The sequence below is a fragment of the Triturus cristatus genome, chromosome 2_2 (assembly GCF_964204655.1).
Source record: "Triturus cristatus chromosome 2_2, aTriCri1.1, whole genome shotgun sequence".
Lineage (NCBI taxonomy): Eukaryota > Metazoa > Chordata > Amphibia > Caudata > Salamandridae > Triturus > Triturus cristatus.
In genome coordinates, this window is record NC_140582.1 from 1,194,770,540 (window position 1) to 1,194,914,718 (window position 144,179).

Here is a 144,179-nt window from a genome sequence, read left to right on the forward strand (position 1 = left end):
AATTAGATAGTTGGTGGTTAACCAATCTTTCCACAATCTTGCTTACACCCGGGAGCAGGGAAATCGGCCTAAAATTAGCCAGATCAGAGGGGTCAAGGCTCGGCTTCTTCAGGAGGGCCTTGACGACCGCTCCTTTCCATCCAGGTGGCACCACTCCCTGTGACAGAGACATATTAATTAGCTCGGTCACTGGGGCCACAATGGTCGGCGCAGCCTGCTTTAAAAATCGCATCGGGACAGGGTCTTTAGGGGAGCCACTCTTCAATTTCCCAAGCACACTCAGTACCTCTTCCGCCGTCACAGGGCCAAACAGATCCAACTCCGGTGTACCTGCCCTATACGGAGCCGTTGACACTGCCACTGCGGTTAGCTGGGGGAGTGAGCGTAGGATGGTCTCAATTTTAGAACTGAAGTAAGTAGCCAGCTCCAGACATTTCCCTTGGGCATTATCATAAATAACCGGTGGGTCGGGGGTTTTAAGCAACTCTTTCATTACTTTGAAGGACTCTCTCGAGGAACAGGTGGCTTTACAAATTCTTTCGTCAAAGTATTTGATCTTAGCCTCCCTTATCGCGTTCTTATACAGTCTCATGGCTAGGCGATACTTGTTCCTACTTGTTATCCCCCAATCCTTCCTCCACGCCCGTTCTGACCTTTTGCAGCTCTTTCTAAGTGCCCTTAACTCAGGAGAGTACCAAGGGGCCGAGCCCACTCTCTTCTCCCTGATGAGCATCTTTTTCATTGGAAGGATGGCATCTAAGGAACTACTCAACCAGCTCTCCAAGATGGCGTCCGCCTCCTCCGGGTCAGACCCCCCTTGGGGGCATGTGGACTCCAAATGGGCCGTCCATTTATCCATGGGGAGCCTCGACCAAGCTCTATCTATCCTGAATGTCCTAGGTGTGGAAGAATCCCAGCCCACAGGAGACCAGCTAGCTAAAACTAGACAATGGTCCGACCATGGTATAGCAAGGGGAGGTAGGTCGGTTAGTTGCTCCATATTGGAGAAAATAGGATCAAGCAGGTGACCCTTTCCATGGGTCGCACCTGAGTTGATTCTTTTCATCTGCATAGCACCCATATCAGACTGCAGGTCAGTAGCCAGCAGATCCGTTGCGTCTTCAAAATAAAGGTTCAAGTCTCCTAGCATGATAAAATTCGTAGTTGAGGAGGCAAGACAGGTGACGGATTCCATTAGTGAATCAATGAAGCTGGCCACTGCCCCAGGGGGGCGGTACACCAGGAGCCCTGAAATAACAACCGTGGGGGACAGTTGAAGGGTAAATTGACAACTTTCACAGTCCTTAATCCCTGCTTCCTGTGCTTTGCAACTGAGCGTATCCCTATACAAAATAGCCAAACCTCCTCCCCGCCCTGTGGGTCTATCAAGATGGAAAATCACAAATCCCGGCGGGAGGGCTTGGACCATGTCTGGGCTGGAAGTGGACGTGATCCATGTCTCTGTTAAGAATAAAATATCAAGGTCATAGTCCACGATTAATGAATTAATTTCCGTGGAGTGGCGAGGAAGTGACCTACAGTTCAACAGGCCAAATTCTAAATTTTTTCTGGTCTTATGGGCCCCAAACCCCGGGCTACACACCTTACAACTTATAAAAGGTTGACCATCCTTCACGAAAAATCCACATGTATCCGATTTCGATGGTCGTAATGTGAGGAGATCAGTCGTGTCATACCTGATACGACTACCTTGCAAATATGACGTCTCGGACATAATGGCCGGCCCTGGGCACGTCCGGGCCCGGACGGGCACAGACGGGCTTTCCTCTGGCGCTCCTCCGGCGCGACGCTGCGCGCGTGCGCTGTGCGCTTGCATACTGCCCCCTAAATAGTGTGTGGCAGAAGGTTTGTGCCGCCACTAGAACGCTAACCCCAGAAGCGTCCTGGGAGCGTCAACTACACCCACACAAGATGGCGGTCGGGAGCAGCACCGCGTTTAAAACACCGAAATGGTGAGTCTTTGTGCGTTTTTGTTTTAAAGTGCGGGCAGTGCGGACACAAGGAGGAATGAGGACAGTAAAAAAACACAATTACACTCTCAACAATGTAATATTAAAAAATCACGAAAGCAGTGCTAAAAAGTTAAAAACGAGCAGCAAGATCAGTGAAAGCAGCAATAGCGTAGTGGTCTTCTCTAGAGCCCTGCGCGAACAACCAGTCCCCTAAATAGAGTTTGCCAGAAGGTTTGTGCCGCCACTAGAACGCTAACCCCAGAAGCGTCCTGGGAGCGTCAACTACACCCACACAAGATGGCGGTAGGGAGCAGCACCGCGTTTAAAACACCGAAATGGTGAGTCTTTGTGCGTTTTTGTTTTAAAGTGCGGGCAGTGCGGACACAAGGAGGAATGAGGACAGTAAAAAAACACAATTACACTCTCAACAATGTAATATTAAAAAATCACGAAAGCAGTGCTAAAAAGTTAAAAACGAGCAGCAAGATCAGTGAAAGCAGCAATAGCGTAGTGGTATGGTTATGTGTCAATGTAACAGTTAAAAAATTGTTTGCATTGTGTTTTTTTTTTCTTTATCCTTACAGATACCGATTTGGTTGTGAACCACAGGGGTCAATGCACCCTCATATATAATTTGTTTCCAAATCTACATACTTCGAATGGTCTGGTAATTTGGAATAATAGGCATACAAACGAACCAATAATTCTTTATTGAGTGTAATAGGGATTATTTTTGGTCCTGATGAGTAAAGCAGTGGGGACTACTTACGAACCATGTTGACCCAGTAGGTAGTCACATACTTGTGACATACCTCCTATACATTCCCCCATTTTAATGCTCCCAGCTAGAGAACTGAATAAAATAGTTTTTTCTTACTAGCCAGGGAATTTTTAAGTAATTTTTGTATTTTGCACTTAACCCTATCACTCACACCCTTTCACTACACATAGCCTATTCATTCATAAAAACAGTGCTCCCACGTACTCGCAGGTAGTAGCACGCCCCACCCCGTAGAGGGATGCGAAGACCCCCATGATGAAGCATGACACTATGGGACTCATAGTGTGTGAGGGATATTTTAAAAACACATAGTGACTTCCGTGACACTTCATGGATCACCAAACGCACCTTACTTATCATCACTTAAAATAATAAATAAAGATGAGATGAAAAGGTGCACATGTCATTGCAATCCACCATGTGATATGTCCAACATCTTACGTTTTGACTGACACAACGCCAACAATGACTGGCATCACAGTTAAGCTTACATCACAACTTATATGTAGGGACAACTTCAGCTACACTAGTCGTACACTTGTCTATGTGAATACCCAAAGGTATATGTCCACATCTTGCATAACCACCGCTGACAGTAGTTCATACAGCATATGTTTGAAACTGCACCACTACTGGCTCCTACCTAGCTGCTGTACCTGCCACACCTTCTTGCGTAAGTCGAACAGGGCACACATCAACAACACAATGAGCACAGTCTGTGCATTAAGATCAAGTATGTGCATGAGCCAAGCAAACTAGACAGTCAAATATGCAAATTGTGTAGTCAGACATTCATCACTGTGAGTTGCTTAGCCATATCACACATTGACATGTGTACCCATTGGAGAGTCCACCACAACACTGATCTGTGTACAATCCCAGCAATATCACTAGTGACATTTGAGGGAGTACATGCCAATGTTTTCAATCATATACACCAACATGGCATGTGTAGTCAGCAGGGGGCTAAATGTTACATTGGCATTGTGTGCACTATCATGAACCATGAATCAGGTGTCTACTGTGCACTGCTGAGAACTGGCCATTGCCATTGACACAGCATGATGTGTTCATAGGTGCTGTCAACATGCTCCGCCACACAAATCAAGGTCATTAGCACCAATGGATAGCAGCCATATCGCGGTAGGGACTGCCTGGCCCCAGCGGTGTGCCACCTACCAATGCCCACCGCAATCGCGGTAGTGATATACATATTGTAAACGGGCAGTTGGTGTGCTTCGCTAACACAATCACGGTCATTGTCACCAATGGCTAGCAGCTATATCGCGATAGCGACTGCCTGGCCCCTGAGGTGTGCTACTGCCAAACCAAAGCCCTTACAGCCAATGGGAACCACAATCATGGTAGCCTAATGGGTTTTTGAAAATAGTGGTAGGCGTGCTCTGCCACCACGGAGCCGGTCATTGGATGCAATTGAAAGATGCACAATCGCGGTAGCAACCGCCTGGCCCCTGCGGTGTGTCACTGCCATTGCCATTGACACAGCATGATGTGTTCATAGGTGCTGTTAACATGCTCCGCCACACAAATCAAGGTCATTAGCACGAATGGCTAGCAGCTATATCGCGATAGCGACCGCCTGGCCCCTAAGGTGTGCTACTGCCAAACCAATGCCCTTAGAGCCAATAGGAACCACAACCGCGGTAGCCTAATGCATTTTTGAAAATAGCGGTAGGCGTGCTCCGCCACAGCCTTTTATTTTTTAGTTTTTTATTTTCAAAGTTTTATATAGCGCTGGCTAGACCCGTAGGTATCAGAGCGCTTTACATGAGAATCAGCAAGTTAAAGATTACATAATTACTTCAGTTACAGATTCCTAGTGTAGACATCAGAGAAAGATAGGAGGAAGAAAACATAACGGGTAGGCGAGGAAAACAATGTCAGATGTCCGGCTGGGTAGGCGACGGATGAGGGGGTGAACCAGGGCCAAACCCCTCTATAGTTGCATAGGAAAGCTCCACCGGGCATCGGCCAAGGTTGTTCGGACTCCGTGGTGAGAACAGACAGTCAAAAAACTTGCTATTACATGATAACATACGTTGATTTCGCGTTACGTAGCACAGACAAAACGTCTTATGTGGTATGGAAGGTAGAGGGGGAAAGGTAAACAGTGGAAAAAGGAATGCAGATAGTGTCAGGCAGACCAGAGGGGGAAAGGAACTTCAGGGGAACCAAGCAGTCAAAGTGAGGGATAGACAAGAGCGTGAATACAGTTGAGAACAATGTCCGATGTCCAGCTGGGTAGGTGAAGGCCAAGGGGGTGAACCCTAGCCAGACTCCTCCATAGCTGCAAAGGAAAGCTCCACCGGACATCTGCCAAGGTTGTTCTGACTCCGTGTGAGAACAGAAAGTAGAAAAACATGAGATTACACAATGACATAGATTATTTTCGAGTTGCATAGCAAATACAGAAATGTCTTAAGTGGAATGGAAGGTAGAGGGGGAAAGGTAAACAGGGGAAAAGGAATGCAGATAGCGTCAGGCAGACTAGAGGGGAAAAGAGACCTCAGGGGAAATAAGCAGACAAAGTGAAAGATAGACAAGACCAAGAAGCACCTTTAAAAACAATGTCCGATGTCCGGAGGGGGTGAACCATGGCCAGACTCCTCTATAGCTGCATAGGACAGCTCCACCGGGTAACCGCCAATGGTACTCGGGTTCAGCGGTAATTACAAACAGATTCGGTTTTTCGCCCATGGGGCATCATCATAGTTCAAACGAAGGCATTGGTCCTGGTGTAATTGGGAAACACCCTTCGTTGCGTCCTCCCGCTAGCCTGAGTCTGTAGATTGTGGGACAACCCATTGTTCTTGCCTTCAGGCCTCTAGTCTCTAGATCTAGGATCAAGGTCAGTACATGGGGGAGCCCCACCGCATCTCCAGGCTGGAAGCGCCCGAGCCAGAAGTAGTCCGTGTGTCCGTTGGTCCCAGAATGTCACTAACCTCAATCCGCAAGGCAGGGGAGCCGGCACAGCACAGAAAGTAAAGTCACCCACAAGAGCCACAACCAAAATGATGGGAAGAGGTTCAAGCTATGCAATCTGTGCGATGATGGTCTAGGAGGGGGAGGCAAATCCAGACCTCCCACACACCCCTCATCGCAGGACAGCACAACGCCGGCGCTCCGTTAGCGTAGTGAAGGCCCAAAGCAGCAGGACAAGACCTCTGCAGCCCAGCAGCCAACAGTCCACAGTTTCAGAGCTACACAGGGTGCCGCAGCGCAGGAAGTAATCCTAACTGCCAGGTGTGTGTCATTGCTTAGAACCACTTAAACTACCCCAAGGGGCTATATATTTGTGGGAGAGAGCCTCATATTTCCACTGTTTACAGACACTGCTGCCTGACACTCCTCACCACCAACTGCTGCTGCTCCTGTCTCCTGGACCCAGACACTGCTGCCTGACACTCCTCACCACCAACTGCTGCTGCTCCTGTCTCCTGGACCCAGTGATGGCAAGGACTGAGAACATCAGGGCCCGTCCCTTCACCACAGAGGAGTTGGAGGTCCTGCTGGACGAGGTTCTCACACATTATGGGAAGCTATATGGTGCTCCAGATGTCATGGTAAGTGTTTCAGAGTGGAAGTGAGAGTGTATGGAGTGCACACATGAAGTTGATCTGCTGCAGTATGTGCCTGAGAGTGTGGCCTTGTGTGATACACTGCCTAGCATGCTGACTCCAGGGAAAAGGGGTTTGTAGCCTATTTTACACATTTCCCTGGCTGCACGTGAGGATGGGAGGGACATGGATTGTGTATGTAGCCATACAATGACACAGCAAGTTTGTTAAGCTGGAGTCAGGACAGAAATTGCCTGTGCTAATGGATGTGTGGGTCCATGAGGTTCTTCTCAGGCTCATCTGTGACATTTCCAAGAGTTTCCGTCCAGAGTGTACTGATGGAAGTGTGCCTGACTTAATATTGCCACCATGTATATGTCAGCATTATGCACAAGAGTGGCATGCCAGAGGGTAACACTCTTGGTGGAAATTCACCTATGACACAGCAGATTGTTGTACGTTTGAAACGTTCCCATACCATTTTCATTGTTATGTGTACTGACTTGCATGTGTAAGCACTGTTTGCCCTCTCATATTGACCCTGCATGTGACATTTCTGATGCCCCATGTTAAACCTCAGTGTGAGCCACCCTGGCCTGCACAGTCACTGCCCAATTTGACAAGGACCCATCACTGAATGTACTGAGTGAGGCACATGGGTTGTCTGCTAGCCTGTCCATCAAAGGGCTATCTCAGGCCTGTGTATTGCACAAGACAGACCTTGTGAGACGGGTGTGAGATTGTGAGGTCATGTCCCTAAATGTGACCTCCATGATACAGTGAGCCATTCACATGGCAAGGACATTGAGGGGTTTGCAGTGTTGGATAAAGTGAGTCTGCCCTGCCACTTCATTTACAATGTAATGTATGTCTTGCTCACTCACAAACTGGATAGCAGATGTGGGCCTCCATCACATTGCTTTCTGTGCTGGCATTTTGCATGTGTATGAGATGGCCAGGTACTGTGTCCATCAGCATACCTGCATGTATTTTTGTATGATTATCCCATGCTTATGTAATACGTGTCAGGTTGTATTGTCTCTGCTAAACATGTCTGTGAAGTTGTTCTGAGTTTGTGCATGCTCCTGTACTGAGAGATAGTGGTACATAACCCAGTGACACTGAAATTTCCTCTTCTTGTCTCCCATGCCTGCAGCTCAAAGTCCACCAACATAAGGCCATATGGAGGGCCATTGCACGCAAGGTGTGGGCTCTGGGTGTCTCCAACTGACAATACACACACTGTCACAAGAGGTGGGAGGACATCTGCCGGCTGAGCAAAAACGCTGGGGCTGCTCCCTCAGACTGGCAGGTTGGTACGCTGGAGCATGACACCACTAATGGCACGCATCTTGTCAGTCACACAGCCAGAGCTGGATGCACGTTTGAAGGACCATCAGCAGCAAGCTGGGGTGAGTATTCTGGGAAGGGTGACTTTGGTTGTGAGTGACTGCATGTATTCCAAGCCTGAGCCAGTGCTGTGCTCTGTGATGTTGTTAGTGTGATGCAATGGCCTCTGTGTTGGGTGCAGATGTCATGCATTATCGCTACATGTACTTTCTCATGTCATTGATGTAATGGCACTTGACGTTGCATTCTGAGTTGTGGCCTAATGGCATCGGTTGCATTGGGTGAGTCAGGAACATCCCATGGCAGTGAACGGCAGTGTGCCTCATCTTAGTGTGCTTTCATCAATGTGTGCTGTGCCTGACCTCAGAATTGTGAGGACTACACATCTGACAACAATGTGCAACTGTGGTTGTGCCCCAAAGTACACCATTGTGGATGGCATTATCACATGGCCATTGCAAACTGAAGTTTTGGAGTATGTACCTGTGTTGTCCCCTTATGGTGACTCCATATGTGACTGTGACAACATGTTGGGAGTTACATCTTTTCCACCCACTGGGCCCTAGGTATGCTCAGAGGGATCTGTATGTCTGGTTACACGGAGGCACGGGCAAGCTATTTGGCTGTGCCGGCATCACATGGGTCAATGATGCCAAATTTGCATGATACCATGCAATGTTTGACTTTGGAATTAAGGTTGCACAATGTGAATGCACAGGGTGGTGTGCCATATAGGGGTATCATCATCCTGCTTTGTACTTTGCTTGCACATGATGTTTCTGTGAATGGCACTAACCTGAACCTACGTCTCTTTCTCTTGCAGCATCTGCAGTGGGCACAGAAGGCCAGGGGATGGACACAAGTGGTGAGGCATCAGGCACGATTGCTACACACGAGCACACTGACACTGATGTGACCAGCACCTCGGAGGGGGACAGGAGTGTGCTTGAGGAATCTCAGCCAGAGACACCAACTTCAAAATCATCTGATGCCAGTGGCGGGCACAGGGAGCGGGAACTCTGTGTCCTCTTCCACCACACAGCGTCCAGTGCCCACACTCCCAGCTACTTCCACTAGTGCTGCACGTGCTCGCAACAGTAAGAAGGGAAGAGTGTCCTTCCCCCCCAGGTACCGCTGTCCCTTTCTCCCCTGCTGCCCTCAGTGCTGAGGCTGTGGACCTTTTGCGCCAGCTGTTTGTGGGTCAGACAACTCTACTCAATGCCTTCCTAGACCATGACAAAAAGTTGGCACAGGTGGATGCCTTCATGGAGGGCATTCATTCAGACATGGGTGGGCTACACAGGACTGTCCAGTCTTTGTTCCCCACAGTGACGGTAGCCATTTAGCTGTCACAGGCTCAGAGTCCAGCTCCACTCCCTTTGGCCACCCCCCTGCCAGTGCCTACTTCTGATGAGAATGACCATACACCACAGACTTCAGGGTCAAGATACACCACATGCAGCACACAACAGCAGCACCCCAAGCGGGCCAGAGCGGAGACACCACCCCCCCAAATAACCAAAGTCACCCCAGAGCGCAAAGGCAAAGGCCCTTCAGGTGACACTCATGGGCATCAAGCCAAGAAGCAGGCCTCAGGCTCACATGCCTCAAAGGCATCCCCATCCAAGGACACTCCGGTCCCAAAAGCGACTCCCAAAGAAAAGCAGACATTTGCCATGCCTGCTGTGAAGCTGGTGCCTGCTAAGAGTCCACTGAAAAAGCCCTCTAAGGCAGATTCACCCACAACCTCAACTCTTATCCACACCCCTGTATAGCAGGGAAAGGAGGGCACTGTACGGGGTTCACCTGGTCAACAGGGGATGGAGGGGAAAAGGCAAGCCCAGGCCAAGCGTACCACTGGATCTAGCAGGTCCCCAGAGGGAGGCCCACCGGCTGCACCTGATGCAGCTTTGTTGGAAAGTGTGCCTGTTGTGGCTGCCCCACCTCCCACTCCTACCAAGACCAAAATTCAATATCGAATCCCCAAGAAGTGGAAAGACACCCTCCACATTCTCCCACCCACACTGTGTCTCACGGCAGCATGTCTCTGCCTCCACGGGCCACCACACCACGGGTCCAAGCAGCCCTCCTGCTCACAAAGCCACTGATGCCTCTACCACAGCTGGTCCTCTCTCTGCCATGGCCAGTCCCCCAACTGGCCCCGACACTCAGCCACCTCCCAGTCCGACTAACAGCCAAATCTGAGGCAAAGTCCCCCTCACACACCAGTCTCTCCCACAGCAGTGCCTGGACTGCCCATTGTTATCCCCCTAGCTGTGTTGGTGACCATGGCAGTGCGCAGTCGCACCCATTCCCTGTGCAGGTTATCATGTACCTACATTGCACTTTGTACTGGCCAATGGCCTCGCTGTTCATCATTTTTGATGACCATTTGCTGTGCAGGTTCTCATGCACACATGTGCCTACATTGAAGTATGGAGTGGCCACTGGCCTTACTGTTTATTACTGTGTTTGCCCATTCCCTGTGCAGGTTCTCATCTGCCTACATTGCACTCTGTACTGGCCATTGGCCTTGCTGTTTATTACTGTGTTTGCCCATTCCCTGTGCAGGCTCTCATGCACCTATTTTGCACTTTGTACTGGCCAATGGCCTTGCTGTTTATCACTGTGTTTTCTCATTCCCTGTGCAGGTTTTCATGAACCTACTTTGTGTTTTGTATTGGCGAATGGCCTTGCTGTTCATCACTTTTGATGCCCATTCCCTGTGCAGGTTCCCATGCACACATGTGCCTACTTTGAACTGTGGACTGGCCACTGGCCTTGCTCTTGTCTACTTTTGAAGCCTATCTGTGTAATATGTCATAAAGACAATTACTCCTGTTGTCTGCTTTGTCAGTGTCCTTGCTAAATAAGGGGTTTTCTGTGTGGGTATGGTGTAATGTGACACATGCTCTGTATGGCACTTCAACATTGCAATGGCTTGTTCAGGGTTTTGCAGAGGTGACAGGCACTTCAGTTCTTCTTGACTCTGAGGCTTGGGGGTGCAATGATGGTTGTTTGTGATGACCCACTGTTATCCTAATCATTCTGTGATCAGGTTTGCTAAATTGTACACATGTCATGTTTGGATGCACTGCCAGCACAGAGGGGGATTCTATCTACAGGATTGCAGGCAGGCTGGCCAGGGTCCATCATGTCTGTGTGATCTTTTTTGATGTGTGAACAGCAGTATTGGTGTATGGTCATCTTGTGATGGCCTGTCACCCTAGTCACATGGGTACATTTAAATGTGTGCACTTGGGTGGTCATGAAGTGTGCAGTGTGAAGGGGTGACTTGGTCAGTAGTGTTGATGTGTGTGTGTCCCTGCAATGGCAACTGCACACATGTGTCACCCAGGAGCTGGGTGCCTGTTAGTTTGATTTTTCAGCCCTGTGCTTGTGATTGTGTGCACATATGGGAGTTGTAGGTTGGGCACTGTGCAGTGTGTTGGTGTGTCCTGGCACTCCTGGGGACACCTACTTGTTGTATGCAGAGTGTGTGACTGACAAGTCTGTGCTGTGTTTTGTTGATCAGCCATGTGTCTTGTTACTGTTTGTGCTCACTGTGCAGACCTACTCAGCCACACTGACTGTGGGCGTGTTTTCTCATGCATTGCTTCTGAGGCATTGTTGGTTCCTGTAAGGTATGTGGGATATGAGTTATAACATCCCCTAGCTGTGCTTCTGATGCCTATCCATTGTGAGTGACTCCTCCATGTATTTGTGTATAGTACACTCCTGAACTGCCCACTACTGACGTGCACACCACTTCACTCTCATGTCAGCCATCCCCTTGGATTGCTAGTGTGTGTGCCTCCCCACCACTTCATTTGTTACTCTATGATTTGTGGTGCTGATCTGTGCACAAGACCAATGTGCCAATCAGGACAGTTTCCCAATCAGTTATGTGTGATTTTTGTGTACATGTTTGCAGTCATGGTTGCTCATGAGCAGTGCAACTGTTTGTGCTGCACAGTCCTCTGGTCATGTTGTTTGCCCCTGGGTGTCCCTGAGTTGTGCATCTGTGAGTGTTGGGTTAGCTGTATGTGTGTTTGCTGAGGTACTGCTACCCTTCCTGAGTGTGATGTTGTCTGTGTGCTGTGATGATTTTTGTTGTTGTGGGGGTTCATGTTGTGGCACTCAGATATGTGTGCTACTGGTTTGGTTGGTGTGCACACACTGTCTGTTGTGCATGAAGTGCTGTGAGTGCATGTTGCTTGTACTTGCCCGGTGTGCATCCCCTGATGTACAGCTGTGTTTGCAATGTGATAGATTGGCATGTGCATCTGTTGTGTGTTTGATGTGGATGTGTGCAGTGTTTGGCCTGTGTTGGCTCTTTCAGCTGACAGATGCTCTGTGTGTGATGTTCTATTTGCATTTCATTGTGTGTGAGTTGTTTGTGCATTGTGATACATTCAGATGTGTGTTGCAAGTGTAGTGGGTATTACTTGTGTGTCTGTCACATGCAGTTAGGGGGATTATTATTCCTGAGCTTGTTTTGAGTGCACCTTGGTGGTTTGTCCTCCTATTTTTGAGCTGTCACTTGTCAGGATTGTGCATGTGCATGCATGTGGTACACTATGTGACACCATGTTGACTTGATGAGTGGTGTGGTATGTCTGTCTGTGTTACCTTGCTGTCCCATGGATCCCAGTTTGTGTCTGAGTACACCTGGTTGGTTAATTGGGCAGGGGGGCACAGCAGGGGCACACAGCATGTTCCCTAATGGGTGTGGAGGGCCTAGTGTGTGAAGGGTGGAGGTGTGGCCCTATGATCCTTGTGAACTGCCCATGCCTGGCGCTGGCCCTGCCTACTACATTGTGCCCTTCTTTTCCCACGTCTAGACTGCTGCGGTGACGTGACTGGGTAGAATGCAGTGGTTTCGCAGTTGAAGGGTGACCTGGATGTGGAGGGGTGATTTTGTGACAGGTAGGACATGTGTGTGTACACTTGTGGATGTGTTCCTGTCCCCACCAGAGTGTCTGGTGTGGACAGGAACCGTATATCAACCCAGGAGTTGTGTTGTAGTTGTGTGAGGAGTTGTGTGATTGCGTACCTGCGGCGTTGTCCGCAACGGTAATTTATATGCTGGTAGTGTATAAGGTACAGCACCGGAAAGTCGTGTAGAGCTGGGTCCATTGTTGTCGGGTCCGGGTGGAGGGAACCGGGAGTCTGGTTTCGCGCTCCGCTGTCGTGCTTCAGCCATCTCTGGTTGGGTGGTTTCTCTTCTGCGGTGTGACAGGCTGATTGGGGCATCATGAATTATACGGCGGACGGGACGTCATTCCGCACGGCGGTGGGTCTCTCTTGGCTCCCACCGCCGCGGTGGAGGGTGCATTTTTATGGCAGTTCACATCGCACCGCAGGGGACGGGAAATAGGCTATGTTTGCCCATTGTAATATGGCGGACGTGAGGACCGCTGCTGGCGTGCGGAAAATTACATTTTTCGCCACCACTAGCACCGCTGAGGTTCCTCCGCCCGCCATCCTAATGAGACCCTTAGTCACTTTTTTTTAACATAAAAATCTCCAGCAGAGCGAGTCTGTAACCGACAAGGGTTTCACAGGGCTGGATACTTCTTTGGTGAAGGAACGCAGATCAGAATTTGCTCCTACTGAGAGGTACATAGCGGGAACTGCCATGAAGTCAGGCCGACCCCCGATGCACCTTCAGCGAACAGAAAAGCAGGTTGATCCTGTTATCCTCTAGGTTCTCAGAGCAGTTTTAGTCAAATACAACCATGTTTTGACATTTGGCTATCTGATGACCTTTAGTATTACCACTAAGGGTCCAGGACAAGAGGGATACCACTTGGGGGGGTGTTGGGACTCACTCGGGCTGGGTCCCACTGTTGGTTCAAAATGGCTGGAGCCTTTTCTGTCCCTGAGGCTCTGATAAGGAGGACAGCCAACTAACACTTGAAGTCACTCTGAGTCTTTTCTTGTCTGCTGGATTTCAATAGCAGAGCCCGTTCTTTATGTGGTATAATTTTCACCTTTATCCAAGCCGAAGTCAGTGACAGATCTGGATACTCCTTTGTGAACTGTGCATACTATTGTGTACACATTTTAACATTTTTTAATACTGTTAAATCTATATATTTAATTATTTATTTAGTAGTCTTGTATTGTGCAGGTCACACCCAAGGGCGACAGAGTGGTTTACACAGGTGTGGTTTCACTTATATGAGATTCAGAGAATAACAAGAAAGTGATACACATATAGGGCCTCATTTACAAGCCCCTTGCACCATCAGTGCCTCACTTTTAGTCACATCGGCGGCGTAGTGTGCCTGACAATATTTCCAAGGCCACATAAAGCCACATTGCGTGGCTATTCCTGGCCTTATAAATATGGCCCCTTTCACACATTACTCTGTCCCAAATAACATCCATGGAACCTGAAGCATTCTCAAATTTACAAGGTATGTACACTTGGGAATGAGTCATTTTCCAACGCCACCTCAGGGGCGGCGTAAGGGAGGGGCTGCAATCAAAAATACCTTTATTTCTCCTCGTTTTTCCTTGCACACATAGAAAGAGGAAAGTGTCTCTCATGATTGTTTTTGTGCAGGAAGATGCTCTTTCCTGCTCACAAACAATAACCGCTACAACGCAGACACCCTCGCACCATGGCACAAGGCTGCCTGCATTGGCTCGTCGCCGCGCATTGTGCGCCAGCGCAGGGGAGAAGGACAGAATGCGCCGGGAGGATAAGGAGCATTCCTGCTCTTTTCTTTTGAAGCACGGCAGCACAGCACAATTCCTTGCTTCGCTGCCCTGCGCCAAAACCTTGTACATGAGGCCTATCGAGTGACGCTAGTTGTAGATCACTGATGGGTGACCTCACTACTAACATACCTTAGCCATAGACATCCGAAAGGGAAGGAGGGCCCTTGCTGAGTAAGAGATGGTAAGCACAGTGTTGAATATACTGGTGAAAACAACTTCCACATTTTAGTGAAATACCATGTCCAGTCAAGACTCTGCATCAATTCTCTTTCAGGTCTCTTTAGAGTTCTGTTCAGTGCTGTAGTTTTCTGCATGGCGTTGACATCCTAAGACATGCAGTGGCCGAGCGAGGCATTTTGGGGTGCCCCTCTGACCTGCCTTATGTGGGGTGCATTCCAGTTACAAGATATTCCTTCAGTTGTGATTCATTGCAGAGAATTTAGGAAATAAAAGATGGCTTCGAATTTTCTTGTCGAATGTTGATCAAGTTTTGTACATTTTTCATCTAATCGGCTGAAAAGTGTGATTTTGCAGGTGACGATTGGAACTGCTGAATTTGCATGAGAAGCTTGGATTCTTTATGGTTCTGTTTGTCACCTGAAATGTGAGTCATGAGAAGTGGCGTGTATTTACTCAATGAAACTCAGCCAGCTGCATTAATTAAAATGTTTATCTATAAATGCAGTGCAGCAACTCATACCAGCTATCCACGCTCCCAAAGTGACTGTTCTGCACGATTCTCACCTAGAAGAGAACAGACAAAGAGTGACTCGCTACAATGGAAAACATAGGTAAATATCTTGCTTTTTAGCCTTACAGAAAATGTCTATATTTTTCGCTTCTTCACAACACAGGCTAATTTCATTATATATTGCAACTCAAATATATTGCAATAATAATTTTTTCTCATTTTTGGAAATGAACTTTCTTAAATAGAAATTCTAATTATTTTTGACCCGATTCACAAAGGTAAACTTAGACCAAAAGTCTAAGTTCACGACTTTTGGTATTCACTAAGATAAGTTACAAGGAGTATCTTTACACTCGGGGTGGAGGTTCTGCACTCGAGGTGGAGTTTACGCACTCAGGGCGGAACCTCTGCACCGGGGTAGATACTCCACCCGAGTGCACATGTAGAGATACTACTCATAACTTACCTTCGTGAATACCAAAAAGTAGTAACGTAAGACTTTTACCTTAATGAATCAGGCCAACTATGTTCTATTTGTGACTTTACTCCCTTTGTAAAAAAAAAAAATAGGGGCTCATTTATAAAACAATTCTGCAGTGCAGCGCAGCATGTCAACTTGCTGCCCTGCACTGGATGACAGGGACAGGGCAGGAATGCACCATATTTAAGGGGATATGGCACATTCCTGTCATTTACCTTGCATCGGAGTACAATGGGCTGCCTAGCGCCAATGCAGGCATGGTGCCAGGGTGCTTGCAAAGCACGCACAATTGTTTTTGTGCAGGAATATGCAGGATATTAATCCTGGTTACGCCTCCCCTGGGAAGGTGTAAGATGTTTGCACATCCCCAAGTTTACAAGTTCTTGTACAATCTGGGAATGCGTCAAAATCCATTGGAGTAGCGTGGGCAAAACCATGGGACATCCATCGATCACCTTCCCTGGGCAGAGTTACGCATTGCAGCGATTTGCTCTGCATTTTGTTATTCCAGCACTTGCAAAGTGGCTTTGCGTGGCTTCAAAAATCTGAGTTTGTGTCACACAAGTACCACTTTGTATGGTGCATGCCTCTTCTAAATAAGACCCTAAGAGTTGAGACTGTATGATGATTGGCTGAGTGCTTCTTTTTATGTGTGAAAAGTAAACATATTTAACCCGATGTTTCTCCGAGTCAGTGCATTATTTTAGAGAGCTCGGCTCAGAAACAGAAAGAGGCAAACCTTGGTCATTGTTTCCCGATTGTACTGCCTGAAAATAAAGCACTAACCTGAAGAAATATGGGGATTCATTAAATCACTTTACACACTGCAGGCATAAAACAAGCGATTTGCTCTGAGACAGCAGCTCTCATTATGCACAGCCTCTGCAAAGTTGAAATGCTAATTGTGGGCCAGAAACAAAGCGAGTTTAATTCTGGATCCATATCATGATGTGTTTTCTGTGCCAGCACTAAAGGGGTCTGTTTGTTTGTTTTTGTCATCTTGAGCACCAATTTTAACTAGACCTGGGTGGAGTTTGTGAAGTTATGCTACGCAGAACTCTGCTGCGCTCCGTGGAGTTCTGCAAGCGGTGGAGTGCCATAAGTCATGCTGCCCGGGCTGAGTTTTAGCAACGGGCGTTTGCCCCACACTGTAAAATCAGTGCGAACTGCACCATGCACAGCCACCTGAGCGTATGTTCTACTGGAGCAGCAGCTTCCTCAACACAAGCAGCTGATTTGTCAAAGTGAACGGTGGAAACTGCCGTGAGCTCCGGCGTTGATAAATCTCGCCGGGAGGTGGTCTAGCTTAACATTGGCAAGCCGTGCGAGAGGGAAAACTTTGCTACGCTTCTAGGAGTTTACGAAACTCCGGACTCCGCAGAGAGTGGGCAAACCTCCACGAACTCCGACGGCAAAGCAGAATTCGTCACTCACCCCTAACATTAACTCACATTATCTCAGAGCTAGTGCATGTTTTGCTGACAGCAGAGCTCAGACACACAGGTCAATGGCTGCTTCTTTGTGTTTCCGAGTTCTGGGCCGTATCATGCTGCGGTTGTGTTTTGAGTGCAAGGGGCCCGATTCACAGAACTAACTTAAGACAAATCCTAAACTTACTACCAGTTTGGTATTCACAGAAGGCACTTACTCATTTTGGTATTCACAGAAGGCACTTACTCATTTCGGTATTCACAGAAGTTAGGAGTCCTAACTTTAGGACTCCTAAATGCCTTCTGTGAATACCGAAAGTCTTAAAATTAGGATTTTTCTCAATTTAGTAGTCCTAAATCTAAATTTAGGACTACTAAATTGAGAAAAATCCTAATTTTAAGACTTTCAGTATTCACAGAAGGCATTTAGGAGTCCTAAAGTTAGGAGTCCTAACTATACTACTACTAAACTGAGAAAAATCCTAATTTTAAGGCTTTCGGTATTCACAGAAGGCATTTAGGAGTCCTAAAGTTAGGAGTCCTAAATTTAGGACTACTAAATTGAGAAAAATCCTAATTTTAAGACTTTCGGTATTCACAGAAGGCCTTTAGGAGTCCTAAAGTTAGGAGTCCTAACTATACTACTACTAAACTGAGAAAAATCCTAATTTTAAGACTTTCGGTATTCACAGAAGGCATTTAGGAGTCCTAAAGTTAGGACTTCTAACTTCTGTGAATACCGAAATGAGTAAGTGCCTTCTGTGAATACCAAAATGAGTAAGTGCCTTCTGTGAATACCAAAATGGTAGTAAGTTTAGGATTTTGTCTTACGTTAGTTCTGTGAATCGGGCCCCATGTGTTTAAAGTTCAACCATACAACTGTAATGTAAAGCATTCCAATACCTTCGAGTTAAGTGGTTTATAAAACTGAAAGAAAAAACATACAATAGCATGGTGTAATTTAAAGAGTGAATGCATACATTGTCACTCCGCAGGTTTGGCCATTCCAAGCTTGAGGAAGCAGGTTTTCAGCCCTACAAACGATTACAGGTTGAATGCTGCTTGAATTCATTTTCAGGTTGGGAAGTGAGAGGGAACAAACTCTAAATTGGTGCAGCTGAAGGGAAAAGGGTCTCTACTCCTTGAAATAAATATGCAAAGAACATCTACGTCTTCTAAATGAACTGATGCATTTGATTGGCCTATACAGAAATGCAAGCGCGTGATATTTAAGCATGCAAGCATGTGAATTCTTCACAACAGATTGTTTTTCCCTAAAACCTGTCCTATTATAAACCTATGCTTTACCCTACTCTAACAATAAACTCTACATATTTGCTCCTACCCAAACCCCTATCCCAACACTAAAAGTATCCCCCACATTCACCATATCATTAGACTGACCCTAATCCTAAACATGTACCTCAAGCATACCCTCTCCTAAACCCTTCCCAAACTCTAAACATGTTCATTGTCCCCTAAAAAACCCTTCTTTGAACCGTAAACCTATTTACAACTATCTTCATTTAGTTTAGTCCAGATAATGATATTGACACAGAAATGATGTAGAGGAAAACTACTGCATGAGATGAATATGGGGGAATAATGGTATGGAAAGATGATGTGGTCAAGGTACCCTAGACCACTGTGGGAGACAGTTGTTCACCTGCACCCCTGCCCAGAGCTAACTCAAGGTCAGAGGTATGTTTACAGCTTAACCTTTCATTCTGCTAAGGTTAATACAATAGGTTATGTGATGTGTTGCATTCATATATCCACAAAGTCATTACTGACAATTGCACAGAGAGTATTTAGGCAAACATTTAACGAGTGTCTGAAGACATATATCTGCAATTGAGAACTGACAAAAATGGCAACTTTTATTTTTGATGACATTCTGGTTGGAAATATACTAGGCAAGCCCATTCTAGGTGTTTGTTGTACACTGGAGAACATTGGAATGTTATTCCTAATTGCAAAAGATATTACAAAGTTATGGATGTGAAATAGATTTAAGTATCATCTGTTTGACACCAAGCTCAAACGATTTTGAGTGTAATTCTATACGTCACATTGCACCTTATATGAGTGTTTCAGATTAGTGGGTTCACTGTTCCTGATTGTCCACTGGGCATGTTTTATGCACGTCTCTTGCATTCCTTCATCATATGTGTTCCTCATCCCAGACCTTACTACAAAACCTTCAGTCCTATCCCATAGCCTTCATTGTCCTACAGTAACTGAAGCAAAAGACATATGAATAACTAAAGCATATGGTTGTATGAAAGAATTTCTAGGGTAATAATAGCGTGTGGCTAAAACAACGAGGCTTACATTTCGAAGATATTTATATATTTATATATTTATAAATATGTGAGGGATTGAATTTGTTGACTAAATTGCAATAAAGAAAACGCTACTGCAACGGAGCCATGCCGCTTGTATCATTGAGCCCCTGATGAGAGAAGATAATCGGCTCCAGGTGGGCCAGGTCCCAGGGCATTTTGTGAATAAAGGAGGGGTGCGCACAGGCCCCCCTCCCGGGGCTTATTAATGCCCCAGGGATCACCACCTCCCTTGGGCCACATTCTACAACTAAATAGGGGGCCGCCTGGGCCCCCTGTGCCCTGGGGGCCACCACCTACACGGGGCTAATGGATTCGTATGGGAGCCTCTCAGACATCCCTGGGAATCCCTACCTCCCCGGGGATAGCTTCTTTTTAGAAAATTAGGAGGAGGACTGCGCAGCCCCCCTCCCAGAATGTTCTCAACTCAGAGACTGCTACCTTCCAAGGGCAGGCCTTACAAATACAAAAGGCGGGTGCGCGCAACCCCCTCCTGGAGCCACAGATGGCCCTGGGGACCATCAACCCTCAGGGCCAGCTCCTGCTATGTCCTGGGGTGCCCACCCCCAGGACATAGCTGTCTGCTGTGGCTTGGCAGGAACTTTACCGCTCCTACCAAGCCAGCAAGTGAGAGCATTGAAGGTAGCGGAGCAGAATTGCTTTCACACACAGGGAGTTGCCTTTCCGCAGGGAGCCGGGAGCCGGCAGGGACCACAGGGGCCTTCAGGCTTCCCCTGAGATCCCCAGCTAAAGTTACTGAGTGCCCTGGGTGGAACTAGGGCATCCGGAATGGAGGCCAGGTCCCAGGGCATGGGGTCCCATCTTTATATGGCAGTTCCCTGGAGGATGGGGTTGCCAGGGCCAAAAGTGGCCCAGGGAGTTGAGCTGCGCGGCCCCTCTTCCCTAAATAAAAAAAAGGGTGCCCTGGAGTATGGGGTTCCCAAAGCTGAAATCGGTGTGGGAGGAGGACTGCGCAGCCCCTTACACCATTTCAAAAAGGCCTAGCCCCGGGGAATGGGGTCACTGGAGCCAAAATCGGCCCAGCGAATGGGCGGCATGCAGCCCCCTCCCCTAATAAACCCAAAAAACTAAAAACGTATACGCCGCTCCATAGTATGACACTCTGCTTCACTCTATATAACTCCACTCTATAAAAGTCTACCACATTTCATGGCACTCTACAAGATTCTACTCCACTCTGTCCCCGTAGGCACTACTGTTGAGCTCTATGCTCAGTAGTTGTGGCCCTTTGGACCATAATATTTCAGCTCACCAGGCTAGCCAAACTGCTGTACTTTTAGCTTTCACCAAAGGCTTTAAAATGCTTAACAAAAATAATTTTTCTAAAAATGAGTCTAATGAGACTAAGCAAATGGTGATCCATGAGAGGGACAATCCAGGAAAGTGCGATCGCAATCCGACCCTGGTAAGGATCTCGGCAACTCCCAAGATTTATAAATGTGTTATTAATACTCCTTTTTTTAAATTGTTAGAGACAATTCTGCAATCCTGTGGAAGGGGTATGAAATGGATCTCATTCAATACTTTGCACACAATGGTGTTTGAAGGAGAATTAGCCTATCAACCATACCCGCACCTTGCAGACCATGGGACTGATTCACATAGGTCAACTTATACTTTTGTGCAAGTTTACATATGTTTTGGAATTCACAACATCCGATTTTATAGTAAGTTACAACTGCGGAGACTCCACAGTAGGGGTGGAGAACTCCTCACATGAAAACATACAATATGCCTATACCATACCTTTAATGACTCGGTGGCCATTGGCATAGTCCAAGCTTGACAATAACATTACGTTTATCGAGAACATTTTGTAAGTAGTATGAAATTGGTGATCTGTTTTCTCAGATTGCAACATGAGTGACATCAGGTGATCTGGCTCACAGTTATTTGGATAGGCCAGGTCAAAGGTGAGAGTAATGCAGGCCAAGAAATTACTGGTGTGGTAGACATATTCAAGCATGTTTTGGCAGCCTTTACCAGGGTCTTAATCCAAATTATTCCGAATCTGACAGCTAATGTAATCAGCTGATATTCTGACCAAAAGCAAACTCGACTGTCCGTATGTTTTCTGTGGTTTACCTAGTATAAACCATTGGGGCAACGTCTGTTAGATGAGAACCATGAGTTGAATATCTCTGCTCAGGCATAGGCACTTTTGAAGAGAAACTGTACATCTACCTAATAGAGTCAATGTTAGTGCGAATTTGCCCAAATTGTGACAATATGGCATGACCTACCCCCTCCTTTTGTTTTCTTCATGACCACCAGTCCCTTAAGTGGGGGACTAGGTTTTAAAAGCTACCACCTTCACCCAAGTGTAGTGCAGCCAGCTCCTTCTAACTGAAACGATTTGCTCATAAAGTTTCCTGCTAAAAAACCATGGTGGGCAGCCCATGGTTGAATGACAATGAGACTGCATCCTGCCAATACTAGGAAACCATTTTCAAAAGCCACGACACAGCATGCCACAATCTCAAGCCACTATTCCTTGAGGAAGGTGCCAGAAACAGAGACAAAGCATTATGGCATGCTGTAATATACTAGGGGTGGACAGAACCTGCGGAGGTTCATTCTGCATAATTTTTCAGAGTTCAATAAAAACTCAGTAAGATTTTATGAAGTTCCCCCTTTGGGCCAAAAATATGCATGTTGCAGTGCTCTGCTGCAATTTAGCACCAGTAGCGCAAGCTGCACGGAAATATCAGCAGAAATAGTACTATGTGGTGTGCAAAAGCGATCGACCATTTGAGTTTATTTTGCTGCCTCTCAAGTAGAAAATCTTCCTGAGCAGCAGCAGATCCACTCGAGAAACAGACATCTGACCGTGACTGCTCCTGAGCACCCATGACCAACTGCTTTAGAAAATCGTACTTGGAGAAACAAAATCTCACGCACATTTCTGGAGCTTCATGGGAAATAATTCTACCAGTCAACGATTGGCAGAATTTAGCCAAACTCCACGTTGCATGAGTAATGCAGAGTCACCAAATCCCACCACATTCCCGGGCGGAATGAAACATTCCATCCACGCCTATAATATACAAGAGCTTTAGAAGCCAAGTGGAGTCAAAGGAGCTGTTAGAAATTGGGTCTCTGGTTGGCAAAGGTACGCACCCTATCCAAGTAGGAGCAACAATCCTAGTCAGAGTAAGTCACAAGCGAATCCTAAATTAACCAGTAGTAGCTTGGCACAGAGCAGTCAGGCTTAAATTAAGAGGCAATGTGTTATGATATGTTAATAAATTTATTAAGCGTGTAAATACCCAGAGGTGTCTTGATGCTAAAGGGTAGAGTAAGCATGTTCCTGTAAGGCGTGGGTCTCTATTTTTCAAATAGGCTAGTTTTCAAGGCCTTCCTAAAACAAATAGAGTTGGAAGTGTTCTAATGGAGAAAGGGAGTGAATTCCAGAGTTTGGGGGCAGCCGCCCTGAAGCTTCTGCCAACCCAACTAGATTTGAGAACTTTTGGAATTGTTAGCAATTTAGCTCCTTTAGAGCGCAAATGCCTTTTTGGGACATACCTGTAGAGTAGGCATCTCAGGAACATGGGCCTGGTTCCTGAAGTGCTCTATAGGTGATGCAGAGGGCCTTAATGATGATGTGGTTCCTGACTGGGAGCCAGTGCAGCTAATGAAGAAGTTTTCGAACTGAAAGGTGGCTAGGGATTCCCAGCAGAAGCCTCCCGGCCGCATTTTGAATCATTTGCAACTTATTGAGTTGTTTTTCAGGCATGCCAAGATAGAGACCATTACAGTAATCCAGCTTTGCAAGAATCAGAGAAGAAATCACTGTTTTCCTACTATCCGTTGGGATAAAAGGTAGTATTTTTTTGATTGTTTTTAGCAGAAAAAAGCTCGATGAGGAGAAAGCATTAACCATAGCTTGATGAGCAGATGGCATTTACCTGTGCTTAAACATTAAGTTTGTTATCAACAATCACACCAAGGTTCTTTGCGTTGTTTGCTGGGATGGGTGCCGTTCCAAGTTTGTGCGGCCACCAATTCTGTGACCATTTTGGCAGAAAGTTGTCAAAAGTGATTACTTCTCTTTTGTCTGGGTTCAATCTCATACAATGAGAGCTCATCCAGGATCTGACCACCAGCATGCAGTCCTTAAAGTTTTGCATTGGTGGTGCAGTATTTTTTGATAGTGACACTACAATTTGTATATCATCTGCATAAGATGTCAGTGCCAGTCCGTAAGATCTTACACGTTTTGCCAGTTCAGATACATAAATGAGTGTGGGGCACAAGGACGAGCCCTGAGAAACTCCGCACGGAAGGGCGAAAGGAGGAGATTCGTAGCTGCCCATGGCTACTGATTGTATTCTGCCTGAGAGAAAAGATGAAAACAGTGTAAGTGCTTTGTCGGAAACGCTGATGGAATTTAGATGATTTAGCAGAAGATTGTGATCAACAGTGTTGAAAGCTGCTGATAGATCAAGCAAAATCAGAACAGCAGCTCCCCCTGTGTCCAGCGTTACTTTGATTTTATCTGTGGCTTTGATTAGGGCAGATTCCGTACTATGTTCTGGTCTACATCCAAACTGTGTTTCATCCAGATAGTTGTTGTTCTGTAGATAGTAAGTTTGCTGTTCATTCATGACTTTCTCCACTAGTTTAGCAGGTAGAGGAAGACAGGAGATTGGCCTGTAGTTATTAGGTTCAGTGGGGGTCAAGGTTGGGTTTTTTCAGTAATGGCAAAATGGATGCCTTTTTCCATATAGTAGGGAAAAAACCCTGTGGAAACATGGCATTAAAAATATCAGTAAGACTGGGAGTCAGCAACTCGGGAGCTTGCTTGAAGATAATATTGGGGAAAGGGGTAATGGGGGTAGCCTGATTTGGCCTGCTGAATAAGAGTGGATCTTCTCAAATGTGACCGGTTGAAATTTTGAGAAGGTCAAGGCATCAGAAGAGCCAGCGTTGGTGGAGATATGATCGTGTGGGCGAGTGTTAGTGTTGAATATGGCATACATTAGCTCCACTTTGTGTAACACTTCAAACAGTAACACAATGAAAATACCACATTAAGACTCAACAGCAGGTTAGAAAAACAGAACTCAATTTTATAAATAACACAAGACCAAAACAACAAAATTCAATAGGTAGAATTTGAGATATGACTTTTTAAAAAATAAACTGTGAAATAGCGCTAAGAAGCAATAAGCGCTTATTTGGGATATCTGATTGCACCGCAAAGGAAAAAAATCAAAACTTCAGTCTGACTGCAATGGAGCATGGACCAAATACAGGGACCCAGCTAGGGCTGCTGAAAAAGATTACCTTGATCCAGGCTGCATCAACGTTGAGGAAGATTTAAGGTGTACCTAAAGCGATGCGTCAGCATCGATCCTCGCAATGGCAGCGATGCGCTGGTCCTGTACGCGCAATAGTGGTGATGCTTCTGCTCCAATGAACGCAGGGGATGCAATGCAGAGTTCTTGGTAGCATGAAAGGCTTTCATCCTCTGAAGTGCTTGTTCCGAAGGTGATATATTGACATTGATCCTCGCAGTATAGGCAATGCGCTGGCTCTGGTCACATAACAGCTGTAATGTGCCAGTTCTGACCCATGCAACAGTGCCAATTTGCAGGTTCTAGAGAGAATTCCTGGATTTTGTTGAAGCAAGCACCTTAGGCCTCATTTCCAAGGATCCAGAACTGGGGTGGCACCACTTGGCAGGGCTGACTCACAGACAGCAGAGACCAGGTACAGCATAAGAAGGATTGGAAGTATGTATGTCCCTGAGAATTCAGATCAGGAGGCAAGCCAGTAGGCCCTTGAAGTCAATCTGGGTTTAGGTTATGCAGATCCAGTCCTTCTCACCCAGGCAGGGGAACAGCAGGCAGCAGGACAGCCACAAGGTGTGAGTCTAACAAAGCAGCAGTCTTGCAGCGTGGCAGCCCTTTCAGCAGCACAGCAGTTCTTCACCCTGGCAGATTTGTCACAAGTCCAGAAGTGTACTGAAGTGGTGGTGTTAGAGGTCTAGTACTTATACCCAGTTGTGTTTTTGAATTGGAGGAGACTTCAAAGAGATGCCTTTGAAGGGCACAGAGGTCTTTCATTCCTGCCCTGATTCCAGACTCACTACAGGGGGGCATGCAGCACTTTCTGTGGGAACAGGACACAGCCTATTCAGGTGTAAGTGTGAATATGTGCCCAGCTCCTACCTCCCATCCTCCTAGGATAGTCCATCAAGTCACACCTAAGCTCCCATTTTGTTTGGCTGTCTAGGGGGAATACACAAAGTCCAGCTGTAACTCTCCCTAGGCGTGTATCAGAGACAGGCAGCAGGCACCCAATGGCTCAGATTAGAAAATGTATTTCTCTAAATGTGGCATTTACAGATAATGGGCTTGATAATATGCCCTTGAGAATTCCAATAGAAGCCCATGTTCTGGTGTGAACCTGGGCTTCTATTGGAATTCTCAAGGCCATATTATCAAGCCCAATATTCCCGCTTTAGCGGCAGTTTCCTGCCGCTAAAGCGGTGATAATTTTAACCCCATTCTTTATAATATGCTCCTTAGGGCCATATGTAGGTAGGGACACATTTACCACTTCATAAATACCGAATTTTACCGATTCGGTATTTATGAAGTGGTAAATGATATGTAGGTAATGAGTCGGTAATTATTACCGATTCGTTAAAATTCGGTAATTACCGAATCGGTATTTACCGATTCGGTAATGAGGCATACCTTCCCATTGATGGGAAGGTATGCCTCATTACCGAATCGGTAAATACCGATTCGGTAATGGGGGGAACACATGCAAGGGTGACAGGGTGTCACAATGACACCCTGTTGCACCCCTGAAACGGCCATGTGTGCACATGTGGCACACATACATGCCCTAAGGGCATGTATGTCTGCCACATTGCACACTTGTAGGCGCTTTGAAATGCATTTCCACATCCATTCTTCATTTACCACCAACTATTAGTTGGTGGTAAATACCGACTCCAAACATCACCCACACACTCCCCCTACATCTCATTTCTGTAATCGGAATTTACCGAATCGGTAAAATTACCGATTCGGTAAAATTACCGATTCGGTAACATTACCGAATCGGTAATTTTACCGATTCGGTAATTTTACCGATTCGGTAAATTCCGAATACAGAAATTGTCCCCCTACATACCAAAAGCCTAAATACCGGTCGGTAACGGTAAAATTACCGAAAATCGGCCGTTACCGACCGGTATTTGGCTACCTACATGAGGCCCTTAGTCTTTTATCAGGATAATGGGCCTCATGTAGGAAGCCAAATACCGGTCGGGAACGGCCGATTTTCGGTAATTATACCGTTACCGACCGGTATTTTGGCTTTTGGTATGTAGGGGGCTCATTTCTGTATTCGGTAATTTACCGAATCGGTAAAATTACCGAATCGGTAATTTTACCGATTCGGTAAATTCCGAATACAGAAATGAGATGTAGGGGGAGTGTGTGGGTGTTTTTAGGAGTCGGTATTTACCACCAACTAATAGTTGGTGGTAAATAATTAATGGATGTGTGTAAGCATTTTTAAGCGCTTAGCAGTGTGCAATGTGGCAGACATACATGCCCTTAGGGCATGTATGTGTGCCACATGTGCACACATGGCCGAATCAGGGGTGCAACAGGGTGTCAATGTGACACCCTGCCACCCTTGCATGTGTTCCCCCCATTACCGAATCGGTATTTACCGATTCGGTAATGAGGCATACCTTCCCATCAATGGGAAGGTATGCCTCATTACCGAATCGGTAAATACCGATTCAGTAATTACCGAATTTTAACGAATCGGTAAAAATTACCGACACTTTACCTACATACGAGTTACCACTTCTTAAATACCGATTCGGTAACGTTCGGTATTTAAGAAGTGGTAACTGGTATGCTACCTACATGAGGCCCAATGACTTCTAATTTATGTATTTTAGATAACCTAATATTGAAGTTACGGTGTTGCAGTACGAGTTTATTCCTAATTTATGCTGCTATTTTCCTATTAAGTCGTTGACCCAAGATCCATGTACTTTTTTCTTTTTAAATGGAATGTCATCAAAGTATTTTATTGTAGATATTTTTAATATTTTTGCCTTTTAATTGTATGTTTTTATTTATGTATTTTTTTATGATCTGCTTTTGGAAGATTGATTGAATTTGGCAATGTTGCCATGTTTAGAGGAGAGAGCACATGCGCTTTAGCACTGGTTGGCACTGGAAAAGATCTAAGGCCAGTAAAATGAAATCATCAAAAAGTAGGAGGAGGAAGGCAAAACATTCCGGGTGACCCTACAGAGAGGGCCATTTTTCAACTGGAGCGAAGTAGATTTCTGTGAACAAGAACAGTGGGAGGTTGTGAGCATGACAGTGTTTTGTCTATAGTTTTCAAGCGTCTGGTCGTATACTCTGTCACAAATGTGGCAAATATTCCGTCTGCAGCATTACAAGTGCCATAGCATATGATGCAATTGAAATACAGCATATGGGATATTTGGCACATTTGTGATGGAGTATCCCTCCACCAAACATATAAATTAGGCCCTTAGTCAGTTTTATGAATATCCATCCATGGGAAATAGAGGGAGTGAAAAGTGTCCCATTTGTGATTTCAGTTCCCATCGGGGATTTTGCCAAACGATGGAACAAAAATTGCGGAACTGTAAATCTATTCAGTAGATTTTGAGATATAAGCATTTAAAAAACACGCTGTGTATGGACTTGAAAGATTAAGCACTGTTGCCAGATGTAAAGCCACTTGTGATTGAGCCTATCAAGTTGGTGCCATTTGAATCTGTGTATATCCAAACTAGTGGTCACAGACACAAAAGTGTTCAGTTGCGAACAAGTTTGACACTGTGGGCCTGATTCACCAAAGTACCTATTTGTAGTAAAGTTACAAGTGCAAAGTCTCCACACTCATGGTGGAGTCTCTGCACTTGGGGCGGAATCTTCACGTAGTGTACTCTCTGCAGTGCGCCGCACAGAGATTCAGCCCAGGTGTGGCGATTCTGCCACAAGTGCAGAGACTCCACCATGAGCGCGGAGACTCCACACTCATAACTTTATTACATGTAAATACCTCTGTTAATCGGGCTCTGCATGATGCATCTGTAAAATGTTTGTCAGGCGGGATAAATGATTTGGTTTTTATTGGTTTATCCATTGATATATATCAAATTGGTGACAATATCATGTTATATTGGGTACTTCAAGGTTAGGAAAGTGCAGATGATGACAGAGTGAGCAACTGGTCAGTACCGACCAGATATTCTTATCTTGTTAGCCCATTTTGAGACTATTGGCTGATGGGTTTTTAACCTGATTTGGGTGGTCAATGAGTTTTTAATATGATTATCACATAATTCCCTCTTACGCTCCGTATTTGATAGCTGATGTCAAATTGTATGTCAATCCATAGAGGGGGAGCACAGTTAAAAGAAGGTTCAATACAATTTTCATTTGCTTATACCTTGGGCACTGTTTGATCACTCTGTTCCAATATGGCAAGTAGATAGCAAATTATACACATTGCAGGGATGTTTTAAGGTTACATGAAGATCCTATGGAGGGACAAAGATAAAAGGGATGGGTCAAAAATATTTTCTAAGTACTAATAACTTGGACACCACTGCACAGAGATCTGCATGACACGTTTAATCAACTTTAAGAATTCAGTAGTTAATGAATATCCACTGGGGGAACAAAGTTAAAAGGGGGTACATTATTAAAAGGAGGGGAGCAAAAAAGTGTGCATTTCAAATATTAACTGAGGCACTGTGTGAAGAATCTGCACAAAGTTTGGCAGAAGGTTAAAAGGTTTGCTTTTTGATTGGCATATCAGTTTTTGTGCTAACCTATGAAGAGGCCAAAGTTAAATAGAGGACAATACAATTTTCAGTTGCTTATAACTTTATCACTGTGTGATGAATTATCAATAAATGAGGCAGGCAATTAACAAGTTACTCCCAGGGTAAGTATTTAAGGTTTTGTGAAAATCCAATATGGGGAAGGTGGTAAAGGGGGGTCAAAACATTTGTGATTTACTAGTAGCGTGTGCAACATCTAATGGATCTGCACAAATTTTGACAGAGCATGTAGGCCTACTCTTGATTTTCTCAAGTTCACGCAGGTCCATCAAGCAGAGAGGCTAAAAAAGTGTTCATTGGCTAATAAATGTGTCACTGTTTGATGAATCCTCACCAAATTTGGCAGATGTGTAGCAGGTTTTGCTTACTGTTGGTTATGTCAAGTTTTGAGTTGGGGTGAAAGTAACTCGTGTAATTCAGTGTAGCATACTCACACGGACTTACCTAAGATTTCAGTGAGATTACATATATTTACACTAGAAGAGTAATTGTGTGTTTAGTGCTATTTCTTAGCATACAAATGTTCCCTCGTTTCCAAAATGGGATGGAAATAGTAATAAAATGCATGAACAGCGAGCCTGACCATCTGCTCATGCTCAATAAATGTGCTGTCACAGTAGGACATTTCCCTCCCAAGTTACTCTCAATAATGCAGCTGGAGTAATCTCTTTATTACTGGCTACTCTGTGTCCAAGCGCAATGCAGAATTACCAAAAGTACTTCAATTACTCTGCTGTAATTGAAATTTCATACGGGTCCACCTTTAAGCTGCTCCATCAAGTCGCATAGATAAATTAGAGGGCAATAACAGTTTTATTATTAATGAACTTTGGTGCTGTTCATTTGCCTTGCAAGACATTTGGCAACTAGAAAATTAAGGCAAATTAAGGGCAGTGAAAGGAGCCAGAGCCACACTCAGAGGTTTGATCTTTCTGACTGCAGGAAAAGCACAGTCATGCAGACGCATTTCATGAGCGAGAGAGGGATATAGATAGAGATATACCCAATTACACAATAACATAACATTTTAAAAATCATACCTATTTAATTACAAAAAAATACAAATTTCAATTTACTAAAAACATATTGCATATTAAAACATTACTAATTAGAAATATCATTTTAACTAGACCAAAACTTAATAATATAAATGTAATTAATAAAAACTAAACTTTAAAATTCCACATATAAAACATAGTATAGCCACTCCAATTTATAAAACAAAACGGTACTAAAAAATGTAAGTCAGGAAAACTACAAATTACTATTCCCACTACAATAAATGCAACAGTAGGGAAAACATTGAATTGTACAGGGATAGAATTTACTATTCCCACTCCACTCAGTGCAACAGTTGGGAAAGTGTTGGATTGCGGAGGGGTTAAAGTTACTATCCCCGCTACAGACTTAACAACAGTAGGGAAAGAGTTAGATGCGGGAGGGATAAAACTTACTATTCCCACTCCAGTCAGAGCAACAGTAGGGAAAGTGTAGGATTGCGGAGGGGTAAAATGTATTGTTCCCACTCCAGTCGGTGCAACAGTAGGGAAAGTGTTGGATTGCATAGGGGTTAAAGTTACTATCCCCACTCCAGACATAACAACAGTCGAGGAAGAGTTAGATGATAGAAGGGTAAAAAAGGCAGTGCAACAGTAGGGAAGGATTTGGATTGTGGAAGGGTAAAATTTACAATTCCCACTCCAGTCAGTGCAATAGTAGGGAAAGTGTTATCTTGCAGAGGGGTTAACTTTACTATTCCTACTCCAGTCAGTGCAACAGTACAGAAAGTGTTGGATTGCTGAGGGGTAATATTTACAATTCCTACTCCAGTCAGAGCAACAGTAGGAAAAGTGCTGGATCGCGGAGAGGTTACATTTACTATTTCCACTTTAATCAGTACAACAGTAGGAAAAGTGTTGGATTGCGGAGGAGTTAAATTTACTATTCCCACTCCAATCAGTGCAACAGTAGGGAAAATGTTAAATTGCCGATGGGTAAATTTTAACATTCCCACTCCAGTCAATACAACGGTAGGGAAAGTGTTGGATTGTGGAGGGGTGAAATGTACTATTCCCACTCCAGTCATTGTAACAGTAGGGAAAGTGTTGGATTGTGGAGCGGTGAAATGTACAATTCCCACTCCAGTCAATTTAACCCCTTCGCTGCTAGGCTTTTTGCCCCCGTGCTAAGCCTTTTTTAGGCTATTTGGGGGAGTTTGCGCTTAGACCCCTGTAACTTTTTGACCACATAAGGTATCCACCCCAAATTTGCATCCTTTTTTTCCAACATCATGGGGATTCTAAAGGTACCCAGGGTTTGTGGATTCCCATGGAGAGGACCCAGAAGTTAGACAAAATACAGCTAAATTTGGTATTTTGGGGAAAAATGGGAAAAAAGTGCTGCAAATGAAAGCGTCTGGTTTTTTCCCTGCAAATGGTATCAAAAAAGGGTTTGTGGGGCCGAAATCACAATTTTCCCATCTTTTAGGGAATGACAAACTTTTGTCAGAAAACCAAAATTTTTACACAGTTTTGGCATTATTCCGGGACATAGCCTATTTTTGCTATTTTTTGTGCTTTCAACCTCCTTCCAGTTAATGGTAGAAATGGGTATGAAAACAATAATGGATCCTGGAAAGTTATACATTTTTTAAAAGTAGACAAAATTCGGAATTCAGAAAGGGATCATTTGTGTAGATCCTTCAAGGTTTCTTTATAGAAACTAACAGTTAAATATAGGAAAAATTGAACATTAGTTGAAAAAAACAGCCTTTTGTGTCAACGTTTTCACCTGTAACGTCTTCTAATTATGACAGCTCTTTGAAAGCAATATACCGTTACATCCGCTGGACCTTACTGGTTGTGGGGATATATAGGACTTGTAGGTTCTCCAAGAACCCGATGAACCCAGAGCCAAAAACTGAGCAGCGACTTGCAATGGTTTTTTATTATGTCACCGGGTACATAGCAATTATTCTGGGAAAATGTATACATGGAAAAATCGGTATAAAAGACACCTATGTATTTCTGAAATGGGAGCAAAATATAGAGTTTAGAAACAGTAGATATTTGCACATTTCCGCAATTGGGAATACTCATACTAGCATGAGAATTATCGGTCATTTTTCAAAATGACTTCTTTTTTACACATTGTCTTTCATTTGGAAGGCAGAAATGCATCAAAAGTCAATAGGTAATAACATTTGCTTTACAAATCTGAATTACTCTAAGTCTCCCAATAAAAATGGTACCTCACTTGTGTGGGTAGGCATAGTGCCCATGACAGGAAACGGCACAAAACGCAACGTGAACACACCACAATTTCACAATGAAAAATGACCCTTTTTTGGCAAAGTGCCTAGCTGTAGTTTTTGAACCCTAACTCTGCCGGCACCTAGGGAAAACTAGCAAACCTATATATTTTTGAAAACTAGACACCCAGGGGAATCTAGGATGGGGTGACTTGACTGCCTCTCACCAGGTTCTGCTACCCAGAATCCCTTGCAAACCTAAAAAATTGTCCAAAAAAACACATTTTCCTCACATTACTGTAGTGGAAAGTTCTGGAATCTGTGTGGATCCACAAATTTCCACACACCCTGCATTTTCCGGAGTCTTCCAAGAAAAATGGCATCTCACTTATGTGGATAGGCCTAGTGCCCACAACAGGAAATGGCGCAAAACGCAACGTGGACACACCACAATTTCACAGTGAAAAATGACCCTTTTTTGGCAAAATGCCTAGCTGTAGTTTTTGAACCCTAGCTCTGCCGGCACCTAGGGAAACCTAGCAAACCTATACATTTTTAGAAACTAGACACCCAGGGAATTCCAGGATGGGGTGACTTGACTGCATCTCACCAGGTTCTGTTACCCAGAATCCCTTGCAAACCTAAAAAATTGTAAAGAAAAAAAACACATTTTCCCCACATTTCTGTGGTGGAAAGTTCTGCAATCTGCGTGGATCCACAAATTTCCACCCACTCCACATTCCCCAAAGTCTTCCGAGAAAAATGGTACCTCACTTTTGTGGGTAGGCCTAGTGCCCGTGACAGTTGACGGCGCAAAACGCAACGTGGACACACCACAATTTCACAGTGAAAAATGACACTTTTTAGCAAAGTGCCTAGCTGTAGTTTTTGCATCCTAGCTCTTCTGCACCTAGGGAAACCTAGCAAACCTATACATTTTTAAAACCTAGACACCCAGGGGAATCCAGGATGGGGTGACTTGACTGGCTCTCACCAGGTTCTGTTACCAAGAATCACTTGCAAACCTAAAAAATTGTTTTAAAAAAACAAGTTTTCCTCACATTTCTGTGGTGGAAAGTTCTGGAATCTGCGTGGATCTACAAATTTCCACCCACCCCGAGTTCCCAAAGTCTTTTGAGAAAAATGGTACCTTACTTGCATGGGTGGGTCAAGTACCTGCGACAGGCAAGGCCCCAAAATGTATTGAGGCGACATCAAACTTACCTATCCCAAAACGACCTGGTTTTGCAAAGGGGCTCCCATGACTTTTTGGCCCGGCCACCTAGGGAAACCTACCAAACCCACACATCTCTGAACACTAGACACCTGGGGGATGCCAGGGAGGTATGGTTTGTGTGGATCCCCCAATATTTTCTTACCCAGAATCCCCTGTAAGCCTGAAATTTTGCTGAAATAATCACTTTTTTCATTCATTTTTGTGTGGGAAAGTTGTGACATCACTGGGCTAACACAAATTTCTTACCACCCAGCGTTCCCCCAGGTCTCCCAATAAAAATGGTGTCTTACTCGTGTGGGAGGCCCAAGTACTCAGAAACAGACAAGGGCCCAAAACGTATTGAGGGGACATCAAAATTGCCTATCACAAAACAACCTGGTTTTGCAAGGGGGGTTCCCATGACTTTTTGGCCAGGGGCTTGGTGGCCACCTAGGGAAACCTACCAAACCCACACATTTCTGAAAACTAGACACCCGGGGGATTCCAGGGAGGTATGGCTTGTGTGGATCCCCCACTGTTTTCTTAGCCAGAATCCCCTGTAAACCTGAAATTTGGCTGAAATAATCACTTTTTTCACACATTTTTGTGTGGGAAAGTTGTGGCATCACTGGGCTAACACAAATTTCTTACCACACAGCATTCCCCCAGGTCTCCCGATAGAAATGGTGCCTTACTCGTGTGGGAGGCCCAAGTACTCACGACAGGCAAGGGCCCAAAATGTATTGAGGCGACATCAAAATTGCCTATCACAAAACGACCTGGTTTTCCAAGGGGGGTCCCATGACTTTTTGGCCCGGGGCTTGGCGGCCACCTAGGTAAACCTACCAAACCCACACATCTCTGAAAACTAGACACCCGAGGGATTCCAGGGAGGTATGGCTTCCGTGGATCCCTCAATGTTTTCTTACCCAGAATCCCCTGCAAACCTGAATTTTAGCTTAAAAAAATCACTTTTTTCACATATTTTTGTGTGGGAAAGTTATGGCATCACCGGGCTGACACAAATTTCCTACCACCCAGTGTTCCCCCAGGTCTCCCGATAAAAATTGTGCCTCATTCATGTGGAAGGCCAAAGTACCCGCGACAGGCAAGAGCGCAAAACGTATTGAGGCGACATCAAAATTGCCTATCACAAAACAATCTGGTTTTGCAAGGGGGGTCCCATGACTTTTTGGCCCGGGGCTTGGCGGAAACCTACCAAACCCACACATTTCTGAAAACTAGACACCCGGGGGATTCCAGGGAGGTATGGCTTGCGTGGATCCCCCAATGTTTTCTTACCCAGAATCCCCTGCAAACCTGAAACTTATCTGAAATAATCACTTTTTTCACACATTTTTGTGTGGGAAAGTTGTGGCATCACTGGCCTGACACAAATGTCCTACCACCCTGCGTTCCCCCAGGTCTCCCGATAAAAATGGTGACTCACTTGTGTGGGAGGCCCAAGTACCTGCGACAGGCAAAGGCCCAAAACATTTTGTGATAGGCAATTTTGATTTTGCCTCAATACGTTTTTGGGCCGTTGCCTGTCGCGGGTACTTAGGCCTCCCACACAAGTGAGACACCATTTTTATCGCAAAGCGTCTGTGGAGCATGCTCGGTCTTTCATCTACCTTGCAGCAGTAGATTGCCGTTACCACGGGGCAGGAAGGGTCTGCCTTGCCGTCTGGCTTCACAAGGTGGTGGAGGATGCTTTTCTGCTGCGGGTACTCGGGCTGCAGGGAGGGTACCTTCTGTGCACTCTTTTGTATCGCTGCTTCAGGGGCAGTCACGGGAGCACGAAGGTGATTACTTTGTCGGGGTCACCTCACACAGTAGGGGCCGGCAGTGTGCGCATTGAGGATGCACTGCACTACCTCACGACTCTCCTGCCCACAGGGCTTCAGCTACGTACGGGTCACTGCACAGTTTTGGTGACAACCCGGTCTCACTTTGAGCGGATGTCACTGTATCCTCTTCATCGCGCTACCCACCACCTCACACCGTCTCTCCGCAGGCGGGTCGCAGTATATGCAGAGAGGTGTTGAAGGGTCTCAGTTTCCCCCTCACATTCTGGAATAAGATTCACCCTGTTCCTGTGATGATGCGACCTCTTCCTCAGGGGAGACTTGCCTTTCTTCACGACATTTCAGGTGTTAGGCGGCACGGCATGGGGGGGTCGGATCCCACCCTTGTCGCCAATGTAACGTTGTGGGCCCTAGGCTCACATGCTTTGTAATCAAGGTACAGACACCGTGTGTATGGTTCTTGGAACTGGCCACGAGCACGTGCACCCGGGCCCTTTCATTAGCAGGCTCATGTCACTCGTGACGCCTGTGAGGGATGCGTGTAGGGTGCAAGTGCACCCACTTCCATAGGGAAGTGGCTACTAACTCAATGTCTGTCGAGACACTAGAACGTGTCTCGCAGGACATAACAATACTATGGGTTGGCCTCGTTTTCAATCCTCCACAGCAATGTAGGCACCAAGATGGCCACCTCATTCAACGCATCGGGTGGGATTTACCAGACATTTTTCCCTTTCCTGGCTGCGGCTGCTGGCCATCATTATAGTGGTTCTTCGAGCCAACTTACTTCCTTGGGATGACTCTCCGGTTTCAGGCACTCAGACAGGTGTCCTGGGTGTGTGGGAAGACCATCGTCATATCCAGAGCTCATCAGTCGAACGTCTTACTTGTCTGGCTGCAGGCCACGCCCCTTGTGAGACAAGGTTTAAAGGGTTACTGTAGTTTGTGGCCCAATGAGTGATGCAGGCACACAAGGAGCATTTAAATTACAGACCCTGGGTACATATCTTACCAAAGATTAGAGACTTACAAGTACATTAAATGTGCCACTCAAGCGCAAGCCAATGTTATCCTGTTTGAGTGTGGAGGGCACAAGCACGTTAGCGCTGGTTAACAGTGATAAAGTTGGGCGAGTCCAAATGTCAACAAAAATGAATTCAGAGGGTAGGAGGGATGAAGTTAAAAGTTTGGGGATGACCCTGCAGTGAGGGCCAAGTCCAACACCAATAAAAAGATTTTGAAAGGTAAAATGACTGGAAACCTAATCATAGCACTCAGACCCATGGATGGGCGGCCATTGATAAAGCAGCCCATTCAATGGCAAAATGGAGACTGGCAGCACAGGTCTGTGTTACTTCATGCAATAGTAGACTCCTAGGACTTCAAAGCAGACAGCTTTCATTTTTTAATGCAAGAGTTAGCATCTTCCTTATGTAGAAGGAGTGTTAAAGGGGAATTCAGCACAGAGAGGCATTGATTTCCGGTGGCATATCAAAATACCAGTGTCACCCAATGAGTTAAACTAATGTGATCATGTGTGAAACATACAAATACATTTTAAGAAGAACAAGGGATTACCTTAGGATGTGCATCTGCATATTAAATTAGGAGGGGAACCTTTATATTTGAATAAAGACATACGGAAGGGCCCACGTCATACAGCTGATGTAATAGTGGAAGACAGTATTAGTTATGAAATTGCTCTGTGCACTCCTGAACAAACTATCGTCTCTGTACAGCTCATGTGTGCTTGTAGCCCACCCAGATGTCATGGCTTATTCCGCTATTTTTTTACAGCTAAATGACACCTGTTAAACATACAATTGTCATTTCCATAATTGTGAATTATATCAGTTCATGAAACAAATGTTTGTTTATGTTCTTTTTCAGATGTTCTTTTCACTGTGGATGAAGGAAGTACCTGCAGAATAGGCTTGCCTCCACACGATGAAAGCGATGATTTTCCCGCCAGAGCCATAGAGCTTGGAACATTCGAGAATGCCAGCAAGATCGCCTACGGCGCCCCAGACTTGAAGATCTACGCCGTGCGCGGAGACGAACTGTACCGGGGGCCTCTGCCAGTCACTGCGGGCGCCGATTGGTTTAGTGAGGCCACACTTATTGGGATAAGTGGTTGGGAGCAGTTCAAATTCGTAATACTCCACCCTAAAGGGAACATCTATGCTGTCACTCAAGATGGGCACTTGTACAAAGGCCGGCCACCCACCGCCGATGACGAATCCTGGATTGATAATAAAGCCAAGAGGCTGGACGGAGACCGATGGGGCGAGTTTACTGCCCTCTGCTATGATGCCGTGGGAGTCTTGTACGGAGTGCTTGCAGGGAAGTTAGTCAAAGGCCTTTATCCTAACTCAACCACTACGGGCTGGGTGGAGAACGCCGAAGAGATTGGCAATGGTACCAACTGGGATGAACTTAGCCTCTTCATGTGCTTCACCCCGGATGGCAACTTTTGGTGCGTCAACAGATCTACCGGGGAGCTGCTGACTGGCCCCCCGCCCGCCGAACTCACTGAAAACTGGGAGGAAAATGCCCAAAAACTGGGCAGTGGCTTCCAAGCTTACAAGCACTTAACACTGATGCAGGATACAACCCTCAAAACGGTTCAAAATATCAATTTCCTAGTGGGTATTGGAAAAACAAGTGACCAGCAAGTAGTGGAAGTGAAAGAGGAACGTTATGACAACACGGAGGGCAGTGAGGACCTGTCATGCACACTGGAGTAAGTACACCGCCGAAACCTTGCGCTGTAGATGACGGAGTATGGAAGATTGGATGCAAGTTCTTATTCTTTGATTTTTTTAACATTTGTTTTTTTCATCTGTTATAATAGCACTAATCGTTTTAATTTCACATATGATTTTAATGCTAAGGGCCATATGTAGGTAGAACGTGTTTTGCGATTCTCTAATTGCAATTTTTAGGGAATCGCAATTAGAGAATTGCAAAACGGAATGTAGGTAGGATTAGCAAATAATTTTGCGAATCCTACATATTCCTTAATTGCGAATTGCAAATTGCAATTCGCAATTAAGGAATACCTCCCCATTCATTCCTATGGGCCTAGAGGCCCATAAGAATGAATGGGAAGACATTCTCAATTTGCGATTCTCAATTAGAGAATCGCAAATTGAGAATGCAATTTCAAGTGTGCCAGGGTGTCAAAAGGACACCCTGTTGCACCCCTGAAATGAGCATGGGTGCACATGTGGCACACATACATGCCCTAAGGACATGTGTGTGCACCACATGTCACTTTGAAAAATGCAAAAATATGCATTTTTGAAAGAAATCGCAAATTACCACCAACCTGTAGTTGGTGGTAATTTGCGATTCCTTAAGGCCAAATTGCACTTTTTTGGTGCTTCTTACATTGCATTTAAGGAATCGCAAAATTTGCGATTCCTTAAATGCAATTGCAAAATAAGGAATCGCAAATTTAGCGAATCCTTATTTTGCACGCAGATTTGCCTTCCTACATACCACTTAGCAAAATTGCGATCGCAAACGCCGAAATTCAGCGAATTTCGGCGTTTGCGATCGCAATTTTGCTTTCTACATATGGCCCTAAGTTTCTAGTGCATTTACTAAGAAATATAAACTAAATCTAAAGAAAATATAAAAGAAGAACTGTAAGCCACATCTGAAAGTGCCTTGTGTTCTCTGGAGAGATGCAATAGAAAAACCCTGCTAGTCCTACAGATGGTTGCAGGAGTCTTCTGAAGAAAAGATTGCAAAATGCATTTGCGCTAACAAAGCAACTGCCTAATCTAGGCAGTATTAAAGCTGTTTCATGGCTCTTACCCCAGAGGTCAATTTGTGGTGAGTTAAGATATCTAAGAGGGAGCTCTGAACCCATCCATCATCTAACAATAGTACAGATTATTGGGACGACAATGACCCAACATTGGTTAGTAGCAGGGGTGTAACACAGGCCCCCGCATCCCCTGCGATGCGGAAGCCTCCCAGCTGCAGGGGGCCCCCTCAGCACAGCGCTCGAGTCTGAGCGCTCCGGATAAAATTCGGAGCAGGGGCTCCTCTGTGTACATTGCAGGGGGGGCCCCCTTTAACTTTCGTTACGCCACTGGTTAGTAGCTTCTTGGGGGCATATCAGCAACACCCGGTGATAATTATCGCTCAGCGCTCTTAGTGTGAGGATAATTATCGCCGGGTAACGTGGATAATTATCGCTGAGATAGCGTGCTATTAGCAACGCTTATCTCCTCAGCGATAAAAATCCTAGCGCTAACTGCCTTACGTGAGATTATCGCTGGAAACCCAGCGATAATCTCACGGAATGCGGCGTTAGCTTCTTGATAGGGCCTCACAAACTTAGCCATGATATCCTCCCTCCATAGGATATCATGTCTAAGTCAGTCCTGAAGCAGGCGTAAGGAAAGTTGCGATAACAGGGGTTATTGCTACTTTTCCTGACCCTATGCTTCATAGCGTGGGGCTTGACGATAGGAGAAATGGCGCTTAGCGACATTTCTCTAGCCATGTCAGGTCAGTAACGCCCACTTTGCATAGAGATGCAAAGCTGGGCGTTAAGAATGGGTGCGCTAATGCAAGGTTTAACGTGTTAGCGTGGCCCTGCTAATTAGGCGATAAAATGATCGCCACTTTTCGGCCGAAAACGGCCGCAAAAGCGGCGATCATTTTTTATCGCCTGCTTGTAAATATGCCCCACAGTTTCCAAGCACTGCTCATTTATGAAGCATGAAACTCTCAGTCTGATTCAAGAGCTCACTTTCCTGCTCAGCTTCAAATGGCTGCACTGCCCTTCAGTTCACTGCTGACACTGCAGGCTATGTTCAGCCTGATGCATCCCTTTAGCAATTGGTCCAAGCAGGCCTCAGCTGCTAGATCAAAGAACAAACAACTGATGGGAGTGTTTGACCTAGAAACCAGTGTAAAAACTTAAAAAGAAAATGTTGACTCTTAATAGCTCCTCTGTGACTTTACAGAGAATAACAATCTTAAGCAAACCTGCCCAATTCTACTGTAAAAGAAGAAACCTCCCTGATGATCAACCTCTGCCTCCCAATTGCAAGGCGAATCCTGCATTGCACAAACCGTAGGAGTTGGTTGGGCCAGAGAGGAGCAGGTGCCCAGACTCTGCACATTTCTGGACTGGCCCTCCGATCAGCCAGAGCTCTTTCGAACCCGGAGCTCCGCTGCACCAGCAACCGCTTCCTCCTTTCACCTCCTACCTGCTCTTCACCTCCGTGCCGGCTCCCCACCTTATCACTTTTTCTCTTTTTGGCACCTTTTTCAGCTCCCTTTGCCACCATTTTCTGCCACTTTTGCCTAATTTATTTGCTACTTTTGCTACCGTCTTTTTGCTACTTTTGCCTCCTTTTCTGATTACTTTGGACACCTTTTCCTGCTACTTTTGCCACATTTTCCTGCTGCTTTCACGTACTATTTCTCTGCTACTTTTGACCCCCGTTTTCTGATACTTTTGCGACTTTTTCTGATTACTTTCTATGCATACTTTTGCTGCTTACTTTTACCACCTTTGTCACTCTGTTTTGGCCCTCCCTCTCCCCCCCACTTATGTCTCTCCTCTTGCCTCCCCCACTCCTTACCTGCTCTCCTGCGGGTCATCCCACCTCTTCTTCCTGTCTCAGGAAGCCCCAATCACTGCTTCCCTCCTACCTGCCAGGACCTACTTAATGGTGGCCGCAGTATGACCTAATTGAGAAGATGGCCAGGCTCCTCACTTACCTCGACTGGTCCCCAGACCAGTCAAGGCCCTTTCAGACCCAGTGCTCTGCTGCTCCAGAAACCACTGCCTCCTCTCTCCTCCTCCGCTTCTCTTCACCTCTGTACCTGCTTCCCACTTTTTCTCTTTTTGCCATCTTTCTCGGTTCATTCTGCCACCTTTTTCTTCCACTTTTGCCTCAATTTTTTGCTACTTATACTGCCGTTTTTTTGCAGCTTTTACCTCCTTTTCTGAATACTTTTGCCACCTTTTCCTGATACTTTGCATCCTTTACTGCCACTGTTACATCCTTCTTTTCAGCTACATTTGCCTCATCTTTGCTGCTAATTTTGCTGCTTTTACACATACTATTGCCTCCTTTTCTAATTACCTTTTCCACCTTTCACTGTGTACTTTTGCTGTTTACTTTTGCCACCTTAGTTGCTCTCTCTTGATCCCATCTTGCCCCCCCCCCCAGGTCCCACTGCCATTCACCCGTTTTCCCCCTCCCGCACCAGTTCTCTACCTGCTCCCCTGCACGTCTTTCCAGCTCTTCTTTCTGGCCCTGGAAGCCCTGCCCACGTGCCCCTCCCACCTCTCAAGACCTCCTTAATGGTGGCCGCAGCGCAAAGGCAAGCCTGTCTGCACTCATCTGTGCCCGTCTACACCCAGGCGCACCTGGACCGTACCCAACGCCAGGAACCCGGCCCACCCGCACCCCACAAGTACACCATTGCTTAGCTCTATACCTTCAACCCCAGACTCTGCAACAAACACTGCCACCATGCCAACCCACTCTCCACGGTAGGACCTTTCATCTGCAGCCACTGCCACTTTACCTGCCACAGCACATACAGAAGCCCACCAACCAGCCCTACCATGAACACAACACAGACACAACCAGAACAAAAACACCAACTTGGGGAGAGGTGTGGCGCAGCGGCCATGGCGTCTGACTCCGGAATGCATGGCTCACAGTTGTATACCCAGAACCATAGGCAGATCAGCTCAGCATCCTGTGACTCTGAGCAATAGTTCACTTAATATCCCAGACGGCCCCCAGCACCCTGAGACCCTTACGGGTGATTTGTTTGCGCTTTACAAATATCAAGCCTACCAACTTGCATGCACCCTACTCAACACACTCTCACTCTGCAAAAACACCAGAGAGATTTAGGACCTCCTCTCCACCCTCACACCTGACGTCCTCTTCCTCACAGAGACCTGTCTCAACCCCACTACTACGCATGGCATCGCCGCTGCAATACCCAAAGGTTACAAGATCACCCAACAAGCCTGGCAGAGGGATTGCCATCATACACAAGTAATCAAACAATGCACCACCACAAACGGCAACATCACGACAGCCATGAAATACCTCAACTTCCAACTCCAAATAGATGACAAAACAACCTTCAGGGGTACTCTTGCCTACAATCCTCCAGGACCACAATCAGCCTTCTGCAACTTCTTTGTCGATTTCATCATAGATTCCAACTACTACATTTTCCTCAGCTACCTCAAGTTCCATCTCGATGACCACAATGACTTCAACACTACCAGCCTCCTGAATCACATGAACAACATCAGACTACCCCCTAACTTGTCCACAACTCCTTGCACACTACAGACAACATGCTAGACCCCATCTTCACCTCTAGTGACAACAATAGGTATTCCACACCAATGAACTCACCTGGACTAATCACTCTTCTTTCCACTACAACATCACCAGCTCAAGGACCATGGCCCCCAATCTGCCAAACACAGCCCCACCGCAGCTGGAGCAAAGTCTCATAGGACACTTGGATCAATGCCCTCACCATCACCTTTCCCATCTCCCCAAACAACCAAGACCAGAACATCAGAAACATCAACAATTGGATTACCAACTGTGCCAACAGCGGTGTCCCCATCTGCAACAACACCATCACACGGGCCACCAAGCAGGCTATCTGGTATACCGAGGACCTCAGAACCATTAAATGACACTGTAAACAACTGGAAAGGAGAAGGCACACCAGCAAGGACATGACCAACAAGACTACCTTCAAGACAGCCCTCAACCTCTGCCACAGACAGTTAAAGGAATTGAAGAAAAATGCCTTAGCCTCAATCATCCAGTCAAGCTTCAATAACAGCAAAGAACTTTCAACATAGTCAAAATATTCTAGAAACCCTCAGGTGCAACAAACAACATCACTCTCTCACAGGAACTCTTCGACAACCTCACAAACTTCTTCCATGACAAGATAAACAGCATCTACAGAAATTTCAAACCTCAGCTCAAGGACACCGACATCTTCAAGTAGCACCACATTAACACTACCACCACAGACATCCGACTATCTCAATGGAGCCAGATCACCACACAAGACACTGCCTCTGCCATGAACTCGGTCCACTCAGTGACCCCACCCAACCCACACTGCCACCACATCTTCAACCAAGGCAAAATCCAGAACCAGCCACGCACTCACCTCCTCGTTCAGCACCTATATTAACATGACCACCTTCCCTGTGGTCTGTAAACACACAGAAGGCAATGGCTTAATGAAGAAACCATAGGCAGATCCCAGCAAACTCAACATCTACTGACCAATCTCCCTGCTCCCAGCCAAAGTATTAGAAAAAGCCATCTGCCAACAGCTCTCCTCACATTGACCTTCATACTTGACGCCTCCCAATCTAGATTCCACAGCAACCACAGCACAGAGAGAGCTCACATCGCAGCCACTGATGACATCTGAGCCGTCCTCGACCAAGGAGATATCGGCTTTGATCCTCCTAGACCTTTCAGCAACTTTCGATATGGTCTCCCACCACAGACTCATCACAAGGTTTCACAACATAGACATCCAGGAACCAACCTCAGATGTATTGCCTCTTTCCTCATTGGAAGAACGCAAAAAAATCCACCTTCCCTCCCTTCACCTCCGAACCAAAAGAAATCATCGGTGGAGTACCCCGAGGATCCTCTCTCAGTCCCACCCTCCTCAACATTGATATGATACCTCTGGCCAGCATCATCAAAACCCACGGACTCAGCATAATTTCCTATGCAGACAAAGCACAACTCGTCCTCTCCCTCTGCGAAGACACCACCGACAGCAAAACCAACTTCCACAAGAGATGCATCTTGCTGGCCCTCTGAACTTGAACCTACTCCTACCCCCACCATCCACACTAGGAACCTAGGCATCATCCTGGACCACAAGCAACCCACGATGACCCACGTCAACTCCATCTCCTCCTACTGCTTTTTCATCCTCCACATGCTTCGTAAAATATTCTAATCACCATCCAAAGCTCAAGATGCAACATCACCCAAGCCCTCCTCTTCAGCTAACTGGACTACAGCAATGCTCTCGATGAAGGGATCACAGCTCACTTCTTTGGACGACTACCGACCATACGGAACGCCACACCCAGACTTGACCTGGATTTTCCTAGATGAACCCACATCACCCCTCCCCACCTCAGGGAACTTCACTGGCTCCCAGTATAGAAAAGATGCCAGTTCAAGCTACTGACCCACACATACAAGACCATGCACAACTCCGGACCAGCCTACTTGACCAACCGCCGAGCTTCCATCAGCCCACCAAACATCTCTGCTCTGCTTCCCTCTCTGTAACTCTCACCCACACATCTGACGTAGCAGCCACGGATGTCACTCCTTCTCCTACCTAGCAGTGAAGATATGGAACAAACTACCCTTTCATCTCCAGACCTCCTCAACTCTACCAGAGTTCCGAAAATCCCTGGAGACCTGTTTGTTCGGCTAATAAACTGGACCCTGCCAGCACCTGGATACCCTCACGGGTGACTAGCTGCACTTTAAAAATCTACTGATTGATTGATTGAGAGGTCCCAGTAGTTTAAAAGTACAAACTGCATCACTTTATTACGTTTGTTGTTCTTGATGAAGAAAGATCTCTTCAGTGTATTGTTTGTCACAGTTTAAATACCCTGAAGTTTGAAAGCGCAATCTTTATACGATTGTGTAAGGCATTACAATACAGGTTCTCATGTAGAGCACCTCACTAAATTGGGGAAATCGGGAAATATTATCTGTAGTGGTAATTGGTATTTCTTCTTGAATTCCTGAATTTTTTCCCCATTACATGGCTTTTTTTTATATTTTTCAAATTTTTCTTGCTTTTAAAGGGGGAATTTCAGGACGAAACAAAGAGGATTTTGTGATTTGGTACTCTTCCCACAAAACTGGTACCATTCATTTCCACAACCAACTCATTACGGCCTTAATATTGATAGATAGATAGATAGATAGATAGATAGATAGATAGATAGATAGATAGATAGATAGATAGATAGATAGATAGATAGACAGATAGAGAGATAGTTAGAGTTGGAATATGATTTATTAGTAGTGGTAAATAGGTACCTACTGCCAGTAATAAGGTCACAATCACAATATAAGGCCCAGTCAACGTCTCAATCGATTAATTCCCACTTAAACGTTGGTATGTGACTGCGAGCAGGCAGGCTTAACTTAGAAGACAGGTGTGTAAAGTATTTAAAAACACCAATACAATAAACTAATTCAAAAATTGAAAATGTCCCAATGTAGGGAACCGAAGATATTAATTTTTAAAGATTACAGATATAGTGCCTAAACACGAAAAGCGCTTACTTAGGACATCTTGTTGCACCTGACCGGGACAAAGTCAAAGTTTGAGGCCAACTGCGATAGAGCGCGGGTCGGATACACTGAGCAGTAAGGACCGGTCAAGTTTTTACCTACGGACATAGTCATTTTTCTGGAGTTTTTTCTCTCGTCATTAAGCAGGGCACTTCATCATGCCAGGATTCGTTTTGTCGATGGCTCCTCTTTCAGCATGAAATCTTGGAAGTCTTGCGCTTCGGAGCTTTCAGCGGGATGAATTTGAAATCCAGGTTGGATCGGGGTTCGATGTCGGCATCTTGACTCTCAGCAACGGGTGGGTCAACTTATGGAGCTTTTTAACAAAAATTCACTAAATCTTCTCAAACCGTGTGGAGATGCTTCTGAAGTTCATTTTGGGTAGTCAACGTGTCCACAACACAAATCCAAGGTTCCAAAAGCTCTGAGTTGCTCCTCAGATGTTGGGACTACAGTTCCCACAATGCACCTGAACAAATCCTTTAAAGTCCAGCTGAAGGTGGTTAGCTGATTTCTTCTCGGTGGAGATGATGCAGGTGGAACTCTTTTAACCTGTTGCTTTTGCGGAGTCCACTCCCTATACTTTTAGTCAAAGGCAAAGTCATTTTCTTGCTGAAGTTCCAAAGTGTGCAGCAGGTGCAGTCTTTGGGAGTGCAGTCCTCTTGGTGCAGGCCAGGGTTCAAGCAGGGTAGTCCTTCTTATTCTTGTTGCTTCAGTCAGGGATCTGAGTTACTGTGCAGCTCTCCCATATTTATCCAGTATTCCGGGGTGACAAGCAGGGGGGCACCTTCAACCAACGGGGTACAGACTGCCACCCAAAAGTATGACTGCTTCTTCCAAAGTGTGGCATATTCTTGTACCAAGAAGCACTGTTTCACAAAATCCAAAATGGAGAAACTTTCTCCTGGAGGTTTAGGATCTACCTAAGCCAACCTACTGGCAATGGATTATTTTCCCTAACATTCCCCTTCCAGCATCTCTGCTCTTCTAATTGCAGGGGCTCCCATCTGGCGGGGAGGGGGAGGTTGGAAGTGAGGGAGAGCCTGTGTCATGTCCTGTCATTTCCTCTTTGAAGACCAGTTGGGCTACTCCACCCCCATCCTGCCTTTTGCTCTATTGCTGCAGTTCTCCTCCCACAAGATGTCCTTTGTTTCTATGCAGGCCGCTTCACACCTCATCATAGCAGTTTGGGTTAGACTGTCAAAGGCTGGCCAACCAGGAGAGGCTGCTTGAAGGCTGGATTTTGGCTCAAAAGAAAATCAAGTTCTGTAACTTATTTTCGGTATTAGGTATAATAAATCTAACAGTAGCAAGTTTTTGTGTTTATCATTACTAAAATGTTTGTCTTTGAAATATTATTTCAACCCACTCCTGTCAATAGTTATACTTTATTAAAAGCGTCTTATGTTAGCTTATGGAGCTAATGTACTCCAATGTAGAAAACGAAATTGACAGTTTGTTCCTTCACCAGCGCATATAAAACATCTTTTACAATGTCCATGCTTATTTGTAATTGGGATGCTGACCTGGGGCACTTAGGTTAGACCTTATGGGGGACTTACATGTGAAAACAAGGTAGTTTAATACTTTGGAAGTATTAGAGATTCAATTTGATTCTAGATTTTTATTTATTCGTGTTTGATTAATTAAAACCATTACATGACTTAGAAATGTACAACACATTTTTGCTTAAAAAAACTATGCCTTCTACAACCATAATGGAGATTCAAGAATATAAAAACAATGTAGACTATATTATTTCATAGGTATAAAAACAGTTCAAACCAAATCTACATTATTTAAGTAAAAACAGTGCCCAGATAAAGAGGTATGGTGCAATAAGCCATCTGCAAGCTAATAGGACCTCTTGCTGGTAGGGCAGAGGTTGCTAAGATTTCACATCCCCAGAATATTTGTGTGCAGCAGATGATCATGTTTTTTGGGTTGACAATCCCCATATCCCAGGGCCATATGACACATGTCGCTTGAGTTTATCAGTTTCAGTTGGTGGCTCTCCTAAGAGCTAGCTACTGGATGCTGTTCTCGGTTCTACGGCCATTGGCTATTGTCCTCGCTTCAATAACTGAAAAGCGAATAAAATGTGTAAATTTCCCCAGTCCCGCTAAAGTGCTTGGTATATTTTCAGTAAAGTACATAGCTGATGCCTCCTTATACCACTTAACCCCTTTTGAATGACATAGCGGGAGGAGCAGGCGGAGTTGTTCCTCCAACAGTTTAGGTAGTTACATTAAATGCACAAGATTACCTCATCTTGTCGGGCCGAACCAGAATTAAAGTCTGTATTTGGCAGTGCAATTAGCCTCAGAAAAATAATTTTCATACAGGCCTTGTTAGAACTGGGGATCTCTAGTTGGCAGAGGTAGGTACCTTTGACCAAGTAGGGACCCTTGCTTCTAGTCAGAGTAAGGGGGCTACACTCCTAAATAACCCCTGCTCACCCCCTTGGTAGCTTGGCACGAACAGACAGGCTTATCTCAGAGGCAGTGTGTAAAGCATTTGTGAACACATACAGTAATGCAGTGAAAACACTACAGATGGACACCACACAGGTTTTATAAAAATAAGTATTCTTTATATAGACTTTAACACAAGACACAAATGACAAAAATTCACAATACAGTATTAAGAAAATGACTTTTAGGTGGTAGAAACAGCTTAGTTCAAAGATGATGGTAAATGCGTCACGCTTCTCACCAAGGGCCATATGTAGGAAGCCCAATACCGGTCGGTAACGGCCGATTTTCGGTAAATATCCCGTTACCGACCGGTATTCAGGCTTTTGGTATGTAGGGGGCACATTTCAGGATTCGGTAATTTACTGAATCGGTAAAATTACCGATTCGGTAATTTTACCGATTCGGTAAATACCGAATCCTGAAATGATATGTAGGGGGAGTGTGTGGGTGTTGTGGGGATTCGTTATTTACCACCAACTAAAAGTTGGTGGTAAATGACGAATAGCAGGAAAAAAGCATTTTTTTGCACTTAGAAGTGTGCAATGTGGCAGACATACATGCCCTTAGGGCATGTATGTGTGCCACATGTGCACACCTGCAGGAATCAGGGGTGCAACAGGGTGTCACTGTGACACCCTGCCACCCTTGATTGTGCTCCCCCCATTACCGAATCGGTAAATACAGATTCTAAATTACCGACCCATTCCGAACCGGTAAATATTACCGATGGATTACCTACATATCATTTACCACTTCATAAATACAGAATCGGTAAAATTCGGTATTTATGAAGTGGCAAATGTTAGGCTACATACATATGGCCCAAAGTACCTTAAATGCGTCACGCAAGATAAACAAAGAGTTCGCAGGGAGAGCGATGCGTCAGTTTCTTGCTTCGGGGGAGGCAATGCATCTGTTCCTCAGTGCTTGCGCAAAGTAGGCGATGCGTCTGTTCCTTACCAGAGAGGAGGTGATGCGTCGATTTCGTGTTGCTCTCCGGTTCCGAAGCTACAAGATAACGCCTCGTTGCGATGCAACGATCCGGTGCAATGCGACAAGATGGCGTCTTTGATGTGATGCGACGACGTGAAGGCGATGCGTGCACGCCCGACGGTGGTGCGGCGAGTTCTGTAACTTCTGAGCCGTGACAGGCCCTGCGACATGCTTCTCCAGTGATGCGATGACGCCCTTGCGGTGGCGACACGCTTCTCCGGTGAAGCGACGAAAAGCAGCTGCAACGGAGACACACTTCTCCGGTGATGTTATGGCGACCCTTGCGGTGGCGATACGCTTCTCCGATGATGTGACGGCAACAGCTGCGGATGCGACCCGCTTCTTCTCGTTGAGTCACACTTCCAGCTTCCAAAAATATGCAGGCTTCTGCAGACAGGATTCCCAGCAAGGGAATTCAGGGGGGAGCTGGTGGTGAAGTCTTGTATCCCTGAGACTTCAGCAGGAGGCAAGCACAGTTCAAGCCCTTGGAGATACTTCTTCAAGATGATGAAAGTTTCAATAAAAGTCTTTCCCCTTTCCTTGGCAGTAAAGAATCCTCTGAAGGCCAACCTCATAAAATAGCACACTGGAACAGGGGCAGACAAACTCCTTCAGATTCTCTGGGTCTTCTCTTTGGCAAAGGTCCGTCTTGATTACTAGAAGTGATCTAAAGTCTTGGGGTCCGGGCCCCAATATTTATACTACTATTCTCATTGTTCTCTGAAGGCAGAGAGTGTCTGTACCTGGCCAAAACCAGTTCTGTCCTCCCTGGTGCAGCTTCCTGGCAGGAGGTGGAGACAGCATTGTTGGAAGCAGACCTGGCCTAGGTGGGCTGAAAGGAAATCTCCTCCCCCTACTCTCTATTTTATGAGGGATCAGGGGAGTGAAAGGAAATCTCCGCCCCCCACTCTCTTTGCAGCCAAGGTCCTATTCAGCCCAGCCCAGACTCAGACTGCTGGAGCCCAAGCCCTCCTGTCACTCACAAACCAGACATGCAATACACAACCTAACAGAGGCAGGCTGGATGGTTAGGAAAGAAAATACCTACTTTCTAAGAGTGGTATTTTCAAACATAGAATGTAAAAACCAACTTTACTAAAAGATATAGTTCTGGCATACCAAATTCTTTTTTCTACAATGCTCCCGGGGTCAGTTAGGATTATAAGATGTCATAATCAAACTGCCTATTCCAGCCGATGGGGACAGGCAGCCTTGCAAAAGTGAAAAACGAAATTAGCTGTAATTCACTATCAGGACATGCCACACACACCAGGGCATGTCCGACCTTATACCTATAATGCACCCTGCCCTTATGCCTACCTTAGGGGTGGCTAACATGTAACAAAGAGAAGGTTTAGGGACTGGTATGTGGCTGCACTTACCAAGTCAACATGGAAGTACTAGACTGCACACAGGCTCTGCAATGGTAGGCCTGAGACACACTTTACAAGCTGCTTCTGTGGGTGGCCCAATCAATGCTGCAAGCCCACTAGCAGCATTTGATCTACAGGCCCTGGGCACACATGGTGCACTGTACTAGGGTCTGACAAGTAAATCAAATAAGCCAATCATGGAGTCACTAATCTATTACAACAATTCACATTAGGGAGCACTTGCACTGTGGCACTGAATAGCAGTGGCACAGTGCCCAAAGCATCAAAATCAGCAAAACATATCAAAAACAGAGGAGAAATCAGCAAAAAGTGTACGGGAGACTCACGCCAATCGTACCAGGTCTAACAAGCCTGACTTGAGAATGCTTGTTTAAAGTATGACTGTGCCTTCCCATAGATATAAGATGATCGAGCACCTCGGTCAGGGGGCTGGGTCAAATTCTACCAATGTCCCATACAAAGGATGTTAATTGTTTTTGCCTGTTTACAACTTTTTCTAAGCAGAGTAAGGAATTTCTTGGAGATGCAAGCTGCCTGTCATGATTTTCAGAGTGCTGATTGCGGTTGCTAGCTGTAGCTGCCAAGGAGATCCTGCTGCGTCAAAGATGGCTTTCAAGTGATATTTGAGCAAGGACTATGGGGCCTGCAAGATCTTCAGATAGAACTTTATTCAATCCCCCTGTCCCACGCGGCGGGGCACCCGAGGACCAGCTCCAGCCTCAACCTTGTTCTTCTTTCTTGTCGAGGGGTGATAGAATAATCTGGGAATTTATCCAAAATGTGTCAAAAGTGCCAGGGAATGCCAAATTACCATAGGTGAGGGCTGGGATGAGTTTTGCTTTCGAAACAGTCAACATGGGCTCAGCCATTGGGCTTTGTAGATGGTTACTCAGGCGCTTCAGTAAATGGATCACAGTGGTGGCTTTTGTTCCAAAGTGCTTTAAGTGGACGGCTGGTTTGGTGCTTACAGAAAGCCATATTAGAAGTTAGTTGTAGTTGTCCTGATTTGGAGGTCTCCCATCTGCCATTGAAGTTGTTTTTTGTGCAGGAAATTTCCAAATATGACTACCTTAGGTTTGCCCTGATTCACCTGAAGATTTTTATCTTGGTTGTAATAATGGAGTGCTTTGAGGGTTCTCTGCAGGCCGACTCCCGTGTGATCCAGGATGGCAGTGTTGTCAGCGTACTGCAGGATGGGAAGGTGCAGCCTGCCCAGCCTTGGTGCTACTAATCCGGATCTTTCCAGAGCTGCTCCCATATCTGCAGTATAAATATACACTTTCCCACTACTCATGTTTCCAGCTCATTGAGAAGAATACGGGCATAGGCTTTTACTTCCAAATCAAGTAGCGGTATAAACCTGTAATTGGCTGGCTCAGAGCGAATTCCCTTTTAATGAATGAGAAAAAGAATGGAACCGCTCCACGAGTCAGGGATTGATGCAGTGGCAAAAGCGTGATTGAAAAGTGGTGTTAAGATGGGCTGCCAACAATCTTATGCTTTATAAACACAGAAGTTGGAATCCCATTTGGCATTGGGGCCCATCTTTCCTCATTTTCTTGATTATGGCAGTTACTGTGCCTGCTGTAATTATCGTCCTGTGTTGGGACCGAAAATCTGGAGTTGTGAGGGGCAGAGAAGAGACTGCTACTATTGCTTGGCCGGATGTATATAGCTGTTCCATGTGGCTAATCCACTCCTTTTATGCCACTCAATTATCCCTTGTGAGCCTTGGAGTTTATGCACGCCCACAATTTAGCATGTGTTTTTTTTCTTTTAATATCATGAAAACTCTGAGCCACTCTGCTTCGTTATGCTCCCTTTTGTGCTGCCATATTTTGTACTTGTAGATTGCCCTAAAATAAGAGATAGTTTGATCTTTGCCTGGTGTACTGCCTCTTCTTCTGGCAGCCATGGCCCTCTGAAGGGACTGTTTGCAGGCAATGAGCTCCTTGGAAAGGTGATGGGTCTGTGTTAGAATTAAACAACTGGAAGGTTTCTGTTGTTCATTCCCCATTGCCTGCTGAAGGTCCAATACGAGGTCCTCCCAGTGCTCAAAAGTTTCTTCCCTCTATCTAGACTTGGATCTTCACCCCTTGTTCGGGGGACAATTTAATTCAATGTAATACTTTATGGCACTCTTCCCCTGTTGGTTCCACAATCAGACGTATTCAAGGGGAATCAACGGAGACTAGTTGAAGAGTTATACACAGAGGTCTATGATCGCTCTCCTCCCTGATGTCAATTTCTAAATCTTGAAACATGGGGTCCAGCCCTTCACTGATGAAGATGCAGTCTATTGTGGAGATTTTCCTTAACGTGGGGCAGGGGTACCAGTAGGGTAAGCAAGCTTCCTTTATGACTTGCGACAAGCTAAGGTTATAATAGAAAATGAGTACGCGTGGGGGTGCCCCCACACCTGACGGCTTGTGTAAATTTAGAGACTTGCCCAAGTCCCGAGATTATAGTGCCAGGCTATAATTGCCTAAAGTGACTCATATTTGGCCAGCAGGCGTCAGCCGTATTTCCTAAGAGGACCATGGCCCGTTTCTTCAGGAGTGGTGCAAAGTTCAGTTAGCAATTTACCAACAGCAGACTTAGGGGCTGATAGTTGAACTTTATACCTTTTAGGAGAAATTTGGGGCTTACGACTCAGTTGGTATTTCGTCTGCCTCAATTTTACTGGCATGTTTAATAAAGGTGGATAGACTGCCTGATGGTCACCCAAATATTTTATGTCTTGAGGCAGAACGATGACATTCATAATAACCTTCAAGCGGTATAGTTGGCGTAGCCTATGTCTCCTAGAGACACAACATGTCACTGTAAAAAGAGCAGCTTTTCCTTCCAGAAACTTTTTGAACCTAGCTACGTTCCATGAAATTGTTGTCAGTTTTTGAGCACTGCCTTCTTCCTTGAGGAGTTTCGGTTCTGCCTGTCTATCCTCTTTGCTAGGAATGGTGGCTGTGATTGCTTCTATTCACCACTGGGTCCCCTATTTGGTCCCAAGGTGCGCTGCTCTTTGGTTATTGCTGCAGGTTATTCGGAGATCCTTTTGGGTCTTGGGAAAAGCATTGGAATTTGTACCACTGTGACTATTGCACTTTGTGCCACGCAGGACTGAGTGGGCCTCCATACCCTGCATGGGAGGATGCAAGACATGCAGATATTTCTTCAGGCAGGGGTTTTATGTCTGTTCCCCAATCCATAAGCTGTGGTGCTTTCTTGAGCACTGTGAAAAGATGACACTTGCCAAAATCCCAGCAGAGTAGATTCACCATGTGTGTCTCCTTGCAAATTTTGGAATCTTACCCACTCAAGGTCATCTGACTAGATTGTGGCCAAAGATGGAATATGGCTAAATAAACGTAAAATACTGCTCCTATTCAGAGTGTCAAATTACCCTTTTGCATAATACCTTGGGGTTAGCACTACCTCGTATGTACGAGGGCCGCATTTGGAACTAAGCACGTAGCTCGTACCAGTCTATTTATCTGAGCTGGAATTGAAGGGTCAAGGCCTTGGGTATCTGTTGTAAGGGTTCCTTTGTGGCTATTACCCATATTAGATGCAGCCAAAGGCTGACAGTTGGATGGGATTGGCTAAGTGCACAGAAGGGAAGAAGGCCCTGCTGCTTGTTCGTCAATTGTAGTGCATGTGGCTTTGACAGGGGAGAATTGGGTGCAGGCATCCGTCTTCATCTTTGTGAGCACATGATCACTGTGCTCACCAGGACGTGGCTTGCTTCATCAGCGTCAAGGCATTCCTGTATGTTCTTGGGCAAAATGGAGTCAATTGCCTCCTGATCCTTCCCCTCTCTTAGTGGATGGTTATTTTTTTTATTTTTTTTATTTTACAGGGTTTTATATAGCGCGAACTTGAACCGAGAGTGTCGGGTATCAGACGCTTTACACGAGCACCAGTTGCATTACATGAGGACACATTCATTTTTTTTTTGCTAGGCACAAGGGGCCTGATTCACAGAACTAACTTAAGACAAAATCCTAAACTTACTACCATTTTCGTATTCACAGAAGACACTTACTCATTTTCGTATTCACAGAAGACACTTACTCACTTCGGTATTCACAGAAGTTAGGAGTCCTAACTTTAGGACTCCTAAATGCCTTCTGTGAATACCGAAAGTCGTAAAATTAGGATTTTTCTCAGTTTAGGAGTCCTAAAGTTAGGACTCCTAACTTTACTATTACTAAACTGAGAAAAATTTTAATTTTAAGGCTTTCGGTATTCACAGAAGGCATTTAGGAGTCCTATAGTTAGGAGTCCTAACTTTACTACTACTAAATTGAGAAAAATCCTAATTTTAAGACTTTCGGTATTCACAGAAGGCATTTAGGAGTCCTAAAGTTAGGAGTCCTAACTTCTGTGAATACCGAAATGAGTAAGTGCCTTCTGTGAATACCAAAATGAGTAAGTGCCTTCTGTGAATACCAAAATGGTAGCAAGTTTAGGATTTTGTCTTAAGTTAGTTCTGTGAATCGGGCCCAAGGAGATTAGGTGATTTGCTCAGAATCAAAGGATGTTGAGCGTCCTTCCAGAGACTCAAACCCGGTTCTCCAGCTTTGAGGTTGACCAGCCTAGCCGTTAGGCCAACTCCCCTCCCCATGGTTGTGGGAGTTCACTTTGTAGTTGAAGATTGTATACAGTGGTCCCCGGAACATTGCCTCCTGGTGTGTGAGGGATCAAGGTGGATGACTGCAGCACCGCTTTTTTGGCTTCAGATTTTTTGATTTGTTTCTTATATTTTTTCTTAGCCCTCCTAGATAAAGGGCCCGCTGGGACACTGATGCTGGTTAGGGCCTTGTTGTTTGCAGCCTCTTTGGGCTCCTGCGTTTCTTTACTTTAGGCCCCCGGGTGGGCCAGGTCCTGGAGGAAATTAAAAAGAGTGATGCGCGTACTGCTACCTCTCCAGAGCAATTTTTTTTTTAACTGCCGGAGGGGCAGCCACACCCCCACAGCCCGGGGGACTACCTCCTCCTTGCGGCTATGTTTACAATAATGCACCGGATGTAGCAACACGTCATCTGCAGGCCAGGTGTGGCCTGGGGGAAGTTATTAAAAGAGTGAAGCGCTCATAGTTCAACTCTGATACCTACTATCGTTGTGTGATTGTTGTTACTGTGCTCCTGGTGCGCCCTCACGTAGATGACCCGCTATGCAAAAGTGGGGCACCACACTGGCAACGCGTGGTCCATTCCCCACGTTCCCCTGCCTGAGAGCATCAGCAGAACTCCAAACAGACTTCGGGCCGCGGCTCCGGTTAACGAACACCGTCCACTGCCACGTGTACTCAAACCCTCAATGCAGCAACAAGCAGCCCACTGTACCTACAGAGCAACTGCCAGCAAGAGGGAGAGAGGCGTCGCATCAGCACCTGCTACGGACCGAAGCCTTGCGGTGAGTGTGCGGCAGCGAGCCCTAGCCAGCGTCATATCGTGTATGCTCCAGTAAGGCCCCCTACCAGCACCACCCAGCCCAGGGAAGGGCAGGCAGGCATGTGCCTATCTCCACCACGTCTACAGCCCCAGAGAAGGCCTAACATGTGACTTCTAAGGCCCAGGGAGTAGGAGTGAGTGAAACCGGGGGAAGTTATTAAAAGAGTGAAGCGCTCATAGTTCAACTCTGATACCTACTATCGTTGTGTGATTGTTGTTACTGTGCTCCTGGTGCGCCCTCACGTAGATGACCCGCTATGCAAAAGTGGGGCACCACACTGGCAACGCGTGGTCCATTCCCCACGTTCCCCTGCCTGAGAGCATCAGCAGAACTCCAAACAGACTTCGGGCCGCGGCTCCGGTTAACGAACACCGTCCACTGCCACGTGTACTCAAACCCTCAATGCAGCAACAAGCAGCCCACTGTACCTACAGAGCAACTGCCAGCAAGAGGGAGAGAGGCGTCGCATCAGCACCTGCTACGGACCGAAGCCTTGCGGTGAGTGTGCGGCAGCGAGCCCTAGCCAGCGTCATATCGTGTATGCTCCAGTAAGGCCCCCTACCAGCACCACCCAGCCCAGGGAAGGGCAGGCAGACATGTGCCTATCTCCACCACGTCTACAGCCCCAGAGAAGGCCTAACATGTGACTTCTAAGGCCCAGGGAGTAGGAGTGAGTGAAACAAAACACCAAAAATAGGAAAGGGAGCAAGGATTGTGGTGAGGCCACTGCAAAAGTAGACAAGAAGGGAAAAAATAAGAAGAAAAGACAAAGAGAAGGAGGGCAGGAGGAGAAAACATAACTAAATAAATCATAACATAGAAAAGAGGCAAACATAAATGAGACTAACTACAACAACACAGAATAAGGCACAACCAGAGGGAGAAGCTTAGGAAGACAGGGGTCAAGCCTGCTTATGAGCCCAGCAAGCCCTACAATGACCCAACAATGATCGTATGGCCCAAAAACAGAGGAAGGGAGGAAAGAGCTCTACTGGCCTGCACAGCCGAGGCAACATCCCAAGGTGTCTCCCGATGGTGGACGAAGCTCAGGCTCCGCCCCAGGTGAGGGCTACCTTGCAGCACGCCCTCACTGAGGTGATGTCACCGGCTCGGTGACAGTATCCCCACAATTGAAAATCTGGATTGAGTGCCTTGAAAACGATTTTGTTGCCACAAGAGAGACCGACTGAGCTGTCAAGAGGTTGTTACTCCTCCTCTATGCTAGAGACGAGATATTCAAAGTGTTCAACCACATACCAAACACAGATATTGCCACCAACTACGACGCAGCGGTGAGGGCACTCAATGCCCACTTCAACCCACAGCTCAACCCAGACTTCGAGAGGTTCAAGTTGCCAAGCCTGACGTGAAGGAGAATCCATTGATGTCCTCTACGCCAGGCAATGCGAACTGGACAGCGCCTGCACAGTGGACGTTCAGCCCAAGGAAATCAGAGCGCAGGTCATTCAAGGATGTCGAGACAATGTACTCAGAGGCCTAATCATGGGTCAACCCAACATAAGCTTAGAAGACATCTTGATATTGTCACGAACACATGACTTGTCAGCGGGGCGGGCCAGTGAATTGGACCAAGCCCTCACTAAAACCAGTGAACATCAAGGCGCAGCGCGCTGACGCAATCCGAGCTAGAAACCATAGCGACACGAACAGTAAACAGAGAACCACAGCAGCCAAGCCAAAGTGTGGGGCGAGTGCCCCGTGCAAGGCCATACCTGTGCCAACTGCAAAATTCCCAAACATTTTGCAGTGGTCTGCCGTAAAAAGGCCAGAGGATAAGACAGTTGGCCATCATAAACATAGCAGAAAAGGAAAACCCCAAGGGGGTGGGAAAGCCATACAGATGTCTTGAAGACTCCTCCCCCAGTGACAACAAAGAAGAGACCTTTCTGATCTCCTTCATACAGGAATTAAAACGCCGCTGAGGGCTGCAACCAACATGCATTGTCAAAGTAGCTGGGTCTGAAGTCAAGGCCATCATCGATACAGTGGCGAAAGTCAACGTGATGGGCACCCAGCAGTACAATCATCTTCGACACAAGCCACCCCTAACACCAAGATTGTCATCTACGTGAGCCACTCCCCGCTACCCCTCAAATAGCGGATGGTGGTGCCTGTGAGGTCACTCCAAACTGGGGTGGTGTGCTGAGCAAAAGATTGATGGATATAACCCTGATCCCTATGACTGGGGGTGAATGTTTGCATTGACCAGCCTTCCGTCAATTAATTGTTTCTTTTGCCTATGTCGCCCTAAGTAGGAAGGGTATGCCGAGACGTGGGTCCCGTGCTCACCACTAGGGGTGGGCGGAATTTGCGTAATCGCGTTACGCAAATCTCCGCGAAACGGTAAAAAATCTCCGCGAACACGCAGAAATTCTGCGAACACGCGGAATTGCTTGTTCGCGATACTTTTTTCCTGTTCGCGATCGCTGTTTGCGTGCTCGGGGTGAAATATCTCGCGAACACGCATATTGAGAACGCGAACAAGCAAAAAATTTCGCGAAGTCGTGGAACGCAGATTTTTGGGCAATTTCGCGTTCTCCGCGGAACGCGAAATTACCCAAATTCCGCAAATTCCGCGAACGGAACGGAATTTACCGCCCAGGCCTACTCACCACACCACTGGATTCAAGCTAGCCTGGCTGATAAAGGGTGATATCCTGAAACCGGTCCCAGGATGCTTGTTTCCAGTCCAGGGAGCCAGAACCTCCCGCATTCTGCCAATGAAACAGGTATGAACTGTCAGCCTTGAATCAGAATTTGGTGAATGCTTGGGCAAGGGAGTGCAGATTGACACGAGTCTTTCTGGCTATGGATTTCCGTCCTTCAGGACATTTTGAAAAATGAAGACAGCGGTGACATGTGGCAAAATGTATACACTTTGAAAGTCAACCCGAGTTATTTTAAAGCTGGAATTCTTTGATTTGGAACAAGGAAGAAAGAGAGAATGTACAAAAGGATGTTTAATGACTTTCATAGTGCATCTTGGGACTTGCAGTTGACCAGCATACTACGTAACAAGTTGTAGTTTAGTCAAGCGCTTTAATAGAGAGCGTCACACAGTCCATTCAAGAAGTCTCACCTGTGATCAAGGCTACACGTTAGCTGAAACGTGTAAGGAAAGGACTTTTAATAAAAACCCTGTGTTTCGCCTGGGTGTTCTGGAAATAAAGTGCTTGAGTTTCAGGAATCCGGTGTACGGCGCTCTTCTGTTTCTGCGGAGTTCTGCGAGAAGGGAAGTTTGTTTGGATATATATTATATCTATATATATAAATATCAATATATATATATATCTATATGTGTATATATATATTTATATATATATATATATATATATATAAATAAAAGTTATTTTATTGACTGATGCGTTTCAACTTGAACGGTCTTTGTCAAAAAAAAAATATACTCAACATATTTTAATGGAGGAAGTGTTTCTACTTTACACATTTTCGAAAAGCAATATTATAACACATCTCCCTCCTAGAACAACCTTGAAAAGAATTACAGTGTTTCATAAAATAAATGTACTTATCATTCGAAGAGAGATGCCGAGAGATGGCAACCTATGTTAATTTATATTTATAAATATTATGGGTTGTGTCTAGCTAATTTATCATTACTTCAAATTTTCACATTCCTCAATTTTACCACATTGTTATATGTTTTGGTTATTTCATAGGGAGGATAGTATTTTCTCAGATGATGGTGATGTTTAGAATTTTTTCTTACCTGTACCCAATCACCAATTTTCCAATTCTGGTTCTTTACGCCATGATAGTTGGCATAACATTGCTTGCATTATGTTTGGTGCTGGTGTATTTTTTCTTGGGCTTTGATAGAGTCTACTTCACACTTTTACCGCTTCCTAACCATTTAGGAATCATGTTGGTGCTGGGTTCTCTACCTTTGATTGCTACAAGGGGAGATATACCAATAATGAGGTTTGGTGAGGTGTGATATGGCCATATGCAACCATGCAGATTTCTCAACATCTTCCCCATTAATTATAGCTCATTGTACATGTTTCTTTATCATCCAATTAGCCCTCACTACAAGGCCATTAGCTTTGGGACAGTACAGGGCTGTTCTTTCATGTTTGATATTTAGAGTACATAGAAAATCTTTCATTTCTTTGGATGTGAACTGGACACCATTGTCTGTAATTATTGTGGTTGGTAAACCTTCTTTACTGAATGCTTCCTTCAAAAAAATGGAAGTTGGTGTCATGTACTAACTTTGTGATTATCCAATGTGAGTTATCGTAAAATAAGACTAGCATGAATGTGGTATATGTTACAATGCCTTCCATTGGTCCAATTATGTCTATGGTTAACTTGCTCCAAGGTGTAATTACACTATTACTGGAGACAAAGGTTCCTCACGAGAGCTTTTGCTCTTGTCACTGCGAGCACAACTAAAACAATCTTCTACCTTCTGTTCAACAATTGAATCCATTATAGGGAACCAGAATTTGTTCCTTACATTGTTTTTTTTGGAATACTTCTGCCTAGGTGACCCTCATGCACTACGTCAACAATTTTCCCCTTCACATCTTCAGGTGGGACAGTTTTCACATTAAAACATTTTCTATCTTCTTGAATGTGCAACTCATGTCTCACCCCCAGTAGTCTCTTAACTCTTCTTTGAGATCACTCCAACCATCTAAAATTATTTCTTTCAATTAACCAAGATTGACATCTTTTCCCATAAACTCATTCCATTCCTCTTCAGAAAATGAAAGTGTTGTTATGGCAAAAATAGGACTATACATTAACTTCTCTTTGATTTTGATAATACATTTTTTGTGTTCTTTTTCCCAAACAAATTCCAGATTTTTTTAAAGTAGGGCATGTAGATTATCACACTTATAACAGAAGCATTCACAAGGTGACACATCTAGGCAGATACTTTACTATTCGTCAGGGTGTGTGAGTTTTTCCCTTCATCAGAATCAGCTGTGTTGCATTAGTTTTAATAAATGCAAGGTAGGTGTTCCCACCTACAATCCCCTGTTAAACTGATACAGTGGTATTTATGCCATTTTGCAAAAGTGAGACATCTTCAGGAAGCAGGCCCCTGAGCTTGAGGTAAGCCAAAACTTCTTCGCCTCTTGAACCCAGCGTAGGAATGATGCATTGGCTGTGGCATAGGTATCTGTCAAGCAGAAGTGACTTGAAATTGTGAAATCTCTAATCAAGTCACATCCCCTCAACAGGTAAGTGTGCACTTAAGGTAGATAACACAGTAAATATGACATCGTAGACTTTTATGCACTCTCATTGAACTTTCACATAATATACAGGTATAGTGCTACACAAAAGTACACTATGCCAACTTGTTTACATGACATCCAGGACCAGTGTAATAGACTCCAAGGTGAGATTTTCAACTTTTCACACTCTATTACATTGGTACCCACACAATCAATTCTGATGCATCACCTGTGATTTCTGATGCATTGCTGTAGTTGCGTCAGTCCTATGACAAAGTACAAGAATGCGCTACTTTTGGGCCGGATGCCTTTGGTATCCTACCCAGAATTTCTGACGCAGTCTTTGGACCTTGCACCATAGAGCCCCGTATTGTAAATACAGTGTGTCCATGGCATCGTAAGGTTTTTGGACACATGCGCAAGAAATTTTGACGCATCGCTGCCTTGCTGCAGCGATGCGTCATTTCTTGTAAATGAGACCCCCAGTATTTATTGATCCTGCAAGTTATTCCTCATTTTGGAGGAGTTTTACTTGCAATCCTCATTAACACATAGGGACATACCAAAATTGTTAATTTGAGGCCCACAAAACCCAAACATTTCACTTTGTTAATGTGATCCTTAGTGTAAACCTTAATGCAGCTCAATACAATTTGAAAATAGCCCAAGTCTTGGATGTCAGTTTCATAATGGAGACTTTCCAAAGTACTTAAAGCCATATTGTTTGAGGGAGAAACGAAATAAATGAAGACAGCCTTCAGTTGCTTCTTGAATTGGTTTGCTTTAGCAAGAATCTGTGTTTCAGTTGTGAAATAGTTTTTTTCTGCGAGTGAGGTTCTTAGCCAAGCAAACAAAACGTCCTATTATGTTTTAAGAGAAACAAAAGGAGGTCGGAGTCCATCTTATCCCAGAGACCTGGGCTTTGACTTCTGCTTCAACTTATGATAAAACAATTGATTCTAAGCAAGTCACTCTTCTCACTGTGGAAAACGCAAAACCATCAGTGGAGTAACAACGTGTACAGTATGTTACTGGTGGATGTCATTCTGTCCAAAGACATGTACAACTCTGAAGAAGTTACCAATGTACTTACATCTTAATAGATAACAAACTTTACAATTTTCTCTCTATGTAGTCTATTTGCAGCTGGACCTCCCATGTACAGAACTGTTCTGTGTACGTCACCTGTTTAAGGTGCTCCAGTTCCAAGACACATGTTTTCTGTAAACATAGCTGCCAAGGTTTGAGATTGCTGATGTGTGATATTTTCATAGTTTCAGTGTACTTATCAGTGACATTCAAGGTGCTTGTCGCAAACTTGAGTCCGACATGGAAAGTTGAGTAAGTATGAGGGGTATTCCATAAGGATGTATTAATTTTTGCTGTGATCAATAAGACTTTCTTAAAATACAATTTAGAGGGAGCAGTAATTTTCACATAACACTATCGCTGCCTTTCTTAATCTCTTTGTTTTCTACTATTGTATTTTGGCCAGTGCCTGTTACACGTTGCATAGTCACAGTGAGGACTGGTCTCGGAAATGAGTAGCATTAAGACAGGTACCAAGTTAACTCCCTCCCACTATTTATATATTGAATAGAATGTATATTTGTCCTTAAAATGGTTTCTGATGACTATTTCTGCCTAATGTGAGACTTTCTACTTTGGGCTGGTTTTTAAGCTGACACTGGTCTGCGTTGGGTTGAATTTGGGCTTATACTTGAGCGGCTTTGGGATTGGGATGGGTCTCAAAATCTAGCAACATTGAGGAGGAGTGTCTGTCCATGCTTCGGATGATGGCAGACTATAGCGGGGTATGGGCACACTGATTTCCTTGATGAAGGTGTTGGGTGACTACAGTTCCCCCAGTTATGGCACACTAGATGGACTACAAGAAGGAGCAGGATCAAAATGTACAGGCACTGGTGGAGAAAGTGTGCAGGCTAAGTGAAGATTCCTTGAACAGCAAACATGCCTTACAGTTCGCCTGGCCACACTTGTTGTGTACATCTGTCCACGGAAGTGCAAAATTGTAGTCCTTCGGAAAGTGTGTGCTGATACCAGGCATCCGTGTAATTGCTCGGGTTCAGAATTTCTGTGCAGAGCATTCTTAGGACTTGCAGGTGTCTCTAGCTTGAAGAAATGCAGCTTTAGAGTGATACATAGTTTGCAAGTGTTTTTGGAGAGAGAATTCAGTGTGCTATTGTATAAAATGTTCATGTTTGCAGTGTTACGTGTGACATTGCAGCTTGAATCTTGGATGGACCTCAGTAATGATTGAACAAAAACCTTTAATTGGTCCGTATTTTAAACATTTGGTATTTTGTTTTACTTATTTTTAAATGGTTCTTTTATAGTGTATTTCTGCCACTTTTGTGGCCTCGTAGACTGTTAGGATCCTTGTTTTCCCTTCATACGGTTCAGGGGCAATCAATGTCTTGCGTTCAGGTGGTCCTATGTTAACTGTGTGGTGAGAAGATGTGAAGATAGGTCATGCAGATAGTTGTGGTAATGCCTTGTGGTTCTTTGAAAGCACAACATCAGACATTGGTGCTGCTTTAGTGATGCCTTTCTTGGATTATACATTTACCTTTATATAAGTAAAATAGCACATTCATTTATTCAGTGGCAATAATTATAATCATGTTGGGCTAGCTTAAGCATTCATCCTTCAGAGAAAATGCCTTCAGTAAACATAAGAAGATTTATTTGTGATTCATAAAATAAGAACGTTCTATTATGTAACTATGAAGACTCAATTTAACCATGTGTAATTATGCAACCTAAGACTAGCCTAGGGCGCTTTTAATCTCTGTTGAGTACAGTTGCAACTGTACTTTAATGTAGACTGTTGCTTGCAGCCCCTCCCATCTTTTCAATTTGTTCTTGTCTGTGCCCTTCATACATGCCTCCTTTGGTTTGGTTAGCATGCTTAATTAGTCCCGCCTTTTCGCATTTCGGACCCTCCCAGGAGACTGCACCTGCTACATATTGTTTTACATGTCTTTAGGTTGACCCTGGGCTACGCATTCGTTCCTCTGCAAAGCATGGAGATTCAGGTATGGACTTGAAGCTCCGCCCATTTTCTGCCCTTCTTTTCAATTGGCTCCTGTTACTGTCACATCTAAATCATTGCTTTTGATTCATATATACGCATTGTAGTCCCTCCTTAGTACTGCCTTGTCTGCATTTGTAACCTCTCGTGAGGAATGGCCTTTTTACTTGTGTTATTACTCAGTATGTTTTATTTACTTTAACAGCACTATTTTCTTGAATTCTTTCTCCTGTTCCACCCATGACACGCATTTCTGCACTCCTTTCTTTTATTTACTTTACCAGCGCAATCCGCTTTCCCTATAGCAGCCGCGCTCCAATCTTTCTTTATTCTCCAAGCAAGGTCCACTTTCAATATATAGCGGCCGCGCTCCTTTCTTTCTTTCTTTTGACATGGCGGTCTGCTTTAACTATAACAGCTGCCATCTTCTTTTTTTTATTTATCGAGTACCTAATGCTGTGCAGAACACAATCTCACTCCTCCAACTTGCCCGCCCCCAACACCTTTCCGAGGTTGAGATATTAAGCTATTGGCATTGTTAATACCAATGCCTTGTATTTATGTGTTACTTTTCTAAACAAGTGAATAAAAGGCATTGTCAGTTACCCTCGAAAATGCGAGACCTATTGCATTACAAATAAATTGTTATTTGTGAAAACACAGCAAATTAGGGGAGCCTGCAGAAACCTTCACAGAAAGCCAGGCCCATAGTGTCACAACTCTGTGCTACACCGTCCTGCTGCAGCGGGCTGCCCTAAAGCGTTCATCTGTTGAGGTCAGGGAGACAAACAAACTCTGGCCGGCGGCAGCAATTCCTGGGCCCATTGGCAGGAAATTGAAATAAAACACACATCATGTTGCCGCAGCGGGACCCTGCAGTTATTCAGACAGAGTCTGTTCACGTGCACCGACCTGACAGGAGCCAGCGGCCCCACTCTAGCAGAGGGTGCCAATTCAAGATAGAAAGAACAGTGCCCATTGATCCTCTGCAGATAATGTCGCAGGCGGCTGCCAAAAGGTGTCAGTGGCACAAACCAGGAGTGGGTGGGGTGGCTCCAGTTGCTGAAAAATAGCAACACAAGGAAAGCGCCACCTCCAATTCATTGGCTGGTTATACACTCACTGCTACGAGCAAGATGGAACTGCAGACCATGGGAAATAGCCTCAGCGGGTCTCAGCTGTTCACAATGCAGTCCGCAGAGCCCAGCCTGATGCGTAGTAGCTCGTGATCACTCACAGGTCTCCCTCACAGTGCGCTAGTGGTGTGAAGGTGCTTAAAATGCGTGACTAATGCATTTTAGAGCTGTGATGCGGACCACCACACTAAGATGCATAGGTCTAACGCCTGATGTATGGTACTTGGCAGGACTGTAAAGCAGTCAAGCTCTCTACTGCTCTTTGGAGCCAGGTTCATATTACACAAATAGTTGAAAAATGTAATCACACAACTTTGCTTTGGCAATCCCAATTGTCTATGCTTGTGTTAGAAATGCCTCTGTCAAATCAACTTGTTAACTTTCACAATGCGTTTTTTCTAGTGGTGGGTGTAACCGGCGTAATTCTCTATAGCGTAATTACTCATAATTACCCCAAAATTACTCGCAATTATGTGGGAGCTATTTTCCTAATGCAAAATGCTCCCTCTCGTCCTTGTAGATGCGTCTTGTGCTAAGAAAATAGCACAAAATGTTACAGGTAATGAACAGCAGTACTCCACAATCTCTTAGGGCCAGATATACGACGGTTTATGCATGCGCAAACAGGTTTGCGAACCTGTTTGCGCATGCAAAAAACAATTGGGGTGTGTACCATTCAAAAATAGGGAGTTGCAATTTATTTGCGACTCGCTATTTTGGAATTGCGAGTTGCTATTAGGAAGGGGCGTTCCTTTCCTAATAGCGAGCGCAACCCCATGTACAAATGTTTCGCGACCACTCGCAAAACACTCGCAAATTACCACCCTCTTCAAGAAGATGGTAATGGGGTCGCAATAGGGAAGGGGTCCCCAGGAGACCCCTTCCTCTATGCAAATGCAGGGGAAAATATTATCTAAGGGCAGGCAGTGGTCCCAGGGACCACTGCCTGTCCTTAAAAAATGAAACAAAAACGTTTCATTTTTTCTTTTTTAAATGCATCCCGTTTTCCTTTAAGAAAAACGGGCTGCATTTTTTTTAAAAAACTGCTATATTTAAAAGCAGTCCCAGACTTGGTGGTCTGCTGAGCCCAGCAGTCCATATTACCTGGGAGGGCCAGCCATTCCCAATGGGGTCGCAAATTGCGAGAGGCTCACTAATATTCATGAGCCTCTCTATTTGCGACCCCATTGAGAATCACTAACAGTGTGTTACACACTGTTGTACATCCAAAATAGCGCCTTGCAAATTGCGAGTTGCAAAAAACTCACAATTTGCGAGGCACTATTTTAGGCGTCGTACATCTGGCCCCTAGTTCTTTGTTCCTGTGTTCCTTGTTAGGACTTTTGCTCCAAATGACTCTCAATTACTCAATCCGGTGTAATCATGTAATATTGATAATTTTGCAAGAGTATTGAGTAATTACTGCAATTACTGAACTTCAAATATTCCAACTATTTCATTGCCTTCAATATACAATATAATATATATATTGTACATGTTTTAATGTGTTTGCCTGCTAGACATGGCAGCAGAAACTTTCAAGAAATTGAAGGAAATGCTGTCTCCCATTCTACATCCGAAAAATTGATTGGACCAACTAGTCAACATTTTGGAAACAAACTGTGAGAGATAAATATTTATAGAAATAAACTGCCCTTTTAATCTTCAGCTATAACAATCTCGGCAATTTTTACCAACCTGATCTTAGGAAATTCTACATAACTGGTTTAAATTTCATATGATTTCTCTACCTGGTAACTAGTTGGAAAGATTTTATATGTCCTCCTTTATTTAATTGCCCATTATGGGTATTTCCCTTCCAGACCGAATCATCACAGAATAAATCTTTATTGTTTACATTTATATTTGTATCTTGAGAATACTGGAAAAATCCAAATAACTCCTCTTGCAGCTAATTATCAAACTTTATATATAAATTGCAGAAATCTTGTCTTGTTACCATCAAACATGGGGGCCTATTTATAGGGAATTGACATAGGATAGCGCCGCAAGACTTCTTTTTTTTCGTGGGGGGGAACTTTTATATATAGTGCGAACTAGACCCAAAGGTATCAGAGTGCTTTACATGAGCACCAGTTGCATTACAGACGGACACATTTTTATTTGGCACTGGGAGATAAAGGGGCATATTTACAAGCAGGCGATACAAAATTATCGCCGCTTTTGCGGCTGTTTTCGGACGAAAAGTGGTGATAATTTTAACGCCTAATTAGCAAGGCCACGATGACGCGTGAAACCTTGCTTTAGCGTGGGGATTCCTAACGCCCAGCTTTGCATCTCTAATAAGATGCAAAGTGGGCGTTCCTGACCTAACATGACAGGAGAAATGTCGCTAAGCGACATTTCTCCTATCATCAAGTCCCACGCTATGAAGCATAGTGGCAAGAAAAGTAGCGATAACCCATGTTATCGCTACTCTCCTTACGCCTGCTTCAGGACTGATTTAGCCATGATATCCTATGGAAGGTGGATATCATGGCTAAGTTTGTGAGTCCCTATCAGCAAGCTAACACCACACTGCGTGAGATTATCTCTGGGTTTCCAGCGATAATCTCACGTTAGGCAGTTAGTGTGAGGATTTTTATCGCGGAGGAGATAAGCGTTGCTAATAGCACGCTATCTCAGCGATAAAAATCCATGTTACCCGGCGATAATTATCCTCACGCTAAGAGCGCTGAGCGATAATTATCGCCGGGTGTTGCTGATATGCCCAAAGTGATTTGCCCAGAATCATAGGATTTTGAGCATCCCTGCCGAGACGTAAATCTGGTTCCCCAGCTCTGAGTTCGACCGCTCTAGCCATTAGGCCACATCCTGTGCTGCCCTATACCAATGTGAAAGGGCAGGAATGCATAGTATTTATGGAATGCAGTGCATTCCTGTTCTTTCACACTGCCCTGGCGTGCAATGGGCTGCCAACACGAATGCAGCCACCCTTGCACAATGGTGACTTCGTTGCTTGCAGGATTGTTTTTGTGCAGGAAGGAACAACTTTCTGCACAAAAACAATCCAGAGAGGTGTTTTCCTTTTTCTGCAGAAGCAGCACATGTGGAAAGAGATAAAAACAAGGAGAAATAAAAATAAATCTTGTTGTTACTTCTGCGCTGGGGAGGCATAAGCTTTCAGCGCTTCCCCAGGTATACATAATTAAGAAAATCTGTGGCAGCAACAAAACCCATAGGTGTTGCGTGAGAAAACCCGCCTCAGCACCCATGGAACGCCTCCCTGGCGCAGAGTAAGACAATGCAGCGGCTTGCGCTCCTTTGTCTGAGGCCATTCAAAGCCCAGCAATATGGCTTTGCATGGCCTCATGGATATGGTTGAGAGGCTTGAGCCTCCAGGGCATCAAAAACAGTGACGCTTTGGCAGCGCAAGACAGCCCTCAGTGTACATCAGTGTATCTACCAAGTAGAAACCATTGTAGAAGGGTATTTTCCAATGCATGTGTCTTTTAGTTGTGAATAAATTAGAAATATTTGCTTTGGTACTACCAAACAGCCTACAAATTTGTAGGACAATGCAGTCATCAAAAGGTTCTTACATTTAATAGGCCAAACCTTGATTTCTCATTGGTGTTTGCACATTTGCCAATTCCAAAACAAAATGTAGCATTTCCATTTAAAACTCTATATAATTTATTAGGTTATTGAATCAACATCTCATTGCAAATGAATGTGATCCTGGGAGGTAGTTCAAATTATTACTAATTCCTACTAATTTCATCCATCTCAAAGACACCGGACTAAGAACCACATGTATGACCGTTTTAAACAGTTACAAACGGAGAATTGGGCTGTTTGCAAAATCTGAAGAGCCTTGTGGCATGTACTAATCCTATTTTGTGAGACTGCAACCTATCACCGACTCGCAAAATAGGTTTTGTGAGTTGTATTTGGAAGGGGCATGTTAAGGAAATCCCCTGCTAATAGTGAGACACAGGGAGTTGTATGAATGTTTTTTGCGACCGGAATGGGGTCCCAAAACATTCACCTATTACTGACTCTGTGAAGGAGGTGGTAATCCATTCAGAAACGGGAACCCCTTCACCTTTGTGAATATGGACACAAAACTTTTTTTTAAATAAAACAAAACTTTTTCTTTTTGTTTTTGTAATGCATCCTTTTTTGCTTTCAGGAAAACGGGCTGTATTACAAAAAACAATTGCTTTATTTAAAAAAGCTATTTAAAACATGGTGGTCTGCTAACCCCAGTAGGCCACTACCCCTGTGAGAGCAGGCCATTCCCAATGGGCAGTAAATTGCGACCGACCTCATGAATATTGATGTGGAAGGTCTCTTGCAACATATTTGAGAATCGCAAACAGTGTCTGAGACACTGTTGTACATTGCATTTTTGCAAATTCCTAATTAAGAGCCGCAAAAAATAGAAATTAGGAATTCGCAAAATGATTTGGTTGTACATGTGACCCTAAATTCATGGACTGATGTTCTTGAGAGCATAAGACCAATACCAATAGCCTACAATAAGCAATAAACTCAGGATTATGCACTACTCGAGAGTTCCAAAGCCGTGTGCTCCCGCACGCTAATGCCTTGTTAAGGGTGATGAGCGCTATATCAATGAAATTACAATATAATACAATCAAATTTAGATTTTTCATCAAACATGTATAAAAACTTTCCATTTTCCTACCTCCTTCCTACTTTATCTACCTTTAGCACCTTTAGAAATGGATCTCAATTGTTGTCTGTCCATTTTATCCTTATCTCTACTAATTCAAACCTTTTTTTGTAAAGCCCTTGATTGCTCATTGGAGCTGCATGCGTACTTTACAAATGTCTAAAATAACACATGCACACACCTGTACTTTGAGGGTCCCTCAATGAAGTAGTTTAAGAAGTGAAAAGAGAAATAATTCCTAATGTACATTATCCTCTTCGCTGCGGTGCAAATTCCGCCGCAGCGTGCTGAACATTCCGATCGCAGGCGTGGTCATGACGGCTCCCGGCCGTCGTCCGCACACGCCCACCATGACTCATGACGGCCGGGAGCCGTCATCAGCATGGAAGAGGTTAAAGTGCCTTATGTCAGTGGCGTAAAGCAAAATGATGGGGTCCCCCTGCAGAATGTGAAGAGGGCCCCTGAGTCTCCCATATCACACAAATATCAATTGGCCTTGGGTTGAATGGGGCCCCCTTGAATGGTCAGTTGGGCCCTTGGAGAGTTAGACCCCCACACCCTGTGTGAGGGGGCTGCATGGTCCTGCTTACATCCCTGTCTTAGGTGCTACCTCTCAATATGAAAATGTCATGAATCATTTAACCAAAACTGTTGGTGTGTGATAGCGTACAGTTTATTTTTACCATGGTCTCAAGACTTGAGATTTAACAGGCTTGTTGCTTTCCCTGGTAGAGTGGATACAACTTACCCAGAACACTATACCTTTTCCAATGAAGGTGGATTTGAAGTCGGAGAAGGAGCTGATCCAACCTTTACAACTGGAACACCAACGATTGCAGAAGATGGGCTAGGGATTTTTATAAAGAAGAGCATGCGGCACCAGTGGAATATCGCTGAAAATAATGACATTGAGGTATGCTATCACATTTTCTTCTTTGAGGTGATTTGCGTAATTGTGCTTTTCTTCGGGTCATCATATTGATGTCTTCCAACAGCCTTGAAAACCAGCGAGGCCCATCACCCTGAACACAAAAGCCTGCTCTTGGGATGGCCATGCTTACATATTGCCATGCTCAAAATGACCTATCAAATGACATGATAGGCATAACCTGGTGGGAGAGCACAGTGGTGTGAGTTCACTATAGTACTATGGGTAACGTCTACAGTGACAACACAGGAAATGACATCACATGAACTTTGAGTTGCATGGGAAGTCATAGTACTTTTAGCAGATCATATTGGTTAAAAACTCTCAGTTACCACATTGAAATAAACAGGGATGAATGTGAAGCATGACCAAGGCACATTTACTACTAAAAGCTAGAAGCCAATGAAACACTTATTTAAAAATACCAGCAGTCACCCTGGGTAATAGCAGATGTTCAACAATTGTCTACCGGCATTCCAGATCTACAAATCAAATACAAAGTTAACTGGGGAAATTACAGAATTCTGATCAATAGAAAAAGGGAGAGATATGGTATGAAGCAGCATCTAAAAATGTCAGGAATTGATTTAGCATTGCGCATAAGGCCCGTAATTGCTATATAAAATAAATATATTGTTTCTTCATGTAAATGGATTCAGTAGACGGATGCTGCTAGAACGGATGGTGGTTGAGTCTTCCTGTGATGTTAGAGAAGTGACCCTCAAATCCCATCCTGCCTCTTACTAAAGGTTAGGAGGTATAATAACTAAATGTTGCTCTTTGTAGACTACTTTTATTTAACATGCCATCTGTAAAAAAAGTGTGCTGAGCATGGCGGGGAATGGGAGCCATGGTTTGCAGTTTGCATTGAACACTATAACTAGTGCTCTACAGGTATGTGTGATTTTGTGATCTCTGAACCATAACTGATTTTTAACAATTTTTTAAGGGAGATTAATTTCTTTTAATGTTATACTGCATTCACCTGCCATGTACCCATTCTGCTCTCTGCATGGTCTCCGGCCAGGCCATGAGCTCAATTACCTTGAGCCGCATGCAGTGAGGGTTGGTCCCAAGGCCTGCCCGACCTTCAACTGGGTGTTATTTGCAAACGGTGTTTCAAATTTCATGAATATTCATCAAATTGTATCAATGTTATTAGTGAACAACACTTCTTTTTTCCCTCGCTTATCTTTTACCCCGATGGACCTGCTCAAACAGATATGAACAGAAATCTGCTAAATCTTTGCTGTTTGTGCTGATTTATTGAACAGTGACAAATGTGTTAGCAAATGAATAGTTCTTACCCCCTTCTTCAAATCGATTTCTTCTTGATGAGCCTTGATGAAACTGAGCAACTCAAGAGTAGGCAAAACATCTTGGGAGTCTGCCAAGGTTTTTGAGGTACATTAAATGGTACCAAGGTTATTAGCAAATCAAAGGTTATTGCCACTATCCCTTTAACTATGGCTTTTGGATCTGCATGAAATCTTAAACGCCTGTACTGGCTATAACCTGGTAGATGCCTGCCACATTTGTTGCAGATTCATCAAACCGTGCTAAAGTTAGATGCAAATGAAAATGTTAAAGCCTCCCCATCTTGACCATCCCCCCTCAATCGTTTGAAATCTCACATACCAATATAGAACCGATACTTCCAAGCGTCTGCTAAATTGTGTGCATATTGCTAAAACAGTGCCAATGAACACCCACCACCCCCTTTTTGAACTCCTTCACCCTAATGGACTAGTAGGAATTTGCCAAGAGTAGGCCAATTGAGCCTAATGAGCCTAATCTATTCTATATTAGGAGCAGATACTTCAAATAATGCCAAGGGTCTTAGCAAATAACAAATGTATTCCATATCCCCCTTTACCCTCTCTCCTCCCACATTTGATCTGCACGAAACATGGAATACCTTGAGTGGATGCATCTTGCTAACTGCCTGCCATGTTCTATGCAGATTCATCAAGCAGTGCCAAGGTTATAAGCAAATTCAATCTTATTGCCTCCACTTTAACATTTCCCATATTGCCCATTGATGGATTGACACTAACACTGACATGCACATAAAAAAAGAAAAATCATTCCAAACTTGTGCTACATTTTGTGCAAAGTTACTACAACAGTGCCATAGCAAATTAAATACTTTGTAACCCTGATCCACTTTTTTTTACCTGGCTCTGTCTTGATAGATCTGCATGAATTTAACAATACTGAGAAAAATCTTAACATATGTTTTTTTTCATTTCCAAGATTTTACTGAATGTTCTTAAAACAAGTAATACATAAGGTAAACGATATAAATAAAGTGACCCTAAAATGATGCATAAGGTGGAAGTTGCATAACAGTCCGGAGGTTAGGAGTGGTCTAGGATACTTATCCAACTACAAAATAATGGACAGGGAAATAGTTAGGAAAGGTAAGAGGAGAAATGGATTGAGAGAAGAGGGGGAGCCCTTACATGCTTATATTATGGTCATTGCGCACCAGTCGTTCATTGTGCAGGGTTGCAATTTATGAGTGTAAGAGAGTGTTAGAGAGAGAGCCACCACCTGCTGCTAGTGTGTCTATGGGAGGTGAGTGCATTGGCACTTGGTACGAAATAGCGGTTTACATGTAAGGATGCTTAAGGTGGTTTATTCGGGGCAAAGTAAATGTCTAACTTATCCCAGATGGGCCTAGATAGAAATCTCCATGGTGAGTGTTGGAGAGAGATATTGCCTCTAATGTGAGTAATCCAGATAATCCAGCATTTAAATGAGGTTTTACTTGTGTTCTTCCAGTTTTTCAGGACTATTTTTATTGCTGATGTGAGTAATAGATCCATTAATGCCCTGTCTGTTGGGCTATCTAAGTCTGCATTAAGAAAACCTGCAATCAGGGAAGCAAATTCTTTTTTTAGATGGCAGTTAAATAAGCTAGATAAAAATGTGAACACTTTGTCTCAGAAGGTGGATAAAGATTTGCAGTGAAGGATGAGATGAGCTAGATCTACTATCTCTTCTTTACAGTTCCAACAAGTGGCTTCCCTGAGAATGTGTCATTCAGTCAAGGGGTTGGAAGAGTGTTGTTCCCAGAATGATGTTAGCTTTTTGTTTAAGTGCGAGGAGTTAGTGCATAAGAGTTTATATATATGGGAGACTTGATGACCCAAGCTATTAATTTCTAGTATGAAGCTTGGGAGAGATGGGTTTTCTCTATGCTGTTTCGATTTCGAGATGACCGCTCTGATTTTAAGGAAGTTTTAGAATTCCATTTGATCAAGTTTGTATTTATTTTGGAGTTCCGAGAAGGTTATGGGAAATGTTGAGGAATTTAATTGTTGTGGGAAGCAGATGCCCTAATCTATCTATGACTGAAAGTATATGGGTTTACCAATGTATTTAATGTTGTGGTTATTCTATAGAGATGCAAGCTTTGAGTATCTTATACTTGAAGGGAGTTCCTTGTCTAGTTTTAAAATAGATGTTTTTGTGTTTCTAAAGATTTTGATCTATCTATCTTGGTTGTGTTGGGAGTTAATAGGGTGAGTGGGCTTAGATTGTTTAAAATAGTCTTTTCCACTTCAAGCCAAACTGACGTATAGGTATTGGATAGGTAGAGCCAGTAGGAGCCCTGCTTTGCTAGGAAAGCAGTTTGATAGGGGCCGATTCACAGAACAAACTTAACACAAAATCCTAAACTTAGTACCATTGTGGTATTCACAGAATGCACTTACTACTTCTGGTATTCACAGAATGAACTTACTACTTTTGCGATTCACAGAATAAACTTACTACTTTTGCTGTTCACAGAATGGATTTACGACTACTAAACTTACGTCCGCACTCGGGCCGGAAATTCCGGCCCGGAGGCGGAGCTTCCGGCCCGGAGGCGGGGCTTCCGGCCCGGAGGCGGAGCTTCTGGCCCGGAGGCGGAGCTTCCGGCCCAGAGGTGGAGATTTTGGCCATGGCTAAATCTCCGCCACTGGCCGGAATCCCCACCTTCGGGCCGGAAGCTCCGCCTCCGGCCCAGAAGCCCCGCCTCCGGGCTGGAAGCTCCGCCTCCGGGCCGGAAACTCCGCCTCCGGGCCGGAATTTCCGGCCCGAGTGCGGACCTAAGTTTAGTAGTCGTAAATCCATTCTGTGAATAGCAAAAGTAGTAAGTTTATTCTGTGAATCAAAAAAGTAGTAAGTTCATTCTGTGAATACCAGAAGTAGTAAGTGCATTCTGTGAATACCAAAATGGTACTAAGTTTAGGATTTTGTCTTAAGTTTGTTCTGTGAATCGGGCCCGATGTCTTTAAAGTTGGCCAGGTTAACTCCCTCAAGTGAGATATCTAGTCTGAGTTTTTTAAGGGCTATTCTAGCTTTTTTATCTTGCCAGATACATTTTGAGATCAATTTGTCTAGTTTGTGGTGGAAGTCTTCTGATAATAAGAGAGGTAGCATATTGATGAGGTTGTTGACCATTTTTATTGTTTAGATCCTGCCCCACCCGGTGATACATTTAGGGGACCATTGTCCAGTAGCTTTTTTATTTTATTTACGGTAGTGCCTTCGTTGTGGTAGTTGGTGTCTAGTATGTTGGTCCCAAAATCAATTCCCGGGTATTTTATCTATCCGGGTTGCCATGATAGTCCGACGACCCCAAAACATTGTTAGTGCAATGAATATCTAACGGCTTTACTTCTGGTTTATCTCTGTTTCATTTCTATGGTGTGCATAAAAACAACAATTTTGGGTCCTTGGTTTTCTGTGACAATCAGGATATCATCCGCATATGTGGTTAAGTTCACCTGTTTATCATGAAAAACTATCCCGATAATTTTGGGATTTTGTTTAATATCCTGTAGGAGGGGTTCTAGAGCTAGGAGAAATAAGGAAGGGGAAAGTGGGCAGCCTTGTGTCGTGCCTTGTTGAAGGGAGAGTGGCTGGGAGAGGAAGCCATTAATCGCAATTCGTGCAGAACGTTTCTCGTATAGGGCCTTGACCATTTTTATAAATGGTTCTCCCAGGTCAAAGGATTTCATGCACTGTTTTAAAAATTACCAAGATACTCTGTCAAACACTTTCCCTGCATCTAATGTTATTGCAACAGATTTTGAGCTAGCGTTGTTCGCATTTTTGAGGATGTGGTAGAGAAGACGAGTGTTGTCGTTTGACATACGGTATTTAATAAAGCCTACTTGGGATTTGCTAATTCGTTTTGGGAGGTATTCGTTAAGTCTGATGGCCAAAATCTTTGCATACATTTTACAGTCTACGTTTTTGAGAGATATTGGTCTGTAGTTTTTTGGTTGTAAATGGTCTTTCCCTTCTTTGGGGATTACGATGATGTTGGCTTCAGCCATTGACTCAGTAACACCGCTAGAGTTAGCGATATGATTGAATAAATTTAGCATGGTTGGTTGTAGTAGCTCAGAGAATGAGTTGTAAAATTTGGCAGTAAATCAGTCTGGGCCCTGGGCTTTGTTTTCTTTCAGAGTTTTGATAGCTTTAGCCAATTTAGAGGCAGTTATCGGCTTACCGAGAGATAGTCTGTTACTCATAGCTTTAGAACTTTGACACATTTTAAATATTTCCAGCTCGTAGGGGAGATGTCCAAAAAGCGAGCCGCACTCGAGTGTGAGAAGCTTTCCCCAAACGCTTTTATTTGGTACAGGCAGTGCGCGCTGGTAATTCAAAGCACCTGACATCGCCGACGCGTTTCGATTAACATCTTCTTCCTGGGCGTTATCGTCAGAAGGGTGCATGCAGGTCCACCAATTCCCCTTCGTTTGGCATTATCGTGTGCCCCAATGGGCTGCATTAATTCCCACGTAGCCTTGTGGGAGTTGGAGTCCTCATAGTTCCTGAATGGATGCACCCTCAACTAGTGCAGGTTTGTAGCTCACACATGAGCCCCAGAGATCACTACTGCCTTCAATCCATGCTCACACCCCCACTCGGGAACTGTCATTTCTCGGGTTCCATGGCCCCCCTTGATCATGGGGTGGTGCAGGCCCGGCGTCAGGACGGCCGCCAATATATCCAGCTCGTAGGGGAGATGTCCAAAAAGCGAGCCGCACTCGAGTGTGAGAAGCTTTCCCCAAACGCTTTTATTTGGTACAGGCAGTGCGCGCTGGTAATTCAAAGCACCTGACATCGCCGACGCGTTTCGATTAACATCTTCTTCCTGGGCGTTATCGTCAGAAGGGTGCATGCAGGTCCACCAATTCCCCTTCGTTTGGCATTATCGTGTGCCCCAATGGGCTGCATTAATTCCCACGTAGCCTTGTGGGAGTTGGAGTCCTCATAGTTCCTGAATGGATGCACCCTCAACTAGTGCAGGTTTGTAGCTCACACATGAGCCCCAGAGATCACTACTGCCTTCAATCCATGCTCACACCCCCACTCGGGAACTGTCATTTCTCGGGTTCCATGGCCCCCCTTGATCATGGGGTGGTGCAGGCCCGGCGTCAGGACGGCCGCCAATATATCCAGCTCGTAGGGGAGATGTCCAAAAAGCGAGCCGCACTCGAGTGTTAGAAGCTTTCCCCAAACGCTTTTATTTGGTACAGGCAGTGCGCGCTGGTAATTCAAAGCACCTGACATCGCCGACGCGTTTCGATTAACATCTTCTTCCTGGGCGTTATCGTCAGAAGGGTGCATGTAGGTCCACCAATCCCCCTTCGTTTGGCATTATCGTGTGCCCCAATGGGCTGCATTAATTCCCACGTAGCCTTGTGGGAGTTGGAGTCCTCATAGTTCCTGAATGGATGCGCCCTCAATTAGTGCAGGTTTGTAGCTCACACATGAGCCCCAGAGATCACTACTGCCTTCAATCCATGCTCACACCCCCACTCGGGAACTGTCATTTCTCGGGTTCCATGGCCCCCCTTGATCATGGGGTGGTGCAGGCCCGGCGGCAGGACGGCCGCCAATATATCCAGCTCGTAGGGGAGATGTCCAAAAAGCGAGCCGCACTCGAGTGTGAGAAGCTTTCCCCAAACGCTTTTATTTGGTACAGGCAGTGCGCGCTGGTAATTCAAAGCACCTGACATCGCCGACGCGTTTCGATTAACATCTTCTTCCTGGGCGTTATCGTCAGAAGGGTGCATGTAGGTCCACCAATCCCCCTTCGTTTGGCATTATCGTGTGCCCCAATGGGCTGCATTAATTCCCACGTAGCCTTGTGGGAGTTGGAGTCCTCATAGTTCCTGAATGGATGCGCCCTCAATTAGTGCAGGTTTGTAGCATTTTAAATATTGTGTAAATGTTTGCAAGTTGAAGTCCTGATCATTACGATATAAGGATTCATAAAACTTTTTAAAGGGGTTTAAAATTTCCTCTGGATTGTTTGCGTCTTTGACTGATGTAATTCTGTGCTGGTTTTGTTTATGTTTAATGTATGATGCGAGCATCTTACCCGCTTTGTTAGCTTTGCAGAGTTTGAGGCCCTTGAATTAATTTATCCACACTCCTGCTCTTTTGCTCAAGATTTTGTTATATTCATATTTCTTTTGTGTGAGTTGGGAGAGTGTGTTGTTGTTTAGGGAGTTGGTGTGAGATAGTTCCAATTGCTTTATTTCTTGTTCTAGCTCTATCAGTTCTCCGTTGTATCTCTGGTTGATTTTCGTTTAGATTTCCAGGAGCACACCTCTCAGGGTCGCTTACAGTACATTACAATACAGTGTTTATATTTGTTTACAGAACGTCATTATTTCTGAGGTAATTCACGATTTTGCTCCTGCCACTAGGATCTAGCAGAACATCGTTATTGAAGCACCATCTTTTTAATGAGGGATTAGAATGGCTGCCTGTTAGTATGGTATTGATGCATGAGTGATCAGAGACAAGCTTTGGCTAAATATTAGTTTGGGTGTGTGTACTTGCCCGATATTAGTATATAATCTATCCTTGTGTATGAATTATGTGGTGCTGAGAGAAAACTGTAGTCCCTGGAGTAAGGGTGTTGATGGTGCCAAGTATCTTTAACATTATATTTTGAGCATATTTTTGTACTATGCCATGAGATTTTGTCGGGTGTGATTTGCAAGTGGATTGGCGATCTAAGATAGGGTCTAGGGGAAGGTGAAAGTCACCGCCCACTATGATCAAGTCTTCCTGGGGTAGGCTTCCTATTTTACTAGAAACGTTTTCCCAGAATGTTGGGTCATCTGCATTCGGCCAGTAAATTTTTGCAACGTGAAAGGAGTCATCCCCTCTACGTAGTCTTGTAATCAGGAGCCTATCCTCTTCATAATGTGAGAATGATTCAAGAGTGATATTAGCTTTTATTGCTATTAGGGCAATTACACCTTTTTTTGTGCTCTGCTGGGGAGAAGGACACTTGTGATACCCAGTTGTTTTTAATGGATGTATGACGTTAAAACGCATGCTTTTACACCGCAAGATCTGTTACAACTCAAGCCTTTACAACGCATGCTTTTACAACGACGTACACTAGATGGAGTGCTGACATTAGAAATGTATAATTTACTATTCTAACTCCAGTCCACGTTGCAGTAGGGAAGGTGTTTGGATAGTAAAACTACACTATTTCTAATGTTAGCACGCCATCTAGTGCATTTTGTTGTAATGGCATGCGTTGTAATGGCATGCGTTGTAACAGATTTCGCGTTGTTACAGTTTCGTTGTAATGGTAGTGCGGTGTAAAAGTTGCGTTGTAAACGTTGTATACCGTTTTTAATGAATTGAGAATCTTTGTTAGACAGTTTTGTCTCCTGAAGGAGTATTACATTTCCCTTAGATTTTGCTAAACAGTCCATATTTTTTGTCTTTTGATCGGGTGGCTTAACCCTTTCACATTTAAAGATATGCCATTAAGATTGTCTGTAAAACTATGCGTCATCACGTGTGTAATGGTGACTGAGGTACACTGAAAGCTGGCTGTTGTAAATTACTCTGGTTAGTATAGGTGAGTGAGTCTCTGTAAAGATATGTGTACGATTGTTGTGCAGTGAACTCTCTCTTGCGCTGGCAGGAAAATGTTGGTGGCACTCTCAGTTGTCTGTGCGATGAAGTAGGAAGCATTTGGTATGGATGGATACGGTGTGAGAGAAAGGAGACAGATCTATGTAGGCGCAAACGTTGATATAATGGCTTGTTACAGTGCAGGACAAGGAACAATAATAAGGGAAATAGAGAGAATATAAAGGCCATTAATAATAATAATAATAATAATAACTGAAGTAGAAACACCAAACTCCCCCCACTCCCACCAGCTCCTCCCTACCCTGAAGGCATAGAACGTCAGAGGTGCGACGGCAGGAGCGTCCATTCGCCAACCCGGTGAGAAGTATGACTACTTATTAGAAAACCTTCTTATATATAAGAATGGTGTTTTCATAGTTAGGTCGGTGGCTCTTTACTTTGAGACGTCGGTTTTGAGGTAAAGAGTATCTAGCGTATATAGATTATGCTTGTATCTGTATCTGTATTGCATCTGTATAGGATGTTTAGTACTGATTAGTAATGTTTAGTGATATATTGTGGAATAGCTGTAATTGTAGCCTCTTTATGACTGTTATTATATTAGTATGTTGTGTAACTAACTATGTTGTGTAACTAACTATGTTATTATGTAAAATTACATGGAGGGTGTCAAATTGTGAGGAGTAATAGTATATAATGACATGTATAGTATCATAAGGTGTAGCATAGAGAGTAGTAACTTGTAGTAAATTGTTCAATGTAGCAACTGTAGCAACTGTCACAATTGATCTTAACTATCAGCCGCTGTTGGCAACCGTTAGCATTGTCTAACATTAACTAGATCTGAAGAGATATACTACTTGGAATTAGAATGCTGCTATCTGCTCTTCCTGATGATCTGGCTATCCAGAATGATAGATGGGATAGGAAATTGGAACAGGAGGGCACTGATCTGGACTCATCTCTGCAACTAGCAAATCAGATTTTAATAACTGATAGCTTGAGGGCTCAACATTATATGTCAGTTTTTGATCTATACTACACCCCGGGGAAAATCTCTAAGTGGTCTGGGTCACGTGGGAATTCTTGTAGCAGATGTGGGGTATTGGCTGCTGATACGATCTACATGTTGTTTGTGTGCACTAAGCTGCTTAAATATCTACAAGATATAGAAATATTTTTGGGCCAGACCCTCGGGAAGGGGATTTCAATAATATCTGGTCTAGTGATCCTGGGGTTAGATCGGACTCAGAATACGGCTGGTTGGTCTAGATCGGAACCTGGTTTAGTTTTTATTGCAATGGCCACTTTGAGAGCAGGTATTACATCCCAATGGATCAGTCCCGATCCCCCCACGTTCATAAACTGGAGAGCTAGGTTACTTGCTATATATAGCATGGAATCAGCGGTATACAGATTAAAAGGGCTTAGGAGACACAAAATGGGCAAGAAATTATGGGCGCCAATAACTAGCTGGATAGGATGAATAATCCTTTTTTTCTTGTCATATCTGCAATTACTATGTATTTTTGATTTTACTTAGTCAATAGGAAATGCCTGTTATTTTTCTATAATTTCTATTTTCTTCTAATAATTATTTATCAATCAATGATTTTGATGTATGCTGTACCATAACTACTGTTATAAAAAAAAACCAACAAAGCGCTCTGATCAACCTTGTTTTAGGAAGGGAACAACCCTCTGGAGAGGCAAAACTGAGCTGTTGGTCTAAGCAAGGGAAATCATGGTTTCCTTTTATTGGAAAAGGAATTAGAGATTTCCATGTCTTGGGAGTTCGGGTTGTCTAGGAAGCTCGACAGTTCAGTTGGATCAGTGAAGATGTGGGATTTTCCGTTCACTGTGATTTTACATTTTGATGGGGCTGCAAAAGAGAATTGGATATTTCTCTCTCATAGTCTTTCTCTGAGTGAGAGGAAACCTTTCCTGGTATCGACAGTTGATTTTGAATAGTCCTGTGTGTATATATGATTTTATGCCCATTCCATGATATCTGTCGATTTTTGCGAGCAAAGTTGGGGATGGCTTCAGTATGTTAATATCTCAAAGGCTTACAAATGATCGGATGCATCATATTCCTTGCTGTTAAATTGAATGTCTGTTTATTGCAAATTGTACAACATAGAAAAGGGCAAGATGCCACAGTTTTTCTCCCGCCATACTACCCAGGCTAAAGAGTACGTAGTCTCTTAATACACAGGAGTTACAATAGTATATCCCAGCTCTGAAGCCCTATTTTCAAATAAAATTACATTTTACAATGTTAATAACATCCCCTATTCCCTCCCCCTCCCCTGAGGTGGAGGAGAATTATTTATCATATTAGCAAACCTTGGTCTGTCCCTGTGAGTGGCTTGGACCTCTCTCTCGTGTCCCCTGAATAACTCCCTACTGCCGGTTAATAACTGGTGTCTGAACCCTCCCCACCGGTGACATGAAACTGAAACAAGTGTAGTTCCTTCAAAGTAGGTGGGCATACTGCCAGCAGAAGTCCCTTTGTAAGATAAGAGACCAGAGGACCCCATCTATACTCAAAGTTCTTATAGACATCTACGTAAATGTCTGCCATCTGCTTCATGGTGAGTATCTTCCACAGGGCGTGAGCGGCATTGAGCCACATTTGGGGCATTCTTCTTCTTCCAAGAAGCAGCAATAGCCTTCTTAGCTGCCCACATGATTGCCTTATCTGCTCTGGTTTGATTTTCTAAGGTAGCGTCTCTAATGCCCAGAAGAGTCGTGTCTATAGAATTTGGCAATGGAAATTTCAATACCTCTTTCATTTGTGCCAGTATCTCTTCCCAAAATGGCTTAATGGTTGGGCAGTCTCACCAACTGTGGCAGAAATTTCCCAGCAGGCCACATCACCGCCAACAAAGATCGGAGGTTTGTGGAAAGACCAATTTAAGTTTGATGGGTAAGAGGTTCCAATCAAAGAGTGTTTTGTAGTGTGCTTCCCTTAAATTCAGGGAGTGATTATCTTTAGTGATATCAGACCATAGGTACCTCCACTTCCTTTCAGTCACTTCTCTTCCTAGGTTTTGCTCCCAGAAATGAATATACCTTGGCTTTGGAGCAATTGTTGTTGAAACCAGCAATCCATACAGATATGAAATCACCCGTTTCATGGAGCCTACCCTCTGCACAAAGGATTCTATTGGTGTCCACTCTCGTGTAGCCACCTCCCTATCTTGAGGATGAAGTAACCAATGCTTAAGTTGAAGGTAATGAAAGTGCTCAGTGGGTGTGAGCTGAAAATCATGCTGACCGTTTTTGAATGTTAGAATATCGTGGTTATGAAATAGGTCTGAAAGAACAAGGCACCCCCCCACCCCCCTACGACCCATCTTCATAGCTGGGGGAAATTCAAGATTAAAATGTATTGGGGTATATGGTGAGGTAAATGAAGTCCATCCCTGGCCCGAGTAACTTTGTCCCATACCTTGAGAGTGGTCTGGGTAGGAGTGCTCAGATACGCATAGGTGGGTCTGTCTTTCTTGGGTTTCCAAAGGACATCCCAGATCGTCCTGCCCACTATAGCACAATCCATGTGAAGTCAGTGTTTAATTGATTCCCTCATGGACCATTCCGTCACCACTCTCAGCTGTACAGCCTTATAATATAGCCCAAAATCTGGGAGCGCCGCTCTTCCCTCGGCTCTCGGCCTCCTTAAAACATGGAAGGGAAATCGCGCCCTGCCCTTTAGCCAAATGTATCGTAAGATCAATGAGCGCACTCTGGCCAGGAAGTCCTTTTTTAAATCAATCGGTAACCCTTGAAATAGGTATACCAACTAAGTTAGGATGGTTATTTTGACTGCGTGTATTTGTCTCAGCCATGATATGGTCTTGCTGAAACTGAGAGAGCAGGAGCGGGAAGTTTGCCTTGAATAAACCCTCCAAGTGGAGTGTGATCTGGATCCCCAGGTATGTGAGTTTGTGTTTGGCCCATGTAAACGGAGTCTCCTCCTGTAAGAGTGTCTTCTCTCTGTCTGATAACGCTAAATTTAAGAGGGATGATTTATTCAAATTGTCTCGAAAGCCAGCCGCCACTTCAAATGTATTCAGATCCTCCTGGAGAGCTCGCAGTGAGGTGCTGGGGGAGGTGAGTGTAAGCAGAACGTCGTCAGCAAATAACGATACCATGTGTTCTTCCCCCCAAATCTGAAACGCTGAATGTCTGGCGTAGCCCGAAGTTGTGCTGCCAAGGGATTGATGTTCAAGGCGAATAACAAGGGGGATAGTGGCACCCCTGTCAGGGGCCTTGAACTAGCTCAAAAGAATTTGAACTCACACCATTGACCTGGACTCTCGAACGTGGGTATGCATAATGAGCTCTGATCATATTAATAAATGTGTCTCCAAAGCTGAAGTTCTTCAGAGTGAGGAAGAGAAAGTGACAATTGACCCTATCAAAGGTCTTTTCCACCTCAAGCCCTACTATCACCGCTGGCGTTTTAAACTTGGAGTCCTTTTCTATGAGATGTAATGTCCTCCAAATATTATCATTTGTTTGCCCGCCTTTTAAAAAACGGGATTGGTCAGGGTAAATGATATCCGGAGTAAAGTTTGGCATCTAAATTCAGGAGAGCGATCGGACTACAGAAAGAACACATTTGTGGGTCCTTCCCAACTTTCGGTATCACCGTGATTAGAGCCTCCGCCATTGATGGATACACCTTTTGACCTGTTGCAATCTCGTTAAACTGTGCTGTCAGGTAAGAAGTCAGCTCTGATGCATAAGTCTTGTAAAACTGGGTGGTCTGGCCCCAGAAATGTATGCATCTTCAGTGCCCTGATTACCTGTCTCACTCCCTCTTTGGAGATTGGTGCATCTAACTGTTCCTTCCAGGTTGCCAGCACCCCGGGAAGTGCTAGAGCGGCCAGATAGTTCATTTGAGCTGTGGTGTCTGTGGGGGTTGCTCGGTAGAGTTCTTGGTAGAAGTCCCCAAAGACATTGGCCTTGCCTGTATCATTGAGTTCCATCTCTCCCCATCCTTCCTTATTCCCCCTATATACTCCTGCTCTCTCTTTTCCCGGACTCGCCATGCCAAGTGTGTGCCCACTTTATTTCCCTGTGCATATGCATTGCGGCACAGTCTCAATAGTGTGAATTCGGCTCTATTGGTGTAGAAGGCACTGAGTTTCCCTTTGAGTGCACTCAGTTGCTGTTTCAAAGTCCGAGTGGGGGTCTTTTTATATTCTTCTTCTGTCAGACTCAGTGTCTCTTCTAGCTCCACCCTTTCCTTTGCTCTTTGTTTATTCAGCATAGAGACCAATTCAATACATTTACCCCGCACTACAGCTTTAAATGCATCCCAATTATTCAGAGGGGATGTGGCCTGTGGCTCGTTTAGCTGAGAAAACCCCTTAATTGCTTCACGTTATCCATCCCGTATCACTCTATCCTGAGTCAATGAGACCGGAAAATACCATCTCGGTGGGCCCAGTGTCCCCCCCCCCCCCCCATTGAAGGCACACTGTGAATGGGCGGTGGTCTGACAAAGCAATGGGAAGAATCTTGGCATCTTGTAAAAATCCCTTAAACCCCTGAGAAACAAAGACATACTCTAATCTAGAGCAAGTCTGGTCCAGGCATTCAGAAGACCCAGGCCTTGAAACGTGTGTTTTAAACTTTTAGGGAAACTGCTCCTGTGGATCTATTGGGGTGCGTACTGTCCTCTGTCGGGTGCCAAGTCAGATTAACCTCTTCTGTGCCCATGACGAGATAGTCTCGTCATGGAGCACGGTTGCGCTGTGCCCATGACGAGACTATCTCGTCATGAACCCCGCCCGCTAATGTAACGCCCGGCACAGGAGGGGGAAAGGGCGGGGCACTGAAGGGGTTAAAGTCCCCCATTTAAACTATCTGCCCCTCGGCAAAGCTCCCCACCATGTATAGTAGCGAAGTCACAAAGGGTGCCTGGCCCGTATTAGGAATAATTTTGCAGAGACAAAGGTTGTACATCTTCCCCTCAGCTTCCCCTTTACCATAACCACCCTGCCCTCCTTATCTGTTTTAATTCCCTCTGGTTGGAATTTGGCATTGTTATGAAACAATAATAACACTCCATTATGTTTCATATTGGCGGATGATCTGTATAAGAGGGAATAGCTTTTATGCCGAAGCCTCAGTTTCTCCGATCTCTTTAGATGTGTCTCCTGAAGGGCCATTACATCGAATTGATGATCTATTGGATATTTCCACATTTTTGTCTGCTTAAGTGGAGAGTTCAAGCCCTTGACATTCCAGGAGGCCACCTATATCTCACTAGCTTATGTACCCCCCCTCCTGTTGAAGCTCCCAGCGCTTAACCTTCAAGGGCCTCGCCTCCAGTCTGCCCTCATCCCCTCTGTTATATTAAAGTAATGCATTGTTCTGTATCTTTTCCACCCCCCCTTAGTATCAATTTCCCCTTGAAATTAACTAACCAAACAACAAGAAAAATAAGGCTGAATAGTGGGGTGAACAGACCCTACACTATAGTGTCACTCCAGGTTGCAGGCATTTTGGATGGGGTCTAGGTCCAAGCCCGCCGCCCCGCTGTCTCTTCAGCTCATACAACGTAGCTCCTTCATTCTGAGTGTCCTTTGTAACATAAGTAATCCTGTGAATCAGCATAGTGGTGTGTAGATGTTTTGTCTTTGCCCCTGTTCAATCACGTAGACCATGTCGTGTTTACAGTAACATGTATACATGTCCTCCGGTCCCATAGCCTCTTTCTCCTCAGTCTCCTCCTTGATTCGCTCCTTCTCCTTGGCTCAAGTCTTAGTCTGGCGGCCCCTGGAGACCGGTCTCCATTGTGCAGCTTTCGAGAGTGACGTCTCTACTGTTTTTGCCGGTCTGGTAGAGCTCTCCTCTTCAGGAACCGGTAAACCCAAAACCTCTCGACCTTCCTTGAGAACTGTGACATGTCGCTGTTTGATATTGAACTCGAAAGCTAATCCACATGGATATGTTCAGTGGTATCTCACCTGTTCCGCCAGCACTTTTTCTATAAGGATCTTCAAGGTTTGTCTGAGCTGTAGGGTCGCTTATGCTAAGTCCTGAAAAAAGGAGCATGTGAACCCCTGGAAGGATATCATCTCTTTCTTTCTGAACTCCTGCAGGATAGCTTCTTTGACCTTGAACGAGTGGAGCTTAACCAATATATCTCTGATGTGTCTTCTGTCTCCAGATGATACTGGGTCAACCCTGTGCACTCTTTCTATTTTAATCTTCATTTTTGTTGTTCCTAGAATCTCTAATGCGGATATTGTCTCTCCTTGACCTGTTTGCCAAGTCTTCATTCTTTAGAAGAGCCATCTGGAGCTGCGTGTGGAGGACCCACACTTTGTCGTGAGTCTCTGTCACTCTTTTGTCTAGATCTTGCCTTTAGAATTCCATCTCTATAACCCTAGTCCCAATGGAGTCCACGTTGTGTTGTAGAGAGGTCATCTATTTCATTAAGTTGGCTTTGAGTTGTTCCATGGAGGCCTGGAGGGCCCCTTTTAGCTCCGAGCACAGTTCTGTCTTGAAATCCTTCAAGGACGCTAATAGATCTTCCTTCATTAGCGCCATGCTAGTTTCTGCATTCCCCTATTCTGACGGTTGCTTCTTCTCTGGGGGTGCAAAGAAGTGTGATACCTTGGCTGCAGATTTCTTTGGTGGCATAGATGTGGTCTCCACCAACTGCGAGTGGTTCCCCGTGCCCTCCCCTCACCGGTGTTCCTATGGTCCCACTTCTGTGCATCTCAGGGATCCTCCCGTTATCTGCTCAGTTGGTTACCTGCTTTATTGCTCAGGAATTCGCCAGGGAGCAGCTCCACCTGTTAGTTGTCCCTGACGGCGGCCAGCTTAGGGTCAGGCAAGCCCCAGTGTCCAGGATTGACCCTGATTAAATGAACTCACCTCTTCACGTATGCTGTCCTCAGGGGCCTCCAAGCTGCCCCTCTGCTTTACCAGGCTCCACTCTGGGATCCACGTGTAGAAACTCCCTAGGGAGGCACTCTGACTGCCATTTTAGGGTCAGGCGCTGCGTGGGGGGGACACCTCGCTATGCCCGGGGCAAGCCCTCCTTACTTCACAGCTCCTTTCTGGCCTCGAAAATTCACAAGGGGACAACACCCCCGCTGGAGCATATCGTACACACTCACCCCCTCTACACATGCCAATTCATCTCTAATGGTGGCTACTGTCTTTGCGGGGACGCTCGACCAGCGGTCTCCTTGTCGGGTGTTCAGCGGTATGGCCATAAGCTTCTTGCCGTCATTCGCTTAACCACACTCTTCTTTGCTTTCCGTCCTGGCAGTGAAAGTGTCTGGTTCCTCCATTCCTGCCAGCGTTTCACGATCTGCCGCCGCTTTGGGACAGCTCAGTTACTTCTCTCCTTGATTCTCCCGGCACTGGACATCTACCGTCAGGGTCCCCTCTGTCACCACGGTGTCCGCATTGTGGTCATGTAGTTTTCACCCACGTTGGGGCTCATGTGCCCTCAACAGCTTCCCAACGACGGAACCAGAACGGATCATGTCCGTCCGGCCATCTTGCTTGGCCACGCCCTCCAGTTCCAGATTTTTGTCAAATTTTATGCCGATTTTTGTAACTTTATGCAGGTGATTTGTGGGATCCAGTTCTACAGGAAGGAAATGCATGAATCCTCTGACCCTTCCAGTATCTCAAAAATTCTGATATTGACGCCTCTGTTGTGGTCTTCCAGTTCGGCAACTTTTCAAACTGATGGTGGTGGAAAGTAGGGCTTTTATATCATTGTTGGATCGAGTAATGGAGTCTTCCACATCGCTTAGCCTTTGTTTCACGGCGTCAATTTTTGAGTTGATTGTATTTATGTCAGCACAAATTGCAGTCATTTCCAGCTGCATGGCATCCGAATTTTGTTTGGTTGACTTACCAGGTCGTGTATATCTGACAGTTTTTTGAGGATCATTTCCATTGTGCTGTTCTTATCAGTCTTGGGTTTGATAGGTGAGTCTGATGGAGGAGGCTAAGCCTTAGAGCTCTTGTAGTGTGTTTTAGATTCTTTTTCTGCCATGATAATGGGTACTGTTTGACAGGAGGTTAGAGAAGATGTCGCTTAGCGGTGCTAGTATCTAATGTCTAAGTTTGAATTACCACTGACTTAGTCGGTTTGAGTTGGGTGGTGAATGTGCGGTGATTAGGGAAGTGTTCTGAACTAACACAGCGTGGATCTCAGCACCTCCAATACAGCATTAAGAGATGCATAGATTCAATTTGCAGTCAGGCACATACATTGTTCAGGCCAGCATTAAACTAAGCCACGAGACACAGGAGGTCGTACCTTGTGTGTTCCCGATGGTGATCCGCTAGGAGACTTCTGTTGCTGCCTCCTGTGGCTGGCTTGTGCCTGAGATATTGTAATGTGGTAAAGCAGAAGGTTTTAAATGAGGCTTTAAATGAGGCAAAACTTAATTTTGTGGTCAGTCTCAAATGATGCTGGGGACTCCAGACACACAGTAGGGCGTATCTTGTGTGCTCCCTATAGTGATCTTTTAGGATATTGTCGTAAAGTTAGTTATCGGGAGATATGAATATTCACCATTTTGAGGTCAGGCATCGAGTCTTGTGTCTTTCTAGACTTGTGAATTAGGCACTGATTTTGAGCAGAGATGAGTCGCGGGCTACGTTAGTTACATTAGCCATTTTACATGTGGACAATTGCTTGACTTGGCTTGAATTAATTATGGCTTGATTATGCAGTAGCGTTCAATGACATATTGTCCACCTGATTTCATGTTATTGGACTAGGCCCTTTCTGCAGGGTCACACTCAGACTTTTTGCATTCAGCCTTTTGTTTTCTGAACTCATTTCTGTTGGCTTGTGGGACTCTATGCACTTTACCACTGCTAACCAGTGCTAAAGTGCATGTGTTCTCTCCCAATATCATGCCCCACACCTGATTGTCACAGTTGATTTACTTGTAAGACCTTAGTTTTGTGGTACTGACCGTACCCAATGCTTGGAAATTCGATGGTACTAGTGGGCCGGCAGCACTGTTTGCGAAACCCACTTAAGTAGCCCCTTAACATGTCTCTGGCCTGCCATTGCAGCCTGTGTATGCAGTTTTAAACTGCCATTTCTACCTGGCAAAATAATCTTATTGCCAAGCTCAAACCTTCTTTTTTAATACATATGCCACCCCTAGGGTAGGCCAAGGACAGCTCAGAGGGCAGGGTACAAAGTATTAAAAAAGTGGGAGGTGTACATTTAAGTTTTACATGTCCTGGTAGGAAAAGTCGTTTTTCACTATTATCAGGCCTATCTCTCCTATAAAGCGATTCCAAAGCGGATGATGGACGGAGCGTTTGAGCAAATCAAACACTCACCCCCAGTCAACTGGTCTGGGTTTAATCCATCATCATTCTTTAGCTCACTCCACCACCCCAGTTCAGACATGGCCATATGCAAATCAGTCTGACCCTGTGCCTCATGGGAACAGTCGAGCCCGAACTGCCAAGCCATGTCTTCTCTGGACCGGAAACAAGCATCCTGGGACCGGCTTTGGGTACATAACCCTCATCAGCCAGTCTATCTTGAATCCAGTGGCAAAGTGAGCAAGGGACCCACGTCTGGGAATACCCTGCCAACTTAGTGCGAATAAAGCAATACCAAAGGGGATGATGGACTCTCCTATAACCTAACATTGGAATTACCTTATCACATTTAAAAAGTTGTAACTTCTAAATGGGAACAGTAGACCAGTTTATGTTTGGTGTTCTTAGAATTGTAATAAAAAATCCACGTTTATGGTGAAGTCATATTTTGAATTGCTTTTAGAAAGGTGACATTTTCCTTCCTTAGCCATTTAAGACCTGTAGCCTGTCTCTGGGTCACATTACTGGGTGTAGCTGACTGCTGGGCTGTGTATTTCTTCTATACAGCCACACAAAGTAGAAAGCTTAGGTGTACCTGGATAGGCCATCACTGAAAGGATGGGAGGATGGAGCTGGACATAGACCTACTAACACTTGAATAGGCTGTATCCTGCCTCCACACAAAGGGCTGCATACCCCTTGTAGTTATTATGGAGCCAGGGCAGGAAAGAAAGGGAGCCTGTGGACTTTAAAGGGCAACCTCTAGAAACATCTCTGAATAAAAAAAAAGACATCGGTATAAATGTTGGAAGAAGGACTGGACCCGCATATGTTGAACCCAGGACCCTAGAGTGACTCCAAGGGCCAGTTAGATGGCCTCCTGACTAGAGCCTCAAGGACAGGAGGTTCCACTAAACTTTAACCCGGCACCTGAACTCTGCCATCTGTGAGTCTTACTCTGCCAAGTGGTGCCACCCCAGTCTTAGACCCCTGGAAGTGGCCATGAAGGTGCTCTGACAGCCCATCTGTAGATCCAGCAGAACCGGTGCATCTCATATGCTGCATGGCGCAATCCAAGCAGAGCTAATAAGTCACCGCCATTGTGAGGTTTCTCTAAGTACAAGGACTTTGCATCGACCTTACAGCCCACTGGCTGTGCAAAGCTTCCCCAACGCAGGTCCCAGCATAGTAAATCTCTTCTCGACGGCTGCCTTGACATCACATTCTTGCAGCTCCTTAGAACTGCTGAATCGGTTTGACTGCACAATGCGTCCCTGACTCTGGACTTCGCAACACAAGCCCTGATTGACAAGATCCTTGACCACGACGCATGACCTTGCATCACAACTTTGCAATTTCTCGAAACCGAAAATTCACCTGAGCTGTGCAATGTATCATCAAAGTAGGACCTAACAAGACTCTGCAGCCAGGATTTAAGGTACTCTTGTTCAGCGGGCCCAATTGGTTCCGTGTGGCCAGCCCTCACTCCATCGCTGTGTGCCTAAACATGTGACTTTGTTCCCATCCAGAGTGACCAAACATTCACAGTTGACTCTTTGTGCTTTTTTGGCTCTCTTTCACTGAAATCTTTAAAACTGCACATCACCAGTTCTACTGATTGAATTTTTGGTCATTTTTGTTTTGTTTTATTTATTAGAGTTTCATTTATTTTTCTACATCTGGCGTGGAATCTTTTTGTCGTGTGTTTAGACTTTGGCACTGTTTGAAGTGTTGCATAGATACTTTGCACATTGCCTCTACGTTAAGACTGACTACTCTGTGCCAAGCTACCAGGAGGTTCAGCACACGTTAATTTGGTGTTGCTTGTGACTTCACCCTGACAAGGATTGTGGTTCATGATTGAGTTGGGTTTTGCCTCCCTCAACCAGTAACCCAATGTCTTACACATGCACATTTGTCACAAGATAGAAAACCTTTATCACGAAATGGCTTTTCAACAAACAAGATATACAAATGTATTAATCCTTTCTAGCCAACCTGGCACCTTTTTAAAATTCAAAGACTACTGAAAACACACACACTAAATCTTGAAAAACATGATTTCTCAATAAGGCTCTAATTTCATACACAATTTGGTTTCAATTAGTTCAGCAATTATTGCTGTAATCAAAAAGGCGAGAAATTCTTATGGGAGCTAAAATGGGAAAGAACATCTTTTTTACCCCGCTTCTATATTTTCTCATAGATGGAAGAATATATAAATTGGCTGCATATGTTAAGCCTTGGTGCAGATCCATCAATTGGGGCAAAGTTAATGGGAAATCAAAAGTGGTTTGAAGACAAAGTGTGGATGAACCATAAATAGTGGTGACTGTCACTGTGTAATAGACAGACTGAGAGAGATAGTCAACAAATTTGCCAGTAATGGTCCTACCCCACTGCACAGGTTCAAATATCAAGTGATCTATAAGTTATGGTGCTTGACCCCAGAGGTAAAAGAACCCCTTTCATAAACATTTCTGAAAGCAGTACAAAAATAGAGAGAAGCATCAAAAATTCCATAAGTCCTTAATCACTTCATCAAAAATAAAATTCATTACATTTCCAAAAGTTTGTGCTGTTGTGGAAATTTTCCAGTTCCTGCATGGTCCACCCAATAAATTCCAATCACACCCTATTGTATATATAAAATCTGTTGGGTTTTATTCTTCAATTTTCTGTTCAACTTGTCACAATAAATATGCCAGCTCAGCCAACGCATTTCATCCCAATAAAGGGATTCATCAGAGCTGCAGAGAAATACATACAGAAAATATTTGCAATTAATAACATCCAAGTGTTGATGTACAAATCATACAGTTCCTACATATTACAATAATGGGTCACTAGCAACTTCACTACTGTATAGTATTAGTATATCAAACAGACTGGACATTTTATATAATAACAAAACAAAGCATGACAATTTAGTATAAATGCATTGTTAACAAATGGTTTAGAAGCCCAAGTAAAACTGTTAAGTATTATTTCTCAATTCAGTCACACTAAAACCTATATATTCACTATTATCATCAATATATAGTTCTCACTTAAATTAATTCAGGTGAACATCATTAGTAACTCATCATCAATACAACTCTTGTGTATATCAATTTCCATGGTTGCATGTTATCTAAAATAGAATATAGACAAACAATCAGTCAATCAAACATTTGTAGAGCGCGCTACTCACCCGTGAGGGTCTCACCGAGGGGGGGGGAGCAGTTACTGATCAAACAGCCAGGTCTTGAGGAGTCTCCGGAAGGTCAGCAGGTCCTGGGTCTGTCGCAGGTGGATGGGGAGGGTGTTCCAAGTCTTGGGGGCGAGGTGTGAGGAGGATCTGCCGCTGGAGGTTGTTCGGTGGATGCGTGGGACGGTGGCGAGGGGAGCTTTGTAAGCATGAGTGAGGAGCTTGAAGGTGATCCTCTTGTTGACAGGAAGCCAGTGTAGGTCCCTCAGGTGGGCAGTGATGTGGCTGTGGCAGGGGATGTTGAGGATGAGGCGTGCGGAGACATTTTGTATGCGTTGGAGTCTCTTCTTTAGTGTGGTCATGGTTCCTGCATAGAGGATATTGCTGTAGTCCAGCCTGCTGGTGACGAGGGCCTGGGTGACCATCCTTCTGGTTTCGGTGGGGATCCATCTGTAGATCTTGCGAAGCATGCGGAGGGTGTTGAACCGGAAGGAGGGGACGGCATTGACTTGTTAGGTCATTGACAGAGAGGAGTCTAGGATGAACCCCAGGTTGCATGCGTGGTTGGTGGGTGTTGGTGCAGCTCCCAGCGAGGCTGGCCACCAGGAGTCGTCCCAGGAGGAGGGGGGGAGCCGAGGATGAGGACCTCTGTCTTGTCCGAGTTCAGTTTCAGGCGACTGCTCTTCATCTATTCGGCGACGGCTTCATCCCTGCGTGTAAGTTGGTTTTGGCGGTGGCGGACTCTTTGGTGAGGGGGAGGATTAGCTGGGTGTCGTCGGCGTAGGAGACAAAGTTGAGGTCATGCAATTGGACGATGTTGGTGAGCGGTGTCATGTAGACGTTGAAGAGGGTCGGGCTGAGGGATGATCCTTGGGGTACGCCGCAGGTGATCTTGGTGGCTTCAGATTGGAATGGAGGGAGGCGGACTCTCTGAGTTCTGTCAGTGAGGAAGGAGGTGATCCAGTCCAGGGCTTTGTCGCGGATCCCTGTGCTGTAGATGTGTGTGCGAAGGGTGTGGTGGCAGATGGTGTCAAAGGTGGCCGAGAGGTCCAGGAGGATGAGGGCCACGGTTTCGCCGTTGTCCAGCAGGGCCCTGATGTCGCCGGTGGCAGCGATGAGGGCGGTTTCGGTGCTATGGTTGCTACGGAATCCGGATTGGGATGAGTCCATGGTGTTGTTATCTTCGAGGAATTGGGTCAGTTGTTTGTTGAAGATCTTTTTGATGACTTTTGCCAGGAACGGGAGCAGGGAGATGGGCCGGAAGTTTTTGAGGTCCTTTGGGTCGGCCTTGGGTTTCTTGAGCAGGGCGTTGATCTCTGTGTGTTTTCAGCTTTCCGGGAAGGTGGCGCTCTTGAATGAGTTGTTGAAGATCTTGCCGAGTTGGGGTGCGATGATGGAGCTTGCTTTGTTGAAGATGTGGTGGGGCAGGGGTCAGATGGTGAGCCGGAGTGGATTGTGTTCATGGTCTTGATGGTGTCTTTCTCATTGACGTGGTTCCAGGAGATCAGGCGACCGGTGTGGCTGGGGGGGGTGAGTCTGGGGTGTCAGCAGCTGTCGGAGAGGTCTGGGTGTTGAAGCTGTTGTGGATGTTTGCGTTCACAAATATCCAAATGAGGTTTATTCTACTTCAACGCAAAACACAATGTTTGCTCACATGTATGGAGACAAACAACACACTGTGCAATTTATCCAGTAGGTGGAAACATGAACAATACACTTAAGATGGAAATCGACATAGGACTGTGAGTTCGAATCCGGAGTTATGGCAGCCATTACAGAACAGGTAATTTATCATAATACATATATACATTCAGTCAGTCAAGCCACTTTTATTCGATTATTTAAATCACAAAAAGTACAATACACATTTAAAAATTAGCACAATCATATCAAATATAAAACAATTATGGGCGTATTTTTTTATTTTTTTTAAAGAAGAAATAAAATCAACATTTTTGAGTAAATATTTCATTAAAGTTAAAAACAGGTACATATCAAATTCATTCTATGAGAAAATAGATGATTTCAAACAGGATTTGTCAAAGAAAATCTTTTTTTTTTTAAGTCATACAGCTGCAACCAGAAAGCTAGCGATGTTAAAAATGTCCCAGGTGTTGCTAAGCGTTTGCAGATAAAGAAGAGCTGGCTTGACCTGTAAGAAACCCTTGCCCCTCAAATACAGGAACTAGAAACCTCCTTCGTATTTCTATATAAAAATCACAAAACATCATAAAGTGCAATGTGTCCTGTGGTGAAAAATTATCACAATGACATGGATCTAGATTCTAGGTTTAGACCAGCCCGAGATGGTACCCAGGGAAGAATGAATTAAGTTAAGACGGAATCTAGTCAGGAGCCACCGATGGAAGGGCTTGGTCACTATTCTCAAGTAGGGCTCAATTGATGGAGAGGATATTATCAGATAATGTGCCCTCACAAGAGGTTTCTGTAGCTCCCGCTCCTCACGTTCCAACATAAATATGTTCAATAGTTGTGCTTTAGTCCATTTCACATCTTCCTTTCTGATGCCTTCCGGGAGGTCAAAAAGATCAGAGAGTCCTAGTTTAAAAAAACATATGCTTAACATAAGCCAACTATGGGATACTACTGGCTTTATCCAGGGAGACACAGTCCCGCAGGATACAATGATTCTGGGTTAAGCCTGGATTATGCGAGATTTTGAGCCAACAAACCAGCAGGGCAATTCTCATTAAATCAGATACATAGCCCATTCCAAGTTCCTGATGGATGGCAAAAGTAGAGGTAGATTGAGAGAAGGACAAAAGGGTTCTTAAAAATCTTTTTTCCACCTTCTGTATCTCTTCCTGCTGTTTATAGCCCCAAATCATTGAGCCATACGTGGCAATAGCCAAACATTTGGATCTATAAGTTCCAAGCATGGCTTCAAAAGGTCTAGCACCCAATCGCTGAGAGGCTATCGTTGACCTGACTATGGCATTCTTTTTTGCCTTCTGTTGGGGGACTCAGGAACCTCTTTCATCGAATAGCACCCCCAAGTAAGTAAAAGAGGGCCCTCTAGAGACCTCTGCTCCATTACAATAAAACAATTTAGTTTTCCTATTTCTTTTACCTGCTATCATAATATGGGATTAACTATCAGATCCAAGGATTTCATAAAATCACCAAAGGCATTCAAAAGCCGCAGAAGGCCTACAGAGTACGAGCTAATAGTACTGCATCAGCCACATATAGGAGGACCGGAATGATCAGTTCTCCTACACGCGGAATATCCAAACAAGCCTCCACCAATGATTTTTCTAAAGCATTGATATAAAGGGTAAAAAGAATCGGGGCCAAAATACATCCCTGTCGGATGCCCCTCCCTAGCTTAAAATGCCTTGTACATTTGCCATCCTGCGTAACCCTTACTGTTGCAAAAATATCCTGATGCAGATCAGCCAAAAAAATGAACTAGAGAAGATTCAATGTCCATATCTAGCAAAATAGTCCACAGCTTCGACCTGTTAACCAGGTCGAACGCTGAAAAAGGACCAAAATAAAACATGTATAAAGAACCTTCTTTAGCTATCGTGTATTTGCTCATTAAGAGATGCAGATTCAGACACTGCTCCATATTGGAGGTTAGAAAGGACCTCCTTGTCAATCACCCAGTCCGTGATTTTGGCCAGAACGACTTTCCCAATATTTTAATGGCAGTATATTAAGTATATCCCAATGTCTAGAAAATATGTTCCTGATGTTTTTGGAGATCCTATTATATGTAAGAATAATCCTAGTGGTATTTTCTTTGTCAATTTCTGTCTCAATTTATGTCTACTTTCCTAATGGCTCTGTTAAGTACCCACTGTGAATAGCCTCTGTCCTTGAATCTGTCAATCATGATGCGTTTTTCTTCAATAAATGCCGTGGTGGTACTACAGTTGCGTTTTGCCCTCAACAGCTCCCCATACGGAATACTCCATTTCAATGGGTCCGAGTGGCTGCTTTGGGCATGTAGTAAGGTGTTACCTGCAGTTTCTTTATGGAAAAGTTTGGTCTGGAGCATATCACCACTAACCTCAACCTTGGTATCCAGAAACTCCACAGATGTTCTACTGAGTGTACTAGTAAGGGTTAAGTTATAGATGTTCTTATTCAGCTTACTGATGAAACTAATGGCTCCAGTTCCCCCCCCCCTTTCCATACCACAAAAATATCATCAATATATAGCGTAGCCATAATATGACTTTTTCAATCTCTGGAAACATAGAATTATCCATGGATATCTCTTTCTCCCATTTGCCAAGGAACAGATTTGCAAACGATGGGGCAAAACAAGTCCCCATCGTGGTACCTGTGGTTTGTTTAAACAGAGTTCCATCAAAGAGGAAAATGTTGTTGGTAAGACAGAACTCTATCATTTCCAACAGCATTGTGGTATGGGCCTTGTACCTCATGTTCCTAGTTTGTAAAAATTGTTTGCACGCCTCTATACCTTGGTTGTGGTTGATCATTGTATAGAGGGAGTTAACGTCTAGTGTGATAAGAAGAAAGTTTTCTTCCCAATGCAGACCCTCAACCTTACCCAGAAAATCCTTGGTATCTTTAATGTGGGAAGGCAGATTACACACAAAATCCCGTAAGAAGTGGTCCACATATTAAGTGTCATTTTCGGTGACACTTCCCCTTGAGGATACGATGGGCCTCCCAGGGGGGTTGTCTTTATCCTTGTGGACCTTGGGGAGTAGGTACATCACAGGGAGGATTGAATGATCTTTTTTTTTTTCAAACAGTACTCCTCCCATTCGAGTATACCCATATCTTTCCAGTTGCTAAGCTTCTCCCTGATTGCTTCCACACTATTAGAGTATACTTCCCTGTTCACCACCATGTAAAAATTAGTATCATTAAGTTGGCATAATGCTTCCATCACATAGTTAGCTCTGTTAAGGATAACAATGTTCCCACCCTTATCCGCAGGGCGGTTCACAATATTCTGGTCCTCTGCTAAAGTTGTAAGGGCTTGTCTCTGTGTAAATGTTAGGTTATTGGTTCTCTGAGCCCTAAACCATTTCTTGTGTCTAAATTTTAACAGATTGGTATTGATCACTTCATGAAAGGTGTCGATATTATCGTGCCCCAGAGGAGGGTAAAAAGTGGAACGGGGTTTGAACTTAGTTTGAGCTGTTTTTTTGGTATGCTATATTAAGTTCAGACAAGGCAATTTCAATTGTACCCTTATTTGCATCTTCAACCCTATTGGATTCCAACTGATGCAATGTAACCAATGTGTCAACATCACCAATGTTAAGGTCTAAACTGGTATCTTGGTGTACCCCCCCTTGTTGCTCATGATTTCTAACAGGTTTGAGCACATGCCACTTTAAGCTTGAGTTTGCTTACAAATCAATTTGAGTCTCGGTGTAATTAAAAGGCATGGATGGGCAAAATGAGAGTCCTGGAGAGTCAACTGGAGAACACCGGTAACAGGACAGGTGCCGATAATGGAGGTTCTAAATTGACAACGGAGTAAAAGTGGGACTTTATAACAACCCACTGAGGTTTTGTATTGCTTTTTGATTGTGGGAGTACGTGACACCTCACTTGAGAAACACTATTGCGCACTACAGGTACCAGAAGGCCTTGGGGAGGTTACGCCCACTGGGTGGGTACCAGTAATGAATTTAAGTTCACAAACTGCCATGTACGTCCTAAACTATGCCTGTGACAAAGGGCTGGAGCCCGAAACGCATCGGTTTGCGGATAAGGATGTTAAAGCTGCCGTTTTACCACGCTGTGACCTTCATTAAAATAAATAGGCTCGACCTACCTGTGTGGGCTCTTCTGTTGAGGGTAACCCTTTTTTTTGTGGTTTTGTACGGCTGGCCCAGCCGTGGAAGAGCCCCGCTGCATGTATGCAGACCTGTCCGGTAAACAACGGTAACAAGAGAGGTGCTGATAATGGAGGTCCTAAATTGGCGACGGAGTAAAAGCGGGACTTTACATTGACCCACTGAGGTTTTTTATTGCTTTTTGATTGTGGGAGTGCCTGACACCTCATATTTATGGACAGATAAAGATATGTAGATATATACATTGATTATATAGATTATATAGATATTTATGACAGATCACAGCAGGTAAAGTTGCAAGAGGGTCATGACACCCCTCTACTCTCTCTACAATGGCAATGAAAAGCATGTTATACTTGCAAATACATACATGATTTATGCCATGTCATTTTCCATGTATTTAATGAAAGCAAAGACTCAAGGGGTTAACTTTATGCGCTAACGTGAAATTACATTGAAGAAGCCTCATGACTGATAGGATAACTTTTTCCCTGTGTGAAGTAATCGTAACATGTTTTCAGTCAAGCAGAAATGAGCATTTTCCTCTTGCCATTGTTGCTGTATTGCTGTACTGTGGTATGAAAGTGACATTTCACATTTGCTCTGTACAAATGCACGGATGTTTTTTACGGAAGACACTGTTATTTCGCATTGAATATTTTCACTGCCATGGCATGAATATATCTATAAAGGGAGAGAACTAGAGCGCTGAACACAAGGTTGATGCAATTATGAGTCACTCATGGCTTATACAAATGTTGTTTGTAAATATGTGAACATTTCTAAACTCTCAGATCTTCAATGCTTTTTTTTTCTCAACAGAGACCTTTCATTATACCGCTCACGTTTGACGTTCCTGCAGGCAAAGCAGTGACGCTGAAAGCGACGGTGCAAAAAGCCACAATGAAGTTGCCTTATTTGGCCAAAATTCACACCATGTTTGGCAACAAATCAAGCATCTCCGGAACGTTCACCGGGGACTGTCACTACTATCTGCAGGTCGAACAGACAGAAGAGTGAGAAGCGCGCCTGCCGAGGCCGAAAGAGCATGGCTGCTGCTTGGAAAAATGCAAAAGCAAAAATTGATTTAGAGAAGTTACTGAGTGCTCTTTGATTTAGAACATTTTAGCATTTAATATAAAGTTGCATTTTCATAAATAGATGCTTACATTTTACTGATCTGTGATTCTGCACTTTCTTTAGTTCTACTCCAACAGTCAAGGGTATGTCATTCTGACAGCATCAATTCCCCAGAACATCTTCTTGAACGTTACCATTTTGAAACCATGATTACTAATATTGTTGGAGGTGTTTAAATACCAGGCAAATTGTAAAAGCCATATTTACTGCAATGACGCCCAATACTTGTTTTGATGTTGGTAACAAAATGTAAAATAAATTAAATGCAAGTTACTGACCGTTCTCCTTTCTTAAAATTGATGGTTGACTGGTGAGCCGATGTGCTATGCTGGCACAATGGGGCTTGTGGGTGAGGGGTATCACTCTGCCCAGTGGTTTAGAAAAAAATATCCATTTCTCGATGCAAGTGCTGACAAGGGACCTAACTGGAGAAAAAACAAATGTCAGTTAAAAAGTATAAGCTGGGCTCTGCAGGGCCCTGGTAAACCTACAGAAGCTTTTGCGGGAGAGGTGACTATCAAGCATATGGCGCCATCTATGGCTGACATTACGTCATGAGTGACGTTACTGCCTCATCGTGAATATCTCACAAAAGCAGTCTAAGCCACTTGAAAATCTGCTCCATTTTACTCTGCTCAGTTGATACAAACCGCATGCGGTTCTTACTTCTTTGATTCAAGGTACACTGCCTTACCACTGTTTATTACCATTGGTTGGGGGCATGTGATCACTTTCAAACATGACATCAAATTTGTAATCGATAGCGTATAGGAAGGATGCTAAGGATACAAACTTTTAGTCAAACATAACTGAAAAGAAGATATGCAGGTAGGTTTGCCAACATCTTTATTGCGTCTGATGTCCTTCAAGTGCCGGCAGCAACTGCAGATCCCACATTCCACATTCCAGGCAGGAACACCCACAAGCTCCCACCCAAAATAACATTCCAAATCCCAACACACCCCCCTTCCTTCACAACAAAGCAAAATAGAAACAGTGGAGAAAAATAAAATGAATAATGAGAACAAAATATATACAGAAATAGCAATATCATCGGCACATCTCATGAGGTTGACACACAAAAACCATGAATAGACAGAGTCCACTGCATGATGTAATCATGAAACCTAGAGGGAGTAATCCTCACCCTGGAAGAAACACTCCTCCCTGGCACACAATTCGAGTGAAAGGCTGTTTTTCCATTCACGCAACTAGCCTTGGATTCAGACATGGAGTGAACACCTATTTTCCAATTCACGTAACCAGCCTTGGATTTAGGCACCACAGAAATAGCACACTTGTTCCATGATTTGCCATTTTCCAACACCACTACATGATCCTTCACCTCACTCACTCTCAATGGTGTCAAAAAGTGTGACTCCCTTTTAAGGATAAAACCCTGCTTCTTGACTCTAAGCCAATCACAAACATTGACAAATAGGGTGCCAGCATTGACAAACCTAGTACTATATTTTGCTTGTACAGCAGCCCTAACATCCACCACACTCATTACCCTCTCCTTATTAACACCATTCCTGGACATCCAATCCTTATTCAAGTTGGAGCCAGCGACTCTACCCCTGAGCAGGGTGAATGGGGCAATGCCAGGGTTAATATGTGGAGTAGTTCTCACCGCCCACAACATGTCAGTTATAGCTCCCTCCACTGCAAACCACTAACTAAAGCTAGTTGCAAATGCTCCTTAATCACTTGGTTGAAGCCTTCCACTAGGCCCTTACTGTGGGTATGAAAAAGAGAGGTGAGGATATGTTTAACTCCAATGTCCTTAAGTAAGTCATGCATTTCTCTGGACACTGATTGGGTATCATTGTCAGATACCAGCTACTCAGGAAACCCCTCTCTAAGAAACATGTCTTGAAAAAATGTAATGATCGACAAAGAGTTGACACAATCCACAAACCTGAACTCTGGCCACTTTGACATGTAGTCAATGAGAACTAAAGCATACTTAGGTGAACATCCAACCACCCCAAAGGGACTGGCAACCTCAAAAGCAAGCTTGCACCATGGCGAGTTTTTCACCACAATAGGATCACCCGAGTTACTTGCGACTTGTCGCGCAAAACACGAATGCAACAGTGGCGCATATAGTGTTCAACATCCCTATCCAACCAAGAACACCAAAAATCTTCCCTGACCCTACGTTTCATGGCTCGAATTCCCAGATACCCTTCGAGAGCTAAGTCTAAGATCTTCTTCCGCATGCACACAGGAACCACCAAAAAACCACCTCTCCTTAGAACACCACTAACCAAAGACAACTCCTCCCCAACTCTTTTGTAAGGAATCAACTCAGACGGAAAGTCCTAGGCCACCCTCCAGTCAAAAAATCAACAACCATTCTGAGCTCCACATCACTTGACACAGCTCGCAACCATTCTTTTTCAGAAAGTGCACCTCCCACTGTAATCTCCTGAGAACCCACCGCACAAACCATTTCTAAGTCATCAGATGCCCCCACACACTCACCTTCCTTCTCAGTGGTGGAATAAGTGTTTTCTGCACCCTATAATGTGCTTGAAGTGAAAGCAATAGATTCCTCACGACGTCACCTCTTTTCTGCAGAAGAGCAGCACCTAAACCCACACTGCTTGCATCCGTGGATATGATGCACCGGTCGTTGATGTTAAATAGTTTGAGGGGGTGAGCTTGAACAATTTCTTGTTTATCAATTCAAAATTGCTGCTACATTCATCATCCCACTCATACTTGACATTGTTCCTCAAAAGATTCCGCATAGATGATGTTTTGCTCGAAACATTGCTCACAAATTTGGCATAGTATTCAACCAAACCCAGATAAGAGCGGAGCTCGTCCTTGTTCACAGGTGTGGGGTGTGTTTTGGATAGCCTCAATCATTTTCATTTTGGGTTCAACCTCCATGCCAGAGATATGGTGACCAAGGTAATCCACTCCCTCCAGAAGTAAACGGCATTTGTCCCTTCTCATGGTCAGACTACTAGACTTAACAATGTTTAATACTTGCCTAACCCTGTCATCATGTTCAGACTCTGTTTTACCATAAATCAGGATGTCCTCTTGGACAAACAAAACTCCTACACTGTTCTTGAATAAATTGTTCATCAATCGCTGGAACACTGCAGAAGTCGATGCAAGACCAAATGGCATTTGTTTGTAGCGATAGGCCCCCCTCAGGTGTAACAAATGACGTGAGGTGCCTAGAATCTTTACATAGTTCGATTTGATGGTAGGTTGAGAAAAGTTCTAGGGAAATGAAAACGTGGCACCCTCTAAAGTAGCCAACATCTCGTTGATGTTTGGTAGTAGTTGGTGATCAACCCAGATGTTAGAATTAAGGTCTCCCAAGTCTACACACTTCCTCAGAGATTTGTCGGATTTGCATGCTAAAACAATGGGGGCCAACCATTCGGAACCGTCAATGGGATCAATTACCCCCACGGCACACAAATGTTCCAATTCACACTTATGTTGTTTCCGGAGATTTAAGTGTACTTTGTGTACCCTGTGAGCCACAGCTTTAGCTCCCTCCTTGAGCACAATGCGATGCTGAAATCCCTTTATTTTGCCAAGATCTCCATTGAACACTTCAGGATGACTCTGTATCCACTTATTACCTGTTACTTGAGCAACTACACCCACACTGGTTGAAGTAGGTGAAGACATGCAATAAAATTGATTTACTGCACTTCGGAACACAACCATGTCAGGATGGTTGGGATCCAGAATAATGCCAAGCGCGCCTTGCTCATCCCACCCCAACAAATTTGTGCCATCTTTCACAACATGCACCGTTCCAATAGCCAAATCCTCACCGAAAGCTAGGTTGGCCATAAACTTCCCAAGAACTTCCATTCTCTTGCCGCCATAAGCAAAAATCATGATATTGGACTGCTGCAATTGAACACCATACAACCCCTCAAAGTCCTTTGCATTATTGAGTGTGAAAGGGGAGCCGGAATCAGCTAAAAAGCCAATACACTTCCCATTGACACTGACCTTGCTTGCAGGAGACTTTCTCCTGTGCGACCCTGCCATGGAAGATATTTCTACTGCGCCTTCAGCATGTGAAGACGAAGAAACAACACTAACATCAATAACTCATAGTTCTGATAATCAGAGTTGACAAAATCTTCTCCAATGGTATTTACCATTTGCGCAGAATTTTTCTTCAAGGAAAAAGCGTTACACATTTGAGCAAAATGACCCTTTTTGCCATATTTGAAACATGTTTGACTTAAGGCAAAACAAAACTTAGCATTCCCAAGATGAGATTTGCTCACACAACCGAAACATACGACTTCCCCTTTCTCGATTTTGGGTGGATGTATCATGGGACACACAGAACTAGTGTTGGATCCCTTCAAGGGTTTAGAATTGGGTTTTGAATTCAACAACTTAACCTCCCCAGGAGAAGCGATTCCACTCATTTGTTTCACACAAAATTTAGAGTGTTTGATACTCTAGGCGAGAGAGCAGTCTCTAAATCCGGATCTTTGGAAGACAATAATTTCTCTTGAATTTTCCTGTTGCATATTCTTTAAATTAATTGATCCAAGATGTTGATCACAGATGATTTCATCCCTAAATTCTGTGTAGTTGCAGTTGGCTGCTAGAGTCCTTGGAGCAGCCACAAAGTCATGAATGGACTCACCAGGGATCTGAGCACGTTGCAAAAACTTGTGACGCTCAAGTACAACATTCCTTTTGGGATTAAATCTTTTATCCAACGTTTTAACGATAGAGGTATAGTAATCAACTATCAGTGAATCCCTATAATCACCACTGCTCACGTGGGTGCTTACCAACTCCAAGGGTAAAGTTTTTAAGATATTCCTACCTTCAGAACCTAAATTCTAGGTTAACAAGGCTTTATTTTCAACGAAGTAAAAGTGTCTCCAACAATACTCTCCAGATAGGCATCAATTGTGTCTTTCCATTGTTGCCAAAGAAATGGAGAAGTACCAGCTGTTTGCAAGAAAGGCGTTGGTGCCAAAACACGATCCATGGCCCTGCGTGGGTGAGTTGCTGCCCAATACACAATGCGCAAAAAAATTACCTTCCTAAAACAAGCTTAACAAAATTGCAGAAAGTACCAACTTGCTATAACAGCCCTACAAAAGTCATGAAACAACATTAAAATTCATGTGTGAACATTTTTAACAGTGTGGCAGGAGAACTGTTTTCCCTCTTGCACGAATAAAACTTTCCTCTTAATACTGTTGCTAAAAGGAAGGTGTGTTCATCAACGGATTCATCATTGCACACCTTAATTACAGTGGGCCGTTAATGTACATCTTAAAATAAGAGAGAAAAGTTACAGAGTGCTCGACTCTGATGACGGTGAAACCCAATCCCCAAATGAGGTACCTATGGTGTGCGCATCACCGAGTGCGCAATGTTGTTCTGAACACAGAAAACAGCTTCTGAAGGATATATCTCAAAGACCCAATACAAAATGGCCACCGGTGCATCTGACGTGAATACGTGCATCTGACGTGGATGCAGCACTTCACGCTGGCTGCGCAGAGAACGGGCAAGACTTACAAGCTGAACTCGTCACTCAGCTTGTGACAACAGCGATCCTCTGTATCTAGGCAAAAATCAGTGCCCACACATGCCACCTCAACTTGCCTCGAGGATGATCAACTGCTTCTTATGGTGGCTGCTCACACGTGCATGCCTGCGCTTGACTGAGGGCCAAGTACAGTGCGCTATGCCCCCAAATTTCGACCGAGGTCCAGCAACTGCTGATTTAGCAACAACGAAGCAGAAGGATGCTCCAGACCGCACAAAACTCTGCGACGGAGAACAGTTCCGAAGCAAATCCAGGAAGAAACAACTTGGATGCACAGACCTGAACACTCCACAGAAGAGGATGCTGAAGGCACCGGACAACTCTTCGCCACTAAAAAAAAGATATGCAGGTAGGTTTGCCAACAACTTTATTGCGTCTGATGTCCTTCAACTCCCGGCAGCAACTGCTGATACTCCCACATTCTACATTCTAGGCAGGAACATCCACAAGCTCCAACCCACAACAACATTTCAAATCCCAACAATAACTTTTCGAGAATGTGAAAAATACATGCAATTAATTGGTTGTCACCCATCCCTCTTCTGACGGGAATATGGTTCCAAAATCTGCTTCAATTTATAACTTGATTGTAGCAAGCAGTAAATGGGAGCAGCTGCTTTGTTGAGGCCTGTGTGTGGGTAACGGACAGAGAAAGGCAATAGCAGATAAAGTGAGAACTGGAGGGAGCAATTGCATCACCCCTGTTTTGAAGAAGCTGGGCCGGCGGGTGCTATTTCCTGCAGCCCCCTCAGCACTGAACATTGATGGTATTTGCACACTTAGACATTGTGGCCACAGAAACCGTGAAAGTTGGAATAGTCCAGAATAACTTCCCTACATGGATTCCACTCCAGGACATTCAGAATGAGAGCCATGAATTTAACAACATACTTCAAACTACTGAATGCACACTTCAATATGATGTGCTTCTTTTTATGGCTCAAAACCACATATTATACATCCTTGTTGCCATAGGCTTCAACACGCAGCACATGAATTCTGCATAAAAGGTGATGAGGCCTTGCATCATCCATAAATCCTCCAGGTCCTGCAACCTAAGCAAGAACGCCAAGCTCAACTACATTGAGCTCCTGCCTGACATTCCACTTCGCACTTTCAGCAACATAGTCTGCTACATTTCATCTCATGTGCAGGCCTCCTGGACAGAACAAGGACTTCCTCACCATCTCAGCCATGACAAATGTCCCCATCACTCTTATGCGAGACTTCAACTTCTCATACACCTCAAGAATGAAAAAAATCAGGAGTTACTCTCCTCATTTCCTCAGTCTCATCAATACACTCAATTTGCTACACTATGTCACCTAAACAACATCTTCCATAACCCTGACTGTATGTGAAAAACCAGGGCTTTTTGAAGTGTCCCCCCTTTTTGGCTACTAGATGCTGGGTTTCTGACTCTGATTGTGCCCTGGGCTCGGCTAACCAGAACCAGGGCCTGAGCTCTGATTAAAAGTACATGGTAATTAGGTGCAATTACAATAGGTACTGACAACCTACCTCTAAGTCACCTAGTATATGGTACGCATGTAGGTTTAGAGGCCCAGCAGATTTAATGAACTTAAGTATGTAATGCTGTCTGGCCTGCTGTCGTTTTAAAGGTCAGACCTGCTTTGCAGGCGGCTGATATCAAATCATATGCAAATTCGACTTTGGAATTAAAGGTTCTTCCAAAGTCCTACACTACCTTATGTTTACATACAAATTACATCTAAGGTCTCCCCTAGGTGCCCCAGGGAAAGAGTGCCTTGTAACTATAAGCAAGGACATTATAAAATATATTTTATATGCCTAGTGAGCAAAAAACTGCCAATTTTGTTTTTCCACATTGTAGAATATTGACTCTATAGGCTAACAAGGGAATACTATAATAAAGTATAACTATTGACACAAGGGAAATAAATATATATGTATTAAAATGATAGCATAAATTCAACTACTTGCCAAGGTTAGATTTATTTTAACTATCGCAGAAAATAAGTTATAAAACCTGCTTTTCTGAACAACTAAAATTCAGCCTTCCAGCAGCCTCTCCTGATAGGCCAGCCCTTGACAGACTGACCCAAACTGCTCTGATGAGGTGTGACATGGCTAGCATAGAGACATTGGACGTCTGGTGGGAGAAGATCTGCAGCTGCAGAGCAAAAGGCAGGATGCGGTTGAGTAGCAAACTGGTCTTCAAAGCGGGAATGTCAGCTAGGACAGGACATAAGTTCACCCCCTCATCCTGCACCCCCAGCTAGACAGGAGCTTCAGTAATTGAATTAGCTAAGGGGATGAAAGGTTAGTGTTTGGGTAACTTAGCCACCAACATAAGCTAAGAGAAACACCCGCCCAAATGCTATATAAGAGGGGCTAGAACATAGGTCCCTGGATCAAGACAACACTAAACTGGAGCTGAAGGAACAGACCAATTATATAAAGGCACCAACAAAGTTGATAAATGGAAAAATATATATTTCTTGTTTATTATTTTTTTATGTACAGCATTTTTTCGAAAACTTTTTTAGATTTTTGCACATAAACACATTAAATGATGAAAAAACTGTAAATGTACTACATAATCGTAATACACCAGATTATTCAATGTCCCACACGTAACTCAACTCATACATACATACATTCATTCCATCAAAGTTCACACTAACAAAATACGGTCTAGATGGAAAACTTCCAGATGAGATCATATCAGTGGTTAGCTCATGTATCATCCAGTTGGAGAATAATGATACTATGAGGTAAGAAGTGCCGAAAGTTCAGGCGACTAACTTAGCCACACCAGTGGGTTAGCTCAGACAGATATTAAGCACCAGAAGAGAGTTTCTCCATTTTGAATTTTAAAGGAATAATGCTTTCTGTGACAAGAATATGCCACACTTTGGAAGAGGTTGCCATACCCGAGGGTGGCACCCTAGACCCCATTGGTCAGGGTTGCCCCCCAGCTTGTCACTCTAGAACACTAGATAAATAGAGAGCTGCCTAGCAACTCAGATCCCTGCCTGAAACTACAAAAAAAAAAGGCTGCCCTGCTGGAACCCTGGCCTGCACCAAGAGGATTGCACTCTGCGTGACTGCACCTGCTACATACTTTGAAACTACATCCCTAAAGACTTTGCCTTGCTTTACACATGCATCATATCCAGCAAGAAGAAAGCAGCTGACCACCTTCTGCTGGACATTAAAGGATTTGGCCAGGTGCATTGTGGATGATGTAGTCTCAGCATCCCAAGGAGAAACTCAGAGCTTCTGAAAGCTTGGATTGGTTTTGGTGACATTTTGGATCCCCAAAAGGACCTTCTGGAAGAAGATCCAGAAGTTTGGAGATTTTTTGGTTTAAAAGCACTATAGGGTGACCTACCTGTCGACAAGCGTCAAGTCGCTGACGTCCAACCGTGACTAGGCCTGAGATTAAGGTTTGCTCGACATCGAGGATAAATGCTCCAAAAAAGTGACTCAAACAGAAGGTGAAAACGTTTAAAAAAAAATGTTTTTATTAACAATACAATTTGCAGATTGCAGCTAGTGACAGTGGAGCACTCAACAAATGATGTACAGATTGCAGCAAATGACAGTGGAGCTCTCAACATAAGATATACATGTACATTAAGGCAGCAAGGTACCTATTTAGCATTGACATGTCAAATACCTGTGCACAATTTGTGATGATAAATACAGGATGTACTGTGTGGCCTTCAACTGTATGTAGAGACTGGGGAGGGGGAGAAAGTTTGGGGTAGAAAGAGAAAAGGAAAAATAAAAGAGCTCTGAGATCCACTAGTAATGAATTTTGAAATGCACAGTCAGCACACATTCACTTCATATTCACGGGGGTGACTGGTACATCTTACGAGAATGTGTGCTACAACACGGAGATGTCAAATATGCGTGTCTGATAGTCGCCAAGCTTGCTTTAGGGAGAGGAGAGTAGGCGTGACCGGGTCGCTGGGGATGGGCTGTATGGTCATACAGTTGTGCGCAGGGGGTGGACCGTTGCAGGGAATGCTTAAGAGTGCTGCAAGGGTTAAGGAGCATTGTGGAGAGAGGAATTATGGTATGGTCGTCATGGTGTCACCTGTCGGCGCACCAATTGGTGATTGTATGCATTGTGCTGTGTGTTCAAGGTGGCCGTTCATCGGTTTTGGCTTCAATTGCAACCAGATGTCTCCTAACATTCACCCCATGCAGGAATTGCCCCTCACGTGGAGTAGTCTGAGAGTGTGTGACTCGGCTCTGGTCAGCATATAAGCAGCATGCAAAGCCATCCCCGAATCTCCTGAGGAACAGGAGATTTCCAAGCCATGTTTCACCTAAACAGCACGAAGGCCAGGCCAATGAAATGGTGCACCTGTTTCACGTCCTTCACCCGGGTCGTAATCACAAGAGGCAGGATTCGTGGGTGGGAGTGAGAGGGTGTGTGATCAACTCCGCCACTGTTGTGGTGACTTCTTCCCACAACAATGATAATGGTGTGCGTGCCCACACAATGAGTATGAAATCTGCATTCTGCAATTTACATGGGGACATTCTGTGAGAAGCATCGGGAACATGTGCTGAATATGGCCAGGGGAGAGATAAGTCTCGTGAATGTAATTAAACTGATCGAAGCAGAAAATGAGGTTGCGGGAAATGCTCTTTGCCATCTGTAACACGCGAGCCCAATCTGCATCAGAGTGGCTGTTCTAACACCGCGTTCCACCTGGCACGCTTCCTACCTGCATGAACGGGTGGGGTGTTACAAGAATGCTAGGGCAGGTCGTGTACTGTTAGCCGTCAAAAGTGAGTTTAAGGCCTGTGATGTTGGTGGTTCAGTCTCCCCGGTACCCCATGTCTCGTAGGTCACCCGTTGTATAGTGCAATATGTTAAGAACTGACCGGTGCTCAATCTGTAAGTCTCAACATTTTCCTGGAATGACAAGAACACGCCCCGTGCTAGAGATCACCCTTTTGTGTGATTGCCAAGTCGCTCCACGGGGCTGTGTCAATACGCCTCGGTGCCCATCATAGCAATGGTAAGTCCCAAATGGGGATTGAGGGCGAATAGGGAAGGATTGGGCCCTTTGGGTGTAGATTCCTATGCCAGCAAAAACGGGCTACCCTCATTTGTCGGAATTCAAGTGATGGTATGATCACATAGCCAGGTATAAATGTTCATTCCTTGCAGGGCTGCGCATGCAAGCTATGATGTGGGTGGTTTGGTGTACTCAGCCAGGCCATAGGACATTGTATTTGGGCCATGGTGTAATAAAGCTTAAAGTTGGGTGCCCCCAGTCTGCCTTCGGTGAGTGGGCGCTGAAAGATGGGCAGCGCAACCCGGCGGCAGCCCATACTCCAGATTAGTTCCAGTAACAGACCATGGAGTTCGCGAAAAAAGCTCCTAGGGAGCACAATGTGTAGGGCAGCGACAAAATATCAGACGGGGCATGTTAGACCTGTCAGCCCTTTGGGTGGTCCCTCCTCATCATTATTTATTTTGTCCCACTTTTGCCTCAAACCCTGTTTGAATTTTTCCTTTTTGGGAACCACCAGACTTTTTCGTGTTGCTACAGATTCAGGGAGCCATTTTAGCTAACCCTGAAACTTCTGTCTGAGGGCCTGGAGCACAAAATGGTGGCCACCTGTGACATCACCAGCATCCACTGGAACCTACCAGCACCTTCCAGAACATTCCAGAACTCTGTGACAGTTGGAGGCGGTTTAGAATGTTGGGAGGTTAAGACAGAGTGTTGGCAGTTGGAGCTGGCAGTTGGCACCTGACTGGTGAAGGGAGAGCAGCACAACAGTGAAGGAGGAAGGAGTGAAGCAGCAGGGGTGGAAACTTGTGCCTGGAGTGGGGTCCATAAACCCACCCTTGATACTAGTCCCTACTGATGGATCCCAGCCTGTAGCCCTGTGTGGGAAGAAGCCAGAAAAACTCATCCTAAGGACCTGGACAGCAGGAACAGGCCTTAGAAACAGAAAGCAGCAAGATCCTGACCTGGAAACTGGTTTCCCTGGAGTCCGGCGTCGAGTAGCCTGAGACCTGGAGCCCGAGGTGGAGAAGCGGCGCTGACTGAAGAAGCAGACGTCGTACCCGGAGCCGCCTGAGGTCGTAAGAGGGCGCCGACGGAGGTCGTGAGGAATACCAGAGGTCGAGGAGGAAGTCAACCGAGGTCGAGTGAGCGGCGTCATCGGAGGAGTGAAGTCCGCCCTCCGGAGTCGTCGGAGACCGAGGTGAAGTGTACCGGAGGTCGGGAGTGAGGATCGCACTCCGGAGTCGCCCGGAACCTGAGAGGAGGAGCACCGGAGGTCGGGGGTGAGGATCGCACCCCGGAGTCGCCGGAAGTCGACATCGAGGCCAGGCCGGCTGACGTCATCGAAGCCGAGAGCGCCATCGGACCGGAGCCGCCCGAAGTCGACATCGAGTAGAGACTGCCCGACGCCGTCGAATCGGAGGTCGAGATCGAACCGAGGCCGCCGACATCGGACCGGAACCGCCTACCGGCGTCGTCAAAGAACTGACATTGTGCCGAGGCCGCCGAGATCGAACCGGAACCGCCTCACGGCATCGACACGACTCCAGCGGCGTCGGAGCATCAGAAAAAGGGCAGTAAGTGGAGTAGAGGGCGCCTAAGGCCCTGTGGAGACCTGAGAGACTACTCTAAGGGGCTAGGGAGGTGCTGAAACCAACCTGACTGTGCCAGGGGTGAACTGGGACTAACCTAGAGAGGTTGTGTGGAGAGAGAAAGCCAGGGCACTGGTATTCCCCCCTTGATCTACCTCAGTTTAGGCCTCAGCCTTGTCCCAGCCAGGGAGTAGCCCCCCTCAAGCCTTCCACAACCCTACAAGCTGTGCCTGGGCCAAATCAGCCCTTAGGAATTGAAAAGTGATCTGATTACATGAGTGTTGCCGTATACTTTTAATTATTTATTGGGGGCACTGTATTTATTGTGTTTTACCTATTTATTGCTTTACTATATTTATTGGTCCACAGGACTTGTTGGTGCACAATATTTATTGGTACAGTATTTATTGCCTCCGAATATTTAATTGCCTGTATTACCTGCTCTTATATTTATGTCCTTTATATTTATGATCACCCCTATTTATTGAATCTTCAGACAGTATTTATTTGACCTGCACTATTTAAAATTTGTATATTGTGATTGACTTATTTATTTTTCCAATCAGCAACTAAGAGAAAAAGATAAAGAGAGATATTTTCATAATTTTTACGGTGTAGAGTCGTTTTTGGAACGGATGCACGCATGGTTATTGTATGGGTATATTGTATGCTTAGCACGGTGCCTGATTCCTGACCACTCGAGCCAAGCTACCACAGTGTGTTCGGGAAGTCCACCACCACCCCTTCTAGTGTGGGAGTGGTTTTCCAACATAAATTGGTGTTCAGTGGTGGGATAGAGCTGTGCCTACATATACTCAACAATAACTGTGGGTAGTCCATAGGCCTACACCGGGAGTTTTCTCAAAGCGGCCTTCCTAATTGTGGGATTTTGTTTTTTCCAAATTTACTCTGGTGGTGGGAGGAGGTATTATTAAAGGTACCCCCCTGCATTGTTACTGCACAAAACCTGTCCTCTAACCTGAGTGGGCGAGATGGAGTTTGTACTAGAAAATCTAGAAACGTACACTGTGGGCCAACTCAGGGAGTTTTGCCAGCGGGAGGGGGTGTACTGTCCCCCAGGAGCAAAGAAGGGTGCACTCCAAACCAGCTTAAGGGCTTGGGGGGAGGCACGCAGGGAAAGCAAGGCTGAGGAGGAAGACAGGGATGGAGAGCCTGACCCCGAGGGGGCTGAGATGTACCAACCTGAGGTGGGGAACCTGTCAGCAGGGCCCAGGACACTTTCTAGGAAGGGCAGCACTGTCTCTAGTGGGGGCTTATCCGAAGTGGAGTTAGCAGATCGGAGGGAGAAAAGACAGCTCACATGGGACTTAGCAAAGCTGGAGAAGGAGAAGGAGGAACAGAGGATGGCTCATGAGACGGAGAAACAGAAGATGGCTCATGAGATAAGACTGAAAGAGATAGAGCTTCAGATCCTAAGAATTGGGGCACCAACTGTTCCTAATGGTGGCAGCAAAGACCAAGAGATCACCAGGGAATCCAAACCCTACCTACCAAAGGACATAGTAGCTAGCTATGGGTTGGGTGATGATATCGCCAAGTGGCTAGCGGCCTATGAGGTCTCGTTAAGGGCCCATGGGGTTCCAGAGAAGTACTGGGGAGGGGGATTGTATAAGTACATGCCTCCAGCTGGTAGGGATGCTTTATTGGCCCTCGAAGAGGATGAGCAGACCCACTACCCCACCATGAAACTGGCGCTCATCAGAAAGTTTGGACTAACACCTGAAAAGTACAGACAGAAGTTCAGGGGTAGTCACAAACTGGGCACACAGAATTGGGTGGACTTCCTGGACTATGCAAAGAAGGCACTGGAAGGTTGGATTCAGGGCAGTGAAGTGAGGAACTACGAGGAGTTGTTTGACCTAGTACTGAAGGAACACCTGCTCGAGAAATGTTTCCCTGAACTGCGGCAACACCTGGTGGATAGCAAGCTGACCAGTCCCCGGAAGCTTGCTGAGGAGGCGGACATTTGGGCTAGTACCCGGGTGTCCACAAGGGGGACTGGAGGGGATACTCAAAAGGCCGGACAGGGCGCCCCCCAGAAGAAAGAGGGAGGGGAAAAGAAAAAGGAGTTCTCCAAAAGCCCCCAAAATAGCTTCCAAGGAAAGGGAACAGGATTCACCCCTAGGGCTAACCCACCCAGAAACCCTAATCCTGGCCAGAGTCAGCAGCCAAGGGTTGTCCATTGCTACGAGTGCGGTGGCGTTGGACACTATAAAGGAGATCCGAAGTGTCAGAAACGATCACCCCCTCCCACTGGAGGAAAGACCCCCGGAGTAGCTAGTGTAGTGCTCGGGGAGGAGATGCCCTTAACTAAGGGAAGGGAGTGGGCGGGTGTCACTTTAGTGTCCCTGGGAGAACGGGAGATGGTTCCTAAGATCCAGGTGCCCGCTAATACCGCAAAGTATGGGCAGTGGATCACCATCAACGGCCAAAGAGGGGAGGCTCTGAGAGACACAGGAGCCAGTATGACTATGGTGCGTAGCCAGCTGGTGTCTCCAGAGCAGGTAATTCCCGATGTACTCCACCCAGCCGCGATGGCTGACGGCAGAACAGGCCACTATCCCGTGGCCGAGGTTCCCTTTGAATGGGGGGGGGTTGCAGGTTCACTTCGAGTTGCCGTAAGCCCTGCCGTGCCAGTCGATTGTCTGCTGGGGAATGACATGGAGCACAACGCTTGGAAGGAGGTGGAATACCGGACTCACACCGAGATGCTGGGTACACCTGACTGGGCCTGTGTTAGCACAAGGTCCGCGACTACCCGAAGAGGGAGTTCATTCCGGCTGGAGCCTGGAACAAAGGCCCAGCCAGCTGCCAGTCAAGGGAAGAACCGAGGACAGGAGGAGCCTGCCTCGGCGTCTCCACCCCGTAGGACGGATAGGCCACCGGAGGTGGTGGACCAGGAGTCTGCGGAGGGGGACGTTACCAACCTGGAGGACCTACCCATCCCGGCCGAGTGGCACGTGGAGGGAGGCCCGTCCAGGGAGGAATTCTGCCAGGGCCAGAGGGAGTGCCCTACCCTTGAGGGGCTGAGGCGACAGGCCGAAGCCCAGGTAGCAGGGAACGTTGAAGGGAACTACAGTGTTTACTGGGAGGATGGCCTCCTCTACAGTGAACCCAAGGCACCCCTAAATGGATCGTCACGAGCCTTGGTAGTTCCTCAACGTTATCGAGCCTTCCTTTTGGAGTTGGCTCACGAGATACCATTGGCAGGACACCTGGGGCAAGACAAGACCTTCGCCCGTCTTGTCCCACACTTTTATTGGCCTCAGATGAAAGTGTCGTCCGATACCTACTGCCGGACATGTGTGTCTTGCCAAGCCAGTGGGAAAACAGGGGTGAAGCTGAAAGCTCCCCTGGAACCACTTCCTGTCGTTAGCACCCCCTTTGAAAGGGTGGGCATCGACATTGTGGGTCCATTAGATCCACCAACTACAGCTGGTCACAGGTTTATCCTGGTTCTGGTGGATCATGCCACACGGTACCCAGAGGCAATACCTCTGAGGACCATAACAGCACCTGTTGTGGCTAGGGCCCTGATGGGAGTCTTTACCCGAGTGGGTTTTCCCAAGGAAGTTATGTCCGACAGGGGGACCAACTTCATGTCAGCATATATGCGGGCAATGTGGAAGGAGTGTGGAGTGACCTACCGGTTCACAACTCCTTACCACCCCCAGACCAATGGTCTGGTGGAAAGGTTTAACAAAACCTTAAAAGGCATGATCAGAAGTCTGCCTGAAAGCCTGCGGAGGAAATGGGACGTCCTCCTACCCTGTTTACTCTTTTCATACAGGGAAGTGCCACAGAAGGGAGTGGGCTTCAGCCCCTTCGAGCTTCTGTATGGGCACCCTGTACGTGGACCTCTTAACCTGGTGAGAGACGGATGGGAAAGAACTCCCAGAAAGCTCCCCCAGGATGTGGTGAGCTACATGCTGGCCTTCCGGAGCCAAATGGCTAAGTTGTGGAAGCAAGCTTCTGACAACTTGGAAGCCAGCCAAGCAGTGATGAAGGCGTGGTATGACCACAACGCTCACCCGGTGGAGTTGGAGCCTGGCCAGAAGGTGTGGGTGATCGAACCAGGAGAGCTTAGTGCCCTCCAGGATCGCTGGTCAGGACCCTTTGAGGTGTTGGAGAAGAAGGGTAAGGCTACCTACTTGGTGGACCTGAAGACCCCTCGTCAGCCCCTGCGGGTGCTGCATGCCAACCGCCTCAAACCCCACCACGAGAGGCCCGAAGTCATCTTGATGATGGTGACTGACGGAGGAGAGGACGTGGAAAGCGAGCCTCTCCCTGATCTGTTTGCGTCTCAAGAAAAGGATGGGTCGGTGGAGGGAGTGATTCTCTCCCCATCTCTAACTCCTGAACAGCAGGAGGACTGTCGCCAGGTCCTGGGGCAGTACTCTTCGTTGTTCTCCCTTGTCCCGGGTAGGACTCACCTGTGCGTCCATGACGTGGACACAGGAGACAGCCCACCTGTGAAGTCCAAGATCTACCGGATGTCAGACAAGGTGAAGGCCAGCATTCATAGTGAGGTCACTAAGATGCTGGAGCTAGGAGTGATTGAACCTTCTAGCAGCCCCTGGTCCAGTCCGGTGGTGTTAGTACCAAAAGCTGCACCACCGGGTGCCCAACCAGAACTGAGGTTCTGTGTGGACTACCGGGGACTGAATTCAGTGACAAAAACTGATGCTCATCCGATCCCTAGGGCGGATGAATTGATTGACCGGCTGGGAGCTGCCCAATATCTAAGTACCTTTGACCTTACTTCGGGGTACTGGCAGATCTCTTTGACTGATGGAGCAAGGGAAAGGTCAGCCTTCTCCACGCCCAATGGCCACTACCAGTTCTGTGTGATGCCCTTTGGGCTCAAGAACGCACCTGCCACGTTTCAGCGCCTGGTAAACCAGATCCTCACCGGAATGGAGAGTTTCTCTGCTGCTTATCTGGATGACATAGCCGTCTTCAGTAACAGCTGGGAGGATCACTTGCGTCACCTGCAAGCTGTTCTCCAGGCCCTGAGACAAGCTGGATTGACGATCAAGGCCAGCAAGTGCCAGATCGGGCTGGGGTCGGTAGTGTACCTTGGACACTTGGTGGGTAGGGGAGCGGTGCAACCCCTCCAGGCGAAGATCGAGGCCATCATGGCCTGGGAACCCCCCAAGACACAGACTGAGGTCCGAGCATTTTTGGGCCTCACGGGATATTACCGCCGCTTCGTGAAGGGGTACGGTACCATCGTAGCCCCCCTCACGGAGCTCACGTCCAAGAAACAACCTCGACGGGTAGTCTGGACGGAGGCTTGTCAGCAAGCCTTTGAGAGATTGAAGAAAGCCATGTGCGAGGCCCCGGTCTTAAGGGCCCCAGACTTTTCCAGGACGTTCATTGTCCAGACAGATGCATCAGAACATGGCATTGGGGCAGTGTTATCGCAACTCAACGAAGAGGGCCTGGATCAACCCGTGGTCTTCCTATCCAGGAGACTACTTCCCAGGGAACAGAAGTGGAGTGCAATAGAGCGTGAAGCCTTTGCAGTGGTATGGGCTCTGAAGAAGTTGCGGCCATACCTGTTTGGCTCGCACTTCCTGGTTCAGACCGACCACAGACCCCTTCGCTGGCTGATGCAGATGAAGGGGGAGAATCCCAAGTTGTTGAGGTGGTCTATTTCCCTACAGGGGATGGACTTTCAGGTGGAACATCGGCCTGGAGTGGACCACGCCAATGCAGACGGTCTCTCAAGGTATTTCCGCCTTAGTGATGAGAACTCCCAAGGGGTTGGGTAGCTCTCCCCACTTTCAGCTGGGGGGGACGCGTGTTAGACCTGTCAGCCCTTTGGGTGGTCCCTCCTCATCATTATTTATTTTGTCCCACTTTTGCCTCAAACCCTGTTTGAATTTTTCCTTTTTGGGAACCACCAGACTTTTTCGTGTTGCTACAGATTCAGGGAGCCATTTTAGCTAACCCTGAAACTTCTGTCTGAGGGCCTGGAGCACAAAATGGTGGCCACCTGTGACATCACCAGCATCCACTGGAACCTACCAGCACCTTCCAGAACATTCCAGAACTCTGTGACAGTTGGAGGCAGTTTAGAATGTTGGGAGGTTAAGACAGAGTGTTGGCAGTTGGAGCTGGCAGTTGGCACCTGACTGGTGAAGGGAGAGCAGCACAACAGTGAAGGAGGAAGGAGTGAAGCAGCAGGGGTGGAAACTTGTGCCTGGAGTGGGGTCCATAAACCCACCCTTGATACTAGTCCCTACTGATGGATCCCAGCCTGTAGCCCTGTGTGGGAAGAAGCCAGAAAAACTCATCCTAAGGACCTGGACAGCAGGAACAGGCCTTAGAAACAGAAAGCAGCAAGATCCTGACCTGGAAACTGGTTTCCCTGGAGTCCGGCGTCGAGTAGCCTGAGACCTGGAGCCCGAGGTGGAGAAGCGGCGCTGACTGAAGAAGCAGACGTCGTACCCGGAGCCGCCTGAGGTCGTAAGAGGGCGCCGACGGAGGTCGTGAGGAATACCAGAGGTCGAGGAGGAAGTCAACCGAGGTCGAGTGAGCGGCGTCATCGGAGGAGTGAAGTCCGCCCTCCGGAGTCGTCGGAGACCGAGGTGAAGTGTACCGGAGGTCGGGAGTGAGGATCGCACTCCGGAGTCGCCCGGAACCTGAGAGGAGGAGCACCGGAGGTCGGGGGTGAGGATCGCACCCCGGAGTCGCCGGAAGTCGACATCGAGGCCAGGCCGGCTGACGTCATCGAAGCCGAGAGCGCCATCGGACCGGAGCCGCCCGAAGTCGACATCGAGTAGAGACTGCCAGACGCCGTCGAATCGGAGGTCGAGATCGAACCGAGGCCGCCGACATCGGACCGGAACCGCCTACCGGCGTCGTCAAAGAACTGACATTGTGCCGAGGCCGCCGAGATCGAACCGGAACCGCCTCACGGCATCGACACGACTCCAGCGGCGTCGGAGCATCAGAAAAAGGGCAGTAAGTGGAGTAGAGGGCGCCTAAGGCCCTGTGGAGACCTGAGAGACTACTCTAAGGGGCTAGGGAGGTGCTGAAACCAACCTGACTGTGCCAGGGGTGAACTGGGACTAACCTAGAGAGGTTGTGTGGAGAGAGAAAGCCAGGGCACTGGTATTCCCCCCTTGATCTACCTCAGTTTAGGCCTCAGCCTTGTCCCAGCCAGGGAGTAGCCCCCCTCAAGCCTTCCACAACCCTACAAGCTGTGCCTGGGCCAAATCAGCCCTTAGGAATTGAAAAGTGATCTGATTACATGAGTGTTGCCGTATACTTTTAATTATTTATTGGGGGCACTGTATTTATTGTGTTTTACCTATTTATTGCTTTACTATATTTATTGGTCCACAGGACTTGTTGGTGCACAATATTTATTGGTACAGTATTTATTGCCTCCGAATATTTAATTGCCTGTATTACCTGCTCTTATATTTATGTCCTTTATATTTATGATCACCCCTATTTATTGAATCTTCAGACAGTATTTATTTGACCTGCACTATTTAAAATTTGTATATTGTGATTGACTTATTTATTTTTCCAATCAGCAACTAAGAGAAAAAGATAAAGAGAGATATTTTCATAATTTTTACGGTGTAGAGTCGTTTTTGGAACGGATGCACGCATGGTTATTGTATGGGTATATTGTATGCTTAGCACGGTGCCTGATTCCTGACCACTCGAGCCAAGCTACCACAGTGTGTTCGGGAAGTCCACCACCACCCCTTCTAGTGTGGGAGTGGTTTTCCAACAGGGCATTATAAGCATTTAGGGTATTCTAACCCGACCTAGTGGGTATAAAGGAAATGAGCGCCAGAAGGGAAGCAATTGTCTTATGGATCCTAAATACTTATCCAGATTTACCTCCTTAAGGTCTTGTTCGGTGTGATGTATCGGTATGCCCAGGTATTTAAAGGTGTCATAGCACCAATGCGGGTGAGAATCGGGGGTGCCAGCCGGTCGTTGATCGGTACGTGTAACAGGGGAAACATGCATAACTTAGTCTAGTTTACCCATAATCCAGAGACCGTACCAAAGACATCCTGGATCTACATTAGGTCTGGAGGGGTGATCCCACGTTCCGCAGGATGACCAAGGCATCGTTGCCCATTTCACTGCCCGCTGGCAGAGCTGACAGGCCAGGGGTTCCATGGCGAGGGCAGAGATCAGTGGGAACAAGAGGCAGCCTTGTATTGAGCCTCTGCAGGCAGTGAAGTTATTAAAAATCACCTTTTCCGTTTTGATACGCTCCTCAGGGTCAGCGTAAAGTATGTGTACCCAGCTCAGGAATCCCATCAACGAACCCCATGTTGGTAAGGCCTGCGAAAAGATAGTCCCAGCACAGGATGTTGAAAGCTTTTTCTATATCTAACAACTGCGTAACCTGAGCCCGAGCATCCGACTGTGTGCTGTGCAGGAGGCACAAGAGGCGGCGCACATTCCGGAATGTGCTGAGACCTGCAATGAACCCAGATTGGTCTGAGTGCACCAGTGATTGTATGATGGGAAGAAGACGGTTCATCAGGAACCTGCCCAGGATATTGCAATCCAGATTGGGCAGGTTTAGGGCCGATAAGAGCGGATGTCCAGGGAATCCATACCGGGTTTGGGTAACACTACTATGAGGGCCACGGGCAGCGAGTCTGTCATGCAACCCTGCTCCTTGGCATCATTGAAAATGTCAAGGAGACGTTGGGTGGTCTGGGTAAGAAATGTGGTATAGTACTCAATGGGTAGGCCGTCAGTACCTAGGGTCTTGCCACAAGCAATTTTGGATATGCCACTATGAACCTCTTCAATCAATCAATCAAACATTTGCAGAGCGCACTACTCACCCGTGAGGGTCTCAAGGCACTGTCGGGGGAGGGAGGTGCTGCTACTGCTCGAACAGCCAGGTCTTGAGAAGTCTCCTGAAGGTCAGCAGGTTATGGGTTTGTCGCAGGTGGATGGGGAGGGTGTTCCATGTCTTGGCGGCAAGGTGGGAGAACGATCTGCCCCCGGAGGTCATTCGGTTGATGCGTGGACCGACGGCAAGGGCGAGATCAGCGGCCCAAGGCTCGGGGTGAGTCGTTTGTTGAGGTATGTTGGTTCAGTGTTGTGGAGTGCTTTGTGAGCGTGGGTGAGGAGCTTGAAGGTGATACTCTAGTTGACGGGGAGCCAGTGCAGGTCTCCCAGGTGGGCAGTGATGTGGCTGTGGCGGGGGATGTCGAGGATGGGGCGTGCAGAGGCGTTCTGTATTCGTATAAGTCTTTTCTGTAGTTTGGCCGTGGTTCCTGCATAGAGGGCATTTCTGTAGTCCAGCCTGATGCTGATGAGTGCCTGAGTGACCGTCCTTCTGGTTCCAGTGGGGATCCATCGGTAGATCTTGCAAAGCATGCAGATGGTGTTGAAGCAAGAGGAGGAGACGGTGTTGACTTGCTGGGTCATTGAAAGTGATGAGTCCAAGATGAATCCCAGGTTGCGTGCGTGGTCGGTGGGAGTCGGGGCAGCTCCCAGCGTGGCCGGCCACCAGGAGTCACCCCAGGCGGAGGGGGTGGAGCCAAGGATGAGGACCTCCGTCTTGTCAGAGTTCAGTTTTGGGCGATTGTTCTTCATCCATTCGGCGACGGCCTTTATTTCTTCGTGGAGGATGGTTTTGGCAGTGGCGGGGTCCTTTGTGAGGGAGAGGATCAGCTGGGTGTCGTCGGCGTATGAGATGATGTTGAAGTCGTGCGATCGGACGATGTTGGCGAGTGGTGCCATGTAGACATTGAAAAGGGTCGGGCTGAGGGATGATCCTCGGGGAACGCCGCTAGTGATCTTGGTGGCTTCGGAACGGAATGGAGGGAGGCAGACTCTCTGGGTTCTGCCGGTGAGGAAAGAGGTGATCCAGTCCAGGGCTTTGTCGCGGATTCCTGCGTCGTGGAGGCCTGTGCATAGGGTGTGGTGGCAGATGGTGTCGAAGGTGGCCGAGAGGTACAGGAGGATGAGGGTCGCGGTTTTGCCGTTGTCCAGCAGGGTCTTGACGACGTCGGTGGCGGCGATGAGGGCAGTTTCGGTGCTGTGGTTGTTGCGGAATCCTGATTGGGATGGGTCCAGGGTGTTGTTCTCCTCAAGGAAGCAGGTCAGTTTCCTGTTGACAATTTTCTCCATGACTTTCACTGGGAAAGGGAGCAGGGAGATAGGTCGGAAGTTCTTGAGGTCCTTTGGGTCCGCCTTGGGTTTCTTGAGTAGGTCGTTGATCTGGGCGTGTTTCCAGCTCTCCAGGAAGGTAGCAGTGTCAAAGGAGCTGTTGACGATCTTCCGGAGTTGGGGTGCAATGAAGAGGCTTGCTTTGTTGAAGACGTGGTGAGGGCAGGGGTCGGATGGTGAGCCGGAGTGGATGGTCTTCGTGATTTTGATGGTGTCGTCATCGTTGACGTGGTCCCAGGAGAGCTGGGGTCCAGTGTGGCTGGAGGGCGGTGAGTGAGGGGTGTCAGCGACTGTCGGGGGGGTCTGGGTGTGGAAGCTGTCGTGGATGTCTGCAATCTTGCGGTGGAAGAAGGTGGTTAGGGAGTCGCAGAGGTCTTGCGACGGTGGGATGTCGTTGGAGCTGCACTGGGATTGGCGCGTTCCTTCACGATGTTGAAGAGCTCTTTGCTGTTGTGTGCATTGTTGATGCATTCTTTGAAGGAGGACCTTTTGGCGGATCAAATTAGTTGGTGCTGCTTGCAGCTGACGTTCTTGAGGGCTGCATGGTTGTCTGGTGTCTGTTCATGGTGCCACTTCTTCTCTAGCCTACGGCAGGTCTGCTTGGATGCCTGGAGGTCAGTGGTGAACCAGATGGCCCTTCCGTCGGTGCATCTGTTTGAGGGTTTCTTGATCGGGGAAAGAGTGTTGGCACAGTCAGCGATCCATTGTCTGAAGTTGCAGGCGGCCGTGTTGGTGTCGGTGGGGTCGGTTGATGGGTCTTGGGTGAGGGTGGTGATTAGTTGGTCTTCGGTGACCTTGTTCCAGCTGCGGTGGGGGATTTGTTGCTGGTAGCTGTGCGTGGTGAGTTTCTCGAAGGAGAAGTGGACGCAGTGGTGGTCGGTCCAGTGGAGTTCGGTGGTGTGGCTGAATTTGATGTGGTTGCTTGCGGAGAAGATGGGGTCGAGTGTGTGTCTGGCGGAGTGAGTAGGTGTCGTGATGAGCTGTTTGAGTCAGAGGTTGGCGAGATTGTCGAGCAGGGTGGTGGAGTTGCTGTCGTTGGCGTTCTCGAGGTGGAAGTTCAGGTCTCCAAGGAGGATGTAGTCTGTGGAGGCTAGTGCGTGCTTGCTGACAATGTAGGTGATGGTGTCGCTGAACAGTGCCCGGGGCCCGGGGGGTCTGTAGACAAGGGTTCCTCTGAGGGTGGTGTTGGGATCGGTGTGGATCTGGAAGTGCAGGTATTTGGCAGCGCTGAGGTTGTCTTCGGTGCTGGTCGAAATTCTGAGGGTATTCCTGTGGACGATGGTAAGTCCTCCTCCCGGTCTGTTGGTGCGGTCCCTGCAGGTGATCTTATAGCCCTCCAGGATGTCTATGGCAATGTTGGGCGCTGAGGAGGGTTTCATCCAGGTCTCCGTCAGGAAGCGAATGTAACCAGGGAGGACGAGTCGAGTAGGTCCCAGAGTTCGATGGCGTGCTTGTGTACGGAGCGGGTGTTGAGTAGTATGCATCTGAAATGGTTGCGGCCTGCCCTGGTGGGAGGGGAGAGCAGGTGTTTGCTGGCTGGTGACGCTGCAGCTTCTGCAGGAGAAGGGTCCATGGGAGAGCTTTGGGGTGGCCTGGACGCAGGTGGATGCTCGGCTGGTGTTGAGTTCGTGGAGGATGTTGGCATCGTAATGTCGTGGTGCCCGTGGGGGGCAGGGGGTCTGGCACTGGGTGCGGTCCAGGCACGGATGAGCGCAGATGGGCTTGCCTTAGGCGTGGCTTCGGTGTGCCAGCGGCGCGCCAGCTGTGTGCGTCCGCTGCGCAACCGCGCAGTGGTTGCCATAATGTAGGGGAGGGACGAGGAGATGGGAGGCGGGAGTGGGGAGGTAGGGGGAGGGGTCAGCGGCAGTGGGAAAAAACAGAGGAGACGAAGGCAAGCAACAGCCCACAGCAAGGGATGTTGGGGTGAAAATAAAAAAAACAAAAATAGCCCAATAGAACAGCAGTACAAGTTTAGAGAACAGAAATCCAACAAAACAGAAGATAGAAGCAGAGCAATAGTCCAGATACTAACACAGTACGAATTACCAAAAATAACAAAGAGCAAACACCATGCGTGTGAGGGAGACCTGAACCAGGGTAGTCTTGAACCCTGCAACGGAGAGGGGCTGGCTGGCTTCAGGCGGAGCAGAGCACCGCAGCGCTGCCAGGGAGAGTGCATGCATTAGACCGAGGTCTGAGGACTCACACGCGCTCCCCCACAGCGGTCACCATAATGTAGGGGAGGGATGAGGAGATGGGAGGCGGGAGCGGGGTGGTAGGGGGAGGCATCAGTGGCAGCGGGAAAAAATGGAGGGGAGAGGAAGGCAAGCAACAGCCCACAGCAAGGGCTGTAGGGGTGAAAATAGAAAAAAACCAATAGCCCAATAGAACAGCAGTACGAGTTTAGAGAACAGAAATCCAACAAAACAGAAGACAGAAGCAGAACAATAGTCTAGATACTAACACAGTACGAACTACCGAAAATTACAAAGAGCAAACACCATGTGTCTGAGGGAGACCTGAACCAGGGTAGTCTTGAACCCTGCAACGGAGAGGGGCTGGCTGGCGTCAGGCGGAGCAGGGCACAGCGTCCTTGCCTTAGACCGAGGACTTCAAGCCACAATGATCAGCCCATTGTAAGGCATTCAGACGTGTCAGATGTAGAGCGTCAAAGAATTCCAGCATGCTATGCGGTGATGAATTGGTCAGGGCAGAGTAGAGCTCACTGCAGTAATCCCGGACGGCCCCATTAATATCCAGTTGTGTAGTCATCAGCTCACCTTCAGCCGAGCATATCGCACCTATGGAGTGCATTGTTGGCTGCCTCACCAGCAGTTTCCACGAGCGGTCCCTGTCAGCATGCTACAGGGCTGTGCGCCGCCTATAGTCCTACTTACTTAAAGTCTGTCCCGCTTCACTTCGCCGCTTGCGCAGTCGTTGGAGTTGTTGAGTGGTGGCTGACTGATTTATTGCCCGTATCTCCAGGGAGCGATGGTCCAGTCCATTGGTCATAAGGTCCTCTAATAACCTCCTGTGTATCTCCCATGAGATCAACGGGCAATGGCTGTGTACCACCACCTTACGGGCATCCCACTCAACAGCTTGTGAGATCGCATTGTCGGTGTTGTGCTTAAAGTATTGCTCTATGCATTGGGCCGGACAATGCTTTGACTTGTAGATGCTAAGTGGGTATGAGAGGACGTGAGCACCCCATCGTACGGTGATCAGCAATGGACAGTGATCAGACAGGGTGCATGAATACCGAAGGACTTGGATGATTTTACTTACAGTGTGACATTTTACAATTTGCCATTCGTGCCTGTACATATCTGCGATATCAGATGCGGAAAACCAAATGTAGCGCAAATGCTACCATTGTTTTTCATCCAAAGCAGGACACACTGTGATGGCTGCCATGGACTTTGAATACCAAATGGAACGGCATTACTCTTTTTCTTGCATCACTATTAACCATCCAATGGCAATGTGATCTTTGAGTTTAAAAGCACCACTCTGATCCATGACATGTCATTTGGTGGGTATCCTTTTTGAATGTTTGAATTGTAGATATTGTGAGTCCACCCTCATGCAACGGAGGCAACCGCCCTGAGTGCAGGCGAGTTACTGGTGAGTTTGTGAAACGGAATATATATATATATATATTCACTGAAAAAGCCATAGGTTTCAGGGGTGTTATAGTTAGCTGGACATTTCCCTCGTACAAAACCCTAGAAATTCCCCTGTTATAGTTAGTTCAGCTAACTATAACTCGCACCCCCGCAATGCACTGCTGATGACGTCACATATTACATCACTCATGACATGGTCTGTGACATCACTCATGACATCACTGATGACATCTTAAATGACATCACTGATGACATCACTGATGACGTCATCCAGTGACTATGTGTTTCTGTAAAGTTTAAATATGTTTTATATATTTATAGTGAAAGGCCTGTTGAATAATGAGTGGGTGTACAAGTGTGTGAATGGATGAGTTTGTAGGTGTGTAACTGACTCTATAAGTGAGTCATTAGATGTATCTTAATGCAGACTAGTGACTAAACTGTGTGAATGTCTGTATGTGTCTGTGTGTTTGTGTATAAGTGGCTGCATGGTTTTGTGAATAGCTATATGAGTGTCTATATGGGTTATTGATTGGTTGTCTGAGTATCTGTATGGGTGCCTGAGTGTTTGTGTGCGTAGGCTGTGTGTGACTCTGTGCATAGATGTGTGAGTGGGTGATTCTATGGGTGCATGGTTTTAAGAGTGCATCTGTGATGAACTGTATGGTTGAGTGAGTGTATATATGGGTGTGTTAGGGATTGAATGTATATCTCAGTGGTATGTTTGTGACTAACTACATATGTGAAAGGCAGTATATATGCGTGTAAGAGTATATAAGTGGGTATATGTGAGAGTTTGTGATTGTGAGAGTAGCTGTATGGATGAGTGTGTGCTTGTATCAATGATTGTATAAGAGCGTAAGAATGTGGTACTATTTTTATGAGTAAGTGAACTTGAGTGTGTATAACTGCATAGGTGAGTAAATGGGAGTGTAATTAATTATTTGCATGACTGACTAGGTGTGAGAGTACCTCTATGGATGATTGGTGGTGTGTAAGTGTCTATGTAGGTGTATAAATGCATATGATAGTCTTGTACGGAGTGACTGTAAATATGAGTGACTGTACAGGTGAATGAGTGGGGGTGTATGTAGACCTAAGAGTTAATAAGGGGGTATGTAGTTATTGGTATTGGAGTATCTATGGTTTTGAGAATGGACGTATGAAATTTTGAGTTGGTGTATCAACGGTTAAATTAGAGTGTGAGAAGATGCAGTAATTTATCACATGGATGACGTCATCAGTGATGTCATCAGTGATGTCATTCGAGATGTCATCAGTGATGTCATCAATGATGTCACTGACCATGTCATGAGTGATGTAATATGTGACGTCATCAGCAGTGCATTGCGGGGGCGCGAGTTATAGTTAGCTGAACTAACTATTACAGGGGAATTTCTAGGGTTTTGTATGAGGGAAATGTCCAGCTAACTATAACACCCCTGAAACCTATGGTTTTTTCAGTGAATTTCTAAGGTTTTTTAAATGCCAATTCCTAACTATAACGCCCCTGAAACCTTTGGTTTTTTCAGTGAATATATATATACATACATATATATACATATATATAATCTGCATATCTATATAAATACAATTATAAATGCATGCATACATATACATATATGCATGTTATGTACATGAAATTTTGAAAAACACTAATAAAAGCACAACTTAAACGAGGGGGAGACCTATTGCATTTTCAATGCTTGTTTACTTTGGTTCCATCAAGAAGGCATTCAGATGTGACAAATTTGCCATAAATTCTGAATGGTAGCACTCTAGTTCCTCATTAGATCACTGTAGTAAAGCTACTGCTCACCAGGGAAGTCTGCTGCTGGTATTCAAAGTGCATGTTTCAGTCTGCATGTCAGAACTTTTTAATGAAATAGAAGAGGATTTGAGAAGTCAAAATGTGCCCTAATTTTTCTTTCTGCAGCACTAATCATAATTTCTATGGCAAAATGAACCCCCTCATTTTGTTCCTTTGCAAATTAAATGTTTTAAGTGTTACCACTTAATTCCAATCAAGATGGCTTTAGGTGTGCCATACGTTTATCATAAGTAGGAGTGTTAGCGCTCTAGTTGTTCTTTGGAACACTCTGGGAAGCTGCAGTAGAACACAAAGGAATCAACTGACAGTCTCTGCCCTTGTTGGATGTACATGTTTTACTGAGAATGTCAGACTTCATTCTCACATGACTAAGAAAGATAATGTGAATTTACAGAAAATATGCTCTCAGTTTAGCTTATAGATCACCTTCCAAACCTCTATGGGAAAAGCATGTGAAAATAGTTTTCTCTCAAACATGATTCATGATATCCCAGCAGAAGGCTTTTTCACATGGTAAAATCACCTTAGAACATACCACAATTCCTAAAATGAGTATGGTACCATCAACAAATGATTTATAATGTAACTAAAGTCTTAAAACCTTCTATTAACTGCAATGCTTTTTAATGAGGTGCTATCATGTATATTGGTCCCAAGATGGCTGCCAACACTTCTTGGATGAAGTGCTGACAGCCAATCAGATCTCACGATGAGATGTGTGGTTAGGTTCCGCCCAGATATATATGTGATTTTACTTTTGATTTTCTCAGGAGCTACTGAACGGATTTACACCATTTAAGCAAAAGGCACGACTCTGAACCAAGGTCTACCTTTCTGCCAAATTTGGTGTAATTCCGTTCAGCAGTTCGGGCTGTAGCTGCGTCAACAGGTCCTAAGGGAAATTGCATGGGGGAAAAGCATTTTGGGACCCCCCTTTTTTCTCAGCCCCCGCTTGACGAATCACCACGAAACTTTCAGGATAGGAGCGGACCGGAGCTGGGCAAAAGTTTGGAAACTTTTGCGAAGATTGGTCAACCGGTGCCAGACTTATTAGAATAGAATGTTGCGGATTTCCTATGGAAAATAGGTCCTAACTATAACTACCTACTGGCGACCGCCAGTAGGTAATATATATATATATATATTCACTTAAAAAACCATAGGTTTCACACAGGTTATAGTTAGGTGGACATTTCCCTCATAAAAAACCAATGAAATTCCCCCGTTATAGTTAGTTCAGATAACTATAACTCGCGCGCCCGCAATCCACTGCTCATGACGTCACATATTACATCACTCATGACATGGTCAGTGGCATCACTGATGACATCATCCTTGTGATAGACTGGCGGTCGTGCGAGTTATAGTTATCTGAACTAACTATAACGGGGGAATTTCATTGGTTTTTTACGAGGGAAATGTCCACCTAACTATAACCTGTGTGAAACCTATGGTTTTTTAAGTTTAATTCGCAAGGTTTTTTAAATGCTAATTCCTAACTATAGCGTGTGTGAAACCTATGGTTTTTTAAGTGAATTTGTACGGTTTTTGAAATGCTAAGTTATTTATTTATTTTAAAATTTTTCAGCGTGCGCGCACTGTGGCCGCGCGTTGCGCTTCTCGCACCGCGCGTCCACGGTACGCTGTGCGTAGCGTGCGCGCACTGTGCGCGCACTCCGCGATTTAAAAAAAAAATAATAATAATGTTTTTTCACCCTTGGGGGTCCTTCTGTGACCCCCTGACAAAGGCTAGGGGGTCAGGAACTGTCCACCCTGCCCCCTTTTCACGTTCTCCACCTTTGTTTTTCCCTGCCTCAGACTGCGAGAGACAAAATGGCAGCCGACACTTCCTGATTTCGACCGATTCGAATGTTTACTGACATCTAACAACCAATCAGAATTTAGCTCGCGCACGGCAAGGTGCGCGCACTGTGCGCGCACGGTGCGCGCGTATAGATATTGATATGGTTTTAAATGCTATTTTCTCAGGAAATACTGAACAGATTTACACCAGACCTGCAAAAGGCACTTCCTTGACCTGAGGGCTACCTCTCTGCCAAATTTCACGTAATTCTGTTCAGCCGTTCGGGCTGTACCTTCGACTAAAGGTCCTATGGAAAAATGCATGGGGAAAACGCGTTTTGGGACCCCCCTTTTTTCTCGGCTCCCGCTTGACGAATCACCCCGAGACTTTCAGGGTAGGAGCTGAACAGAGCGCTCCATTTGTTTTGAAAATTTCGCGAGGATTCGTCAACCGGCGCCAAAGTTATTCAAAATAGAATTTTGAGATTTCCTATGGAAACTCGGTCCTAACTAGAACTATCTACTGGCGACCGCCAGTAGAAAATATATATATATATAGGAAAATTTAAACTAAAGAAATATTTTCTCCATAATAAGAACACGCTACGACGGAGGAGAGAACAAAACAGCTTGAACCTCCAACAACTAGTCCTCCTTTCTTTAATCTGAATGCATCAGACATACCACTCCTGACAGATTTGCAGGAACTAGCAAATGAAAACTATGCTACTGGCCAGACCAACTATAAAGAAAATGCAACAAACAATTTGGCAACAAAATCGGCTGTAACAAGCACTCCTTTCAAACCTCGATCCAAATCTAATCCCATCACGCCTAGGGACTCCTTAGACATCTTTCAGGAACAGGTAGTGATGTGGATTAAGCGACTCAGTCATAAAGTGCAAAGATTCACCAGGCACAAACGGAATAAAAAAGAATTACAATACATTTGTTGAAGGACAAACATAAATCATGAGCCATGAATCAACTACCTGACAAAAATTGCTATTGTCGAAGCATACAACTGGCATTGTGATCTATAACAACACAATAGGAGCCACAGGGGGGGAAATCTGATCTACATACAATGCTCATAATATGAAATTAGTAGCTTGGAAAAATGCTGGACTTCTAACCCCCCAGGAGTACAAATTTCTACATAATGATAATCTGGTCACCCCGATTTTGTACTTCATCCCTAAAATACACAAAAACGCACTGGAACCGCCAGGAAGCCCATAATTTCAGCACGCAACAGTCTCCTGGAAAAGACCTAAAAATATGTAGATTTGTATTTACAAGAGTATGTACAACAACTGCCATCTTACATTAGGGATACAGGGAACTTTCTATCTAAAACTCAGAACATAGACTGGCAGCAAGACTTTTTACTCATTGCTATGGATGTGACATCATTATATACATCAATCAAACATCAGGACGGACTCCAACATTACTTAGGCAAAAGAACTACGGAATGTGCACAGCACAACAAAATGATTTTAAACATTGCAGAATTTTGTTTAAATAACAATATCTTTTATTCCAGAATGTTTTATATCAACAACAACGGGGTGTAGCTATGGGGCCAGCTTCTCCCCCAGCTATGCCTGCCTACACATGGGGTGGTGGGAGGAGCTGGTACTTTTAAAAGAATTTACCACCACTGTCATCAACAAGATCAAATGCTAGTTACGATTTATAGACGTTTTTTTTTTAATATGGCAAGGTACAATAAGTGAAGCAGAGCAATTTATTAGTGAGGTTAACAACAACAGTCTGAATTTGCATTTCACAGCCTCCATTACTGCCACGTCTGTTAACTTTCTAGATGCTGAAATCCATATAAAAAGTGGTCGTCTGGAAACGAGATTGCATAGAAAGCCTACTGCTGGCAACTCTGTACTACATGCAGGAAGTTTTCATCCACAACACCTGATACAGAGCATCCCCTACGGGGAGATGCTGCGACTTTAACAAATCTGTAGTTGTGAGGAGGACCTGTTAGTAGCCCAAAAAGCTTGCACCAACACATTTTTAGATAGGGGCTATTCAAGAAACTGCATCAACAATGCCATCAAGAAAAGTAATGCAGTTACAAGGGAGCATCTCATTAACAAAACCTTTGAGACTGAAGAAAGCCAGACAGACAAGTCCTCTATCTTTAGCTTTATTCTAAGATATAGTAAACAGGACAATGCACTCAGACAGATTATTAGAAAAAACTGTCCGCTTATCTTAGATGACCCTATTAATGGTCACCTCCTTCCCAAAAGAGCTGCCAGCACATACACAAGGGCTCCGTCAATGAAGGACGTTCTTGTCCACAATTACACTTTTACTCAAACTAAAGGCACATGGTTGTCCCAGAGAAAGGGATTATCCCATTGCAAAGTATGCAAGGCATGCCAATTTGGAATTAATAAGACTTCCTATGACACTCCCTTAGGCACTGTGAAAAGCCAATAGGAAAAGCTTTAACTTGCAAATCTGACTATGTTGTCTATGTGCTGGAGGATCCGTGTGCCCTACTATATGTGGACAGTACTATACTACAGGGGCACAAAAGGATACTCCAGCAAATTAGAGCCATTAAAAACAAGGACACTACATAGCCAGTAGCGCAGCACTTTGGAGAAATGCATAACGCAGACCCCAAGGATCTTAAATATTTTATAATTGATGCAATCCTACCCTATAAAAGAGGGAGAGACAGAGAAAAGGCCCTTAGATGTCTGGAAACAAGGTATATTCTAGACCGCGACACAAAATCGCCGGGTGGCTTCAACATTACAGAGGAACTTAACACCTGCCTCTAACAATATTCTCTTGAGGTCCACTTCTGCATTTCTATGAAATATTGTACATCAGTATGAACCTTTTCTATCAGATCAAATGATTTTATTTTTACTGCCCAAATCCCACTTTTTAAAGATTTCACACGCATGTTGTACATGGTTTTAGATGTTTTTTTGATTTTATACACAGTAAATGAAATTTGAGTATTTTGCACGGGATTTAGATATGTACCAATATTAATTTATATTGGGTGCAAGGTTCGCATGAAAGCATCTATTTTATCGACAGTACTGTACTTTGCATTAGCACTTTAAGAGACCTTGTCAGCAATTATACTAACATTGTTATTTAAAAAAAAAATTAAGTTGTCAATAAGAAGGTCATGAGGGTAAAAAAATACAATAAATTAGATATTGGGCTGGCGGGCATGGAAATGTACAGTACCTGTGAATTCATGGTTTGGAGTAAAAAAGCACGGCTGGTGGTGTATGAAATTCAATTTGTAAATGGCATTTAATTGGTATTTAAACCTGGATGCACGACTTACAATTTATATTTGCATCAAACTGGTATTTAAACCTGAATGTATGACTTTTGAATTCAATTTCAAATTACCAACAGACAGTATGTCTTTTATTTTTATGCTTTACCTTGCACAATCACTGGCAGTTGTCAATTTAAGAATAGAAAAAGAAAAAAGAGAAAAAAAAGTATAAAAAACAACCATGTACCTTCAAGCGTGTCATGTGATCAAGACTCATGCTGCTGGTGCTTCTTTAATAAAATAAAATGTGAAATCGGCACCCATTTATGGTCCGTGCTCCTGTTCCTATGAGATCAAGGAGATGTGGAGTGCTGCTGATATATATACACACATTATATATATATATATATATATATATATATATACATACATATTATCTACTGGCGGCCGCCAATAGATAGTTATAGTTAGGATCGTGTTTCCATAGGAAATCTCAAAATTCTATTTTGAATAACTTTGGCGCCGGTTGACGAATCCTCGCGAAATTTTCAAAACAAATGGGGCGCTCCGCTCAGCTCCAACCCTGAAAGTCTCGGGGTGATTCGTCAAGCGGGGGCGAGAAAAAAGGGGGGTCCCAAAACGCATTTTCCCCATGCATTTTTCCATAGGACCTTTAGTCGAAGGTACAGCCCGAACGGCTGAACAGAATTACTTGAAATTTGGCAGAGAGGTAGTCCTCAGGTCAGGGAAGTGCCTTTTGCAGGTCTGGTGTCAATCTGTTCAGTATTTCCTGAGAAAATAGCATTTAAAAGCATATAAATATCTATACGCGCGCACCGTGCATGCACGGTGCGCGCACGTGCGCGCACGGTGCCGTGCGTGAGCGAAATTCTGATTGGTTGTTAGATGTCGGTAAACATTCGAATCGGTCGAAATCAGGAAGTGTCGGCCGCCATTTTGTCTCTCGCACTTAAAAAGGAAAGGGGGAAAAAAGGTGGAAACCGTGAAAAGGGGGCAGGGAAGAGAGTTCCTGACCCCCTAGCCTTTGTCAGGGGGTCACAGAAGGACCCCAAGGGGAATTTTGTTTTTTAAAAATCGCGGGGTGCGTGCACTGTGCACGCACGGTAAAAAAACTTTAAAAAAAAAAATATTAAAAAATACATAACTTAGCATCTAAAAAAACGTACAAATTCACTGAAAAAAACCATAGGTTTGACACACGTTATAGTTAGGAATTAGCATTTAAAAAACCTTGCAAATTCACTTAAAAAACCATAGGTTTCACACAGGTTATAGTTAGGTGGAAATTTCACTCGTAAAAAACCAATGAAATTCCCCCGTTATAGTTAGTTCAGATAACTATAACTCGCGCGACCGCCACTCTATCACAAGGATGATGTCATCAGTGATGTCATCAGTGATGCCACTGACCATGTCATGCGTGATGTAATATGTGACGGCATCAGCAGTGGATTGCGGGCGCGCAAATTATAGTTAGCAGAACTAACTATAACAGGGGAATTTCATTGTTTTTTTACGAGTGAAATATCCACCTAACTATAACCTGTGTGAAACCTATGGTTTTTTAAGTGAATTTGCAAGGTTTTTTAAATGCTAATTCCTAACTATAACGTGTGTGAAACCTATGGTTTTTTCAGTGAATTTATATATATGCAAGTATGTATGTATGCATGTATGTATGTGTTTATATATCTATATATCCATATATTACACATCATTCTTTTTCAAGTGGTCACATATCAGGCAATTTAAGTGTTATTCCATTTGCAGTGCATTCATGCTAATACATCATTTAACATGTTTTTATATTTTAATGTTTTTGATATATTGGTCTTATTGCAAGGGCACCTCATGTTGATCTCATTCATCTCCTTCGTAAACCTCATATCATAATATATTCAACAATGCATACCCGATTTCTAAGTTCATTTTTGATTCGATACGTACAGTTTACCCATGTTGATCACTCAAAATGTGACTAGGGATATCTGCATTATTTATACCAGTACATTTCACCCATATACATTTCTCATCAATTGATTACTTATGTTCACGTGGAATGGAAAGCATGTTCTGTATATGCAGAAACAGCTGACTACAAAAGTGACATGTAAGTAAGTAAAAGGTTTATAAAGCACTCGATTGCCAAGGCGGCTTAGGGCTGGGGTAGCAAAGAAATGCAACGAAACCAGGAAGGTTCAGGTCCTTACTCAAAAAGCCCCAAAAATCTGACCGGAAAGATTGAAACCTGATATCCAGAGGTAGCTTGTTCCAGAGTTTGGAAGCTAGATGGGAGAGACATCTGCCTCCCCATCTTGCCTTCTTGATTTTAGGGACGTCGACCAGTGCTTGCTTAGCAGATCTCAGTGTGCGTCGGGGGGTGTACCATTGTAATAGTTTGCGATAATTCGTTGGCTCGCCTCCATACACGGCTTTGTGAACCAGACATAGTGCCTTAAATTCAATCCGCTCCTTAACTGGAAGCCAGTGGCGATTCCCAATAGCCCCAGAGATATGATTATATTTTGTGAGATTCAACAAGGTTCGGACTGCTTCGTTCTGCAAAGATTGCAGTTTGGATAATTGCCACTTGTCAACCCCTAGGTAACGGGTTTTGCAGTAGTCTATGTGAGAGAAAATAAGTGCTACCACAACCATTTTCCTCAGCTCCATTGGGAAAAAAAGGTAATATCTTCCGCAATATCTTTAAAATGAGGTAACAGGTAGATGTTACCTAATTGATCTGCCCAGAGTAGCTGAGCTGATCATCGCATACAAAGCCTAGGTTTCTCATTTTGGCTCCTGCCACTGCCGGCCACCACGCTAAGTCCCAAATGGGAGGACCAGTGCCAAATTCCATAACTTCGGTCTTATCCGTATTTACTTTTTGATTGTTATGGTTCATCTATTTCATGATGTGTTCAAGACAGCTTTGGAATCTAGTCGATGTTGTGTCTTTTGTGGATGAAACAGAAATTATAATTTGAGTATTGTCTGCATACGATACAAGCGAGACGCCGTGGTCTTTGACTAACTCAGCCAATGGGGTCACATAGACGTTAAACAATGCGGGCGAGAGTGCTGACCCTGTGGAACTCCACATGGGAGCTAGAATTTCTCAGATTTCAGATTGTCCCCACCCTCTGTTCTCAGCCTGTCAGGAAGGAAGTGAAGAGGGCTAGAGCGGTGTCCCGAATTCCTATTGCCTTCAGCCGTTGCGTAATTACCGCGTGATTGACCATGTCAAAAGCGGCTGATAGGTTAAGTAGGATAAGGACAGCTCTGCAGCCCCTGTCAATTTGACACCAGATTTCCTCTGTGGCAATGATTAATGCAGACTCAGTGGAATGGCCAGGGTAAAAGCCATGTTGAGTGCTGTCGAGTAGATTGTTGGTTTTCGTTAGTTTATGGCTTTTTCCAGGACCTTGGTTTCCAAAGGCAGGCAAGAAATTAGTTGATAACTTGTTACTTCACATGAGTCCAGGGAGGGTTTAGTTAGAATGGGTCTGATGCAGGCTTTCTTCCAGGCTACCGGCAAGTCTCCCAATCTCACAACATTGTTTAAGAGGGGGGCGAGTAACATGCTGACTTGATTCAAGACACATTGAATGATGTCCGGCGGGCATGGATCGGCTGGGGACCCTGCTTGGTGGACAGTAGAAGATCATTAACTGAGTCCAACATCAATTGGCGCGAAACTGGTCAGGTGGTTAGTAGTGGCTAACTCCTCATTCGTTGCTTGCTCGTGTGGAGTTGTGGGGGTCGAAGCCCAGCCCTTCTAGTTCCCTGTATATTGTATGAACTTTTGATTGAAAGAAAGAGGCCATTTTGTCACAGAAGGTTTGAAGGTAAATAGATTCCCCTGTTGGAGCTTAGATTGCGCAGTGACAGTCTTAAAGAACACTCTGTTGGAGTTCTTTGCCCCCTCTATTTTGCTGGTATAACATTCCTTTTTGGCCCTAATGATAGCTGATTTATATTCAGTTCATGCCAAGTTGTAGTTGTTTTGCCCACTGCGCTATATTCCACCCTCCAGTCACCTTCTGAGTGTCTGCATTTAGATTTTAAGGTTTTCAGCTCCGCGTTGTACCAAGGGGCAGTAGGTTTGTGTCTACGTTGGTTAACCGATCTTATAGGGGTCAGTTGGTCAATGGCTGATCTAATCCTGTCGTCAAAGCTATGCGCATCTGTGTTGGAGTCGGCATGCTGTTAACCAGCAGGTCGGTTAGGGCATCAGGACTAATTTTCTGCCAGGACCGTGAATAGGTTGGTAGATGGTGTACTGTTGGTGGGGTTGGATTGTAGCCATCAGGTAGGTTAAAGATTATCGCCCTGTGGTCAGTCCATGTTAGCAGCAGTATTCTATTAGATTTAACCCAGATCTGTGACTGGGGGTGATTGTCTGAAAAGTTTCAGCGCTTGTGGTAAATATTTCTCCTTTACCGGGACTGAATTTGGTACAGAAACATTATAAAATAGCTCAGTAAAATGAGAGGCAGAATCCGTGATATTAGAGGTTCGGAATGGGCTTTATTCCAATAAGCGATTATAATCGGATGCCTCAAGTTCCATCACCACGGGGGTTCAGGAAGTGAAGTACATACTTTATTGACAAGCAGTAACTTTTATAATACATACATTATAATGAAGTGAATACAGTAGGCGTAACAATTGATAAGGACATTTGATGTTTGGTTTGCGTAACCGAAAATGGGTGTAATAATGAGTAAAAAGAAACATGATTGGTTGTGATGTCATGTATAGGTGGATCTGTAAGATAATACTTGGCATGGATGCGCGCGCAGCAGTGTGACGTGTAATTGACGTGTAACTAGGGGGTGACGGGGACTTGACATTTAGCTCTATATGTGGAGACGAGAAGTCTGGGAGGTCAAGTCAACCTAATCCCAAATCATATCTAACATCCTATGTTTAAAGAACTATGTTATCCAAAAAGGAGGACTCTCGGACAGAATCTATTCTATACTGACTGTGCGTGTACAAGCGTCTAAGTGTCTACACTGAATGCGAGGGGGTAGGAATATTCCATGGTAACAAGGCTATGAATTACTTGCATGAGGACAGAGAAGATGGGTCTTTTTGCTTGGTAACTGGAAGAATGTTTACTTAAACTACTAGGCAGGAATGCATCGGCTGAGGGGGAAGCAGATAATTCGAAGGTGAAATACAGTTCTTGGCAGAGAGTAAGCTGATGTCAGGCTTCGTGAGCAGCGCAGAGAATGAGACAAAGTTCATGGTCACAGATGCAGGCTCGGGCTGGAGCTTTTAGAGGCAGAAGGCAAGAAGAGTTTGATGACAGAATCAGGGCCTACTTGCTTGGACTGAAAAGTGGCATAAGTGAACCATATAAAGCCGGTGGCCTTTCATATTTAAGAATGGAATATCCGGCCTATTCATGGCGGATCTGGCAAAGGACATGTTGACGGTGGACACGCATGTGTTTGCGTCATCAATACTGGAACTGGAGGGAACATACATGTACTTGCGACATGCACATAGAACCGTTGGGGTCCAAGATAGGGGACATAACTGACCAGGAAAATCCACATTTCCACATTCCCTCCTTGTCCCCTACTTGCCCTTCAAGAGATATCAATCTTCATCAATCCATTGATCTGTTCATATAGCATCATTTGTTCTTCTTTCTTCTTCCGGGATCTTGAATGAAAATCTTGATGTGGGATACACGATGTGGCACACAGACCACAAATCGCTGGTCCACATTGTAGACATAGACAGCAACTGAATAGTATGAGAAGGCCAATACCTAGGAAGGATAGAACTCTCCATCCCCAGGCTGATACCGCATTCCAAAACCAACTGGACCAAGTCCAAGTGCCTGGGTTCTGGTGTATCTGGCTTACAATCTTATGAAGGCGAGTGATGGCTTTATATACAGATGGCGAATTTTCTGGTATGAATACGCAACAGCTTGATCCGATGACCCTACAAGCTCCGCCCCTATCAGCCAGGATGACGTCAAGGACAAGACGATTTTGAAGCACAACAATCCGCATAGCAGACTGCTCTTCCGTTAAATTGCCTAAGGCGGAAATAGTCTCATTCACTACTGCTTCAAGGGTTCTAGTTAATCTACGTATCAGCTTACTTATTAGTAACAGTACCTATATAGGGAAAGATGCCTTTATTAAAATCTACATACTTGTCCCATGCCGTCTCAGTGTAATCGACAATGGGGAGGTCTCTCCGTTTTCTGTTGTGTACTAAATGAATATTTCTGTAATAATCAGGAGGAGCTAGGAAAACAGGTGGCAAAAGGAATGCAATGTAGCAGGTACCATCCCAATCTAGGGGTAGACGCATATATGCAGTCTGACCACATATAAAGTAGGAGTGGCGAGAAGCTCTGAATGAAGATTTGCCTTGGTCACTGAATTCTACGGTAGTAGTGCATTGACTGTGGCCCATATGTATGGAACCAACCTTTCTTACACATAATTCACCTTTTGCTGGGAATACTGACATGGTGGGTAAGACTAGCTCAACTTCGGATACGACATTTAGAATCATGAGATTAGGTGTAAAATTACCTAATCCATATACTTCATTTTCTAGGTCAGTTCCTGTTCTCTTGGGGCGACCCTCCTTGTCAGGGTAACAGACTTTGAATAAAACTAGGTTCAGGTTTCCCCATATCCAATGGTCTTGGTAAACTGCTGTGTCTGAGTCTATGGAATTAATTAAACTAAACCATGCTCCACAGGAGCCATTATGTGTAAATGGATGTGGAAAGAAAGGCAGGACTCCTTCATAATTCTGGTAGGGAGGGAGTCGGCCACACACCCAACAATTGGTGGCGTTACTAGTCTGATGGGAATGATGTAACATACTAATGAAAGTGTTATTGCGCAGCGCAAGTCTATAAGACAATTCATGCGGAGGTAAGTCACTAAAAGAATGTTCAGCAGCAACATTATAAACATGTCTAGAAATAGGGTAATATATGTGCAACAACATACTTGTAATAATTATTAAAAGACTCAATAAAAACAAAATTATTAATGTCACTATGCAGTGGCTACGCAGTGATTTACAATACGCCTGTCGTTTCAACATTTTTCGGGTATTTTCTCTACTCAGGTCCAAGGGATACATGTCAGAGACAATTCAACCGCTTCACCTTGGAGAGGACTTAAACAATCAAATTGCTCGACTTGGTGGGCCTAAGCTTTAGTTTGTAATTTTCAGATTTGTTCGGTTCAACAAAAGGAAGCTTTGTATCAGTCTGTGAGGGAGTGCAGGGCACAATGTCTATATCCGAAGATAGTCCATGAAATTTCTTGATGTGGTTTGAATGAATCCAGCCCTTGCGGCCCTCGATCTTCACGGCTGTTCTTGTGGTCAACAGGACCAACTTGGGTGCTTTCCACCTGGGCTCCAGTTGAGTCTTTCGGTCGAAATTTCTCACAAAGACAAGATCCCCCGGAACCACGTCATGGGGTTTCACCTCAGTGTTGTCGGGAAAGGCTGCAGCTACCTGTGAACGAGAAGATTGTAGTGCAGACATCAAGGAAGCCAAGTAATCTGTCAGCATATTACAGTCAATATCAGTTATTTTGCGTGGTATAGGCGTCCCCCACATATTCGGTGGTCTACCGAAGATCACCTCATACGGGGATAGCCCTGTTCTAGAGTGTGCTACCATTCTCATGTAAAAAAGTGCAACTGGTAATGCTACTATCCAGTCGACCCCTTTCTCTCTGCATATTTTGGACAGTCTGATTTTCAGTGTCTGATTATGTCTTTCTACGAGACCTGCTGCCTCGGGATGTCGGACACAGTGGAATTTCCACTGATATCCTAGCAGAAGTGAAACGTGTTTCATTAATTCGGATGAGAACGGCTGGCCGTTATCTGAGTAGACAACACGTGGTAAACCGTATCGTGGGAAGAATTCTCGAACCAACTGTTTGGCAGTAGTCGGGGCAGTGTAATCTGAAACCGGGTACGCCTCTGTCCAACGGGACAGAGCGCAGACAACTACGAGAACATATTTGAATCCTCGACATCGTTCCATCTGGATATAATCCATCTGTAGGACTTCAAAAGGGTGATCGGGAGGATGAAATCCACCCTGTTCTACGGGAACACTTTTTCCTGGGTTGAACTGGCAACAGATCATACAGGTACGGACCTTTTGTTTTGCTGCTGCTCGTAAATGTTTATTGAACCAAATGTGTTGAATGCTGTCTAGCATAGCTTTTTCTCCTAGATGTGCCGGACTATGTATAGTGTTAATTACGACTTGGACCATTGAATCAGGAAGGAACCATACAGACCTTTCCTTCATCATCCATCCTTGGTCCGTTTGGATCCCTCCTAACTCGGTCCATTTCTTTATTTCGTCTGGTGTAGCATGTGTCTGTATGTCAATTACGTCAAGAGTAGGATCTTTAACGGTCATACAATGTGTCGGTGTCGGGACTATTGTCTTTGTCATGTCGGGGGTCTGAGCTTGAGCAGTCAGTTTAGCTGTTCTGTCGGCTAGATCATTGCCTTGGGAAATGATATCAGTAACCTTCGTATGGGCCTTACATTTCATAATTGATATTTCAGTGGGTAGATGTATTGCATTTAATAATGCGTGAATGAGGGGTCCGTGCTGAATGTGGGCACCGTGGGAAGTTAAATAACCTCTCTCTCGCCACAGCACGCCGAAGTCATGTACAACTCCGAATGCATAACGTGAATCAGTGTATATGTTGACTTTTTTATTCGTGGCTTGAATACAGGCTTGCGTCAGAGCGATGAGCTCTGCGGCTTGAGCTGACAAAGTATTTATACGATTAGTTTCAATGACTTCAGTATCTGTTGTGACTGCATAAGCGGCTACTAACTCTCCTGTACTTGTTCTCATGCATGAACCATCGACATAAAATGTCAAGTCTGGATCTGACAATGGAACATCGGTCAAGTCTTGTCTGGGTTTTGTCGTTACAGTAATAACTTCAATACAGTCATGGGCTAGTGGGTCTGTTCCGGTTACTGGCAAAAGTGTGGCCGGATTCAATGTGTTACAGCGTCTTATTTCTATATGTGGCTGAAACAATGTAAGTTCATATCCTGTAAGTCGCGCTATAGTCAAGTGTTGTGTTTGCGTTCTATTTACAAGAACCTCTACTGCGTGGGGTACTTGAACTGTCAATGGATGTCCTAACACTATGGCATCGCTTTGTCTGATTGCTAAAGCTGTCGCTGCTACTGATTTCAGGCACGCAGGCAGAGCCTGAGCTACGGGATCTAATGTACTAGAGAAATAGGCACATGGTTTGTGTGCTCCTGCTTGATCCTGTGTGAGTACTGACAAAGCAGTACCTTCGCGTTCTGTAACAAAGAGTGTAAACTGTTTTTTGTAACATGGCGTTGCTAAAACGGGTGCTTGACATAAAGCTTTCTTTAGGCTTTCAAAAGCTTGTGTGTGTTCCTGAGTCCAAGGGAGAACAGTCGATGTGGCTGCCTCCTGTGTGGTTAACTGAATGAGGGGTTTTGCTAGAAATGCATACTGAGGGATCCACTGCCTACAATATGAAGTGAGGCCTATGAAAGCCCGTACCTCCTTTTGTGTCTTGGGTATTGGCATGTTAGCTATTAACTGAATACGGTCGGATGTAAGCTGCCTTCCCTCCTTGTCCAGCGAGTGTCCAAGATAAACAACTTGCTGGACACAGAATTGCAGCTTAGAAGGGGACACCTTGTGCCCTTTTTCGGCCAGAAATTGTAAAACTGTCAGTGATGCTTTCTCACATTCCGGTTCGCTTCTTGCGGTAATCAGCAGATCATCGACATATTGAAGCAAAGCAGTGTTGACTGGCATGTGGATACTGTCAAGTTCTCGTTTCAGTGCTTGGCTATAGATGCTGGGGCTTTCTGTAAATCCTTGAGGTGCGCGTGTGAATTTAAAGCTACGCCCATTTAAACTAAATCCGAACAAATATTGGCTTTCCTGATCTATTGGGACGCTGAAAAAGGCGTTTTTGAGATCAATTACAGTAAAGAATGTCGCTTCGGAATCAATGGCTGTCAGTAATGACGAGATATCTGGGACCACAGGGAATTGTGGCACAATGCATTTGTTTAATTCGCGCAGATCAATAACCAATCGATATACTGGCGGCGCTGTAGGATCTGTTCGTTTAAGAATCGGTATTATCGGTGAATTACATATATTGGAGTCTGTTTCCACAACTACTCCTTGGGCAATGAGCTCGTCAATGATTTGTAGTAAAGCCACTACAGCATCTGGTGGTAACTTGTATTGTCGCATTCGTGGTAGCACCACTCCTGCCTTTAGTGTGACTCGATATGGTGTAATATTCATGCAACCAACATCAGTAGGGCCTTGTGCCCATAGGTGTGTAGGTAAAGTCTGCAGTCGGGGATCCATGTCTCTAGATACATAGTGACCTTTAAAATCACGTAAAAACAACCTTACTCCTTCCGGAGAACAACATATTATGGCTCCTAGGGCTTTCAACGTTTTTATTCCTAACAAGTTTTCTGGACATGATT

General features: G+C 45.1%; 1 protein-coding gene across 1 annotated transcript; it reads left to right on the plus strand.

The window, feature by feature from the left end:
• The first annotated feature begins 15,088 nt into the window (after positions 1–15,088).
• LOC146863372 (uncharacterized) lies at positions 15,089–100,937 on the plus strand. The gene is made up of 4 exons (XM_085642801.1): positions 15,089–15,205; positions 37,415–38,267; positions 71,057–71,237; positions 100,347–100,937. Exons 1-4 carry the CDS (start codon positions 15,193–15,195, stop codon positions 100,542–100,544), a joined length of 1,245 nt encoding a protein of 414 aa, XP_085498927.1. The 5' UTR covers positions 15,089–15,192; the 3' UTR covers positions 100,545–100,937.
• The last annotated feature ends 43,242 nt before the right edge of the window (positions 100,938–144,179 follow it).

Bases quoted from the DNA above. Each gene is read 5' to 3' on its own strand.
- LOC146863372 (XM_085642801.1), top strand. The intron at 38,268-71,056 runs GTAAGTACACCG...TTTCCCTGGTAG, and splicing joins GACCTGTCATGCACACTGGA to AGTGGATACAACTTACCCAG. The intron at 71,238-100,346 runs GTATGCTATCAC...TTTTCTCAACAG, and splicing joins CTGAAAATAATGACATTGAG to AGACCTTTCATTATACCGCT.